The following is a 144,179-nucleotide window of genomic DNA, read 5'->3' as shown; positions in this document are numbered from 1 at the left end:
CAGAGAGATACTAGCCCGGCTGAAAGACACATTTGATACCCGCACCTCAGCCGAAATAAAGCTCAGATTTTATGGGTGCAAACAACGGGCACATGAAAGTATAAGAGACTATGCTCTAAACCTACAAGAGGCCCTGAGAGCCATTAAGCAGGCAGACCCTGACAGCGTGGGAAATGAAGACAAGCTGTTGACCGAACAATTTATTGAGGGTCTACTGTGCAATGCCCACCGAACCCAGTTGCGGGCAATGGCCTTACAGGACCCTGACCTGGACTTTGCACAGTTCAAGGACAGAGCCATCCGGGTGCTCCGAGAAGCGGCACCAGGTGGCGCTGTGACCCACAGGCGCCCTGCTATCACTTATCACCAGGAGACGGCGCCCTTGTCTGCAGGGCCTGTGGGAGCTGATGCGCAGGCTTTGAACAATAACCCGGCTACAGACCTGCACCATCAGGTCCAAGAGGTGACTAAGAGGGTTGCCGCGCTAACCAGAACTGTGCAGTCTTTGCAGGTCTCTTCTCCAGGAAAGATCCAGCTGGCATCCGGACCGGAGGACGTCCCGTGGTGCCGACTGAGGAGGACCCCACCGGCCAGAGGAAGACCCAGCGACAGATACAACGAGGACGGACGACCCATCTGCCGCCGCTGCAATCAACCCGGACATATGGCAAGGTACTGTCATTTAAACGGGCACAACCTGGGGTAGAGGGCCAACCCCCAGGCATAAGATCATCAGGCCCATCGAACTGGCGTGACAAATACGTAGGGGGACGTCCGGTCTTGCCTGTGGTACTGGATGGCATTCCTATGAGTGCCCTACTAGACACCGGGTCACAGGTCACCACCATCCCGTACGTGCTCTTCAAGCGGTACTGAGATGACTCGGACATAACCCGCTACCCAGATGACGACCTGAGCATTATCGCCAGCAATGGTCAGCCCGTGCCACCGATAGGATTTAAAGAGGTGACCATCAAGGTCGGTAAAGTTGAACAGCCGGCACAAGGACTGATCATTGTGGACATTGACCGTCGCGAGAGTCACCCAAAAATAACCCTAGGTACTAATGTAATCGAAAACTGTCTTGCAGAGGTGATTCTTATTTTGCAACAGGTTGCCAAGAACGCCAGTTCCAGCCAGCAGCGTGTCCTCCAAAAAGAGATCCGGGCACTGATGAAACGGCAACAGGTGGAACTATCTCGTGGTGAGATAGGTAGCGTGAGAATGTGTGACCCGTTCCCTATTGCCATGCCCCCAAAAAGTGAGATGATGATTTGGTGCCGGGCAGCTATTGGTCTGAGAGGTAGAGACTACCAAGCAATGGTAGAACCCGTCTACTCAGACAGTAGGCCCACCATTTTGACAGCACGGGGGGTGGTCGATGTACGGGGGGAGAGAGAAGTATACCTGCCCCGGTATGCCACGCTAGCCAAATTGTTCACCATCAACCAGAACTCTGTACAGGCCGTGGAACCCTTGCCTCCATCTCAACCAGAGGAAGGTAACGGCTCTAAGAAACCAATGGAGGACTGGTGTCAGCAACTGCATTTGGGTACTGACTCCACTCCCTCACACCAAAAACAGGGAGTCTATCGGGTGGTTCAAGAGTGCGAGAGAGTGTTTAGTAAACACCCGCTAGACTTCAGGCGAATAAAGGGGGTAGAACATCACATCACCACGGGAGACCACCCTCCTATAAAGGAGAGATACCGACCCGTACCCCCTGCACACTATCAACACGCCAAGGGGATGCTAAAAGACATGAAGAAGGCTGGGGTAATTAGGGACAGCTGTAGCCTCTGGGCAGCTCCACTAGTCTTAGTGAAAAAGAAAGACAACACCATGAGAATGTGTGTAGACTACAGGAAGGTCAACCGTATCACACACAAAGATGCGTACCCGTTACCAAGGATAGAAGAGTCCTTAGCTGCATTAAAATCTGCTAACTTCTTCTCTACTTTGGATCTCACTAGCGGGTACTGGCAGGTTCCTGTAGCAGAGGCGGACCGGGAGAAAACCGCATTCACCACCCCGATGGGACTCAGTGAATTTAACTGTATGCCGTTCGGGCTCTGCAACGCACCAGGAACCTTCCAACGGTTGATGGAATGCTGTCTGGGACACCGGAACTTCGAGACGGTCCTATTATACCTGGACGATGTCATCGTCTATTCCAAGACCTATGAGGACCATCTGTAACACCTGGCAGAAGTGTTTGAAGCCCTGGCAAACTATGGCCTAAAGGTAAAACCCTCAAAGTGTCATCTACTGAAGTCAAAGGTACAGTACCTGGGACACATGGTGAGTGCTGACGGAGTAGCCTCCGACCCTGACAAGATCACCGAGATTAAGGACTGGCCAAGAACATCCAGCATAAAGGAAGTGCGGCAGTTCCTCGGGTTGGTAGGCTACTACCGAAGATTCATTCCCGGTTTTACCAAGAAGGCAGCTCCTATGCAGGACCTCCTGATAGGCCAGTCCAGGAAGGCCAAAAACCAGAAGCCACCCTTCAAATGGGAAAAGCTGGAAGAGGAGTCCTTCCGCCAGCTGAAGATGGCCCTCACGGGGGATGAAATCCTGGCGTACCCTGACTACAGCCAGCCCTTTTTCCTCCACACGGATGCAAGCAACATCGGGCTAGGAGCCGTACTGTCCCAGATCCAGCAGGGGAGAGAACGGGTAATTGCTTACGCCAGCCGAAAACTGCGACCCACGGAAAGAAACCCTGAGAATTACAGCTCGTTCAAGCTAGAGTTCCTGGCAGTGGTGTGGGCAGTAACCGAATGTTTCAAGCATTACCTTGCCTCTTCCAGGTTCACCGTGTACACGGACAACAACCCGTTGACACACCTGGACACTGCAAGACTGGGTGCCCTGGAGCAGAGATGGATGGCCCGCCTGTCCAATTTTGAGTTCACGATCAAATACCGGGCAGGACGCTCCAATACCAACGCGGATGCCCTGTCCAGGATGCCAAACCTACCGGACGGAGGGGAAGATCCAGAAGAACTGGAAGAGGTCGAACTCCCTGCGTTTCACCGTCATGGGATTACCCAGTATTCCCACCATGTGAGGGGCCAGCGATCCACTACGTTCAACCCCTTACCCCACTACAACAGGGCGGAGATGCAAGACAGTGACCCCGCAGTCCGTCTGGTGAAGGAGATGCTGACCCAGGCTGACGCCCGCCTGGACCCAGATGCCCCGGAAGAGACCAAGCAACTGTGGACGGAGAAGAGCAGACTGTTTCTCTACAAGGAGAAGTTGTGCCGCAGAATGGTCAATTCCCGGACACATGAACTGATCTGGCAGGTTGTGGTACCGAGACGGGACGCAGCTATGGTGCTGGAGGCCTACCACAATGGGGCAGGGCACTTCGGATGGAAGAAGCTGGAGTTCCTGCTGCGTGAACGGTTCTACTGGATAGGCATGAGAGGAGCCATTGAGAGGTGGCGTAGAGACTGTGGCCCGTGCAATCTAAGAAGAAGGGACCGTGCCAGCCAGAGGACTCCCCTGCAGCCCATCATCACCCGGCAGCCGCTGGAACTGGCCGCTCTGGACCATGTTAAACTGGCTCCAAGCAGAAGCGGGTATGTCTACGCCCTAACCATCGTGGACCACTATTCCCGGTTCCTGGTGGTGGTCCCTGTCAAAGAACTGACGGCTCAGACAGCAGCCAGAGCCTTCCAGCTGCACTTCTGCCGCCCACACGGGTACCCGGACCAAGTGCTGACGGACCAAGGACCAGCCTTCGAAGCGGAGGTCTTCCAGGAGTTCTGCAACCTGTATGGCTGCAAGAAGATAAGAACAACGCCCTATCACCCCCAAACCAATGGACTCTGCGAGAAGATGAACCAGGTGGTGATAGATCTGCTAAAAACATTGCCCCTGGAAGAACGCAGTCTGTGGCTTGAGAAACTGCCCGATCTGGTGGACCTGTATAACCACAACCCGGTAGGTTCCACCAACTGTACCCCAGCTTACCTAATGAGAGCAAGACCTGGTAAGCTGCCTGTTGACCTGGATATGGGAGTCCTGATACCCGAGGACACGTCGCCAGAGACAGACTGGGATACAGAACGGCAGCAGCAGTACCAGAAAGTACAGGAGAGCGTCGAGCGAAGTCTCTGTCAATCAAGAGAAAGGCAGGAGAGGACTTATAACCAACATGCTCCCGCTGTTCCCCTGGTACCTGGAGAGCAGGTCTTGAAAAGAAAACAGCGGCTCCATAAGTTGGACGACCAGTGGGAAAAGGACCCGTACACCGTACTGCCCTCAAGCCACAATAATCCAAAGGTGTATGTCATCAGCAAGGATGGAGGAGAGACCACAGCCACTGTCTCCAGAGACCACCTGAAAAAGTGCCCCGAGAAGTTGCAAAGCACGGATGAAGATCAGGAAGACCCTCAACCCGTAGAGGAAAAAGAGGAAATGATCAGCACCGTACTCGGAGACTTTCCCCGGTCCTGGACACAAGTAAACAACGCTATCGTGGTGCCCGTCCTCACCTTTCTCCAGCCAGCCCCTCAAGTGCCTACAGAAGACCAGGTAGAGCTGGAAGAGCAGCCGGCCCAGGAGGCAGAAGAGTCCACACCAGCAGCGCAGGAGGATCAACCCTCTGCTAGTAGTGAGCCTGCCATGCCCCTAGTGAGCCAAAGAGTGCGCAGACAGCTGCCCAGCTTGCCCATAACACCTCCTACACCCTGTAGTGCAGGACTAGTTAGTGAGCTCCATAGGTCCTCTAGAGTCACTAGAGGTCAGATGCCCGCTCGCTGGAAAATCTAAACTAATGCACTGTGAATTTATCTGTTTAACTGTTTATGGTTTATGTTTGTTGCCTGTTATTAATTATGTTTCTCAGTTGCCCTGCAGATTTTTATGGACTAACAGGTTATGGACGCTGGATAACCGGAACAATTCTTGTAGATAGTTGCACCTTGGTGCCTCTTGCGAAGACGGCCGCGGAAGAGAAAACCTGTCTGGCGTGGCCTCCTTGCAGTCCAAAGTAGCTAGCTTCATCCTTGCAGCCACGCCCAAGGCCAACGCAAGGGGTTTGCTTTGGACAGGTCCCCTTCTTCGCTTAAAGCTTCACCTTGGGTGATATGGACACCCGGTTACGGACACGCCGTAACCTTTAAAGAACTAAAGCTTCTTGTAAATATGTTATTGTATTATTGTTATACCCTGCATTTATGTTTCTTTAAAAAAAAAATGTGTTTAGTCCCGGAGTACTAAAATTTACTAGGGGGGGAATGTGGCACCCCAGGGGTCTGGTTACCACAGTAATAGAAATATTATGTCTGAGAGCAAGTGGGAGGTTTCTCTGGTCAGGAGCCCTAAGCATGCAACACGGCCCACCCAGACCTGGGAGGGGAGGAATCTGCCCTTATAAACTGGGTCTGGGGCGGGATTAGAGAGTGAAGTTCCAGACACAGGGAGAGTTACTACAGGAGCTCTGTAGGAGCAGGAGTGAGTGCCAGAGGCTGGAAGCTAGAAAGCTCGCCTTGGCTGAAGACACTAAACCCGGACACGGAGTCCGAGGCTGTGGGGACATCGAGGTCCAGCAGCAGAATCCAACCGGCAGGGGATTCCATGTCCTCTGGCCTTAGAAACCCGAAGGCATGGTCACAAGCAAGGGACCAGCACTGCCATCGTGAAGCGGAGGCTAACGGAAGGCCCCAAGTCACCGGCCATACGGGTGAGCACCACACGGTATACTCAGGGACGTGGGCTACTTCTACCCGCATAGAGCAAGGTAGCCAGGAAAGAGTGCAGATAGTCGGGGAGGCCTACAACTCCACCTGGCCAGGGGAGATCCTGCTTGCTCACAGACTGACCAGGCCCCTACTGCTAACCAGTACTCTCGGGAGCGTCTGCTTTATACCATCAGTAAAGACCCTGAACTGCACCACACGTCTCTGTGTTTCATCGCCGCACCAGCACCATTACTACTGGGACGCTCACACCATCACTCCCATCATCCACACTAGCTGCCCTGAGACAATACTTCTCCCGTGGGGAGTTATTCCATACTCGGCTGCGCAAATTACATCAGCCTCAGCGGTCTGCAGCGCAGCGGCGGTCCCCACTGACAGCAATCCACGGGTGGCGTAGTCGGACATTGTTATTACTTAAGACTGCCACTGGTTTGACCGCCCTGGGCACGGACCGGGTCACCGCCACGGAGAACTACAACCCCCAGCGATCCGGCTCCGGGTATCCCCCTGCTCAGCACAGGCCGAGGGGGCGCATCAAAGGCATTTCGGAGGAGCTATCCGGTACGTGATTTGCGGCGCCCGGTATCGTTTGAAATACTGGGTCAGCTTTTGCGTTGCCTTAGCGGTGTGTGTAGTTCTGAATATGAATGTCGGCCATTTGGGGCGGCCTTTGTTCTGGCGTTTTTTGGGGCATTTAGGATAAGCGAATTGGTGAGCAAGAATGTTAAGTGTCATGGCGGGCTGTTATCGAAGGAAGTAGTGTGCTCGGAGGAGGCAGTACGGTGTTATTTGAGGCGGTCAAAAACCGATACAGCTGGTAAGGGTTGTTTGATGGAATTGTGGGCTGTGGACGGTTTGTTTGAATGTCCGGTGAGATGGGTTTCTGCATTTCTGGAGGTGAGAGGTCCATCATCGGGTGCCTTTTTGTTACATCAAGATGGATCTGCATTATCGGTGTATCAGTTTATTACCATCTTCAGGCGGGGTTTAGCTAGTTGTGGTCTGAATGGTTTGGAGTTTGGTTCTCATTCGTTTCGGATTGGGGCCGCCACTGAGGCTGCTCGCTGGGGTTTGGGGGTTAAAGCTGTGAAAAAGATTGGTCGCTGGGAGTCGGCGAGGTATCGGTCTTATGTCCGGCCTCATATGTTATAAGATTTTTCCCCAATTTTTTGATAGTGTTATTATGTGGTAACGAGTTTCTTTTCTTCTTTACATCCCCCCCCCCTTTGTTTTATGTTTCAGGACCCCCTCGGTTGATCTGGGTGCTAGGTCACTCGTATGTATATTGGGGTTCCATTCGGGCCGACGCAAGACCGGCGGGCGCCAGTTGGGCATAACGAAGGAGGTTGCGACGGTTCGGTGGATCGGTATCAGGGGTTTGCTGTGGAGCCGGGTAATGCCCGAATTTCATTTTTATGCTAATTTGGATAGGCCTCTGGATATACTCGTTTTGCATGCGGGTGGGAATGACTTGGGCTCCAGGACGTCTAGAGACTTGATCCGTGACGTCAAGTTTGACTGCCTGAGGCTTTTGGAAACCTATCCGGGATTAGTGCTCGTATGGTCGGACATCGTCGCACGCCTGGCATGGCGACACGCCAGGTCAGTCGAAAGGATAAATAAAGCTCGGAGCAAGGTGAATAGGGAGGTTTCCCGATTCATTGCTCTGCATGGGGGGGTTGCGGTTCGTCATCGGGATCTGGAAGTTCCGTCTAGGGAATTTCTGCGGTCTGATGGGGTCCATTTGAATGATATTGGCATAGATATGTGGGCATTAGCATTGATTGAAGGAATTGAAAAGGCACTTTTGGTATGGCGGGACTCTCAGGCATAAGGTGTCATGCCTGCTCGCTATGGCGGAAAAGGAGGGGGGTTTTGAAGGCGGTTGCTTACATCGAAGGAGGACGGGGGAGCCCACTGCAGGGATGGGTGACTCCCATCGGTGTTAAGCGGGTGTTAAAATTTAAAACAGGTCCCTACTGAGCGAGGTCTCAGCGGGACATTTCTGGATGGGCAACAGTCAGCTGGGTGCCCCTGGGCCGGTTGCGGTGCGGCTAGGGGTGGCATGGTGGAGCTGTTTGTTGCAGTTTTCAAAATGTATGGGCAACAGTCAGCTGGGTCCCCCTGGGCCAGTTGTGGTGCGGCTAGGGGTGGCATGGTGGAGCTGTTTGTTGCAGTTTTCAAAATGTATGGGCAACAGTCAGCTGGGTCCCCCTGGGCCGTTTGCGGTGCGGCTAGGGGTGGCATGGTGGAGCTGTTTGTTGCAGTCTTTCTCTAAAAATGGTGGAGCCTTCAATTCCCCTTCTTCCTTTTCAGAGTTAATATTATTGTTAATTAATGTTATTTATGTTTACATGCTGTTATATAATAAATGAGGCTGCTGTGGCCATTATGTCCAATGTCACAGTGGGGTGGTTTTTATTTATAGTAAGTGGGGGGGTTTCAGTGGGTTGCGTATAGTAGGCTGTATAGTCATACATTCCGAAGTCAAGCGGTGCGTCCTAGTATCCCTTGGGACCATAAGGATATTGCCCTATGGCTGAAGGTAACAGCACCGAGCAGGAGTGGTCATACTAATCAGCCCTTTCTCGGGAGCGGCGGCGGTCTCGGTCAGTCGGGACACTCGTCAGCTGTTCAAAGAGGATTATGTTTAATTTTCAATGAAGGATCCTGTAAGTTCGGAAATAAGTGTAAATTTAAACACGACTGCTCCTCATGCGGTGGCAGCCATAGCGCATCCAGATGTTTCAGAGGGGGTAAATTCAGAAGCAGTGAAGGCAATGAGAAAAGGGGTGACGCCGGTGCGTCTGGCAGAGATGCAGCTATTTCTAAGTAGATACCCAGACAGGGCAGCGGCCTCGCTATTAGAAGAGGGTTTTGATGTTGGTTTTAGGATACCGTTCAGTGATAGCAAGAATCAATTTCATGCAAAAAATTTAAAATCCGCGTTACAGTTTCCGGAGGTGGTTGCGGACAAATTAGGAAAGGAAGTGTCTTTAGGGAGAATGGCCGGGCCTTTTGCCTACAAGCCCTTAAAAAACTTACGTGTGTCTCCATTAGGCATTGTCCCAAAAAAGGAATTGGGTAAATATAGGCTAATTCATCATCTCTCCTTTCCAAAGGGCACGTCGGTGAATGATGGTATTGACCCTGATTTGGGTTCAGTGAGTTATACTTCCTTTGACATGGCAGTTGGTTGGGTTCGTTTTTTTGGAAAGGGGGCATTATTGGCAAAAACTGACATAGAGGCGGCTTTTAGGCTGTTACCAGTACACCCGGAGAGCATGCATTTATTGGGTTGCTATTGGAATGGTAGCTTTTTTGTAGACCGGTGTCTCCCGATGGGTTGCTCGCTGTCCTGTGCGTACTTTGAAACGTTTAGTACATTCCTTGAATGGGTTGTTAAGGATGTTTCCGGTTTGAATTCCTGCATTCATTATCTGGATGATTTACTATATGTGGGTCCTGCTAATTCTCCCGATTGTTCGGTGTTGTTGCACGCTATGGAGAGTGTGGCTAAGAAGTTTGGAGTGCCGTTGGCTGTCGAGAAGACTATAGGTCCTGTGACGTCTTTGAGTTTCCTCGGAATTTTAATCGACACAGTTGAAATGGAGTGTAGGCTTCCCGCTGAAAAGGTTGTTGATCTGTTGGAACTGGTATCCAGAGTTAAAAGGCTGCATAAAATTACTTTGCGTGAATTACAGTCTCTTCTCGGAAAATTGAATTTCGCGCTTCGTATTATGCCAATGGGCAGGGCATTCTGTAGGCGTTTATCATTAGCAACGGCTGGAGCTAAGTCACCTCATCACTTCATTAGGTTGCGCAAGGAGTTACGGGATGATTTGGGAATTTGGGCCCAATTTTTGGAGTCTTATAACGGCAAGTCGGTCTGGATTGCCCCAGTCGTGAATGCCAGTGAATTGGGATTGTGCATAGATGTGTCAAAGAAACAAGGTTTTGCTATCCTTTTTCGTGGTAGTTGGTTTGAGGAAAAATGGCCAGCGTCATGGCGTGATCGGAATTTGTTGGATAATCATACATTGATCAATCTTTTCCCCATCGTGGTCTCTCTGGCGCTATGGGGTAAGTACTTTCAGAATAAAAAGAATTGTTTTTCTTGCAAGAACCAAGGGGTAGTGTTGGCCATTAATTCTCTGTCGGCTGCATTGCCACTGGTAGTAAAAGTGTTGCAACGGCTGGTGCTGATTAGCTTATCTTTGAACATGTGGATAGTGGCGGAGTTCAGGTTGGATCCTTTAATCTCAACCGTTAATGCTGTTTCTCATTCGCAGTGGGATCAGTTCCGGTTGCCGGCTCCTCAGGCATCGTCGACAGGTTTGGTATGCCCTCCAGAATTAAGGAATCTTCCTTTCGAGCTGTAAAGAAATTGATTGGTCAATCATTATCTACAAGGACCTGGTCATCATATGAGGTTGCTTGGCAGCAGTGGGAGGAATGGAAAGCTACTATGCGAGATCCTTTAGAGAGTGATAGCCTGTTATTGTTATTGGTTGGTCATTGCTGGGAGGAAGGTTGGTCGGTGCCAAAAATTAATAATTTTATGGCTGGCTTGGCTTTTGGTTTTAAAATAAGGGGTCTTCCGGACGTAACAAAAGCAACTTTGGTCCGCCAGGCACTGAAAGGTTGGCGAAAAGGCTGGAAGGTGAGAGACTGCAGGCGGCCAATATCATATGGATTATTGTTAGCACTGGGACAACTTCTTGGGTCAGTTTGTAAGTCTCCATGGGAAGTCAAACTATTTCGGCTAGCTTTTTCTTTGGCCTTTTTTGGGGCGTTACGTTTAGTGGAGTTGGTTAACCCATCAAGATTTGTCAGTGGGGGTCTTTTGAAGGATGACGTGGACTTATATTCGGATAGGGTAGAGGTTTTCATTCGTTTTTCAAAGACCGATCAATTCAGGAAAGGGTGTAAAGTGGTATTGTTCGCAGTCGCTGGGTCTGACATGTGTCCTGTTCATTGTTTGAGTGAATTTGGGCTAGGTGTAGGGGGGTTCAAATCACCATTATTGGTTCATGAGGACGGTTCCTTTTTGTCTCGCTTTCAGTTGATAGCCGTGCTGAAGAAGTGTCTGAAAGCTGGCGGCATTTCGCCAAAAGATTTTAGCGGTCACTCTTTCAGGATTGGTGCAGCCCCTGAGGCAGCCAGGAGGGGGTTGGGTGACGAGTTGGTTAAGAAAATTGGGCGTTGGGAATCCATACGGTTTAGGTCATACATATGCCCGGCTTGGGTATAATGAAGAGCATGTTTTAAGTTCTGGTTTGATGTTACTGTCTCTTAGAGTCATATTTTGTTTAACTTTACAGATGTGGTTCCCCGACTTGTATGGATAATGGGCCATTCTTTTGTTTTCTGGGCTGCACTGCGGTCAGCGGTGAGGCCGGCCGGCCGTCAGTTGGGATTTTCGGTGGATGAAGCTATTCTTCGGTGGATTGGAAAGCGGGGAATGGTTTGGCATCAACTCCTGGCGGAATTCCATCACTTTGTAAGGCTTGATCGGGTCCTGGATTTGCTGGTGTTACATTTAGGTGGTAATGACCTGTGTAAGAGGTCATGTAGGGAACTTATCAAAGATATCAAATTTGATATACTAAGATTGTGGGCAATGTTCCCGAAGGTTTTAGTTATCTGGTCAGACATTGTTCCACGGAAAATCTGGCGAGGGGCCCGATCAAATGATGGAATCAATAGGGCCCGGGTAAAAATAAATAGGGCGGTGATGCGCTTCATGGTGAGAAATGGGGCCTTGGCCATACGTCATTTGGAATTAGAGTCGGGAGAGGGGGAGTTCGGGAGGAGGGATGGGGTACACTTGAACGCGGTTGGTACGGATATGTGGTGCTTGGCAATTCAAGAAGGCATAGAAAAAGGTTTAAGAGTGTGGAGGGACACAAATATTTGAGGCATCAGAATATTTGTGCTCATGGCATGGGGGGATCCTCGAAGTTGGTGTTCATGGTTAATGGTGAATCAGTGGGGGAGGGGGACCTCGGGAAGTTCTGGACCCCCCCTACATGGTATTCAGTGGTCTCGGGTGGTTGATCCCATGGGGAATGGATCAGAGGACCTGTGATTTGGGCATGTTTCATTGGCCAGGCTGTTTGAATTGGTGCCTCTGAGCTGGTGCTTAGCGGCTAGAGGTAACACGCAATCTGGCCTGAGACATAAGGACACAATTTGTTTCTTCGTTTAAAATAGTTTGGGTCTTTGAGGACCACCCCTTTTAGGATATGGTTTATAATGTTTGTATTTATATGTTAATAAACGGCTGCTGTGGCCAATTTAATCCAACATATAATGTGTGGCGTGTTTATTTGAAAGGGGGGTCAGATAGCTATGGGTGAGTTATATTGAACCCCAAGACTCGCAGATACCCGCTGTCATGTGCGCACAGTCTCAGGACAATGGTATGGATGGGACTAACCTGAGCAGTGCAGTATACAAAGGGGAGGAGTCTGTATCTGATGGAAATCAGCAGTGACACAGAGATGTGCGCACAGTCTCAGGACAATGGTATGGATGGGACTAACCTGAGCAGTGCGGTATACAAAGGGGAGGAGTCTGTATCTGATGGAAATCAGCAGTGACACAGAGATGTGCACACAGTCTCTGGACAATGGTATGGATGGGGCTAACCTGAATAGTGCAGTATACAAAGGGGAGGAGTCTGTATCTGATGGAAATCAGCAGTGACACAGAGATGTGCGCACAGTCTCAGGACAATGGTATGGATGGGACTAACCTGAGCAGGGCAGTATACAAAGGGGAGGAGTCTGTATCTGATGGAAATCAGCAGTGACACAGAGATGTGCGCACAGTCTCAGGACAATGGTATGGATGGGACTAACCTGAGCAGTGCGGTATACAAAGGGGAGGAGTCTGTATCTGATGGAAATCAGCAGTGACACAGAGATGTGCGTGTGACACCCCAGGGGTCTGGTTGCCACAGTGATAGAGATATTATGTCTGAGAGCAGGTGGGAGGTCCTTTGGTCAGGGATCCTGTGCATGCCACACCTCCTGCCCAGTCTTGGGAGGGGAAGAACTTCCCCTGTATAAACCCGGGGCTGAGGCAGGGTGAGTCAGACAAGGAGAGTGGAGACAAGAAGCAGCATAGGAAACAGCAGAGTTACAAGGAGTCAGGGGCTGGCAGCTGCAGAGTTCGCCCTGACTAAGAAGATTCTTTACCGGACCCGGAGTCCGAGGCTGTGGGGACTAACTCCTACCCAGCAGCAGAATCCGTCAGGCAGGGGATTTCAGGTCCTCTGGCCCAGAAGCCCGAAGGCACGGTCACACGCGTGGGACCAGCACCGCCATCGTGGAGCGGAAGCCATTAGAAGGCCCCGAGTCACCGGCCATACGGGTGAGCACCACACGGTACACTCAGGGACGTGGGCTACTTACATCAGCTTCTAGCAAGGTAGCCAGAAGAGTACAGTCAGTTTGTGAGGCCTACAACTACGCCTGGCCAGGGGAGATCCCATCTGCTCAAAGACTGACCAGGCCCCGTTTGCTAGCAAGTACTCCGGGAGGGTCTGTCGTTGTTACCAGTAAAGACCCTGAACTACACCGTACCGTCTCTGAGTGGTTCCTGCTACCCCCATCATCCACGTCGGCTGCCCTGAGGCCATACCCCTCCCGTTGGGGGTTATACTATCACGCTGCACAATCCTACCACCGGCCTCAGCGGTCTGCCCTGCAGCAGCAGCTCCCTGGCTGCACTCAACGGGTGGCGTAGTCCTCAACTATTTACTACTAATAGACTGCCGTCTAGTTTGACTCCCTGGGCACGGACCGGGTCACCGCCACGAGACTACAACCCTCAAGAGATCCGGCTCCGGGTAGGCTCCCGCGTGCGCAACGCAGCGCGACACAGGCCCAGGGGCGCGTCAACTTTGGCGTAGTCGGCAGGATTTCGTGCCCGCAACCACCGGGTACTGCGTGCCTGAAAAGCAAAGACTGTTCAAACTTACCAGTGGTGAAGGTTTCCCGCCATCCGGCGCCATCTTCTACCTTCTTCCCGCCATCCGCGAAGTTTTCCCGCCATCCGGCGCCATCTTCGACCTTCTTCCCGCCATCCGTGGAGTTTTCCCGCCATTGGACGCCATCTTGAGGACGCCGCGCGGGAAGAAGAGGGGCGTGGACTCCGAAAGCGCGCGAGAACTGAAGCCCCGCCTCACGTCCGGACGTTGCGTAAGGTCCTGGAAGGAGCCCAGCAGACGCCGACGTCACAGGAGCGCGACGGAAGGTCCTCAACCCTGACGATTCACTGCGGAGCCGCGGCCTACGGAAGAGGATCATCGCAAGGTAGGCCACGGTCCACTAGGGGGGAGGAAGATGTCGGATACGGAGGAGAGCTTCACTGCCTCAACCCCCGCCAGCGCTACCGCTGCTGCAGTTATGCCCTTCACCATGCCCTATATCCCGGGAGCAGCTTGGCTACCCCAGTACTCAGGGGAGTCACATACCCTGCATGACTTTAGAGAAAAGCTGGATAGCCTCTTCCAGGTGTACCCCCTCACAGAAGAGCAAAAAGTGAGCATCCTGGTGGCCCAACTAACCGGGGCAGCCAAAAGGGAAGTAAAATCCTGGCCACCTGGGAGGAAGACTGTCGCAGGGATACTAACCCGGCTGAAGGACACCTTTGATACCCGCACCTCAGCCGAGATTAAGCTTAGATTCTACGGGTGCAAGCAGCGAGCGCATGAGAGTATAAGGGACTATGCACTAAACCTACAAGAGGCCCTGAGGGCCATAAAGCAGACCGACCCTGATGGGGTGGGAAACGAGGACAGGCTGTTGACTGAACAATTTATAGAGGGTTTATATTGCAATGCCCACCGAACCCAGTTGCGGGCAATGGCCTTACAGGATCCCCATCTGGACTTTGCACAGTTCAAGGACAGAGCCATCCGGGTGCTCCGAGAACCGGCACCAGGTGGCGTTGTGACCCACAGACGCCCCACTACCACTTACTACCAGGAGGCGGCGCCCTTGTCAGCAGGGCCTGTGGGAGCTGATGCGCAGGCTTTGGACAATGACCCGGCTCCAGACCTACACCATCAGGTCCAACAGCTAGCTAAGAGCGTTGCTGCGCTAACCCGAACAGTGCAGTCTTTACAGGTTTCCACCCCAGGGAAGATCCAGCTGGCATCCGGACCGGAGGACATCCCGTGGCGTCGACCAAGGAGGACCCCACCGGCCAGAGGAAGACCCAGTGACCGATACAGTGAGGACGGACGACCCATCTGCCGCCGCTGCAATCAACCCGGACATATGGCAAGGTACTGTTCTTTAAACGGGCACAACCTGGGGTAGAGGGCCAACCCCCAGGAAAAAGGTCACCAGGCCCATCGAACTGGCGCGACAGATATGTGGGAGGACGTCCAGTCTTGCCTGTGGTACTGGATGGCATTCCCATGAGTGCCCTACTGGACACCGGGTCACAGGTCACCACCATCCCGTACGTGCTCTTCAAGCAGTATTGGAATGACTCGGATATTACCCGCTACCCCGACGACGACTTGAGTATCATCGCCAGCAATGGTCAGCCCGTGCCACAGATCGTATTTAAAGAGGTGACCATCAAAATTGGTAGAGTCGAACTGGCCGCACAGGGACTGATCATTGTAGATATCGATAAACATGAGAGTCACCCAAAAATAACTCTAGGAACTAATGTAATTGAAAATTGTCTTGCAGAGGTGATTTTCCTTTTACAGCAGGTTGCCAAGAATGCCAGCTCCGGCGAGCAGCGGGTGCTCCAGAAAGAGATCCGGGCACTGATGCAACGGCAACAAGTGGAACTCTCCGGCGGTGAGATTGGTAGCGTAAGAATGTGTGACCCTTTTCCTATTGCCATGCCCCCAAAAAGTGAAATGATGATTTGGTGCCGGGCAGCTATTGGTCTGAGAGGTAGAGATTACCAGGCAATGGTAGAACCAGTTTACTCAGACAGTAGGCCCACCATTTTGACAGCACGGGGGGTGGTCAATGTACGCCATGGGAGGGTGCCCATTCGCATAATAAATATCGGGGAGAGGGAAGTGTACCTGCCCCGGTATGCCACGCTAGCCAAATTATATACCACTAATCAAAGTTCTATACAATCTGTGGAACCCTTGCCTCCATCTCACCCGGAGGAAGGTAACGGCTCTAAGAAAGACATGGAGGACTGGTGTCAGCAACTACATTTGGGTACTGACTCCACTCCCTCACATCAGAAACAAGGAGTCTATCGGGTGGTTCAAGAGTATGAGAGAGTGTTTAGTAAACACCCGTTAGACTTCGGGCGAGTCAAGGGGGTAGAACATCGCATCCCCACGGGAGATCATCCTCCCATAAAAGAGAGGTATCGACCCGTACCCCCTGCACATTACCAACACGCCAAGGGGATGCTTAGAGATATGAAGGAGGCTGGGGTAATCCGGGATAGTTGTAGCCCCTGGGCAGCCCCATTAGTTTTAGTCAAAAAGAAAGACAACACCATGAGGATGTGTGTAGATTACCGGAAAATCAACCGTATCACACACAAGGATGCGTACCCCTTACCAAGGATAGAGGAGTCATTGGCTGCTTTAAGATCTGCTAACTTCTTCTCTACCTTGGATCTCACTAGCGGGTACTGGCAGGTTCCTGTAGCAGAGGCGGACCGGGAGAAGACCGCATTCACCACCCCGATGGGACTTAGCGAGTTCACCTGCATGCCGTTCGGACTCTGCAACGCACCAGGAACCTTCCAACGCCTAATGGAGTGTTGTCTGGGCCACAGAAACTTCGAGACGGTCCTGTTGTACCTGGACAATGTCATCGTATATTCCAAGACGTATGAGGACCACCTGAAACACCTGGCGGAAGTGTTCGAGGCTCTGGCGAGTTACGGCCTAAAGGTGAAACCCTCCAAGTGTCACCTCCTGAAACCAAAGGTGCAGTACCTGGGACACGTGGTGAGCGCTGACGGAGTGGCTCCCGACCCCGATAAGATCACCGCAATTAAGGGATGGCCAAGCCCCTCCAGCGTAAAAGAAGTGCGGCAGTTCCTCGGGTTGGTAGGCTACTACCGAAGGTTTATTCCCGGTTTCACCAAAAAGGCAGCACCTATGCAGGACCTCCTGATAGGCCAGTCCCGGAAGGCCAAGAACCAGAAGCCGCCCTTCAAATGGGAAGAGCTGGAAGAAGAGTCCTTCCGCCAGCTGAAAATGGCCCTCACGGGGGACGAAATCCTGGCGTACCCGGATTATAGCCAGCCCTTTATCCTCTACACCGACGCCAGTAACATCGGGCTAGGAGCCGTACTGTCCCAGATCCAGCAGGGGAAGGAACGAGTAATCGCCTACGCCAGCCGAAAACTGCGACCCACCGAAAGGAACCCCGAGAATTACAGCTCATTTAAGTTAGAGTTCCTGGCCGTAGTATGGGCAATCACTGAGCGCTTTAAGCATTACCTCGCTTCTTCCCGGTTCACCGTGTACACGGATAACAACCCGCTGACACACCTGGACACGGCAAGACTCGGTGCCCTGGAGCAGAGGTGGATGGCCCGTCTGTCCAACTACGAGTTCACAATTAAATACCGGGCAGGACGCTCCAATACCAACGCGGACGCCCTGTCCAGGATGCCCAACCTGCCGGACGGAGGAGAAGATCCGGAGGGACTGGAAGAAGTTGAACTCCCTGCGTTCCACCGTCATGGGACTATTCAGTATTCCCACCGGGTAAGGAGTAAGCAGGCTGCTACGTTGAACCCCTTACCCCACTACAACTGGGCGGAAACGCAAGACAGCGACCCTGCCGTCCGACTGGTGAAGGAGATGCTGACTCGGCCAGAGGCTCGCCTTGAACCAGACGCTCCGGAGGAAGCCAAACAACTATGGGCAGAGAAGAGTCGACTGTTCCTTTACAAAGGGAAGTTGTGCCGCAGAATGGTTAACTCCCGGACGCATGAATTACTCTGGCAAGTAGTGGTGCCACGAAGAGACGCAGCCATGGTGATGGAGGCATACCACGACGGAGCTGGACACTTTGGGTGGAAAAAGCTGGAGTTCCTGCTGCGCGAGCGGTTCCACTGGGTAGGCATGAGGGGAACCATCGAGAAGTGGTGCAGAGATTGTGGCCCGTGCAACCTGAGAAGGAAGGACCGAGCCAGCCAGAAGACTCCCCTGCAGTCCATCGTCACCCGGCAACCGTTGGAACTGGTAGCCTTGGATCATGTAAAACTGACCCCAAGCAGAAGTGGCTACGTCTACGCGTTAACCATCGTGGATCATTACTCCCGGTTCTTGGTTGTCGTCCCCGTCAAGGACTTAACGGCTCAAACAGCAGCTAGAGCCTTCCAGCAGCACTTCTGCCGTCCACACGGGTACCCGGACCAAGTGCTGACGGACCAGGGACCTGCCTTTGAAGCGGAGGTCTTTCAGGAATTCTGCAATCTGTATGGCTGCCGGAAGATAAGGACGACACCCTACCATCCGCAGACTAATGGACTTTGTGAAAAAATGAACCAGGTGGTAATGGATCTTCTAAAAACGTTGCCCCTGGAAGAACGCAGTCTGTGGCCTGAAAAGTTGCCCGATCTGGTGGACCTATACAACCACATCCCGGTAGGTTCCACCAACTGTACCCCGGCTTACCTAATGAGGGCGAGACCTGGTAAGTTACCTGTTGACCTGGAAATGGGAGTCCTGACCCCCGAGGACACTTCACCAGAAACAGACTGGGACACAGAGAGGCAGCAGCAGTACCGGAGAGTACAGGAGAGCGTGGAGCGAAGTCTCTGTCAGGCTAGGGAAAGACAAGAGAAAACTTACAACCAGTATGCTCCCGCTGTTCCCCTGGTACCCGGAGAGCAGGTCTTGAAGAGGAAGAGACGGCTCCACAAGTTGGACGACCAGTGGGAGAAGGACCCGTACACCGTACTGCCCTCAAGCCACGAGAACCCGAAGGTCTGTACCATCAGTAAAGACGGAGGGGAAACCACAGCCATTGTATCCCGGGACCACCTGAAGAAGTGTCCCGAACAACTGAGGAACCCTGAAGAGGAACAAGAAGACCATCGACCCGTGGAAGAAAGGGAAGATATGGTTAGTACCGTGCTCGGGGACTTTCCTCAGTCTTGGACTCAAGTCAATGGTGCAGTTGTGGTACCCGTACTCACCTTCCTCCAACCATCATCCCAAGAACCTACGGAGCAACGGGTAGAGCTGGAAGAACAGCCGGTCCAGGAGGCAGAAGACTCCACACAAGCAGAACAGGAGAATCAACCCTCTGCTTATAGTGAGCCTGCCGTACCCCTAGTGAGACAAAGAGCCGGTAGACAGCTGCCCAGTTTACCCTTGACAGCTCCTACACCCTGTAGTTCAGGGCCAGACAGTCAGCTCCGTAGGTCCACTCGGGCCACTAGAGGCCAGTTACCCGCACGCTGGAGAATTTAAAGTGTATAAATTGTTTTATTTATGTTTTTCTGTGTCTTGTTGCTTGTGTATAATTTTGTGTTTCTAGTTATTTTTAGGAAACCTTGGTGGATTTACCGGGAATCCTTGTATATAGTTGGAGCGTAACCCAGGATGGACTAGAGACTGTTAAGGACTCGGGGTAGGACAGACCCCTACCTGGTTACGTCTCCCTGTGTTGGTGAAATGGACACCTTTGCTTTTCTTCAAAGACTGCATCCGGTTGCGGACACGCCGTAACCATCTTATGTGTTTTTCTTATAGTATTGTTATTGTTATACTTTGTTATGTTTTTCTAAATGTGTTTAGTCCCGGAGTACTAAATTTCACTAGGGGGGAATGTGACACCCCAGGGGTCTGGTTGCCACAGTGATAGAGATATTATGTCTGAGAGCAGGTGGGAGGTCCTTTGGTCAGGGATCCTGTGCATGCCACACCTCCTGCCCAGTCTTGGGAGGGGAAGAACTTCCCCTGTATAAACCCGGGGCTGAGGCAGGGTGAGTCAGACAAGGAGAGTGGAGACAAGAAGCAGCATAGGAAACAGCAGAGTTACAAGGAGTCAGGGGCTGGCAGCTGCAGAGTTCGCCCTGACTAAGAAGATTCTTTACCGGACCCGGAGTCCGAGGCTGTGGGGACTAACTCCTACCCAGCAGCAGAATCCGTCAGGCAGGGGATTTCAGGTCCTCTGGCCCAGAAGCCCGAAGGCACGGTCACACGCGTGGGACCAGCACCGCCATCGTGGAGCGGAAGCCATTAGAAGGCCCCGAGTCACCGGCCATACGGGTGAGCACCACACGGTACACTCAGGGACGTGGGCTACTTACATCAGCTTCTAGCAAGGTAGCCAGAAGAGTACAGTCAGTTTGTGAGGCCTACAACTACGCCTGGCCAGGGGAGATCCCATCTGCTCAAAGACTGACCAGGCCCCGTTTGCTAGCAAGTACTCCGGGAGGGTCTGTCGTTGTTACCAGTAAAGACCCTGAACTACACCGTACCGTCTCTGAGTGGTTCCTGCTACCCCCATCATCCACGTCGGCTGCCCTGAGGCCATACCCCTCCCGTTGGGGGTTATACTATCACGCTGCACAATCCTACCACCGGCCTCAGCGGTCTGCCCTGCAGCAGCAGCTCCCTGGCTGCACTCAACGGGTGGCGTAGTCCTCAACTATTTACTACTAATAGACTGCCGTCTAGTTTGACTCCCTGGGCACGGACCGGGTCACCGCCACGAGACTACAACCCTCAAGAGATCCGGCTCCGGGTAGGCTCCCGCGTGCGCAACGCAGCGCGACACAGGCCCAGGGGCGCGTCATGCGCACAGTCTCAGGACAATGGTATGGATGGGACTAACCTGAGCAGTGCAGTATACAAAGGGGAGGAGTCTGTATCTGATGGAAATCAGCAGTGACACAGAGATGTGCACACAGTCTCAGGACAATGGTATGGATGGGACTAACCTGAACAGTGCGGTATACAAAGGGGAGGAGTCTGTATCTGATGGAAATCAGCAGTGACACAGAGATGTGCGCACAGTCTCAGGACAATGGTATGGATGGGACTAACCTGAGCAGTGCAGTATACAAAGGGGAGGAGTCTGTATCTGATGGAAATCAGCAGTGACACAGAGATGTGCGCACAGTCTCAGGACAATGGTATGGATGGGACTAACCTGAGCAGTGCAGTATACAAAGGGGAGGAGTCTGTATCTGATGGAAATCAGCAGTGACACAGAGATGTGCACACAGTCTCAGGACAATGGTATGGATGGGGCTAACCTGAACAGTGCAGTATACAAAGGGGAGGAGTCTGTATCTGATGGAAATCAGCAGTGACACAGAGATGTGCACACAGTCTCAGGACAATGGTATGGATATGACTAACCTGAGCAGTGCGGTATACAAAGGGGAGGAGTCTGTATCTGATGGAAATCAGCAGTGACACAGAGATGTGTGCACAGTCTCAGGACAATGGTATGGATGGGACTAACCTGAGCAGTGCAGTATACAAAGGGGAGGAGTCTGTATCTGATGGAAATCAGCAGTGACACAGATGTGCGCACAGTCTCAGGACAATGGTATGGATGGGACTAACCTGAGCAGTGCAGTATACAAAGGGGAGGAGTCTGTATCTGATGGAAATCAGCAGTGACACAGAGATGTGCGCACAGTCTCAGGACAATGGTATGGATGGGACTAACCTGAGCAGTGCAGTATACAAAGGGGAAGAGTCTGTATCTGATGGAAATCAGCAGTGACACAGAGATGTGCGCACAGTCTCAGGACAATGGTATGGATGGGACTAACCTGAGCAGTGCGGTATACAAAGGGGAGGAGTCTGTATCTGATGGAAATCAGCAGTGACACAGAGATGTGCGCACAGTCTCAGGACAATGGTATGGATGGGACTAACCTGAGCAGTGCAGTATACAAAGGGGAGGAGTCTGTATCTGATGGAAATCAGCAGTGACACAGAGATGTGCGCACAGTCTCAGGACAATGGTATGGATGGGACTAACCTGAGCAGTGCAGTATACAAAGGGGAGGAGTCTGTATCTGATGGAAATCAGCAGTGACACAGAGATGTGTGCACAGTCTCAGGACAATGGTATGGATGGGACTAACCTGAGCAGTGCGGTATACAAAGGGGAGGAGTCTGTATCTGATGGAAATCAGCAGTGACACAGAGATGTGCGCACAGTCTCAGGACAATGGTATGGATGGGACTAACCTGAGCAGTGCGGTATACAAAGGGGAGGAGTCTGTATCTGATGGAAATCAGCAGTGACACAGAGATGTGTGCACAGTCTCAGGACAATGGTATGGATGGGGCTAACCTGAGCAGTGCAGTATACAAAGGGGAGGAGTCTGTATCTGATGGAAATCAGCAGTGACACAGATATGTGCGCACAGTCTCAGGACAATGGTATGGATGGGACTAACCTGAGCAGTGCAGTATACAAAGGGGAGGAGTCTGTATCTGATGGAAATCAGCAGTGACACAGAGATGTGCACACAGTCTCAGGACAATGGTATGGATGGGGCTAACCTGAGCAGTGCAGTATACAAAGGGGAGGAGTCTGTATCTGATGGAAATCAGCAGTGACACAGAGATGTGCGCACAGTCTCAGGACAATGGTATGGATGGGACTAACCTGAACAGTGCAGTATACAAAGGGGAGGAGTCTGTATCTGATGGAAATCAGCAGTGACACAGAGATGTGCGCACAGTCTCAGGACAATGGTATGGATGGGACTAACCTGAACAGTGCAGTATACAAAGAGGAGGAGTCTGTATCTGATGGAAATCAGCAGTGACACAGAGATGTGCGCACAGTCTCAGGACAATGGTATGGATGGGACTAACCTGAACAGTGCAGTATACAAAGGGGAGGAGTCTGTATCTGATGGAAATCAGCAGTGACACAGAGATGTGCGCACAGTCTCAGGACAATGGTATGGATGGGGCTAACCTGAGCAGTGCAGTATACAAAGGGGAGGAGTCTGTATCTGATGGAAATCAGCAGTGACACAGAGATGTGCGCACAGTCTCAGGACAATGGTATGGATGGGACTAACCTGAGCAGTGCGGTATACAAAGGGGAGGAGTCTGTATCTGATGGAAATCAGCAGTGACACAGAGATGTGCGCACAGTCTCAGGACAATGGTATGGATGGGACTAACCTGAGCAGTGCGGTATACAAAGGGGAGGAGTCTGTATCTGATGGAAATCAGCAGTGACACAGAGATGTGCACACAGTCTCAGGACAATGGTATGGATGGGACTAACCTGAACAGTGCGGTATACAAAGGGGAGGAGTCTGTATCTGATGGAAATCAGCAGTGACACAGAGATGTGCACACAGTCTCAGGACAATGGTATGGATGGGACTAACCTGAGCAGTGCAGTATACAAAGGGGAGGAGTCTGTATCTGATGGAAATCAGCAGTGACACAGAGATGTGCACACAGTCTCAGGACAATGGTATGGATGGGACTAACCTGAGCAGTGCGGTATACAAAGGGGAGGAGTATGTATCTGATGGAAATCAGCAGTGACACAGAGATGTGCGCACAGTCTCAGGACAATGGTATGGATGGGGCTAACCTGAGCAGTGCAGTATACAAAGGGGAGGAGTCTGTATGTGATGGAAATCAGCAGTGACACAGAGATGTGCGCACAGTCTCAGGATAATGGTATGGATGGGGCTAACCTGAACAGTGCAGTATACAAAGGGGAGGAGTCTGTATCTGATGGAAATCAGCAGTGACACAGAGATGTGCGCACAGTCTCAGGACAATGGTATGGATGGGACTAACCTGAGCAGTGCAGTATACAAAGGGGAGGAGTCTGTATCTGATGGAAATCAGCAGTGACACAGAGATGTGTGCACAGTCTCAGGACAATGGTATGGATGGGGCTAACCTGAGCAGTGCAGTATACAAAGGGGAGGAGTCTGTATCTGATGGAAATCAGCAGTGACACAGAGATGTGCGCACAGTCTCAGGACAATGGTATGGATGGGGCTAACCTGAGCAGTGCAGTATACAAAGGGGAGGAGTCTGTATCTGATGGAAATCAGCAGTGACACAGAGATGTGCGCACAGTCTCAGGACAATGGTATGGATGGGGCTAACCTGAGCAGTGCAGTATACAAAGGGGAGGAGTCTGTATCTGATGGAAATCAGCAGTGACACAGAGATGTGTGCACAGTCTCAGGACAATGGTATGGATGGGACTAACCTGAGCAGTGCAGTATACAAAGGGGAGGAGTCTGTATCTGATGGAAATCAGCAGTGACACAGAGATGTGCACACAGTCTCAGGATAATGGTATGGATGGGGCTAACCTGAGCAGTGCAGTATACAAAGGGGAGGAGTCTGTATCTGATGGAAATCAGCAGTGACACAGAGATGTGCGCACAGTCTCAGGACAATGGTATGGATGGGGCTAACCTGAGCAGTGCATTATACAAAGGGGAGGAGTCTGTATCTGATGGAAATCAGCAGTGACACAGAGATGTGCGCACAGTCTCAGGACAATGGTATGGATGGGACTAACCTGAGCAGTGCAGTATACAAAGGGGAGGAGTCTGTATCTGATGGAAATCAGCAGTGACACAGAGATGTGCGCACAGTCTCAGGACAATGGTATGGATGGGACTAACCTGAGCAGTGCAGTATACAAAGGGGAGGAGTCTGTATCTGATGGAAATCAGCAGTGACACAGAGATGTGCGCACAGTCTCAGGACAATGGTATGGATGGGACTAACCTGAACAGTGCGGTATACAAAGGGGAGGAGTCTGTATCTGATGGAAATCAGCAGTGACACAGAGATGTGCACACAGTCTCAGGACAATGGTATGGATGGGACTAACCTGAACAGTGCGGTATACAAAGGGGAGGAGTCTGTATCTGATGGAAATCAGCAGTGACACAGAGATGTGTGCACAGTCTCAGGACAATGGTATGGATGGGGCTAACCTGAGCAGTGCAGTATACAAAGGGGAGGAGTCTGTATCTGATGGAAATCAGCAGTGACACAGAGATGTGCACACAGTCTCAGGACAATGGTATGGATGGGACTAACCTGAGCAGTGCAGTATACAAAGGGGAGGAGTCTGTATCTGATGGAAATCAGCAGTGACACAGAGATGTGCACACAGTCTCAGGACAATGGTATGGATGGGGCTAACCTGAGCAGTGCAGTATACAAAGGGGAGGAGTCTGTATCTGATGGAAATCAGCAGTGACACAGAGATGTGCGCACAGTCTCAGGACAATGGTATGGATGGGACTAACCTGAGCAGTGCAGTATACAAAGGGGAGGAGTCTGTATCTGATGGAAATCAGCAGTGACACAGAGATGTGCGCACAGTCTCAGGACAATGGTATGGATGGGACTAACCTGAACAGTGCAGTATACAAAGAGGAGGAGTCTGTATCTGATGGAAATCAGCAGTGACACAGAGATGTGTGCACAGTCTCAGGACAATGGTATGGATGGGACTAACCTGAGCAGTGCAGTATACAAAGGGGAGGAGTCTGTATCTGATGGAAATCAGCAGTGACACAGAGATGTGCGCACAGTCTCAGGACAATGGTATGGATGGGGCTAACCTGAGCAGTGCAGTATACAAAGGGGAGGAGTCTGTATCTGATGGAAATCAGCAGTGACACAGAGATGTGTGCACAGTCTCAGGACAATGGTATGGATGGGGCTAACCTGAGCAGTGCAGTATACAAAGGGGAGGAGTCTGTATCTGATGGAAATCAGCAGTGACACAGAGATGTGCGCACAGTCTCAGGACAATGGTATGGATGGGGCTAACCTGAGCAGTGCAGTATACAAAGGGGAGGAGTCTGTATCTGATGGAAATCAGCAGTGACACAGAGATGTGCACACAGTCTCAGGACAATGGTATGGATGGGACTAACCTGAACAGTGCGGTATACAAAGGGGAGGAGTCTGTATCTGATGGAAATCAGCAGTGACACAGAGATGTGCGCACAGTCTCAGGACAATGGTATGGATGGGACTAACCTGAGCAGTGCAGTATACAAAGGGGAGGAGTCTGTATCTGATGGAAATCAGCAGTGACACAGAGATGTGCGCACAGTCTCAGGACAATGGTATGGATGGGACTAACCTGAACAGTGCAGTATACAAAGGGGAGGAGTCTGTATCTGATGGAAATCAGCAGTGACACAGAGATGTGCGCACAGTCTCAGGACAATGGTATGGATGGGGCTAACCTGAGCAGTGCAGTATACAAAGGGGAGGAGTCTGTATCTGATGGAAATCAGCAGTGACACAGAGATGTGCGCACAGTCTCAGGACAATGGTATGGATGGGGCTAACCTGAGCAGTGCAGTATACAAAGGGGAGGAGTCTGTATCTGATGGAAATCAGCAGTGACACAGAGATGTGCGCACAGTCTCAGGACAATGGTATGGATGGGACTAACCTGAGCAGTGCAGTATACAAAGGGGAGGAGTCTGTATCTGATGGAAATCAGCAGTGACACAGAGATGTGCGCACAGTCTCAGGACAATGGTATGGATGGGGCTAACCTGAGCAGTGCAGTATACAAAGGGGAGGAGTCTGTATCTGATGGAAATCAGCAGTGACACAGAGATGTGCACACAGTCTCAGGACAATGGTATAGATGGGACTAACCTGAGCAGTGCAGTATACAAAGGGGAGGAGTCTGTATCTGATGGAAATCAGCAGTGACACAGAGATGTGCACACAGTCTCAGGACAATGGTATGGATGGGACTAACCTGAGCAGTGCAGTATACAAAGGGGAGGAGTCTGTATCTGATGGAAATCAGCAGTGACACAGAGATGTGCACACAGTCTCAGGACAATGGTATGGATGGGACTAACCTGAGCAGTGCAGTATACAAAGGGGAGGAGTCTGTATCAGATGGAAATCAGCAGTGACACAGAGATGTGCGCACAGTCTCAGGACAATGGTATGGATGGGACTAACCTGAGCAGTGCAGTATACAAAGGGGAGGAGTCTGTATCTGATGGAAATCAGCAGTGACACAGAGATGTGCACACAGTCTCAGGACAATGGTATGGATGGGACTAACCTGAGCAGTGCAGTATACAAAGGGGAGGAGTCTGTATGTGATGGAAATCAGCAGTGACACAGAGATGTGCACACAGTCTCAGGACAATGGTATGGATGGGACTAACCTGAGCAGTGCAGTATACAAAGGGGAGGAGTCTGTATCTGATGGAAATCAGCAGTGACACAGAGATGTGCACACAGTCTCAGGACAATGGTATGGATGGGAATAACCTGAGCAGTGCGGTATACAAAGGGGAGGAGTCTGTATCTGATGGAAATCAGCAGTGACACAGAGATGTGCACACAGTCTCAGGACAATGGTATGGATGGGACTAACCTGTGCAGTGCAGTATACAAAGGGGAGGAGTCTGTATCTGATGGAAATCAGCAGTGACACAGAGATGTGTGCACAGTCTCAGGACAATGGTATGGATGGGGCTAACCTGAGCAGTGCAGTATACAAAGGGGAGGAGTCTGTATCTGATGGAAATCAGCAGTGACACAGAGATGTGCGCACAGTCTCAGGACAATGGTATGGATGGGACTAACCTGAACAGTGCGGTATACAAAGGGGAGGAGTCTGTATCTGATGGAAATCAGCAGTGACACAGAGATGTGCGCACAGTCTCAGGACAATGGTATGGATGGGACTAACCTGAGCAGTGCAGTATACAAAGGGGAGGAGTCTGTATCTGATGGAAATCAGCAGTGACACAGAGATGTGCGCACAGTCTCAGGACAATGGTATGGATGGGAATAACCTGAGCAGTGCAGTATACAAAGGGGAGGAGTCTGTATCTGATGGAAATCAGCAGTGACACAGAGATGTGTGCACAGTCTCAGGACAATGGTATGGATGGGGCTAACCTGAGCAGTGCAGTATACAAAGGGGAGGAGTCTGTATCTGATGGAAATCAGCAGTGACACAGAGATGTGTGCACAGTCTCAGGACAATGGTATGGATGGGGCTAACCTGAGCAGTGCAGTATACAAAGGGGAGGAGTCTGTATCTGATGGAAATCAGCAGTGACACAGAGATGTGCACACAGTCTCAGGACAATGGTATGGATGGGACTAACCTGAGCAGTGCAGTATACAAAGGGGAGGAGTCTGTATCTGATGGAAATCAGCAGTGACACAGAGATGTGCACACAGTCTCAGGACAATGGTATGGATGGGACTAACCTGTGCAGTGCAGTATACAAAGGGGAGGAGTCTGTATCTGATGGAAATCAGCAGTGACACAGAGATGTGCACACAGTCTCAGGACAATGGTATGGATGGGACTAACCTGTGCAGTGCAGTATACAAAGGGGAGGAGTCTGTATCTGATGGAAATCAGCAGTGACACAGAGATGTGCGCACAGTCTCAGGACAATGGTATGGATGGGACTAACCTGAGCAGTGCGGTATACAAAGGGGAGGAGTCTGTATCTGATGGAAATCAGCAGTGACACAGAGATGTGCTCACAGTCTCAGGACAATGGTATGGATGGGACTAACCTGAGCAGTGCAGTATACAAAGGGGAGGAGTCTGTATCTGATGGAAATCAGCAGTGACACAGAGATGTGCACACAGTCTCAGGACAATGGTATGGATGGGACTAACCTGAGCAGTGCAGTATACAAAGGGGAGGAGTCTGTATCTGATGGAAATCAGCAGTGACACAGAGATGTGCACACAGTCTCAGGACAATGGTATGGATGGGACTAACCTGAACAGTGCAGTATACAAAGGGGAGGAGTCTGTATCTGATGGAAATCAGCAGTGACACAGAGATGTGCACACAGTCTCAGGACAATGGTATGGATGGGACTAACCTGAGCAGTGCAGTATACAAAGGGGAGGAGTCTGTATCTGATGGAAATCAGCAGTGACACAGAGATGTGCACACAGTCTCAGGACAATGGTATGGATGGGACTAACCTGAACAGTGCAGTATACAAAGGGGAGGAGTCTGTATCTGATGGAAATCAGCAGTGACACAGAGATGTGCACACAGTCTCAGGACAATGGTATGGATGGGACTAACCTGAGCAGTGCAGTATACAAAGGGGAGAAGTCTGTATCTGATGGAAATCAGCAGTGACACAGAGATGTGCACACAGTCTCAGGACAATGGTATGGATGGGACTAACCTGAACAGTGCAGTATACAAAGGGGAGGAGTCTGTATCTGATGGAAATCAGCAGTGACACAGAGATGTGCACACAGTCTCAGGACAATGGTATGGATGGGACTAACCTGAGCAGTGCAGTATACAAAGGGGAGGAGTCTGTATCTGATGGAAATCAGCAGTGACACAGAGATGTGCACACAGTCTCAGGACAATGGTATGGATGGGACTAACCTGAGCAGTGCAGTATACAAAGGGGAGGAGTCTGTATCTGATGGAAATCAGCAGTGACACAGAGATGTGCACACAGTCTCAGGACAATGGTATGGATGGGACTAACCTGAGCAGTGCAGTATACAAAGGGGAGGAGTCTGTATCTGATGGAAATCAGCAGTGACACAGAGATGTGCGCACAGTCTCAGGACAATGGTATGGATGGGACTAACTTGAGCAGTGCGGTATACAAAGGGGAGGAGTCTGTAACTGATGGAAATCAGCAGTGACACAGAGATGTGCACACAGTCTCAGGACAATGGTATGGATGGGACTAACCTGAGCAGTGCAGTATACAAAGGGGAGGAGTCTGTATCAGATGGAAATCAGCAGTGACACAGAGATGTGCACACAGTCTCAGGACAATGGTATGGATGGGGCTAACCTGAGCAGTGCGGTATACAAAGGGGAGGAGTCTGTATCTGATGGAAATCAGCAGTGACACAGATGTGCACACAGTCTCAGGACAATGGTATGGATGGGACTAACCTGAGCAGTGCAGTATACAAAGGGGAGGAGTCTGTATCTGATGGAAATCAGCAGTGACACAGAGATGTGCGCACAGTCTCAGGACAATGGTATGGATGGGACTAACCTGAGCAGTGCAGTATACAAAGGGGAGGAGTCTGTATCTGATGGAAATCAGCAGTGACACAGAGATGTGCGCACAGTCTCAGGACAATGGTATGGATAGGACTAACCTGAGCAGTGCAGTATACAAAGGGGAGGAGTCTGTATCTGATGGAAATCAGCAGTGACACAGAGATGTGCGCACAGTCTCAGGACAATGGTATGGATGGGACTAACCTGAGCAGTGCGGTATACAAAGGGGAGGAGTCTGTATCTGATGGAAATCAGCAGTGACACAGAGATGTGCACACAGTCTCAGGACAATGGTATGGATGGGACTAACCTGAGCAGTGCAGTATACAAAGGGGAGGAGTCTGTATCTGATGGAAATCAGCAGTGACACAGAGATGTGCACACAGTCTCAGGACAATGGTATGGATGAGACTAACCTGAGCAGTGCAGTATACAAAGGGGAGGAGTCTGTATCTGATGGAAATCAGCAGTGACACAGAGATGTGCACACAGTCTCAGGACAATGGTATGGATGGGACTAACCTGAGCAGTGCAGTATACAAAGGGGAGGAGTCTGTATCAGATGGAAATCAGCAGTGACACAGAGATGTGCACACAGTCTCAGGACAATGGTATGGATGGGACTAACCTGAGCAGTGCGGTATACAAAGGGGAGGAGTCTCTATCTGATGGAAATCAGCAGTGACACAGATGTGCACACAGTCTCAGGACAATGGTATGGATGGGACTAACCTGAGCAGTGCAGTATACAAAGGGGAGGAGTCTGTATCTGATGGAAATCAGCAGTGACACAGAGATGTGCGCACAGTCTCAGGACAATGGTATGGATGGGACTAACCTGAGCAGTGCAGTATACAAAGGGGAGGAGTCTGTATCTGATGGAAATCAGCAGTGACACAGATGTGCGCACAGTCTCAGGACAATGGTATGGATGGGACTAACCTGAGCAGTGCGGTATACAAAGGGGAGGAGTCTGTATCTGATGGAAATCAGCAGTGACACAGAGATGTGCACACAGTCTCAGGACAATGGTATGGATGGGACTAACCTGAGCAGTGCAGTATACAAAGGGGAGGAGTCTGTATCTGATGGAAATCAGCAGTGACACAGAGATGTGCGCACAGTCTCAGGACAATGGTATGGATGGGACTAACCTGAGCAGTGCAGTATACAAAGGGGAGGAGTCTGTATCTGATGGAAATCAGCAGTGACACAGATGTGCGCACAGTCTCAGGACAATGGTATGGATGGGACTAACCTGAGCAGTGCAGTATACAAAGGGGAGGAGTCTGTATCTGATGGAAATCAGCAGTGACACAGAGATGTGCGCACAGTCTCAGGACAATGGTATGGATAGGACTAACCTGAGCAGTGCAGTATACAAAGGGGAGGAGTCTGTATCTGATGGAAATCAGCAGTGACACAGAGATGTGCGCACAGTCTCAGGACAATGGTATGGATGGGACTAACCTGAGCAGTGCGGTATACAAAGGGGAGGAGTCTGTATCTGATGGAAATCAGCAGTGACACAGAGATGTGCACACAGTCTCAGGACAATGGTATGGATGGGACTAACCTGAGCAGTGCAGTATACAAAGGGGAGGAGTCTGTATCTGATGGAAATCAGCAGTGACACAGAGATGTGCACACAGTCTCAGGACAATGGTATGGATGAGACTAACCTGAGCAGTGCAGTATACAAAGGGGAGGAGTCTGTATCTAATGGAAATCAGCAGTGACACAGAGATGTGCACACAGTCTCAGGACAATGGTATGGATGGGACTAACCTGAGCAGTGCAGTATACAAAGGGGAGGAGTCTGTATCTGATGGAAATCAGCAGTGACACAGAGATGTGCACACAGTCTCAGGACAATGGTATGGATGGGACTAACCTGAGCAGTGCGGTATACAAAGGGGAGGAGTCTGTATCTGATGGAAATCAGCAGTGACACAGATGTGCACACAGTCTCAGGACAATGGTATGGATGGGACTAACCTGAGCAGTGCAGTATACAAAGGGGAGGAGTCTGTATCTGATGGAAATCAGCAGTGACACAGAGATGCGCGCACAGTCTCAGGACAATGGTATGGATGGGACTAACCTGAGCAGTGCAGTATACAAAGGGGAGGAGTCTGTATCTGATGGAAATCAGCAGTGACACAGAGATGTGCACACAGTCTCAGGACAATGGTATGGATGGGACTAACCTGAGCAGTGCAGTATACAAAGGGGAGGAGTCTGTATCTAATGGAAATCAGCAGTGACACAGAGATGTGCGCACAGTCTCAGGACAATGGTATGGATGGGACTAACCTGAGCAGTGCGGTATACAAAGGGGAGGAGTCTGTATCTGATGGAAATCAGCAGTGACACAGAGATGTGCGCACAGTCTCAGGACAATGGTATGGATGGGACTAACCTGAGCAGTGCAGTATACAAAGGGGAGGAGTCTGTATCTGATGGAAATCAGCAGTGACACAGAGATGTGCGCACAGTCTCAGGACAATGGTATGGATGGGACTAACCTGAGCAGTGCAGTATACAAAGGGGAGGAGTCTGTATCTGATGGAAATCAGCAGTGACACAGAGATGTGCGCACAGTCTCAGGACAATGGTATGGATGGGACTAACCTGAGCAGTGCAGTATACAAAGGGGAGGAGTCTGTATCTGATGGAAATCAGCAGTGACACAGAGATGTGCGCACAGTCTCAGGACAATGGTATGGATGGGACTAACCTGAGCAGTGCAGTATACAAAGGGGAGGAGTCTGTATCTGATGGAAATCAGCAGTGACACAGAGATGTGCGCATAGTCTCAGGACAATGGTATGGATGGGACTAACCTGAGCAGTGCAGTATACAAAGGGGAGGAGTCTGTATCTGATGGAAATCAGCAGTGACACAGAGATGTGCACACAGTCTCAGGACAATGGTATGGATGGGACTAACCTGAGCAGTGCAGTATACAAAGGGGAGGAGTCTGTATCTGATGGAAATCAGCAGTGACACAGAGATGTGCACACAGTCTCAGGACAATGGTATGGATGGGACTAACCTGAGCAGTGCAGTATACAAAGGGGAGGAGTCTGTATCTGATGGAAATCAGCAGTGACACAGAGATGTGCACACACTCTCAGGACAATGGTATAGATGGGACTAACCTGAGCAGTGCATTATACAAAGGGGAGGAGTCTGTATCTGATGGAAATCAGCAGTGACACAGAGATGTGCACACAGTCTCAGGACAATGGTATGGATGGGGCTAACCTGAGCAGTGCAGTATACAAAGGGGAGGAGTCTGTATCTGATGGAAATCAGCAGTGACACAGAGATGTGCACACAGTCTCAGGACAATGGTATGGATGGGGCTAACCTGAGCAGTGCAGTATACAAAGGGGAGGAGTCTGTATCTGATGGAAATCAGCAGTGACACAGAGATTGTTGTCACCATTAATTAAAGATGGAATATAGATTAAACATCAGTTCTTCTGTGTATGAGGAGAATATCTTGGGCTGTGTTGTTTTATTTGATTTGATGTGGTATGCACCGATTTTGACACTTGGACATGTGCTAATTACTATTTATTAATGTTTTATCATACAGATTGTCCACATAAAATCCATTAAATGAATTTAGAAGCCATTGAGATTTCTTGGCGTACAAAGTCCTTAGATCTATTTAAGCAGGAAGCCAATGGCGCCCCCCAGGATATCGTCTCCAATGATAGGGATCTGATACAACAATACAAAGCAGCACTACAGAAGAAAGTCAGAGGAGGGTGGAATAGGACCTCATTGGAAAATGATATGGATCAAAAGATTATCCCAAGAGGATTATGAGTGCAGGATTTTTCCTCCTTTGAACTTGAGGACTTGGATTTGGTTCAAAGATGGAAATTGGCAGCTACCACCTGCTCATTGGAGTTTATCAAAATAATCGTGGACAAAAATACAGCCACACTTAAGAATATGGATAGAGAAACTGAGGAATTACAGAAGACACTAAAAAAGGATGTTCAACCTGACATCCTAGAAACACACCTCAAAACGATAGAAAAAGATGTGGATAAATGGGAGAACGACACTAGCCAAATTAAATATTACTAATACCAAAGAAATCTTAAGGATGATGAAAATGATTGTATCTTTAAGTGGCAAAATCCAAAAAGGAAATCATTACAGAATGCTACATTCAGCCATCAAGCCACTCCCAGCAATACCCCGGTGTCCGAAAGTAGCACTTCTAGTAGTGAGTCTGAGACCACTTAGGATCACTATCAATACACTAGAGCGGCAACAAGGGAACACAGAGATATCCTGAAATTTTCAACAAAAGATACAACAAAAAGACTAAGGCTATGTGCACACGGTGCGTTTTTGGTGCGTTTTCGTGACGTTTTTTCCTTGCGGAAATAGGCCAAAAATGCTAAGGAATCCGTGTGCCAGCAATGACAATCCTGAAGTGCTTTGCATATGATCAGGAATTTTCCTGTCAGGTTTGTCATTGCGTTTAAATCTGCAGCATGTCAATTCTTTGTGCGTTTCTGCAGTGTTTTTCACCCATTGGCTTCAATTGTGCCAGTCAAATCCGCAGGAGAAACGCTGGTATAAAAATATTTGCGGATTTGCTGCAAAGTTTTGCTGCATATTTGACTGACCCAATTATAGTCAATGAGTCAAAAATGCGGCAAAACGCACAAAGAATTGACAGCGGGTGACAGGTGTCAGTTGATGAGGGACTACTCCTCCCATCAGCCTACGGCCACTCCCTCTGACAATAGTAAGAGCAGATGCGGCTGATGGGAAGAGTAATCTCATCAGCCAGCGTCTGTGCTCGTAATGTAAAAAAAAAGTAAAAATAAATGTTGAAATAAATTAACATGTTATACTCACCTGTCCGCTCTAAGCCCATGTCACATGGCGATTCGATCACCCGGCAGCCGGTGATACACTGACAGGAGCGCGATCGATCCCGGCAGTGTATAGCACTGAACTGCCGGGACTGAAGTTACTTGAGTTCATTAGCTGATGATCAGCTGATGAGCCCCAGTGACCTTATTTACGGCATCAGTGCTGCGTGGGAATTTTCTCACGCAGCACCAATGCAGTAAGGGAGGTGACCTAAGTTCATCAGCTGATCATCAGCTCATGAACTCAAGTAACCTCTGTCCTGGCAGCTCAGCATTATACACTGACACAGAAGTGATTACATTCTTGTGTCAGTGTATACAGTGCTGTCCTCAAGAACAGTCACATCAGTAATTGCTGATGTGACTGCTCTAGAGGTGACCCAGATCTTCGTGGGACACTCTGGATTATGTCATCACGTCAGACAGGTGAGGGATATGGTTGTTTTTTATTTCTGTTTTTTTTTACAGGTGACAATGGCTTCAGCGGATAAGGTGTTAGGTGAGTATTTTTCTTTATTTTATTTTTGTTACAGGAGACGAGGCTTCAATGCAATGGGCATTAGGTAAGTATTTTTTTTGTTAAACTAAGAATTATTAATAAAGAATTGTCTTGTTATTTCAAATAAAGGATTTTTTTCTGGCTGTGTCTTTATTTACAATATAACTATAGGATTAGCAATGGATAGGCGTCTTATAGACGCTGCTCCATTATTAACCCGTGTGTTTGATGTCACCGGACAATACAAAGGTGATAGACCGCTACAGGGCAAGTGGAAAGAGCAAGGTGCCAGAATAGGCTAATCTAATAGATGCGCCTTTTCTGGGGCAGCTGCGGGCTACTTTTAGGCCAATATCTATGGCCCCTTACCAGCCTGAGAATACCAGCCCCCAACTGTCTGCTTTAGTTTGGCTGGTTGTCAAAAATGGGGGGGACCCCATGACATTTTTTTAAATTATTTAGTTAAATAATTAAAATAAAAATGTCATGGGACCCCTCTATTCTTGATAACCAGCCTTGCTAAAGCTGACAGCTGGGTTGCGGCCTGAAGCTTTCAGTTTTGTCTGGCTGGTTATCAAAAATACAGGGGAACCCACACATTTTTTTATTTATAGCACAGGTGCCGGCAGATGAATACACCCATCAGCGGCACCCACTCTTGCTGTTAACAGTGACAGCAGGCGTAGGCTGGGGGGTGTAGTAATCCCATCTGCTGACCCCTGTGACAGGAGGTTAAAATTTTACCTCCGGTCACAGCTGCGGGCTCACACTGTCATCTGACAGCGTGGGAACCGCAGCTCTCTGTCTGGTGGTATTAACCTTACCACTGATCAGAGGTTGTGTTTGCTGCATTGTCATGCACATGATAGCGTGGCAAACACTGGATGTTCGGGCCCCCCATGCAGTAGGGGTAATGGCAGGGCTCACTCAGGTCTCATTGTTTGAGCTAATCCCCCTCCTTTTGTAAATAAACTAGCTGGTTTAGTACAATATGCGGTAAGCATAGCAACAAACATCATTGTTCCCAAACACCAAGTCACTGTCCTTCTTGACCAGCCACCGAAATACACATACATTCACAAGTCAACACAAACACAGTAGTGTATTTCTCTTGGCTTCACAAATCTATACGTCTATAAGAAGCTGTTTCGTCACATTGCTCTCCCATCTTAAATCAGCCAGACAAGCTAGGATCCCAATCATCCTTCTCCACTTATTGCAGACAGTCCATCAGCATGTCTTTAAGCACAGCCATGAATGTAAGAGGTCTCACCTTCATGAGAACAAAATTTTGTATCATCCAGTTCCCTCAGAGCATATTCCGTGTCTTCCTTGAGAATAAACTCCTCACGTAATTGACGAGAACACACTTGTATTCATTGCGTCCAGACAAGCCGTCCTCAGCATTCCGTAGTTCCTGAATTAAATCCGATGAGTGTCAGTGGCCTGGTATTCAATCCGTTGAAGCTGGCACAGCTCCTGTAGTTGCCGTTTCTTGTTGCTGCTGTATATCCTCATGGTCCTCCTCCCAAGGCCGGGCTGGTGGGGTTGAACATGGGAGCTTCCAAAACCCGCTGTGTATACTTGTGGTCTACTTATATGTCTCCCTGGCTTTGGAGCCCTTTGGACGGTGTGTGCTAACACCAGTACCCTTGCAGCTCCCCCAAATCTGCTGGGCTGAGTAGTATCCCACCATTGCCACCAAAATATGAAGACCCGGAGTCTTCAGTGGGCAGAACACTACTCAGACAACACAGGGTGAGGGTAAAACAGTGTGGCAATACTTTATTGAACCACAAAAGAGGCAATAAACAGATAGAACAGTCCCAGCAAATACCCAAGATGCCGTTCCAGTGGTGTCGGTACGTGAGTTCCCGGGGCTCATTTGAGATTTTTAAGTCTTGTGAGCCCAATAAGCGCTAGAATCACTGTCCTCGCCTTCAGAAAAATCGAGCATCACGAGGAAATCTGAGAGCAGCCGTAGCCCTGGCTTCCTGTTGATGTTCAATATGTCCGAAGGCAGGGACAGGCAGGGGCACTGACTGGGCGCTAGGTTCATGTGATGTAACAACCCCAAGTCCCGACACCGCAGGAACAGTGCCGCCATGGGAGCTGAGTGTGAATGTTTTTATTTTAACGAGTACAAACTTGAGGAATGACAAGGGGTTGTCCTAGTATTGGACAACCTCTTTAAGAAGATACAATTTTCGATTAAAAAATTTCCAACGTTCTGAACATGAAAAAGGCTTTTCCCCTGTGTGAATTCTCTAAAGTTTATTAAGAGTTGATTTTCAAGGAAAACATTTCCTACATTAAGAATATAAAAAAGGCATCTACCCTGTGTGACTTCTCTGGTGAGTAAGAAGAGATGATCTCTTCACAAAACATTTTCCACATTCTGAACATGAAAAAGGCTTCTCCCCTGTGTGGGTTCTATGGTGGATATTAAGATGAACTTTCTGATTAAAACATTTCCCACATTCTGAACATGAAAAAGGCTTCTCCCCTGTGTGGGTTCTTTGGTGTATAACAACATCTGATTTCCGGTAAAAATGTTTCCCACATTCTGAACATGAAAAAGGCTTCTCCCCTGTGTGGGTTCTCTGGTGTATAACAAAACTTGATATCTGTGTAAAACATTTTCTACATTCTGAACATGAAAAAGGTTTCTCCCCAGTGTGAATTCTCTGGTGCTTAACAAAATGTGATTTCTGGTTAAAACATTTCCCGCATTCTGAACATGAATAAGGCTTCTCCCCTGTGTGGGTTCTCTGGTGGCTATCAAGATAGGATTTCCTGGTAAAACATTTCCCACATTCTGAACATGAAAAAGGCTTCTCCCCTGTGTGGGTTCTCTGGTGTGTAACAAAACTTGATATCTGTGTAAAACATTTCCCACATTCTGAACATGAAAATGGCTTCTCCCCTGTGTGCGTTCTCTGGTGTATAACAAAACTTGATATCTGTGTAAAACATTTCCCACATTCTGAACATGAAAAAGGCTTCTCCCCAGTGTGAATTCTCTGGTGCTTAACAAAATGTGATTTCTGATTAAAACATTTCCCACATTCTGAACATGAAAAAGGCCTCTCCCCTTTGTGAATTCTCTGGTGACTAAGAAAAGATGATTTATTCACAAAACATCTTCCACATTCTGAACATGAAAAAGGCTTCTCTCCTGTGTGGGTTCTCTGGTGGGTATCAAGATAAGCTTTCCTGGTAAAACATTTCCCACATTCTGAACATGAAAAAGGTTTCTCCCCTGTGTGAGTTCTCTGATGTCTGATAAAAGTTGACATCTGTGTAAAACATTTTCTACATTCTGAACATGAAAAAGGCTTCTCCCCTGTGTGAGTTCTCTGATGTCTGATAAAACTTGATATCTGTGTAAAACGCTTCCCACATTCTGAACATGAAAAAGGCTTCTCCCCTGTGTGAGTTCTCTGGTGACTAACAAAATTTGATTTCTTGTTAAAACATTTCCCACACTTGGAACAAGAAAATCTATTCTCTGCAGTGTGAATTTTTTGATGTTTAGGAAAAGACTTCTGTAGGGGAAAACTATTTCCATATTCTGAACATGAAAATGGCTTCTTTGCTTTAGGAGCAATTTGTTTTTTAATGCTTATGTTGTGACTCTGACTTTCCTTAGTAGTCTGCAATGTATCAGAAGACAGCACCTGCTTCAAAGGATCAGATGACAGATCTTTGCTGTGAAGGGATGATGGTATATCTGGAGTAATGACATTAACTTCAATTGTATCCTGTGGGATCTCAAGATCATCTGATTTAAAAATTGAAGATGTCAGCTGTCCCTCTGATCTCCTGGTGCAGTCATCTGTCAAGAAGAAAATCAATTATTATTTTTCAATAAAAATATCCTTGAATTTTATATTTTTTAACATTTCTACTGTCTATAAAAATGGCAAGTTATTTAAAAAATATTGATTTATTCACCAAGACAATGACAGTTCACTGTTTAATAGAAAACCTCATAGGATGAACCAGTGGAATGTGATGTTCAACTGTTTGTTCATTCTGCCTCCCAAATATGGAATAAAAAGCCACCAAACAATGTTATGTAGGTGAAAATAATACCAATAAAAACTTCTACTCATCTCACAAAAAAGAAGTCCCCACTCAGGTCCATCATCTGTCAATTGAAAACCAGAGGTTTCCACATTATTAGTGGCTGAAAGGCTCTTGAAGAGCAACATGGCTTCCATAACCCAATCCAGCACTATCCGCTCTCCCAAAGTCAGATCTCCCCCTCACTTCTGAGCCTTGCAGTGCGCCCAAACCACATTTAGCCTCCATGTATTTGGCATTACTATAGTGAGAGGAACCCACTTAATTGATGGTGTGTGTCTCCTGGAGCACAATCTGGGCACTATGTGTTGGGTAATAAAATGGCATATTTGTGATTTCCACTGTTTGCTAATTTCCGGGAAGTGCCTGAGGAGTCAAAATAATCACTACTCCTACAGATTAATTCACTGAGGGTTATAAAATGTATTCACTTTATGGGGATTTCCACTGCTCTGGTTTTCTGACATTTTGTCATATTAGGGCTTCTGCAAATGGTGGGTCCCATCTCCTCTGGGATCTGCTCCTGCGACGTCTGCTTCTCTCAGCAGGAGCCGCCTTATTCATCCTGCAGGCGGCGCTGGTGATGGAAGAGACGTCAGAACCAGAAGCTCTGGGCGGCGCAGGCTCTGTCCAGCCACTAAGATTAGGGTTGCTGGGACCAGTAGTACCATCCAGTCTTGCAGTATGGGTGTGTGTACTGTCCAGCTGGAGTAATCTGCTCCCTGCTTCAGCCATTTGGAAAGCACCGCACCCTACTAAAGGAGGAAGCATATTGCCAGAAGCTGCCAGATCCAGCCTTGTCCTCCTCTGGTTCAGTCCTCTGTGCTCAGCTCCCAGCTTGTGGATTTGTTTCCTGTTGTGACCTCGGCCCGTTTACTGACTACTCTCGTGTCTTCTGATTTTGTATTTTCTCTGTCCTCTTGGTTCTGACCCGGCTACCTGACTATTCTTCTTGTCATCTCACACCACAGAACAGCAGGTAACACCGTGGCCCAAGCCTAGGGGTCTCTGTGTAAGAACAGATCCATGTAGTGGGGTTAAAGGGTGATAAAGTAATCCATGGGATCTGGAAAATGGAGTAGATAGCGCCAAGCCTGTTCGTGTTGGCCATCTTTTGAGCTGCCAGGTGACCATGAACAGTGCCCCCAATACATTGTGTCTGCAAACTATCCCAGCAAAATCTGCATTCAAATAGCTAAATATTTAACTGCTGTCGTCAAAACTGTGAGTATAGACAATAACACATCTACTGAAATGATCAAATTCAACAGTCTCCATCAGTAATAAATGAGTAACTAGTGGTGAAACCTCTCTGTGGTAATTGGAGTATGGGGCTCGGTGGCTCTTGACAATGTAAACTATCGTAAGGGACAATATTTTCTGTCAGATGAGTTTTAAAAAGAAATATTAGACGATCAAAGAGAACTTTTTATAATACTGCAGAGCTGAGGTGTCTTAAATTTGGACCTCAGGCATTGGGAAGAGGCATTTTTTTAAAGACTACCAAGGAGTTATAGATTCACATAAGTGAGGCCGATCCCACCACAATCAAACTATCATACAGAATGAAGCTGTAAAAAAAGACATAGAATAAAAAATGTTACATCCGCAACAACAAAGTATGTATGAGGGGAGAATTCCAACACACTCATTTATGGTGGACCATTGGAGCTACGGAGTCCTGAGCAGAAGAGTAGAGAAAGTATTAGAGCCCCCATTTCAGGAGAGATTGTGCAGTAATCTGAATTCCTTAGGATCGAAAACATAATGGAATTTATGACGTGGAGTGAATCCATGAAACCAGGGCTCGAGCCAACACATCTCCTGCAGGCGTGAATAAATGTATATTACAGCCATCAGCCACGCACAGCTTAGAGATATATCATGGCTCAGGTGTAATGTTTTCTGTATAGTTTGTCACAATCCTGTATGAAGTTAGTTGGTTTTAAAAGAAATTGAAAACTCAGGATAAAGGGAAACTCTGTTGTTATTGTACAGAAATTCACACTTGGCCCTCACTGCACATTTAATGTTGTCGATCATAAAAGTGAAGTTTAGCCAGAAAGACTGGACCTGGTCTTGTAGGGACCATATGAGCACATTCAGCAGCACAGAAGGGAGAGAAGGTAGATTCATCCAATAAGATATCAGGGATCTAGGAAGCCAACAGCATCATTACCCTCCGCTTTCTCTTACAGGCCCATCATAATATTTTTCTTAAAGTGATTTTCTCACTTGTCAGCACATTCTACGTACGCTGTCATTTGGCTTTGTAGTTTACAGATCTGGGCAGGTAAGGAGGTAAGGGTCAACGTCTTCTAATCCCAGGGGGTAGGTGGATCTTACTGATTGTAAATTCTATAGAAAAGGACTTTCAACGCCCAAAGTCATTTGAACATTTTCGGACGGAGGAGAATGTTGTGGTCTAGAGGCAAAATAGTGATCACACGATTGTGATACGGCCGGACTACACCACCAATAAAGCAGCTACAGCCGGTGACTGAGAAGAATCTGTGACTTCTGTGCATTTAGTGGTCACTACTCACCTGGGTAGTCATATGTAGGAATCTCCTCTTTACATCGCTCATCACCCCTCACATATGTCTCTGTAGTATTAATATGGGTCAGATCTTCACCCTGAAACAAATATTGTAAAAGTCACAAACAGATGGAGAAGTCACCTCTATGATCAGCTCTAATCCTGTTATCTCCACCATTCTCATTACACAAGTATAAAACATATAATACTGGTGGATAAAACAAGACTAAGCACAAGACCTTCACAGCCGTCTACACATCATAGGGGAGATCTCATGACACCTTCTCTCCATCTACCTGATGATCCTGAGGAACATTGGGGTCTTCTTGTTTACAGTCCTGTGAAAGAAGAGGACGGGGACATCTCTCTGGTGTTGTCCTCTTACTGGATAGATCTAGAGGAAGCACATACAGGGACTGAATTCATTCTTTACATACAGATAATTATAGGCTGTGTGTATTTCGTCCTGTCTATTACCTGGTGATGTGAGGGGCTGAGGAACCTCCATCATGACGTCCTTGTGCAGATCTTTGTGTCCTTCTAAATACTCCCACTCCTCCATGGAGAAATAGACAGCGACATCCTGACACCTTATAGGAACCTGACACATACAATGATACCGTCATCCCCTGATCCCTTCATAGCATTATTGTATAATGTCCCAGCATTCCCAGCAGTGTCAGCTCTCCAGTCAGCAGCTCAATCATCTTGTAGGTGAGTTCTAGGATCTTCAGGTCATCAATGTCCTCATGCATCAGGGGGTGAGGAGGAGGCCCCGTGATTGGGCTCAGGGGTCTTCCCCATCCCACAGACACAGGGTCCTGACAGCGCTCACTAGAGGTCTTCTTCACTACTGTGTAATCCTGATAATGGAGAAACACCTTAATAAATCTCACTACAGACATTTCCAGAGTCCTCACCTCTCCAGTTCTGTCCATCTGTTATTCCCATAGATAAGAATGATGTAATGTGACGCCATCAGAATCTCTCACCTCTCCAGTAAGCCGGAAGAGGATCTCTAGGGTGAGGTGCATTATCCTCTCCGCCATCTTGTCTCTGTCCATATCCATCTTTGATTGGTAAATCAGGAAAATTCTCTTATATAGAAGATCTTCACTGCGAGGATCTTATATTGTAGAGACCTGAATGAGAAGATGAGCCGATGTAACATCATAAATATCCTGTGTAATAATACAATTACTGGAGATAATAAGGGAAACATATGATATTTATTATTTTACAGTATTTAGTTTTTTTCCTCGACATCTACTTATAAAACCTTTATATTTTAGGCCACAGACACCAAGTAGTTACTTCCCCGCAGTCTGCAGCTGAAAAAGTTTCTCACAAGATGGTTGTTTGATGGTTTTACGAGATGGTTGGTTGTTCTCTCCCCGACCCTTCCACAACTCCTGTCTCCTAGTTTAATCGCAAGAGAAACACATAACGAGAACCTGGAGAAAGGGTAAATCGTTCAGGTGGAGGGGAGATGGCGGAGGGGCATTGCTGAACCGTGAAGCTTCCTGGACACTGAGGGTAAATCCATCGTACCGGAGGGTATAAAGAGAATGTGTGGACGGTTATCACTACTATCTACATTATTGTGCTGGAGCTAGGAGAGGAATAATGGCGTTGTGTGAGGACTTCTCTGGGCTTCTGTCCTTCATCCTGCAGTCGTCTGAATGGATCTAATGTGGACGGGAACCAGCTAAGCCGCATTCTGTCCACAGCTGTTACCTCACTGTTCACACCACACAGAGACCCCAAAAGAGTCTCCGTGCTGAAGGGGTTAATGCCCCCTGCGCCCAGTAATGGGGGTCTCCACATACCTCCACCTGCAGAGCCGCCACCACATATATGGCTGCTCTGTGCGCACAGGACCTGTGATGAGGTCACAGGAGGGGAGGAGTCAGGGGTCACATGATCAGGGGCCTCAGTGGATGCACAGTGTGAACTGTGCGGCTCCTGTACAGTGATATCCGGAGTGAAGACGCTACATGGAGACGTCTCCGCAGTCAGTGACATTTCCGGCATTATTTGCCCCTCACTATTGGCACAATTACCCCGCGCCGCCTTTTCTACAGTTTTATGTGTGAATGTAACGTGGAATTTTCCTGCTTGGAGACAAATAGGCGACACATGAGGTGATTATCACCAGTTACCGGACGTCTACTATGTGGCGGCATATGATTGTGCTATCCACTCCATACCAGGACCTAAAAGGCCGAAATCTCGTATGTTTAACCCCTTCCAAGGAGGGCGGCCCTGATAGACTATGTTCAGAGTCCGGCTAATGTTCATCCCGAAGAGTTAGATGAGTGTGCGATGTTTTTCTCGCCTACATCCATATACAATACGTTATTAACTTCGTCTTTTACTTACTATAATCCTCTATGTAACTTTAATCTGATTACAAAACTAAGAAAACAATCTTATATACAGATATCGATATATGATAGATAATAGATAGATGTCCTGCAGATATAAAATCTCACAACCCCCTATATATCATAAATCTGCAGCCTTTAGAGCCTTTCATGTGGAACTAAAGGGTGTTTAGTCTTGTTTAACCTAATAAATAATTAAAAAAACGGCATGGGGTCCCCCTATTTTTTGTAACCAGCAAAGGGAGAGCAGACAGCTGAGAGCTGATATTATCAGGTTGGGAAGGTCCCTGGTGATTGGGGCCATCCCCAGCCTAAAAATACCAGCCCTTAGCCGTACCAGAAGTGGAGCAGCACCAGAATTGGAGCAGCACATGAGATGCACCAAATATGGCTTTTTGCCTTTGCTCTTCCCAATTGCCCTGATGCGTTGACAATCAGTGTAATGCATCTTGGAGTTGATGACAGCTGTGATTTGTCAAAAATCACAGCTGGCATCAAGCCCTGGTATTAGTAATGGAGAGGTGTCCATCAGACAACCCCATTACTGACCCAGTAACCAAAAATAAAAACATAAAAAAATATTTAATTTGAATAAACACTCACCTACATTTTTCCTGGTTCACTAATTTATTAAAATCCTCCTCCTAATATGTAACACAGACTCAGCTTCACCAGCACACCGCCAGAACAAGTCCGCCACAGAGAGGAACATCCTATGTAGCATAGTGGGACAGCGGTATCATGTAGATAGAAACTTATAGTTTTTCTTCTGAGAACGGCAATAGATAATTTGTGGCAGAGTATGAATGTTTTTTGCCAATCCTCCTCTGAAATTTAAGTACCCAATTCCTTCTCCCAACCCCTGTAAAGGGTAGAAGGTCATTGCTGGTGTCCATTTGTGTTGTTTTGTGTATATAAGATAGAAGTTTAGTACAAGGACCTACTTGAGTGATTAAGGGTTCAATCGGAGTGAGTTCATCCTTTATACTAGTCAGAAATATGTGAGAATTTCTAAATGACCTGAGCTGGAAATAAGCCAAACAGGATAGATCCCTACCTGGTCAGGATAGACCCCTACCTGGTCAAGAGCCACCAAGTTTTGTAAAGGATGGAAAAGAGCCTGATCCCATAAGAACGTGTCTCAATCTAACCCCATCAAATTTGGCCCAGATTAGAAATGAGGCCACACCTGAAGCAGGTGGGAAATCTGGGTTGTCAAACAAGGGTGTTAATGGACCCAACCTATGTGATATAGATGATGAGATTAGGACTTGCTCCCATGTATGCAAAAAGTGAGTGTTATTAATAGTTTAGTTTCTCCATGTATTTTACCAATCCAAGGTTGAGATGGGAGTGTCCAGAGAGAGAGGTCCTCTTCCAGTTTCATCCACTGCTTATTTTCCATAGACCTAAACCAGTCCATTGTTCTCATAAGAATCGAAGATTGATGGGATTTTTTTTTAGATCTGGCAGATTAGTACCCCATTTTATTCTTTGGGACGACAAAATATTGTAACAGACATTCTAAGCCTCGATGTTCCCCATACGAACTTGCTGTTAGATGGGAGAAAAAGGTCTGAGGAAAGCAGACAGGAACGGTCTGGAATATATAAAGAAGATTTGGTAAAATGCCAATTTTGATCACATTAAAACGACCAAACCAGGACAAGGGTTTTAAGTTCTACTTAATTCGATTTTGAATCGTTTGTTCAAGGATGGGGGATATAATTTAAATGATACAGATCATCCAAGTTCCCCAGAATTTGTATACCCAGGTACTTAATAGCATCTTTCTGCCACTTTAAGGGGAAGTTAGAAATTAGTTATTGTGTCGGTTCAGCGTTAAAAGTTATGTTTATGGCTTCTGATTTAGAGTAGTTGGCTTTAAAATTGCTTACATGGCCGAATTCTTTTAAATCCTTTATTATAGAAGAAATGAGATAATTGGATTTGAAACAAAGAGCAACAGGTCATCTGCGTATAGAGCTAGTTTATAGTGATGTGAGCCTATAGTAACTCCACTAATATCTGGATTTTTACATAATGCTACCGCAAAATGTACCATCACCAATGTGTATAGGAGAGGTGATAAGGGACACTCTTGCTTTGTCTCTTTTTTAATAGAAAAGGTGTCAGATAGAAGGCCGTTTACCCTATCGCTTTAGGGTCAGCGTATAAGGATCGAATTTTAGATAACAAGAAAGAGCCTAACCCAATTTGTGGAAGGGTGCTCTTCAAGAAAGTCCAATGCACTGTGTCGAACACTTTTTTAGCATTGACAGAAACAAGGCACATTGGGAGCCCCTGTTTTTTTGCATGTGAAATTAACAACGTTTTCTCTGTATTATCACAAGCTTCTCTACCCTAACAAAGCCAACCTGATCGTTGCTAACAATTGAATGTATATAGTGGGAGAACCATGTTGTAATTATTTTAGAAAATATTTTGACGTCTATATTAATGAATGATATTGGATGAATATTAGGGCAGGTATTTGGTCCTTTTCCAGGCTTTGATAAAACCGTTACATGAGCCTTAACCGGTTCAGGACCGCCCACTGTACATAAACGTCGGCGCTGCCTGGGCTCTGTGCAGCGCCGACGTTTAAAAACGGTGGATGGTCCCGCAGCGCTCAGGACCCCCAGGGTCCTGCTAGCGCTGCGGTACCGGTTCAGAGCGATAGCTCTGACATGTGGCATCATGGGGACCTGATTGGATCAGGTCCCCATGATGTTAACCTGTTCCTATCTTCTAGATGCCGCGATCCATAGCGATCGCGGCATTTAAAAGATAGGGACAGCCGGTGGTCGGCGATCGGGACCCCCCACATACCTGTCAGCGGCAGGGATCCCGGTGCTGTGACCTCTGACATCATCGAGACCTGATTGGCTCAGGTCTCGATGATGTCAGCGTCACACCAGCCAATCAGAGAGATCACCAGGGAAGTTTGTTTTAGCAACAAACTTTCCCGGGCGATCTGCCTGATAAATGCAGTTTCTCCTCCGATCTCAGTGAGAGAGCAGAGGAGAAACAGTGTGACAAGAGCGGTCAGCCTTGCCACTGTGAATGTAAAAAAAAAAAATAATAAAAAAGAAAGTAAGAGTTAGGGTTAGTGAGTCTGTCAGATCAGTCAGTCCTGTCAGATCAGTCCAGTCAGATCTGTCAGTCAGTCAGTCCTGTCAGATCAGTCCAGTCAGATCTGTCAGTCCTGTCAGATCTGTCAGTCAGATCTGTCAGTCCTGTCAGATCTGTCAGTCAGTCCTGTCAGATCTGTCAGTCAGTCCTGTCAGTCCTGTCAGATCTGTCAGTCAGTCCTGTCAGATCTGTCAGTCAGTCCTGTCAGATCTGTCAGTCAGTCAGTCCTGTCAGATCTGTCAGTCAGTCAGTCCTGTCAGATCTGTCAGTCAGTCAGTCCTGTCAGATCTGTCAGTCAGTCAGTCAGTCCTGTCAGATCTGTCAGTCAGTCAGATCTGTCAGTCAGTCAGTCCTGTCAGATCTGTCAGTCAGTCAGATCTGTCAGTCAGTCAGTCCTGTCAGATCTGTCAGTAAGTCAGTCCTGTCAGATCAGTCAGTCAGTCCTGTCACATCAGTCAGTCAGTCCTGTCAGATCAGTCCGGTCAGTCCAGTCCGGTCCCGTCCTTTCAGTCCGGTCCGTTCAGTCCAGTCAAAAAATCTAAAAATAAAATGGCCCGTCAGACTTATACCGCAGAGGAGGTGTATGCCCTGCTGTGTTCTGACACTGATGACAGCGCAATCTCAGATGGAGATATGGATTTTGAGGGCTTTAGTAGCGGCGACACTGAGAGCCCAGAAATGAGCAGTGATTCTGTTCCATCCTCAAGCCCAAGGACCAGTACAACAATAGGGGCAAATAGCGCTACTGGAGAAACGTCTCCAAATCAGGGAACACTGCCCAGTACAAGCGCTGTCCCTGCTACTAGTGAATTGGCGCACGCCAGTGTACAAGGGGCTTTGCCACATGATCTAGCATTTCCCAGATGGGAGGCTTCGGATTCGGCTGCTCCATTCAGCCCTGATTTCAACGCCACTCCTGGTATAAATGTGGAGGTGGAAGATTTTGGACCAATTCATTTTTTTAATTTGTTTTTTACAGACAGCTTGCTAGAGCATATTGTCGTGCAAACAAATTTATATGCATCCCAATTCATAAGCCAGAATCCCCGATCTTACTATGCTAGGGCAAATTTATGGACACCAACTAATGTCCCGGAAATAAAAAAATTTTTAGGACTTACATTTGCCATGGGGCTTGTTAAAAAACCGAGCATTCGATCCTACTGGTCCAACCACCCTGTTCAAGCCACCCCTATGTTTTCAGTCATTCTGCCTAGGACCCGTTATGAAATGCTCATGCGGTTTTGGCATTTTAACGACAATAGTCAATGCCTGCCCAGAAATGCCCCAGAACATGACAGGTTATATAAAATTAGACCCATCATTGAAAATTTGTCAGAAAAATTCTTAAGCCTCTACACCCCAACACAAAATATTTCTATAGACGAGTCCCTTGTAAAATTCAAAGGAAGACTGCACCTCAAGCAATTTATCCCATCTAAAAGGGCAAGGTTTGGAATAAAGCTCTATAAAATGTGCGAAAGTTCAACCGGATACACATCCGCTTTTCGCATATATGAGGGGAAAGATAGCCAACTAAACCCACCAGGATGCCCTACTTATCTGGGGACATCTGGAAAAATTGTTTGGGAGCTGATAAGTCCATTTTTTCAAAAAGGCTACAATCTATATGTGGACAATTATTACACCAGCATACCCCTATTTAAAAGTCTGGTTGAACACAACATCGGGGCTTGTGGGACCATCCGTAAAAACCGTCAGGGGTTTCCACAACCATTGGTCAACCAAAAGTTTCAAAAGGGGCAGTCACGGGCTGTACGCAACGGAGAGCTGCTTGCCCTGAAATATAGGGATAAGAGGGATATTTTTGTCCTCAGCTCGATCCACACAGATGCCACAAGGGCCACTGTAGAACTAGGATCCACCACTCCGAAGCAAAAACCTGTGTCAGTCATTGACTACAACAAACACATGGGGGGTGTGGACCTTGCAGACCAGGTTCTACAGCCATACCAGGTATCAAGAAAGTCCTATACCTGGTATAAAAAGTTGGTTATTTATTTGTTTCAGGTGGCCACATACAATTCTTTTGTGTTGTACAAAAAAGCAGGAAATTCAGATCCTTTTCTTGATTATCAAGAAAAGGTAATTGAAAATCTTGTCTTTCAAAGTGTTAGCCCCGCTCATCCATTAGAATCTGAGGATGTGAAAAGACTCACTGAGCGACATTTTATTGCACTTATTCCAGCAACGGAAACAAGAAGGAACCCCCAGAAAAGATGTCGTGTATGTACTAAGAGAGGAATGAGACGTGATACCCGCTACTATTGCCCACAATGCCCATCATTGCCAGCCTTATGCGTCACTGACTGCTTTAAAATCTTCCACACAGAACCACGTTTTTAAACTGTAAAAATGTATCCCAATTTGTCATTCAAACATTTGGTTCATTTAGTGAATGACACATTCGAGTAGAGCTCACTTAATTTCCAGGGGGGGTTCTCCAGAATCTAAACCTTCCATTGCGTGCTTGTTTATGGAAATCATCCATTGAGTTAAAATGGTCACTAAACCCATAGATGAATTCCCAGAGGGGTTTCATTTCCAAAATGGGGTCACTTCAGGGGGGATTCTTTAGCTCTGGTACTCTGAAAAGTGCCAGAACAGCATAATCCCCCCTGAAGTGACCCCATTATAGAAATGACACCTCTGTGGGAATTCATCTATGGGTTTAGTGACCATTTACCTATCTACTTATTTTCCCACCACTAGATTAATTTATACAGAGGAGTAGATTGTAAAATTCGGTCACTTGTTGTGGGTTTCCTCTGTTTAGGCACCTCAGGGGCTCTCCAAATGCAACATGGCGTCCGCTATCCATTCCAGTCAAATTTCCATTCCAAAAGTCAAATGGCGCTCCTTACCTTCCAAGCCATGCCGTGCGCCCAAACAGTGGCTTTGCACCACATATGGGGTATCAGCGTGCTCAGGAGAAATTGCACAACACATTTTGGGGTCCATTTTTTCTGGCTGCCCTTGTGAAAATTAAAAATTTGAGGCTAAAGTAGCAGTTTTGTGTTAAAAATGTGTTTTTTTATTTTCACACTTCAACATTATAAAATTCTGTGAAGCCCCTGGGGGTTCAAGGTGCTCACCACACATCTAGATAAGTTCCTTGAGGGGTCTAGTTTCCAAAATGGGGTCACTTGTTGGGGGTTTCCTCTGTTTAGGCACCTCAGGGGCTCTCCAAATGCAACATGGCGTCCGCTATCCATTCCAGTCAAATTTCCATTCCAAAAGTCAAATGGCGCTCCTTACCTTCCAAGCCATGCCGTGCGCCCAAACAGTGGCTTTGCACCACATATGGGGTATCAGCGTGCTCAGGAGAAATTGCACAACACATTTTGGGGTCCATTTTTTCTGGCTGCCCTTGTGAAAATTAAAAATTTGAGGCTAAAGTAGCAGTTTTGTGTTAAAAATGTGTTTTTTTATTTTCACACTTCAACATTATAAAATTCTGTGAAGCCCCTGGGGGTTCAAGGTGCTCACCACACATCTAGATAAGTTCCTTGAGGGGTCTAGTTTCCAAAATGGGGTCACTTGTTGGGGGTTTCCTCTGTTTAGGCACCTCAGGGGCTCTCCAAATGCAACATGGCGTCCGCTATCCATTCCAGTCAAATTTCCATTCCAAAAGTCAAATGGCGCTCCTTACCTTCCAAGCCATGCCGTGCGCCCAAACAGTGGCTTTGCACCACATATGGGGTATCAGCGTGCTCAGGAGAAATTGCACAACACATTTTGGGGTCCATTTTTTCTGGCTGCCCTTGTGAAAATTAAAAATTTGAGGCTAAAGTAGCAGTTTTGTGTTAAAAATGTGTTTTTTTATTTTCACACTTCAACATTATAAAATTCTGTGAAGCCCCTGGGGGTTCAAGGTGCTCACCACACATCTAGATAAGTTCCTTGAGGGGTCTAGTTTCCAAAATGGGGTCACTTGTTGGGGGTTTCCTCTGTTTAGGCACCTCAGGGGCTCTCCAAATGCAACATGGCGTCCGCTATCCATTCCAGTCAAATTTCCATTCCAAAAGTCAAATGGCGCTCCTTACCTTCCAAGCCATGCCGTGCGCCCAAACAGTGGCTTTGCACCACATATGGGGTATCAGCGTGCTCAGGAGAAATTGCACAACACATTTTGGGGTCCATTTTTTCTGGCTGCCCTTGTGAAAATTAAAAATTTGAGGCTAAAGTAGCAGTTTTGTGTTAAAAATGTGTTTTTTTATTTTCACACTTCAACATTATAAAATTCTGTGAAGCCCCTGGGGGTTCAAGGTGCTCACCACACATCTAGATAAGTTCCTTGAGGGGTCTAGTTTCCAAAATGGGGTCACTTATTGGGGGTTTCCTCTGTTTAGACACCTCTGGGGCTCTCCAAATGCAACATGGCGTCCGCTATCCATTCCAGTCAAATTTCCATTCCAAAAGTCAAATGGCGCTCCTTACCTTCCAAGCCATGCCGTGCGCCCAAACAGTGGCTTTGCACCACATATGGGGTATCAGCGTGCTCAGGAGAAATTGCACAACACATTTTGGGGTCCATTTTTTCTGGCTGCCCTTGTGAAAATTAAAAATTTGAGGCTAAAGTAGCAGTTTTGTGTTAAAAATGTGTTTTTTTATTTTCACACTTCAACATTATAAAATTCTGTGAAGCCCCTGGGGGTTCAAGGTGCTCACCACACATCTAGATAAGTTCCTTGAGGGGTCTAGTTTCCAAAATGGGGTCACTTGTTGGGGGTTTCCTCTGTTTAGGCACCTCAGGGGCTCTCCAAATGCAACATGGCGTCCGCTATCCATTCCAGTCAAATTTCCATTCCAAAAGTCAAATGGCGCTCCTTACCTTCCAAGCCATGCCGTGCGCCCAAACAGTGGCTTTGCACCACATATGGGGTATCAGCGTGCTCAGGAGAAATTGCACAACACATTTTGGGGTCCATTTTTTCTGGCTGCCCTTGTGAAAATTAAAAATTTGAGGCTAAAGTAGCAGTTTTGTGTTAAAAATGTGTTTTTTTATTTTCACACTTCAACATTATAAAATTCTGTGAAGCCCCTGGGGGTTCAAGGTGCTCACCACACATCTAGATAAGTTCCTTGAGGGGTCTAGTTTCCAAAATGGGGTCACTTGTTGGGGGTTTCCTCTGTTTAGGCACCTCAGGGGCTCTCCAAATGCAACATGGCGTCCGCTATCCATTCCAGTCAAATTTCCATTCCAAAAGTCAAATGGCGCTCCTTACCTTCCAAGCCATGCCGTGCACCCAAACAGTGGCTTTGCACCACATATGGGGTATTAGCGTGCTCAGGAGAAATTGCACAACACATTTTGGGGTCCATTTTTTCTGGCTGCCCTTGTGAAAATTAAAAATTTGAGGCTAAAGTAGCAGTTTTGTGTTAAAAATGTGTTTTTTTATTTTCACACTTCAACATTATAAAATTCTGTGAAGCCCCTGGGGGTTCAAGGTGCTCACCACACATCTAGATAAGTTCCTTGAGGGGTCTAGTTTCCAAAATGGGGTCACTTGTTGGGGGTTTCCTCTGTTTAGGCACCTCAGGGGCTCTCCAAATGCAACATGGCGTCCGCTATCCATTCCAGTCAAATTTCCATTCCAAAAGTCAAATGGCGCTCCTTACCTTCCAAGCCATGCCGTGCGCCCAAACAGTGGCTTTGCACCACATATGGGGTATCAGCGTGCTCAGGAGAAATTGCACAACACATTTTGGGGTCCATTTTTTCTGGCTGCCCTTGTGAAAATTAAAAATTTGAGGCTAAAGTAGCAGTTTTGTGTTAAAAATGTGTTTTTTTATTTTCACACTTCAACATTATAAAATTCTGTGAAGCCCCTGGGGGTTCAAGATGCTCACCACACATCTAGATAAGTTCCTTGAGGGGTCTAGTTTCCAAAATGGGGTCACTTGTTGGGGGTTTCCTCTGTTTAGGCACCTCAGGGGCTCTCCAAATGCAACATGGCGTCCGCTATCCATTCCAGTCAAATTTCCATTCCAAAAGTCAAATGGCGCTCCTTACCTTCCAAGCCATGCCGTGCGCCCAAACAGTGGCTTTGCACCACATATGGGGTATCAGCGTGCTCAGGAGAAATTGCACAACACATTTTGGGGTCCATTTTTTCTGGCTGCCCTTGTGAAAATTAAAAATTTGAGGCTAAAGTAGCAGTTTTGTGTTAAAAATGTGTTTTTTTATTTTCACACTTCAACATTATAAAATTCTGTGAAGCCCCTGGGGGTTCAAAGTGCTCACCACACATCTAGATAAGTTCCTTGAGGGGTCTAGTTTCCAAAATGGGGTCACTTGTTGGGGGTTTCCTCTGTTTAGGCACCTCAGGGGCTCTCCAAATGCAACATGGCGTCCGCTATCCATTCCAGTCAAATTTCCATTCCAAAAGTCAAATGGCGCTCCTTACCTTCCAAGCCATGCCGTGCGCCCAAACAGTGGCTTTGCACCACATATGGGGTATCAGCGTGCTCAGGAGAAATTGCACAACACATTTTGGGGTCCATTTTTTCTGGCTGCCCTTGTGAAAATTAAAAATTTGAGGCTAAAGTAGCAGTTTTGTGTTAAAAATGTGTTTTTTTATTTTCACACTTCAACATTATAAAATTCTGTGAAGCCCCTGGGGGTTCAAGGTGCTCACCACACATCTAGATAAGTTCCTTGAGGGGTCTAGTTTCCAAAATGGGGTCACTTATTGGGGGTTTCCTCTGTTTAGACACCTCTGGGGCTCTCCAAATGCAACATGGCGTCCGCTATCCATTCCAGTCAAATTTCCATTCCAAAAGTCAAATGGCGCTCCTTACCTTCCAAGCCATGCCGTGCGCCCAAACAGTGGCTTTGCACCACATATGGGGTATCAGCGTGCTCAGGAGAAATTGCACAACACATTTTGGGGTCCATTTTTTCTGGCTGCCCTTGTGAAAATTAAAAATTTGAGGCTAAAGTAGCAGTTTTGTGTTAAAAATGTGTTTTTTTATTTTCACACTTCAACATTATAAAATTCTGTGAAGCCCCTGGGGGTTCAAGGTGCTCACCACACATCTAGATAAGTTCCTTGAGGGGTCTAGTTTCCAAAATGGGGTCACTTGTTGGGGGTTTCCTCTGTTTAGGCACCTCAGGGGCTCTCCAAATGCAACATGGCGTCCGCTATCCATTCCAGTCAAATTTCCATTCCAAAAGTCAAATGGCGCTCCTTACCTTCCAAGCCATGCCGTGCGCCCAAACAGTGGCTTTGCACCACATATGGGGTATCAGCGTGCTCAGGAGAAATTGCACAACACATTTTGGGGTCCATTTTTTCTGGCTGCCCTTGTGAAAAAAATTTGAGGCTAAAGTAGCAGTTTTGTGTTAAAAATGTGTTTTTTTATTTTCACACTTCAACATTATAAAATTCTGTGAAGCCCCTGGGGGTTCAAGGTGCTCACCACACATCTAGATAAGTTCCTTGAGGGGTCTAGTTTCCAAAATGGGGTCACTTGTTGGGGGTTTCCTCTGTTTAGGCACCTCAGGGGCTCTCCAAATGCAACATGGCGTCCGCTATCCATTCCAGTCAAATTTCCATTCCAAAAGTCAAATGGCGCTCCTTACCTTCCAAGCCATGCCGTGCGCCCAAACAGTGGCTTTGCACCACATATGGGGTATCAGCGTGCTCAGGAGAAATTGCACAACACATTTTGGGGTCCATTTTTTCTGGCTGCCCTTGTGAAAATTAAAAATTTGAGGCTAAAGTAGCAGTTTTGTGTTAAAAATGTGTTTTTTTATTTTCACACTTCAACATTATAAAATTCTGTGAAGCCCCTGGGGGTTCAAGGTGCTCACCACACATCTAGATAAGTTCCTTGAGGGGTCTAGTTTCCAAAATGGGGTCACTTATTGGGGGTTTCCTCTGTTTAGACACCTCTGGGGCTCTCCAAATGCAACATGGCGTCCGCTATCCATTCCAGTCAAATTTCCATTCCAAAAGTCAAATGGCGCTCCTTACCTTCCAAGCCATGCCGTGCACCCAAACAGTGGCTTTGCACCACATATGGGGTATCAGCGTGCTCAGGAGAAATTACGCAACACATTTTGGGGTCCATTTTTTCTGGCTGCCCTTGTGAAAATTAAAAATTTGAGGTTAAAGTAGCAGTTTTGTGAAAAAAAGTTAAATGTTCATTGTTTTCTTCCACATTCCAAAAATTCCTGTGAAGCACCTGAAGGGTTAATAAACTTCTTGAATGTGGTTTTGAGCACCTTGAGGAGTGCAGTTTTTAGAATGGTATCACTTTTGGGTATTTTCTGTCATAAAGGCTCCTCAAAGTCACTTCAAATAAGATGTGGTCCCTAAAAAAAATGTTTTTGTAAATTTTGTTGTAAAAATGAGAAATCGCTGGTCAACTTTTAACCCTTATAGCTTCCTAACAAAAAAAAATTTTGGTTCCAAAATTGTGCTGATGTGAAGTAGACATGTGGGCAATGTTATTTATTAACTATTTTGTGTGACATATCTCTCTGATTTAAGGGCATGAAAATTCAAAGTTTGAAAATTGCAAAATTTTCAAAATTTTCGCCAAATTTCCGATTTTTTCACAATCAAACGCAAGTGATATCAAAGAAATTTTACCACTATCATGAAGTACAATATGTCACAAAAAAACAATCTCAGAATCAGGGGGATCCGTTGAAGCGTTCCAGAGTAATTACCTCATAAAGTGACAGTGGTCAGAATTGAAAAAAATTGGCCCGGTCACGAAGGCAAAAACAGGCTCTGGCGCGAAGTGGTTAAGTGATTGGGGCAAAAGGGGGAGTCTTCTGAGATATTATTGAACACTTTGCCTAAAAATTGTAATAACAGAGGTGCAAACATGTTATAAAATCTATTATTGAATCCATCTGGCCCAGGGCTCTTCCCGATAGGGAATGATTTAATGGCCTGTCCTATCTCTTGTTCAGTGAAAGCTTTGTCTAGTATCTCCTGCTCAGGGGTCTGTAAGGAAGGAATGGCAGTGTCCTTAATATATTTGTCAATTTTTGTTTCAAGAATATTAGGTGGCATGTCGTGGTATTGTCCATGAATACTATATAGTGAGCTATAACAGCAACGAAATGCTTTAGCTCTGTCAGTGGGGTTATGAATTTCTGGCCCGGGTGCCCCTTTTATTTTGGATATATATGTCCTTTACACGTGTGGACGTAACCTCCTTGCCAATGAGCGACCACATTTATCTGTGAATTCCTACGAGTACCTTCACATGTGATCTTGGTATTTTCTATACATTTGATCTATTAAAGACCTTCACTCCTTTCTTTTTTGATCAGATTGTTTTTATTGAACAAAACAAAGAATTACCAACATTTCTTTTTTCTTATACAAACATTGTGATAAAAACAATAAAAAGAAAGAAAAACCAGTAAACAATACAAGAACCGGTTTACAATGATATAAATCCCAATATCGCTCTATAGTACAATATTTTGGAATAGTAATTTTACATTTGTACATAAATATCTGAAATATTCCTGACTGTTTATTTTTTTCCCCTATTGAGACATCAAAAGAAAAAGAATATATCTAAGAAGGGGCAATTGTGTGGACTGAGACAATTATTATTTGCTGACACCTTGGGTATAAGGATATAAATTCCTGGTTTACTGTAAGGAAATGGACAAACGATCCAGTATAGTATTTCTGAGCTTTTCTGAAGCAATACCTGGGGTAATTAACCATTGCTCCCATATGTGTATGGATTTCTTGAGAGCGTCCCTTTAATATAAGATCCTCTTTCCAAGCATAGAGTGTTATTTATCCTGGATTTTAGTTCTGTTATCGTTGGGGGAGAATTGTCTATCCAATGTAGTGCCAACAACTTTCTGGCTTGGAATAATATTCTGGAGCTATCTACTGCCATATGGGAGTCTGGATCTACGTCTTCTCCCAGGAGTCCTAGGATACAGATTTTAGGTTCCAACTGAAGTTGTATCCCAAATACAGATAGTACAAGAGCGATCACCCCCTTCCAGTAGTCGCCAATATTTACACATTCCCACATCATATGTATCATATGTATCAGGTGGGCGTCATTTTGACCATATCTAGGACATGTGTCATTCGTTTGTATTTCAATTTTAAATAAAATACTTGGGGATCTATATACTCTTATGAATGAGAAGAATTCGGGACAATCTTGTGACTCCGACAATGAAAATTTCGGTGTCAAATCCAGTATTTCCCCCATTGCTCCTCAGATAAGGGACCCACATCCTCTTCTCATTTTGTCTTAACTATCAAAGGATATTTATCCAAATGTAGGGCCAGTAACAGCCTATAAATAAGGGATATTAGACTTTTTGTATCCAACGATGTAGTAATGGTATCTATTGGGTGATGTCAATCAGTATGGTGTTTATTCTAGTTGTGTACTATACTCATGACGTATCTGCAGATGTTGATAAAACACCCTATGCAGAAGGTTAAAATCTACCTTTATTTGTTCAAAGTTCTTGAATAATCCATCCCTCAAGAGTTGTGACACCAAACATATACCCCTATCCTCCCACTTACTAACATTTTTTAGTTTATGTAGCTCTGGTAAGTTATAGTTGTGCCATAAAGGAGTATAGTCTGTGTACTTTCCAATTACCAGAATATTTTTACCCCTATCCCACACCTTATATATTAACTTTAGTGTAGGACATTTTAAGTCATTTTCTCGAGGAGGCCCCATATCTAGTACTGAGAATGGAAGCTTTTACTTGGTTCCTTCCATAAGTAGGTGCCCTGAAATTACACAATATTTACAAATACCTCATCCATGAAACCACCTTAACTCCATTCTAGCGTTAAGCCGGTCTGCGTATACCTGGAGGGAAGCAGATCGTTTATGTTGTTTGTCAAGGAGATCAATCCACTCAAGCAAATGGGAGACTTTAGCTGCTTTCTCTTTTTAGCCTGGATCCATGTTTTATTATTATCCCTTTGAGGACGCATTTGAGTGCTTCCAATTGAAATGGTAAGGCGTTTTCATCATGCTCATATATTTGAAGGAGTCTATAGTCTCAAGAAGGTCTGAGACACAGTCAGTCTTTGAGCAGATTATCATTTAAGTTCCAACAGCTGAAGCCTTGGTGGAGTCAGGTATAGTCAGATTACAATATACAGGACCATGATCTGACCATATAGCAGTCCCTATCAGAGATATAGGCTGCCATGTAAGCAAGTGATGGCTAATTAAAGGGGATGTCCACTACTTTCACATTGATGCCCTATCTGTATCGCAGCACCCCCGCCGATCAGCTGTTATCGGTGCCGGCGGCCGCTGGCGGGAAGTCCTTATCTGCGGAGCCTGGCCGTCAAGTTGTAGTGGCCGGCGCTGGTTACTGCACATCCACCTCCCATTCAATTGAATGGGAGGTGGATGTACAGTACCCCGCGGTGGCTACTACAGATGGATTGCCAAGCGCCGCAGGTAAGCACTTCCGGCCGACGCCGGCACACATAACAACTGATTGGTGGGGGTGCCGTGTACAGGACCCCGGCCGATCATACATTGATGCCCTACCCTGTGGAGAGGACATCAATGTGAAAGTAGTAGGCAACTTCTTTAAGGAAAAGTCTCTACGGCTGTGCATATTGTGTAAAGAAGAATAATACATATAATCCTTTAAGTCTGGATGTAGTATACTTCATACATCGACCAGTTGGAGAGAACGGAGCACATTTAGCAAAGCTTTTTATTGTGATTTAGATTGGTGACTCCAGCCCAGGAACGCGTCTAAAGAAGGATCCAAGAAAAAATGAGTCACCTCCAATGATGATAAGGTCCTCCGGAAAATGTTGTAGTTTGTTTAAGTAATGACGACATGTCTTAATTAGGTCACAATTAGGCAGCTAGAAGTTTGCCAAAGTCAAAATTTTGGAATAGATCGAAATCTTAACAAACACATACAGTACCCTCCGTGTCAGACAGTGTTTCTACAATAGTACGCGGCAGTGATCTGTGGCGGCCTATACTCAGCACCTTAGACTTCAAAACTGCATTTGTACTGTGACACCAAAATGAATAATATCTGTTAGTAAACTGAAGTGTATGATCGCATCTAAAGTGGTGCTCTTGAAGAAAAAGAAAATGAACGTGCTGTTTATGCAGATGATACAACACTTGAGCTCTTTTCTCTGGAACATTAAGTCCTCTGACATTTAATAAATAAGTTTTGCGTTGTGCCATATTATATGAAAAGAAGTGGTGGTGGTGGGGGAAACAAGGATAGAAAGATTAAGAGCAAAGAGGACGTATAGACGGTAGATAGTAACGTCTACCTCTCAGTGTCTAAGAAGTATAGATTATGAATATATCAAAACAGTAGGAAATTGCAAAACAAGCAGATCCCAATGCAAGTCCCTAACTGGGGGTTGTCTTTACAGGTGTAAGTGAAACCTTCAGCCCTAGGGTTCCTATTAGGTGGAACCATGGAATATAAAGCAAGTAATGTAATACAGCCTGATATTACAGTAGTATCATGGGAACTCAACTTATATCCTGTTCTGAACTTAGACATTCTATATAGTGGAAGAGTGGCACCAAATACTCTATTTAGATATATCTAATTATATGCTTAAAGAAATAAGTAAGCATCTGCAAACTGTCTCTCATCAGGGAAGACAAGATTCATTTCAGGAGCTCATATGATTGGCAGGCTCCTTTCCCATCTGGCTGCATCACCATCAAGTTCCTGATCCATTGAACACCTTCTGTGACATGCTGGAACTCTCTGTGGCAATGGTGGAGCAGGTGGCCAGTCAGATATATGGAATGTCCAGAGCATCACAGAAAGGTCTCGTCACTTTGATCTTTCAAAGTATTCAATGTTCCATTTTTTTGGACCTGTAGCTGGAAAGGGTACTACAGGAGTATATCAGGCCATTTTACAATAGAGCATCAAGTAGTGGTTTCAATACCCTTCTTTTAGCAAGTGTCATTCAGGATAGGTCTATGAGCAATTGTATACGTTTTCCATTGAAATCACCAGGATCCAACTCCTCTGCTTTCATCACAATGGCCTCTTTTACATTGAAAAAGATGTAAATGACAGATCTGAGCCATGATTGCCTAATATGGTGCACCCTGTCGATCTTCAGCTCCTTATCAATAGGGTCACCAAGGACATTATTGAATAATATCCATAATGTTGGCATGATCGCTTGTGCATTGATGCTTTCAGGTATACCCTTTATCCAGATATTATTGTGATTTTCTTGATCATCAACCATATTAAACAGGTGGTTTATTTACTGGCTGTGAAGATCCAGTGTTAGTTTCTGAGCATTATGATGGCCTCTAACTTGGACGACATTATCCTCTAATCTCTGTACCTTGTCAGTAAGCTGTGACAGGATAGAAGTGAGGGGACGTATTTCAGTATTGTATGTAGTCTCCAGCCTCTGAATATATTGCTCCATATCTTCTTTAGTAGGGATAGACGCAATCTGATATACAAATAAGTTATGTTGCTCCCCATATCAGAATAACCTGTGGCTGGGGGGGGTAAATGTCCCTGTGAAGCAAGCACTGCTCAGTATGGGGGCTTTGGTGAGAGTACAGGGAGATTTGTGGAGCTGTTTTCTTGTGAGGCCTACATTAAGAGAGAAGATGGTGCAGGACTTACAGTCTGGAGCTGTCTGGCATCATGAGGGTTAAGACTGCTTCTTTTTCCAAGCTGAGATGAGGCAGTAATGGCTCCGGAGCAGGAAGATAAGACCTTCCATAAGAAACGCTGCATACCAGACATGCTGACAGAGGTGGAGGACCTCAGATTAACCTCTGATCTCTTCCTTCTTTCCCATATCAGGCGTCATGTTTAAGGCCGTAAATTGCTTATAATTCCCCCAGGAACACGGACGGTCTGAAGAGAGTGCTCTCAGTGTGTGCGTTCTCTCGGTGCTATGTCCAGGCCATGTCCTTCCTGTTGATGCTCAATACATCCAAAGGTGGTGTTGATTGGGGACAGGATTGTGTGATGTAACAACCTTATGTGAGCCCCAGGAAAGTGAGTTGTGACACCAATGGAACAGCACCAGAACGGGAGGTGCGTATAAGTGTTTTTATTTTAACAAGGCCAAACATGAAGAATGAGAAGGAGTTGTCCTAGTAGTGGAAAACCTTTTTAAAAAGATACAATTTTCAGTTAAAAATGAAAAAGGCTTCTCCCCTGTGTGACTTTTGTGAAGTTTATTAAGAGTTGATTTCCGTGTAAAACATTTCCCACATTAAGAACATGAAAATGGCTTCTCGCTAGTGATGAGCGAGCACTAAAATGCTCGGATGCTTGAAGCTCGGGCCGAGCACATCGCGATACTCGGGTGCTCGACCCGAGCAACAAGCCCAATATAAGTCTATGGGAAACTCGAGCATTTTTCTGGCAGTTCCCCCTGCGGTCTGCAGAAGGTAAAAAATTGCCAAAATTGATGGGAACAGTGCTCAATGAAACATGTCAGGCAGGCAGGCAGAATATATAGGCAGACAGGCAGGCAGGGTATATAGGAGGGTGCATGAAAAACATAGCAGGGCACTCGGAACACACTAGCGCCCTCCAATTTTCACGCACCCGTCTCTTTAAAAAAGCCGGCAATTCAGCAGCTGCATACAGTTATAACATCGGTACCTGACAATTTAGAACAGAAAGAATAGAGCATCACACATAGATTAGATAGAAAGAAACATGTCAGTCATATATATATAATGAGTACAGTGATAGTGTTGGTTACTGTACTTGTCATTTAGTTTTAAAATAAAGGATTTATAAAAAAAAATTAGCGTGGGGTCCCCCGTAATTCTAGTCTCTAGCGGAGGTTAAGCAGATGACTGGGGCAGATGTTTGAAGCCTGGGAAGGGGGTAATACCCACGGAGCTTCCCAGGCTACTAATATCATCCCCCAGCTGAATACCTAGCCTTTACTGGCTATTAAAATGGGGGACCCCCCAAAAAAATGACGTGGGGTCCCCCTATTTTGATAGCTAGCAAAGGCTAGGCAGACAGCTGGGGGCTGATATTAATAGCCCAGGAAGGGTGCCATAAATATTGGCCCCCTCCCAGGCTAGAAACACCAGCCCTCAGCCGCCCCAGAAATGGCGCATCCATAGGATGATGTCATTTGCTGGCACCGCATGTGCAGGAGAATTCTCCCACGCTGTCAGTGACGTGCATGAGGTGAGCCGAGTTCATTGGACATGAACTCAGCTCATCTGGATGCCGTCGCAGCGAGACACTGTGGAGCGCAAGCATGCCTCCGCTCTGCAGTGTCTCTGAAGGATGACAAGCTGGATAGCAGCGTTCGGCTGCGATCCAGCCTGTCATGTGAATGTAGCAGAGCTGGAGCCGTCGTGGGAACCATGGAAAGGTAAGGATGAGGTTGGTTTATTATTTTACTTTTATTGCAGGAGACATGGGATTCAGCTGGAATGTTTGCGATGGTAAGTAGAGTTTAATTTAGAATATTAAAGTATTGTGTGTTTATTTCAATTAAAAGATTTTATTCTGGGTGTTGGTGTTTTTATTTTACATTTGCCTTACATTTGCCTTATAGACGCCTCCCCATTACTAACCTGGGCTTGATGTCAGCTAACATTATAAGCTGACATCAACCCCAGCCCTATTACCCCACTGCCACCACTACAGGGCAGTGGGAAGAGTGAGGCTAAGTGCCAGAATTGGCACATCCTATGGATGCGCCATTTCTGGGGCGGCTGAGGGCTGGTGTTTCTAGGCTGGGAGGGGGCCAATATTTATGGCACCGTTCCTGGGCTATTAATATCAGCCCCAGCTGTCTGCCTAGCCTTTGCTAACTATTAAAATAGGGGGACCCCACGTCATTTTTTTTCGGTCCCCCATTTTAATAGCCAGTAAAGGCTAAGTATTCAGCTGGGGGCTGATATTAGTAGCCTGGGAAGCTCCGTGGGTATTACCCCCTTCCCAGGCTTCAAACATCTGCCCCAGCCATCTGCTTAACCTCCGCTAGAGACTAGAATTACGGGGGACCCCACAACAATTTTTTTTTTTATAAATCTTTTATTTTAAAACTAAATGACAAATACAGTAACCAACACTGTCACTGTACTCATTATATATATGACTGACATGTTTCTATCTATCTAATCAATGAGTGATGCTTTATTCTTTCTGTTCTAAATTGTCGGGTACCGATATCTGCCGCTGATGAATTGCCGGCTTTTCATGTTTCACTGTGAGCACTGTTCCTATCGATTTGGGCAATCACTGTAATGCCTAAACCAACATGGCTGCGGCATTACAGTTAGTGGCAGGCATTCCCTGCATGTTGTTTGGCACTCTAAATAGTGCCAAACATGCAGGACGGGGACCCGAGCATCCGTCCGAGCATCGCGCAAGTACTCGGCGAGCTCCGAGCATCTCGTTACTGAGATGCTCGGGCGAGTACCGAGCAGTGGAAAGCATGCTCGCTCATCACTACTTCTCACTTGTGTGAGTACTTTGGTGACGAAGAAGTGAGAATTTGTTCACAAAACATTTTCCACATTCTGAACAGGAAAAAGGCTTCAACCCTGTGTGAGTTCTCTGGTGCTTAACCAGATCTGATTTCTGATTAAAACATTTTCCACATTCTGAACAGGAAAAAGGTTTCTTCCCTGTGTGAGTTCTCTGGTGATTGACCAAATTTGATTTCTGGTTAAAACATTTCCCACATTTTGAACATGAAAAAGGCTTCTCCCCTGTGTGGATTCTCTGGTGGCCATCAAGAATCGCTTTACGGGTAAAACATTTCCCACATTCTGAACAAAAAAAAGGCTTCTCCCCTGTGTGGGTTCTCTGGTGTATAACAACATCTGATTTATGGGTAAAACATTTCCCACATTCTGAACAAGAAAAAGGCTTCAACCCTGTGTGAGTTCTCTGGTGCTTAACCAGATCTGATTTCTGGTTAAAACATTTTCCACATTCTGAACAGGAAAAATGCTTCTCCCCTGTGTGAGTTCTCTGGTGATTGACCAAATTTGATTTCTGGTTAAAACATTTCCCACATTTTGAACAGGAAAAAGGCTTCTCCCCTGTGTGGGTTCTCTGATGGCTATCAAGAATCGCTTTACGGGTAAAACATTTCCCACATTCTGAACAAGAAAAAGGCTTCTCCCTTGTGTGAGTTCTCTGGTGATTGACCAAAACTGATGTCTGGTTAAAACATTTCCCACATTCAGAACAGGAAAAAGGCTTCTCCCCTGTGTGAGTTCTCTGGTGATTGATCAAAACTGATGTCTGGTTAAAACATTTCCCACATTCAGAACAGGAAAAAGGCTTCTCCCCTGTGTGAATTCTCTGATGTCTGATAAAACTTGATTTAAATGTAAAACATTTTCCACATTTTGAACAAGAAAATGGCTTCTCTCCTGTGTGGGTTGTCTGGTGGTTATCAAGATGCACTTTCTGTTGAAAACATTTCCCACATTCTGAGCATGGAAAAGGCTTCTCCCCTGAGTTCTCTGGTGTGCGATAAAACCTGATTTCTCTGTAAAGCATCTTCCACATTCTGAACAAGAAAATGGCTTCTCCCCTGTGTGACTTCTCTGGTGATTAACAAGATTTGATTTCTGGTTAAAACATTTCCCACACTTGAAACAAAAAAATCTATTCTCTGATGTGTGAACGTTTTGATGTTTAAGAAAAGACTTTTCGAGGGGAAAACCATTTCCATATTCTGAATGTGAAAATGGCTTCTTTGAATTAGGAGTAGTTTGTTTTTTAATGCTTATTTTGTGACTATGATTTTCCTTAGTAGTCTGCAATGTATCAGAAGACAGGACCTGTTTCATAGGATCAGATGACAGATCTTTGCTGTGAAGGGATGACGGTATATCTGGAGTAATGGCATTCACTTCAATTGTATTCTGTGGGATCTCAAGATCATTAGATTTAGAAATTGAAGATGACAGCTGTCCCTCTGATCTCCTGGTACAGTCATCTGCCAAGAATAAAACCAATTATTATTTTTGAATAAAATATCCTCGAATTATATATTTTTTAACATTTCTACTCAAAATGTAAAAATAGCAATTTATGTAAAATATTGAATCATTCACCAACAAAATGACCGTTCACAGTCTAATAGAAAACCTCATAGGATGAACCAGTAGAGCGTGGTGTCCAACTGTTTGTTCATTCTGTCTCCCAAATATGGAATAAGAAGCCACCAAACAATGTTATGTAGGCAAAAATAATAACAATAAAAACTTCTACTCATCTCACAAAAAACAACTCCCCACTCAGGTCCATCATCTGTCAGTGGAAAAACAGAGGTTTCCACATTATTAGTGGCTGAAAGGCTCTTGAAAAGCAACATGGCTTCCATAAACCAATCCAGCAGTATCCACTCCCCCAAAGTCAAATCTCCCCTTCACTTCTGAGCCTTGCAGTGCGCCCAAACCACATTTAGCATCCATGTATTCGTCATTACTATAGTGAGAAGAACCCATTTAATTTACGGTGTGGGTCTCCTGGAGCACAATCTGGGCACTATGTGTTGGGTAATAAAATGGCATATTTGTAATTTTCACTTTGCGCGGTGCAGGCGCTGTCCTGACACTAAGATAAGGGTGCCTGGGACCTGTAGTACCATCCAGTCTGGCAGTATGGGTGTGTGTGTTGTCCAGCTGGAGTAATCTGCTCCCTGCTTCAGCTATTTGGAAAGCACCGCACCCTACTAAAGCTGGAAGCATATTGCTGGAAGCTGCCAGATACAGCCTTGTTCTCCTCTGGTTCAGTCCTCTGTGCTCAGCTCCCAGCTTGTGTATTTGATTCCTGTTGTGACCTCGGCCCGTTTACTGACTACTCGTGTCTTCTGATTTTGTATTTTCTCTGCCCTTCTGGTTCTGACCCGGCTATCTGACTATTCTTCTTCCCATCTCACTCAACAGAACAGCAAGTAACACTATGGCCCAAGCCTAGGAGTCTCTGTGTAGGTTCAGATCCATTAGGAGGGGTTAAAGGGTAATGGGCAAAACTGTGACTATAGATAATAACACCGACTGAAATGATCAAGCTGAATAGTATTCTTCCATAAAAAAACAAACTTCAGTCTGTAACTACCAGGTAGTTACAGACTCACATAATTTAGGCAGGACGATCCCACCACAAATGAACGATCATACAGAATGAACATGTAAATAAAATACAAGAATAAAAATATATGTTACATCCCAAACACCAACGTATGTACAACACTAAACCGGAGTTGCACTCATTTATGGTGGACCAGTGGAGCTATGATGAGTGCTGACCAGAAAAGTAGAGAAAATATTAGCGCCCCCATTTCAGGAGAGATTGTGCAGTAATCCGAATTCCTTAGGATTGAAAACATAATGGAATTTATGACGTTGAGTGAATCCATGAAACCAGGGCTGGAGCCAACACATCTCCTGCAGGCGGGAATAAATGTATATGACAGCCATCAGCCACACACAGCTTAGAGATATATCATGGCACAGGTGTAATGTTTTTTGTATAGCTTATTGCAATCCTGTTTGAAGTTAGTCGGTTTTTAAGAGAAATTGAAAAGTCAGAAAAAAAGGAGACTGTTCTTATTGTACAGAAATTCACACTTGGCCCTCACTGCACATTGAATATTGTCGATCCTAAAAGCAAAATTTGGCCAGAAAGACAGGACATGGTCTTGTAGGGACCATATGAGCACATTCAGCAGCACAGAAGGGAGAGAAGGTAGATTCATCCAATAAGATATCAGAGTCCTAGGAAGCCAACAGCATCATTACCCTCCGCTTTCTCTAAGACGTCCAATAATATTTTTCTTCAAGTAATTTTCTACTTTTTTCTAACTTGTCAGCACATTCTACGTACGCTGTCATTTAGCTTTGTAATTTACAGATCTGGGCAGGTAAGAGTCAGCAGGTAAGAGACTAATCCCAGGGGGTAGGTGGATCCTCCAGGTTTTAAAGGTCTCTAGAAAAGGGTTTTCAATGCCCAAATTCATTTGAACAGTTTTGGGTGGAGGAGAATGTTGTGGTCTAGAGGCAAAAGATTGTGATACAGCCGCACTACACTACCGAAAAAACAGCCACAGCCGGTGACAGAGAAAAATCTGTGACTTCTCGGCAATTAGTGGTTACTACTCACCTGGGTAGTCATATGTAGGAATCTCCTCTTTACACCGCTCATCACCCCTCACATATGTCTCTGTAGTATTAATATGGGTCAGATCTTCACCCTGAAACAAATATTGTGAAAGTCACAAACAGATGGAGAAGTCACATCTATGATCAGCTCTAATCCTGCCATCTCCACCGTTCTCATTACATAAATAGAAAACATATAATACTGGTGGATAAAACAAGACTGAGCACAAGACCTTCACAGCCGTCTACACATCATAGGGGAGATCTCATGACACCTTCTCTCCATCTACCTGATGATCCTGAGGAACATTGGGATCTTCTTGTTTACTGTCCTGTGGAAGAAGAGGACGGGGACATCTCTCTGGTGTTGTCCTCTTACTGGATAGACCTGGAGGAAACACATAAGGGGCTGAATTCATTCTTTACATACAGATAATTATAGGCCGTGTGTATTTAGTCCTGTCTATTACCTGATGATGTGAGGGACTGGGGAACCTCCATCATGACGTCCTTGTACAGATCTTTGTGTCCTTCTAAATACTCCCACTCCTCCATGGAGAAATAGACAGCGACATCCTGACATCTTATAGGAACCTAACACATACAATGATACCATCATCCCCCTGATCCCTTCATATCGTTACTGTATAGTGTCCCAGCATTCCCAGCAGTGTCACCTCTCCAGTCAGCAGCTCAATCATCGTGTAGGTGAGTTCTAGGATCTTCTGGTCATTGATGTCCTCATGTATCAGGGGGTGAGGTGGAGGCCTCGTGATTGGGCTCAGGGGTCTTCCCCATCCCTCAGACACAGGGTCCTGACAGCGCTCACTAGAGGTCTTCTTCACTACTGTGTAATCCTGGTTATGGAGAGACATATTAATAAATCTCACTACAGACATTTCCAGAGTCCTCACCTCTCCAGTTCTGTCCATCTGTTATTCCCATAGATAAGAATGATGTAATGAGACGTCATCAGAATCTCTCACCTCTCCAGTAAGCCGGAAGAGGATCTCTAGAGTGAGGTGTAATATCTTCTCCACCATCTTGTCTCTGTCCATATCCATCTTTGATGGATCAATAAGGAAAATTCTCTTGTATTGAAGATCTTCACTGAGAGAATATGATATTGTAGAGATCTGAATGAGAAGATGATGAGCCAATGTAACATAATAAAAATCCTGTGTAATAATACAATTACTGGAGATAATAAGGGAAAAAATATGAGATTTATTATTTTGCAGTGCTTAGTTTTATTCTTTACATCTAGTAATAAAATCTACATATTTTAGACCACAGACAACAAGTAGTTTCTTCCTCAGAGTCTGCAGCTGAATATGTTTTCTCATAGACTCATCTTTGGTGACGCTAATTCTTGTCTCATTTACCGACACTGGAATCGGCATTAGCAATACTACAGGAGATAATCATTACACGTGACATGAGGAATAACTACTTCATGATGAGGACGACTTCTTCATCTTCTACTATGGCTCTAGAAACTTATTTGGCCAGAGAGTCACTGACTACATCACCACCGGTCGTCTATATGAATGTTTCCCGTCTTCCCCGGACTGTAATCTTCTATCATGTTAGATCTCATGTCTGATTAAGACACAGATGTTTGAGGCTTTTATAAAAGCTTTTTTGTTTGCACAAACACCGCAGACAGTTCTTATTTGATACCAAGGTCTCCATGTGCAGTGTTTTATGGGGTTTATTTCTGGCATTAGGCTTTCCAATATTACAAGAAAAAAGCAGATATTAAAATGTTTCAAAAGAAAATTGGCACCAACAATTCTGGTAAAAAGAAGCCATACAAAAAGCGTAAGACACATTGCTATTTTTTAACACTTTAATTTGTTTAAAAAACAAACAAACAACTTTTAGGCACCAGAACATAGATGTATACCGCAGGGATGGCACAGGTTCGGCTGCAACAAAATCCTGGCAGTTTAACCACTTGCTGCTGACAAAAGCAAATATGGCATCTAAGAAGGTGTGACAGAGTCCGGCTCAGTGCCCCTCCTCCCCCAAGTACTTGATATTATGTGGCTGCCTAGTTACTACGATACTTAAATGACTAATAATGGTGTCTGGGCCTGCAATGTATGAAAGTCTATTAGGCCGGGCCGGAGTCAGCACCCAATAAGTTACATTTTAACGCCCACATACCCAGACTAAAGTTGCATGAAAGCACTGATTTCGGGGGGCTTGGTCGACTATATGAAGTATTTTGGGGCCTCTCGACAGATGATCTTAGGGCAGGGAAGGATCTGGTATCCTGAATTTCAGAAACGAATCCTTTTGTTCTTCCTGTAGATAATCCTGGCGACTCGCTCATCCAGACCACAGGAAAGCTGGAATATTTGTGTGCATGGGGGAGTCGGGAGAGATAACCGTCTGCCAAATGACTGATCAGTCAACAATTATCTCATGTGTATGGGGCCATTAGTATTATACTGACAGGCAGTGATGATGCACTGTTCTTCTGTACGGAGGTGTATCAACTGAGCAATCAGAGGCTTGTAAGTTGTATGATCGCACGAAGGAGAGTTGTTTAAAAAAAGATTTAAAGTGAAAAAATATCACAGATTTTGCAACAAGAAATATCTGTCACTATACGGAGACCAGACTTACTGCACAATGTTAGTTAAGTCCATAACAACTTTCTTATACTCGTAGATAGAAATCACAGATCCAACAGCAATAGCTGAAATTGAGCCCCTCGAAAAAATATACACTGCTCAAAAACATAAAGGGAACACTTAAACAACAGAATATAACTCCAAGTAAATCAGACTTCTGTGAAATCAAACTGTCCACTTAGGAAGCAACACTGATTGACAATCAATTTCACATGCTGTTGTGCAAATGGAATAGACAATAGATGGAAATTATTGGCAATTATAAGGACACCCTCAATAAAGGAGTGGTTCTGGAGGTGGGGACCACAGACCACATCTCAGTACCAATGCTTTCTGGCTGATGTTTTGGTCACTTTTGAATGTTGGTTGTGCTTTCACACTCGTGGTAGCATGAGACGGACTCTACAACCCACAGAAGTTGCTCAGGTAGTGCAGCTCATCCGGGATGGCACATCAATGCGAGGTGTGGCAAGAAGGTTTGCTGTGTCTGTCAGCGTAGTGTCCAAAGGCTGGAGGCGCTACCAGGAGACAGGCCAGTACACCAGGAGACATGGAGGGGGCCGTAGGAGGGCAACAACCCAGCAGCAGGACCGCTACCTCTGCCTTTGTTCAAGGAGGAACAGGAGGAGCACTGCCAGAGCCCTGCAAAATGACCTCCAGCAGGCCACAAATGTGCATGTGTCCACACAAACGGTTAGAAACCGACTCCATGAGGGTGGTATGAGGGCCCGACGTCCACAGATGGGGGTTGTGCTCACAGCCCAACACCATGCAAGACGCTTTGCATTTGCCACAGAACACCAGGATTGGCAAAGTTGCCAATGGCGCCCTGTGCTCTTCACAGATGAAAGCAGGTTCACTGAGCACATGTGACAGACGTGACAGAGTCTGGAGACGCCGTGGAGAGCGATCTGCTGCCTGCAACATCCTTCAGCATGACCCGTTTGGCAGTGGGTCAGTAACGGTGTGGGGTGGCATTTCTTTGGAGGGCCGCACAGCTCTCCATGTGCTCGCCAGAGGTAGCCCGACTGCCATTAGGTACCGAAATGAGATCCTCAGACCCCTTGTGAGACCATATGCTGGTGCGGTTGGCCCTGGGTTCCTCCTAATGCAGGACAATGCCAGACTTCATGTGGCTGGAGTGTGTCAGCAGTTGCTGCAAGATGAAGGCATTGAAGCTATGGACAGACCCGCCCGTTCCCCAGACTTGAATCCGATTGAGCACATCTGGGACATCATGTCTCGCTCCATCCACAAACGTCACGTTGCACCACAGACTGTCCAGGAGATGGCGGATGCTTTAGTCCAGGTCTGGGAGGTGATCCCACAGGAGACCATCCGCAACCTCATCAGGAACATGCCCAGGCGTTGTAGGGAGGCCATACAGGCACGTGGAGGCCACACACAATACTGAGCCTCATTTTGACTTGTTTTAAGGACATTACATCAAAGTTGGATCAGCCTGTAGTGTGTTTTTTTAGTGAGTCACCCCCAAAATTAAAGTGGAAAAACACACTACAGGCTGATCAAACTTTGATGTAAAGTCCTTAAAATAAGTCAAAATGAGGATCAGTATTGTGTGTTGCCTCCCCGTGCCTGTATGAACTCCCTACAACGCCTGGGCATGCTCCTGATGAGGTTGCGGATGGTGTCCTGTGGGATATATATCAATCAATATATATATAATTTTCCTCCCCATCCACGATAGATAAGAGTCTCTCCACTGCTTAATGAGATTTACTGTGGAGTCAAGCAGAGGGGGGAAAGTTCAATTTAAATAAATCTCCCTTCTGCCTATCTTCACCCCAAGGTATGTGATATGGGTCTTAGGCCAAGTGAATGGGTATAAGTTTTCCAGTTTTGCTAGGGAGTGTGTGGGGACATGAAAGTCCAGAGCTTCCGATTTGGAGAGGTTTATTTTGAAATTAGAGAGACTGCCATATTGCTCCACCAGCGCCATCAAGGCAGGGAGACCCTTTAGAGGATTGGTTAAGAGGACCAGAAGGTCATCAGCAAAAGCTGCTGTTTTAAAATGTGAGTTGTGTATTCTGATGCCCTCTATCCCCTGATTTTCTTGTATTGAGATCAATAAAGGTTCCATTGCCAAGACAAACAACAGTGGAGACAACGGGCAGCCTTGTCTGGTCCCATTGCGTATGGTGAATGTGTTTGACAAGGAATCGTTGATTTTGATGCGTGCAGTCGGGTTATGATACATAGCCATAATGGCAGTAACCAGTGCAGGTGGTAAGCTGAAGCGTAGAAGTGTCTCCTCCAAGTAGATCCAGTTCACCGTGTGGAAGGCTTTCTCAGCATCTGTACCCAGTAGTACCAAAGGGATCTTGTGGGCTTTGGCATATTGAAGAAGGTGCAAAATTTTGTGAGTATTGTCCTTTCCCTCTCTCCTGTCCACAAATCCAGTTTGATTCAATGAATTAAGATTTGGCAAGAACTCGGCAATTCTACGTGCAAACATACTGGCCAGCAGTTTCAGGTCAACATTCAATAGGGATATAGGTCAGTAGCTGCCACATAGGGTCGGGTCCTTGCCATCTTTATGTATTAATGATATTTTGGCTTCGAGCATTTCTTGTGGAAAGGGTTGACCCTCTAATGTTTCATTAAAAATCTTCAGAAGATGGGGCAAGAGGAGAGGGGCGAAAGTTTTGTAGTATTGCGCAGAGAACCCATCTGGACCAGGGGCTTTGCCTTTCGGGCACCTCGACAAGGTGGACTGAAGTTCCTCTAGTGTGAAGGGTTTAGATAGTTTGTTTTGTTTAGATGTTGTTAATACAGGGAGATTCAGTGTTCGCAGAAAGTGAGCAGTATCTGACTTTCTCTGTATCTCATGAGCTTCTGTGTCATTTGGGCGAAGATTATATAGCTGTGAATAGTATTCCAGAAAGGCCGTCTCAATGTCAGTGGGGTTCTGTGCTGTAACACCGCTGGAGTTCACAATGGAGTGGATGTGGGTGCGGGCTTGTCTTTTGCGGAGCCGGGATAAAATAAATTTGGAGGCCTTATCTCCATGTACAAACGTCCTGTTTTTCCACAACGCATACATTTTCACCGAACTGACATTAAGAATATCTTTCAATTTTTGTCTCTTACTAGTGATGGTGGCCAAAGTTATATTGTCATTGGTTTTTTTGTGGTTCAGCTCCAGCTATGCTATATCGTCGTATAAGTTTTGGACTTCTTGATGTCTCCTTTTGTTATAATAAGATGCAATGGAGATAAGTTCGCCTTTTAGCACAGTTGTATGTGCTTCCCAAAGGGTCTGGGGGGAGGTCCCCTCTATTTCGTTTTGTTGGAAGTATTGGTGAAGTTTATTACTCAGTCGCGCCTGGATAGCAGGTAAGCCCAGTAGTGCTTCATTTATCTGCCAAGATCTGGGACCTGAGCGCATTCCGGCTGTAATTATTGAAAGTAATACAGTGGCGTGGTCTGAATAAACGTTCGGGGTTATATTTGAAGTAGAAAGTCTAGGCAGGAGCGATCTTGGTACAAAAATGTAATCTATAAGGTGGTAGGATTTATGAGGATTGGAATAGAAAGTGTAATCTCGTATGGAGGGATTTAAGTATCTCCATGAGTCAATTAGCTGCATAGAATTAAGAGTGGTACGCAGTCTCACTAGATCTCTAGAAGAGATGGCGCTTTTTTGTTTGGAAGTGTCCAGCATAGGTTCCAGAGCAATGTTGAGGTCTCCTCCAATCAAGAGAACACCCTCTCTAAAGCTCTCTATCTTTTTTAGAATCGATATTAACCATTTAACCAATTTTTTGTTGGGTGTGTACAGGCTACATAGGGTTACCAATGACCCACTGAGTAACCCCTTAACACATATGTAGCGCCCTTGAGGATCTACGAGGGATTCTCTGAACTGGAATGGGACTCCCCGCAGCATAGCAATGGAGACTCCTCTCGAGCCAGATTGAGTTGATGTGGCATGGTACCATGTGTCATAGAGTGAACGCTCAAAGTTTGGCAATCTGTTGGGTTTAAAATGGGTCTCTTGGATGAATAGCACATCCGCGTTTTGTTTTTTAAGTCTATGCAGTGTTGGGTGTCTGGAGCTCGGCGAGTTTAGACCATGGGCGTTTAAGGATGCAAAAGTAATTACCTTATCGGCGTCTGTCATGGTGGTATAGGTCTTTCTCAGGTGGCGCTTCCCGTGGAAAGAAGCTATTTGTGCCTATAGGGATTAGGAGATGGAAGGGAATAGGAAGAGGGGAAGGAGGGGAGGAAAGACTAGAGATCAAAGAGAAATGGAAAAAAGTGAGTATTAGTTTAGTTGATTGAAAACAATATATAACAATTCCAGATTCAAATTCAAACCACATATATAATGATTGGTATTAGTAGCCAGTTTAGGGGAGCATGCCCAACTTACAAATTTATATTCAACGAATACATCCTTGTAGAGCATGGCATAACAAGAGTTACGTGGAGTAACAAATAGCGAGGCCAAGACCTGAAGGGGGGAATGGTATGATGAGTCAAACCACATACTTAGGAATTCAAAAAAGGGGAGAGGTCGAAGCCTGTTTCCGAATTCCTTGACCGAGACCAACAGAGTCCAGGAGAAAGAAACAAAACAGTTTACTCTTTCTCAATTGTCCCGAAAAGGACCGACGAAGAGATGGGACAGCAGCGAGTGTCAAAACCGCTCAGGTGATATCATCAGGCCTTTTAGGAGTCGGAGATTTAGCTGACTTTCTCCTCGCGCGTTGTGTTTTCGGGGTCGCTTGTTGCCAAGGGATTGGGCTCGGAAAGGGTTGAATCAGCGTCGCAGAATGAAATGTCTCCAGATCACGGTAGGATGCAAGAGTTATGTCAAGGGTTTTGCAGGCAGCTTTAACATCGGCAGATGATCTGGCGACGATCTTCATGTCTCCTGCTGTCCCGTGGACTCCGAAGGGGAATAACCAACAGAAACGGTGACCCCTCTGCAGTATAGCATCCGTGAAAGGTTTCAACAACCTTCGTTTTTTCAAAGTGATAGCCGACAGATCTTGAAAGAGCTGGATCCGTGTGTCTTCATAGGAGATCTCCTGTTGTTCCCTTGCTCTGCGGAGGATCAGATCTTTAACTCGGTAATCCAAAAAGCGACATAATACATTTTGGGGTGCCTCTCCTTGGGGCGGTTTGGGTTGGAGGGCCCTATGGACCCGGATTAGTTCGATTTCTCGGGGGTCATCATCAGCAAGTATGCCCCTGAAGATCTCTACTGCAGCTTTGCCCAGAGCTTCAAATGCCACAGATTCGGGAAGGCCTTTAATTCTAATATTGCTGCGTCGCTCCTGATTCTCGTGATCTTCCAGGGTATTATGGATCAGATGTAGTTGTCGTTCATGAGCATTTAAGTTGTCAAGCAGCGCATTGGCTTGTTGTGAGAGTGCAGTTTGGGATTGTTCAAGCGTCTCCATCCTGTGGCCCTGTTGGGTAAGGTCATTTTTTATCTCTGCCAATTCTCGACTAATTGGTTCAAGGGTTTTAGCCAATATTCGCTTTATGAAAGAGCGAGTAACCGTGGAATCCTTATCTGAGCATTCTCCATCCGAGTCACTTTCCACCTCAGAGTCAGAATCGTCTATGTTTGTCATAACTAAGAACTTGGCGGTCTTTGTTGATTCTGTTGTAGTGCCCTGTTTCCTTAAGAATTGGTCAACATCAGCTTGGGTGACGGATTTCACAGCTTTAGATGCATTTTTAGGGGGCTTAACACTGGACTTCCCCATAGTGTTACTGGAAAGCTCTGTAGAGGAGAATATTGTCAAGTTATGGTGCGATGGCTCCACCTTCTGGCTTAGGGGTGTTTAATACGACATATCTTATCAGGCAGTGTTATATGGTCAGAATCCGAATATATTACTGGTAGATCCTACTGGTGGGAGTTGTAGTACACCAGAAATAGAGAATAAAAAGCTGTACAATCCACTAGGGTGAGAGATTATATTAGTGTGCAATAAAGCTCTATGCACAGCCTCTCTATTGCCTCTAAGATGCACAAGACATCAGTCCCAGGACATAGCTTGCAGGCTCAATTGGGGCTAGAACAGTGGGCTGGTGATAGAATATCAGTGGGTGCCCAGGTGACACTGGGGCCTGCTGTATTGTTTTATATATAAAAGTAGCAGCCTCAGCCTCTGTGTCCTTAATTATTCTTCAGCCCTGCTCAGATTTGGCCAGAGTCTGTAGTGCTAATTGTAATAGAAGAGCTGCAGCCTCAGTCGCAGGAGTCTCCACTTCTCCCCAGCACTGCTTAAGTCCCACGCCCCCAGTCTGGTTCCCTTTGCTCTGGCGACGGGGCTGAAGGGAACCTCAGGCCTCCGTGATCTCCGGAGCTCTCACCGCTCTTCAATGGCGTCGCCCCTCCCGTCTCTCCGTCACTCCCGCCGAGAGAGCCGCGCGATCAGCCGGTTGTTGGAGCCGGAGGCAGACGCGGATGTGTCGTCCAGGCCGCGCTCCTCTCAGGGAGCAAGACTGCGTGCACGCCGGGTCAAGATGGCGAGGGGCGGTGGGGGGGTCACAATGCAAACCCACCTGGGGCGAGCGGTAAGGCTTCTGCAGCTTTCTTTGTCGGGCTCCTCGGGTCCCAGAAGCTGTGGGCAGCAGGCAACAAAGGTCTAGGGGGTGGATGGCATCTTTGCGAGGCCAGATGTGGCCGCGGCTTGCCAATCGGTGGAAATTATTCGATCGGGTGAGTCACAGCCTGTGATCGTGGGGATTTTGTCATGTGACCCAGCCGTGTCATGTGATTGCGAGACTCCACGCTGCAGGAAATTACATGTTTTGAAAGAGTGGGAATACATATAAGGTGGACAAAATGGAATGAGTCTGATGAGAGCACTATTATGGGATAATGTATTTGAAAAAGCAATGGGTTTTATATAGAAAAACCCTGGAATTATAGCAACCGAAATATAAAAGAGATATAAGCCCGCCCAAGAAGTGACATAGGACTCCCTGGAAAGGAGGGAAAGTAAACCTATTTACATACAGGAAGTGAGTGTGTGGGATTATCTCCCCATACATTTTTTGGAACAATAGTGGTGGCAGCACTCTGCACCACTGTAATGAACACTCACCATTGTGAGGCTCATTGAATTTTTTGTTTTACTCACTTTGACACTTTATTGGCACAGAATCACCTTCTCTCTTTGCATTATTTGTGCCTTCCCCAAAATTCTAAACATACTCCTCTGATGAACTCTCTGTAAGAAAAAAGAAATGTGTCGGGAGGGATTTTTGTGGGATATGTTAGAAGGTGCACTTGGGTACTGCCCTTGTTAGGGCGTGAGCTAACACCACGGGCACGACGGGGCAGCATCAGTCCTCAGAAAAAGATCAACTGAGACAGATAGAAAATCCCGGATGGAGTCTACATGCAAAATGGGTGAGATCCACACATTTTCTTTCTATATTGCACAATAGCACTTTAGATTATGATTAATGTTATTTAACAGTCAGGACTGGATATATTCATCAGGAGACTGTATCCTGTAAATATCTGTAACAAGTCTTTTTGTGTCCCGAGTTTAAAAGGGATTATGTTGAGTCAGTAATGACTAAATAGGATATAAAGTTTTATAAGTAAAGGTTATGTTTTAAGAGAATCCTCTCTGCTGTGAGATGTCCTTTTGTTTAGGAATTGAAGGACAGGTCCCAATAAAATGTCCCTTTTTCCCACAAAAAAAAGAAGGTGGTCTCACCCATCTATCCCGAAGGCATCTATCAAGAAGTATGGCCAATGACATGGTAGCCTCCAAGGACTGAGGGGTTTCATATACTGCCAAAACATCTTTCAATCTTTCAGCAAGACCTTCACAAAATTGGCTTCTAAGGGCTGAGTCATTCCATTTAGAATCCGTTGCCCATCTACGGAATTCAGAACTAAACATCTCCACTGACCGATTGCCCTGCTAAAGGCGACGTAGCCTAGACTCAGCAAAGGCGACTCAGTCAGGGTCATCACAGATGAGGGCCAGGGCCCCAAAAAAAACCTCCACAGACTGGAGACAAACCGAATCCTGCGGTAAAGAAAAAGCCCAGGATTGTGGATCTCCCTGCAACAGTGAGATCACAATTCCTACTCGTTGCTCCTCACTTCCGGAGGAGTAAGGACGAAGTATAAAATACAGTTTCCAGGCCTCCTTGAATACAAAAAAACTTGTCCCTACCTCTTGAAAACCTGTCCAAGAGGGCAACCTTGGGTTCAGGCTGGACAGGCCTACCTGAAGAGACCCCCACATTAGCGACCTGTAGCCGCTGATGCTGTTGCTGAACCTCACAACGGAGGTCATTCACCTCCAGAGACAGACCGTGCAGCCACTCTGTGAGCTCTGCAACAGAACCCATACTAAGGAGAAAGGAAAAAAACCCACACACGAAAAAAAACAACACACAATTAAACCCAAATGTCAGTTGTTATTTTTTGTCTCTAAATGTGCACAGCCAGTGATAATATCACGCAAGGTGAGGGAAAGACTAAATACAACACGAAGGGATTAGGGGAAGGGGGGAGTGGAGACCTCCTAGACTGATCTGACATCACCCTGTCTCCCCTACTGTCCCTATATTGGTTGTTCACCAATCGCCGCACAGGAATCTACCCCTGTATTTACCTAGCGCTTGGCCCTGGCTAGGGAATGGGGGGGGTGAGCACTAGTCAGTCCCCACTAAACACTAAAGACAACAAGGTAGACAGATATGGGGGAAAATAACTTGGCTTGAGCCGACTTCAGAGAGATAACACACATGTCCTCTTTGCTCCAGAGAGGATGTAAGCAGACTGCACCTGCTCCAAGCTTTCACAAGGAAACATGTGAATATCACCGGCGCCTCCCTATTGCAGACTGAAAGTATTTAAACACCCAGGCCAGGGTGTTAATTAGCAAGAGGGAGGTAGCCGCTGGGTCCTAGAGTGAGACAGATCTAAGAAGGTGTATGTAATGCTAAATTAATATATCTCCTGCAACCACCTGCAGGGTGACTGTCACATCTGACACACCCATGACACCATCCCAGCCTTGTGCAGGTCTACAATTTTGTCCCTGATGTCCTTACACAGCTCTTTGGACTTGGCCATGGTGGAGAGGTTGGAGTGTGATTGATTGAGTGTGTGGACAGATGTCTTTTATACATGTAACAAGATGCAATTAATACAGACAATGAGTGCAGAGTAGGAGGGCTTTCTAAAGAAAAACTAACAGGTCGGTGAGAGGCAGAATTCTTGCGGGTTGGTAGGTGATCAAATACTTATTTCATGCAATAAAATGTCATTTAATTGACGCTGAGAAGGTGTTTGACCAACTCAATTGGTCGTTTGTCTTCTCGATGTTAAATAGGTTTGGGTTTGTGGGTCCAATTATTCACTTTATTAGAGCCCTTTATACAATACCCTCAGCCAAGGTGTCTGTTAATGGAACCATGTCTGATGAATTGTCTGTTTGTTAGGAAATCCCTGCATGTGTCACAGCTGTCTAACAACCCTGACACATGCAGCCTCAGCGGCACTAACATAGATGCCGAGCACCCGAGCGTGCTCACCGAAGGGTTAACAATACACACTCGCTCATCACTAATGAGAACAATACGTAATGGGGGTCTCCACATACCTCCACCTGCAGAGCCGCCACCACATATATGGCTGCTCTGTGCGCACAGGAGCTGTGATGAGGTCACAGGAGGGGAGGAGTCAGGGGTCACATGATCAGGGGCCTCAGTGGATGCAGGACTCTGCTGTGCTGGTTGTCATGGTGCTGGATGAGCTGAAGTTTATGTGTGGGGTCAGGAGGGGTTTACAGTGTGGATGTAGCAGAGCCTTGTGTGTACGAGGTGTACGGAGCAGAGCCGTGTGTGTACGAGGTGTACGGAGCAGAGCCGTGTGTGTACGAGGTGTACGGAGCAGAGCCGCGTGTGTACGAGGTGTACGGAGCAGAGCCGTGTGTGTACGAGGTGTACGGAGCAGAGTCGCGTGTGTACGAGGTGTACGGAGCGGAGCCGTGTGTGTACGAGGTGTACGGGGCAGAGCCGCGTGTGTACGGAGCGGAGCCGCGTGTGTACGAGGTGTACGGAGCAGAGCCGCGTGTGTATGAGGCGTACGGAGCGGAGCCGCGCGTGTACGAGGCGTACGGAGCGGAGCCGCGTGTACGAGGTGTACGGAGCGGAGCCGTGTGTGTACGAGGTGTACGGAGCAGAGCCGTGTGTGTACGAGGTGTACAGAGCGGAGCCGTGTGTGTACGAGGTGTACGGAGCGGAGCCGTGTGTGTACGAGGTGTACGGAGCAGAGCCGCGTATGTACGAGGCGTACGGAGCAGAGCCGTGTGTGTACGAGGTGTACGGAGCAGAGCCGCATATGTACGAGGCGTACGGAGCAGAGCCATGTGTGTACGAGGTGTACGGAGCGGAGCCGCGTGTGTACGAGGTGTACGGAGCAGAGCCGCGTGTGTATGAGGCGTACGGAGCGGAGCCGCGCGTGTACGAGGCGTACGGAGCGGAGCCGCGCGTGTACGAGGCGTACGGAGCGGAGCCGCGTGTGTACGAGGTGTACGGAGCAGAGGCGCGTATGTACGAGGCGTACGGAGCGGAGGCGCGTGTGTACGAGGCGTACGGAGCGGAGGCGCGTGTGTACGAGGCGTACGGAGCGGAGGCGCGTGTGTGCGAGGCGTACGGAGCGGAGCCGCGTGTGTACGAGGTGTACGGAGCGGAGCCGCGTGTGTACGAGGTGTACGGAGCGGAGCCGCGTGTGTACGAGGTGTATGGAGCAGAGCCGGGTGTGTGCGAGGTGTACAGAGCAGAGCCGGGTGTGTATGGAGCGGAGCCGCGCGTGTACGAAGTGTACGGAGTGGAGCCGTGTGTGTACGAGGTGTACAGAGCGGAGCCGCGTGTGTATGAAGCGGAGCCGTGTGTGTACGAGCTGTAGGGAGCAAAGCCGTGTGTGTATGAGGCGTACGGAGCAGAGCCGCGTGTGTACGAGGTGTACGGAGCAGAGCCGCGTGTGTACGAGGTGTACGGAGCAGAGCCGGGTGTGTGCGAGGTGTACAGAGCAGAGCCGTGTGTGTACGGAGCGGAGCCGCGCGTGTACGAGGTGTACGGAGCGGAGCAGCGTGTGTATGAGGTGTACGGAGCAGAGCAGCGCGTGTACGAGGTGTACGGAGCAGAGCCGCGCGTGTACGAGGTGTACGGAGCAGAGCCGGGTGTGTGCGAGGTGTACAGAGCAGAGCCGTGTGTGTACGAGGTGTACGGAGCAGAGCCGGGTGTGTGCGAGGTGTACGGAGCAGAGCCGTGCGTGTACGAGGTGTACGGAGCGGAGCCGTGTGTGTAGGAAACGGAGCCGTGTGTGTACGAGCTGTAGAGAGCTAAGCCGTGTGTGTACGAGGTGTACGGAGCGGAGCCGTGCGTGTATGGAGCGAAGCCGTGTGTGTACGAGGTGTACGGAGCGGAGCCATGTGTGTACGAGGTGTACGGAGCAGAATGCCTTCAAGTGGTGTTACAAGTGAAGTTAAATGGGAAAGGTTTATAGAGAATAATAGTGGTTGGTTGAAAGATCACGGTTTGGAGGGCACCGCCAAGAATTAGTTGATAGTTTCAAAGGATGTGCTGATTGGTGGTTACAAAGAAGTTAAGACAGGCAATAAGTATTGTTATCATGTGTATGACCCCCAAACAATTCAGCCGACTACCACTCTGAGTAATCTTGTTGCCAGAGCTACTCCTCAGGTGCCTCCTTCGTTCAATGGACCTGTAGGATGGACATGTTGGAACTGTGGACAACAGAAACCAGACTGTAGAGACACTTGCTTTGCCTGTGGTGCTCCTCGACATAAGACAGCAAAAGGTGCATACCCGACAAATATTGGACGTACTGTCCACATGTACCCACTGTACACCCAGACCTGTGTCATAAAAACAGATTCCCCACAGCGTGGACTAGACGTTTCCTCCACCACTGCTGCAAAAATTACTACCATGGATCAGACAGGACATACAGGAGATGATGTAGGGCGAGACCTCGACATCTTTTGAGATACTGAAACTGGTGTGGGATAGGGGTGACACAAGGGAGGTTAGGGTGACTGAATACCTTACATGGAGCCCAGGGGTCCAGCTTTCCATGCTAAAACAGCTCCCAAACCCTGAAAAGAGTCCGGCAGCATTTGTCAGATCCCTACAGGAGATACGAGTGACTTATAACTGTACCTGGAGAGATTTAGAAGCTTTGACTAAAGCAAAGGCTGGAGATGTGAGAGGGACACATCATGTAAAGTAACAGTATGTGACTGCCAACACCCGAACACTATGCTACATTGAGCATGATCTGACCAGAGAAAGTGGGGAAGACTTTTGAGAACGAATGAAGAAGGGGGCGGATTTAAAGGTTTTGCCACCGGATGCTATTGGGGCTTTTGAAAAATTGAAAGAGTGTTTTATGTCTGCTCCTGTTCTAATCTAACCCAATCTCCAAGAACCATTCATTCTGGAGGTGGATGATTCGGAGGTCGGGGCTGTTTTATCTCAGGTGTTGCCAAACTCTGACTAATTTGCGGCCATATGCTTTTTTCTCGAGAACATTTCCGTATGCTGTTGGGAAATGTGAGTTACTCTCTGTTAAATTAGCCTTTAAGGAATGGAGACATTTTCTCGAGGGGGCAGTTCATAAAGTCACTGTGGTCACTGACCAGAAGAATTTAACATTTATTGATCGTATATTCAGCTAAACAGCTAACTCCTAGACAGGCCAGAGGGTCCTTATTTTTCTCTAGATTCAACTTCTCTATCACTTTTAGGCCAGGATCTAAGAATGTGAAGGCTGACACACTATATCGCAGTTTTAGTTCAGTTTCTCTTTCATCCTCCATTATTCCTAAGACTATTGTGGTTTCTGCTGTATCCTCGGATTTGGAAGCTGAGATCCTTAAAGTCCAATCGTTGGCTCCTTCCACCACTTCTGGGTCCAAATTATTTGTAGCTGTGTACCTAATATTGGATCTGTTTCAGGAGTTGCATTATTGCATCTTGAGTGGTCATCCTGAGGTCACAGCTATGTGGAATGCTATTACTAGGTTTTTTGATGGCCATTTATGAATAATGATCTTGAAGATTTTGTATCCGCCTGTGAAGTTTGTGCACACGCTAAAGTCTATCATAATCGGCCGGCCGGCCGGGAAATTGGATCCATTGCCAATTCCAGAAAGACAGTGGACTCATCTGTCCTTGAATTTCATCACGGATTTGCCTCTTTCTGGTGGGAACATGGTTATTTGGATGGTGGTTGGCTGATTCAGTAAACAGGCTCATTTTGTTCCCTTGTCAGGGTTACCTAATGCCGAGACACTCAGGTTGTTTGGCATGTTGTGAGATTGCATGGAATTGCTCCTAACATATTGTCTGATAGTAGAGTGCAATTTGTTTCCAAATTCTGGAGAGCTTTTTGTAAAAAACTGGAGATTGACTTGTCATTTTCCTGTGCCTACCACCCTGAAACCGGTCAGACAGAAAGGACAAGTCAATCTTTGAAACAAACTTTAAGGTGTTTTGTTGCGGCTCAGCAGGAGGACTGGTCTTCATTCTTACTTCTTGCTGAGTTCGCCTCTAAGGCCACGTGCACATGTTGAGTACTTGGTGAGTTTTTTACCTCGGTATTTGTAAGCCAAGCCAAGGAGTGGAACAGTCAGAAGAAAAGTATAATAGAAACACGTGCACTACTTCAGAATTTTTCACCCACTCCTGACTTTCTTATGGGGCTTTCTTTTATCCAGAAAAAAATTATTTTACTTTCCTAAAAAAAACATATAATCAGATTCATGGTACAGTGATGGGCTCGTAAGTAGCACCAACTTAAGCTAATTTATTTATGGGGATTTTTGAGAATATTTTTACTTATACTAATTTTAATAATAATATTTTCTATAAACGCTATATCAATGACCTGTTCATCATCTGGGATAACTCTAGTACTGATGTACATAACTTTATTACCTGGATCAATTCCAGCAGTTTGGGTCTAAAATGGCAAATGGTTCCTAGAGGCGCTCCCGTTGGAGGGCGAGTTCCCAAATCACTGGTAAAAGTTCAGATGTTTCGTGCGATCAGGGGTTGAGTGAAACACAATAGGTTAACACTTGTGGATTTATTTGGAGTAAATCATAAAAATCACTCATGTATGATTTCTCACGCTAGTGATCTCTGATGACCGGGGAAATTATTTTTCCCACCATAGCCTCCATTATATCTCACCGCCTCTACACGAGCATCTCTCTGCTGTTAATCATCCTCTAGTAGCCGGGGTTCCTGTACTCCACTGACTTGTCCATCCCATCAATTGTCATTTTACAAATATACACTGCTCAAAAACATAAAGGGAACACTTAAACAACAGAATATAACTCACAGCCCAACACCGTGCAGGACGCTTGGCATTTGCCACAGAACACCAGAATTGGCAAAGTCGCCACTGGCGCCCTGTGCTCGTCACAGATGAAAGCAGGTTCACACTGAGCACATGTGACAGACGTGACAGAGTCTGGAGACGCCGTGGAGAGCGATCTGCTGCCTGCAACATCCTTCAGCATGACCGGTTTGGCAGTTGGTCAGTAATGGTGTGGGGTGGCTTTTCTTTGAAGGGCCGCACAGCCCTCTATGTAGTTCCTGCAAGATGGAGGCATTGAAGCTATGGACTGGCCCGCCAGTTCACCAAACCTGAATCCGATTGAGCACATCTGGGACATCATGTCTCACTCCATCCACCAACGTCACGTTGCACCACAGACTGTCCAGGAGTTGGCGGATGCTTTAGTCCAGGTCTGGGAGGAGATCCCACAGGAGACCATCCGCAACCTCATCAGGAGCATCCCCAGGCGTTGTAGGGAGGTCATACAGGCACGTGGAGGCCACACACAATACTGAACCTCATTTTGACTTGTTTTAAGGACATTACATCAAAGTTGGATCAGCCTGTAGTGTGTTTTTCCACTTTAATTTTGCTGTGACTCCAAATCCAGGCCTCCATTGGTTAATAAATTTGATTTCCATTGATGATTTTTGTGTGATTTTGTTGTCAGCACATTCAACTTTGTACAGAACAAAGTATTCAATGAGAATATTTCATTCATTCAGATCTAGGATGTGTTATTTGAGTGTTCCCTTTATTTTTTTGAGCAGTGTATTTATACTGAACTAATGGTACAGAACATACAGCTAGGAGTGTTACCACATGCTTTTGTGTGTGAATATCCTAGTTCTTCGCTTCTCCATAGACTATATTTATTTATACTATGATTATAGGCGCGTTCTCTCCAGTTTTTCATGTGTATTCATATATACCTAATTTATAACTATAATTATCATGCTCATTATATAAATACATTTCTATATGTTCTTTTATTGTTTTTTGTACGAATAGAAATTCCAAACATTTGCGTGGCTTCACATGACCATTCATATATCTCCTCATTGTCAAAGAACCCTCCAAGACAAGTTCAATTCCATTTATTTTATTTTTATTATATATTTCTTTCTTCACTTCATTAGTTGTTTGTCTCATATTTACTACCATCTGTAACAATGTGTTTTGTCATCATTTTTACAATATTATATAAACATGTAAATGGCAACTCTTGACCTGCAGGATAAATGTGACGTCGTGTTCATATGATCTTGTTGACCCCATTTTTAGCGCCTTTATTTGACGCCTTGTCTATATATTTCCGCTTCTGCTGATTGTGACTATATCGTGGTTTGTCCTGATGAAAAAGTTGTAAAACGTTGAAACGCGTTGACGAATAAACCGCTCACATTGGATTCTACATCTCTTCACTTTTCTTCAACGGCAGAGCAGATTAACCCCTTTGTTTCCAGTTTTTATCTTCTGAATCTCGTGGGTCTGCAGCAGCCTTCAGCTCTATCAGTGGTTGTGTGCACACAACAAACCAGGTGAGCTCCGCTGCGCATGTTCTCTCTACAATTTTAACCAGATAAGACCCTATTTGCGATTTTTATCCTTTCCAGTTTTCTTCACTTCACTATATTGATCCCATATTTAAATCTATTTATCTCAGACGTTTTACTAATTACTGTCACAAGAGGTTCAATTACTATTACAAACAATAAGGGAGACAGGGGGCCCCTTGTCTTGTACCTCTGTGAAATAAAAATTGATTAGACAGCCATTAGCTCTTATTTTGGCCTTTGGCATCGAATAAAGCAATTGCAACCATTTTATAAATTTGTCACCAAAGCCCATCTGCTGTAACATAGACCACAAATATGGCCATTCTACACTGTCAAAGGCCTTAGCGGCGTCCAAAGACAGGATCACTCAATGACCAATATTATCAGCCCTTGCTTGCATATTAAATAAAGCTTTCCGAGATTGATCGTGGTGGACTTAATGGACATAAATCCATACTGATCGTGGTGTGTATTATTGAGATTACTTTTGAAAGTCTGTTAGCAAGTAGTTTGAAGTCTACTGTTAAAAGTGAGATGGGTCTATAGGATGCCAGCAAGCTGGGGTCTTTGCCTTGTTTAGGCAACACAATAATTATGGCTTTCCTGCATGGACGTGGGCAATGATCCTCCTCCAAAACAGGAATTGTATACCTCCAATAACACTGGTAGTAATTCTTCCTTATATCTTTCATATACTTCCACTGGAAGACCGTCCATTCCCGGTGCTTTATCGTTGGCTATTGATCTCAGTGCCCATTCTAGTTCTTGTACATCAAGCAGTTCATCTAATAAATTCCAAGAGTCTAAGGAAAGGACGGGGAGCTCAGTTTTATCTAGGAAGGTCTGGGTCTGTTCTTCTGAGGGTTGAACCCGAGAAGTATACAGCTTTGCATAGTATTCCTCCAACACTTTCAGTATGTCCACTGTGGACTGTACCACATTACCCTCCCTAGTCTGCAGACTGTATATAAAGGCGGAGTCCCTCTGGGCAGCAGCTATCACAGATAAGTGACCTGTTTTATCCCCCTCTTCACAATAGTGCATCTTGGGAAACATCTTCTTCCTTCCTGCAGCTGCAATGTTCCCTGATTCAGCAGGTCCTGAGCTGCTTTCAGCCTGTTTTGCGCAGCCGGCGTTGGATCTGTAATCATCGCACTCTCTGCATCTCCCAATTCCTGAAACACCAATGGATCCTGCTGCTTAGTTCGGGATTTAGCTGCTGAAATTTATTTAATAAAAATACCTCTAAGGTTCACCTTCATGGCTTCCCATACATATAAAGATAGAAGTTGTATTTTTATTAATCACAAGATACTCCTTTAGTTTTCCATCAATTTTCTCAAGGTCTATAACTTGCAACCAAAAGGGGTTTAATTTCCCTGTGGGTCTGTACTGCATTGGGAGATTAAGCTTAGGGAGACACAGAGGAGAATGATGGGATAGGACTCTGGGCAGGAGCTGATGTCAGATATAAGACCCTGCAAGCGTTCATCTCCAAGAGCCAAATCCATTCTCCACAAAGAGGAGAATGTGGATGAAAAACAAGAGTATACATTAGGATGACGGGCTCTCCAAAGATCAATTATGACTGTCTCCTTAAGTAAGTGACCAAAAGGGGTACAATTGCTTTCTACCCTCTTAGCTTCATGCCTCCCTCTATCCCAGAGAGAGTCCAGTATATTATTAAAGTCCCCTATTATAATATAGGGGGGTTTGCGAGAAGTCGGAAATAATAGTGAGAATTTTATGTATGATTATCCTGGAATATAGTGGTGGTATGTAGATAGAGATTATTAATAGAGATTTAGTAAGTAACTTACAGAACAAACATATCTAGTGACATATCTAGTAGAGTGCGTGGAGTGATAGTCGGCTGTAACCACTTCTTGTTTAGCAGATGAAGTTTCTCAGAGGTAAGATGTGTTTTTTGCAGACAAATCAGAGCAGGTTTTGCTGTTTAAAGATACTGAAAGAGGGCCGTTTTTAACACTAGAAGAAAGACCCCTCACATTCCAACTAATTCATTTCACCAACCCCGCCATATTTAATGTAGTACATATGTTGTTTCCAATATCCTATTAGCAGAGCATTTACGTTTTACATAGCTAGTGTCAACAATATAAAACATACCCCAAAAAAAAAAAAAAAAAAAAAGACCCCCACCCCCATAAAACCCCAACCCCAAAAGGCAGATATAAAACACCTTTTTTCCAGGTGAGAGACTGGGCAAAGTATTTCCATAGCGGTCTCTTTTAAAGTAGAAAAAATGGTGGCTCGGTCACTTTTGAACGTATGGGAGAATCCCGCCTAGAATGTAAGGCTCCTCGGGGATAATTCAACCCCAATTAGGCATAAAAACTGCGATATAATCATAATAGAACCTGAGGAAAAAAACATTTGTAAAGAACTGTCCAACAAGCAGCAACACACTTCTTCCCATATACTCACGAATCATCGTGTTTTTAAAGAATTAGGGTTTGTACCAAAGGATCTTCAACTTGTAGCATCCCAAATTTGATCCCGGTGTATTTGCCTATCATTGAAATCCAGCTAGCGAAGGACTTCTTTTGAATCTTGAAAAAAAGTGTGCAGAACCTCCGGCTACCACCCTTAACTTGGCAGGGTATATCATGGAATATAGAACGTGCAGATCTCTCAGATGTTTTTGATATCAAGGAATCTGCCTCTTTGTTTCGGCCCTTCTATAGAATAATCTGGAAAGATCTAGATTTTGGATCTATTAATCGTTAGAGCTGGGTGATCCCTTGCCTGAAGCAGGATAATATATTTGTCCCGGTAGTGTACAATTTTAGCCAGCACAAGTCTTGGTGGAAGCCCAGGAGGAAGAGGACGGGTCGGTATGACTCGCCCCCTGGGCCGTGGGGTACCCGGAACCGGGCCTTCTGGTGTACGGTGCTGATGGGGGTAGTAGTGGCAACCCGATCCCGTGGCTCAGGGTGGTCAGACCAAATTGTGGCAGTCTATTTATCAGTGTTTTGAATGTCCGACTACGCCACCCGTGGATTGCGGTCAGGGATAACCGCCGCTGCAAGGCAGACCGCTGAGGCTGGTGTTGGTGTGGAGCACAGGGGTGCTTCCCCACGGGAAGAGTGTAGCCTCAGGGCAGTATAGGTGGATGCTGGGGGTGATGGTGCAGGCGCAGCAAAGATCACACTAAGTCCAATGAAGCAGTCCAGGGTTTTTACTCACAGTTGTTATCCATGTCACTTCTGTCAGCAATGACTGCCCAAGCCGTGCTGCGTCCACCAGGTGAGGAGCTGGGTCAACCCCCAGGCAATTCAGGAGTATGGCACAGGACCCCCTTCTGTCCTTTCTCTGGCCTCTCGTGCCCCACCAGTGACCAAACTTCTGTCCAACTACCGTGGACCGTGTCGGGTAAGCGTTAGCCTCCGCTTCCCGCTATCCTATATGGTGCCTTTCTAGCAGGTTTGGCGGAGGGTCGCACCAATAAATGATCACGATCTCCGGTTCTTGGCTGAGGGATGATTTACCTCCACCAACTTGGGAATCCGGTACCCTTCCACAGCCTGACCCTTCACCCGATATAACGCGGGTTTGCAACGGTTGCTGTCCGTTCTGCTCTCTTAGGGTCCCTTCTGCCTTCTTGTTTCTGGAGCCTTTCTACTCCTCTGTCTCTTCTCCTTCCTTCCTTCTCCTTCTTCTCTTCTCCTCTCTGGCCCCGGCCTTCTCTCTAGGCCTGCCTCGTGGAGCTGAGCTCAGGCTGAGCCGACTCGACTTCTTATTTCCTGACTAAGATGGCTCCCACCTTTTATCTGCTTCTCTGTGTCTGAGCTCAGGTGACCTGCACCCAATGAGCTCCTTACTATGCTCCAGAAACCTTCCCCTTCTGCTCCTACATCACTGGGTTCTCTCCCCCCTCCCCACTCCAGCCAGGGACATGGTCAGTTGTGCCTGCATAAATGGGAGCACCGTCGAGCTGTCCCCCGGAAATGGGGTGAGTGTGTGTATGCAGCTAACTGAGCCCTGGTCCACACTCCATCCTTACCTGGGAGTGGAATACCACACCTCTGGTTGAGGTGCAATACCCCTGTAGCAACCGAACCCTCGGGGCGCTACAGGTACACTATGAACTCATTCTACAGCCTATAGGGGTGGGTTAAGGTTTCAAGCCCTATTATTAATTTCAGCAAGTTGTCAAAGAATTCAGTAGGAGAAGAGCCTTCTAGTTTTTTAGGCACACCAATAAGTGGTATATTACTGAGCCTGGATCTATTTCAAGGTCATCTGTTTTCGCCAGAAGTGCGGATATTTGCTGTGCTGCAAAGCTGCTCTCATTGCTTCTATAGGCAATCTGATCATCAATGGCGCTGACTCTGCCCCTGCTCTATTTTCTGCAGTTTGTGTTGTATACCTGCTATCTCATCTTTAAAGCGCACTTGTCAGCAGGATTGTGCTTAGTAAACCACATACACTGTCAGGTGGGTGCCGTTATACTGAGTACAGTTGATGAAATTCGTCCAGCGGTTCTTTTATAATCTTTACTTTCATTTCTGACATATTGATATGCATGTGCTCTGGTGCTCTCATTACCTATTAATGTATGCCTATCTCTGCCTTGTGACAGGTCACTGTACTTTCAGTGATCTGCCTACTATTTTACGTACTGACTGTGCAAATTGTCTCTTCAGAGAGGAAGAGGACCAGAACTCGAGTGTCACCTGCAGGAAGTAGCAATTCTAAAAGTCAATAGTGACCCTTTAACGAGCCTTATCACATAACTTAGGATATAAGCCAGAACCAAAAACTCAATTTGCAGACCGTACCCGAAAACATTTTGCTAGAGGAAAAATAAATTTTCCTGCAGCAATATGGCCCCCGCGCTTCCGCAGTAGCATTTCTCGGTTGCCGAGAGATGCTACTGCGCATGTGCGGTGCCATATTGCTGCACCCAAATTATTTTTCCAAAAGCAAAATGGCACCCTGGCATGCACAGTAGCATTTCTTGGCAAACAAGAGATGCTACTGCGCATGAGCTGGCTGCCGCGGCCATTTTGGGGAATGTAAATTTCACTTTGTGACACAAATTACACAGTCAGTATGTAAAATAGTAGGCAGGTCACTGAAAGCACAGTGACCTGTCACAAGGCAGAGATAGGCATACATGAATACATAATGAGAGCACATGCATATCATTATGTCATAAATGAAAGTAAAGATTCTAAAAAAAAAATGCTGGATGGATTTCATTAACAAAGCTATCATTTTACTCACTATAACAGCGCCCACCTTGCAGTGTATGTGGTTTACCAAGCACAATCCTGTTAACAGGTGCGCTTTAAGACCACCAAAATGTACATTCAAAGCAGATTGTAAATCCTCTCCATGTACCTCTGCCATGAAAACATCTTTTAAAGTAGGTTCCTCAGGTACCTGTATGTCCCAATGGCACAAATTAGACCGTGGGGCAGCGAGTACTCTGTCACATGCAGTTTTCGACCCTCCATCAATCTGGATCCCTCTCCCATCTCTCCCTCATCCAACTTCTCTGCTCTGGAGCCGGTGCACAGGTGCGGGGTAGCTGCTATAAGGTCACTGTCATCTGCTGAGACCTGTATTTGTGTGCGGGCAAATTGCTCCAGCCTGGCCACCACTTCCCTCCTCCATCTGTCTCCAGCATGACAAACGTGGTGTCATTTTGGAGCTGAAAGCCTGCTTCTCCCGCTGTCTTTCTGTGGCTTTTCCTGGTTATTTTGTTTTTCCCTGGAGCAAAGTTATCCGGTAGATAGATAGCTATTTTCAGGATGATCGTCGGGTCCTATATTGGATAAATAGCTAGATGCTCGACAGGAGCTTCTCCATCTGCTTGTTCTCACATGCCGTTAAGGTGGTTGCCCACCTACTTAGTCTTCATGGCGGATACACAAAAGTATTGCTGCTTTCTGTGTAAGTGGGATAGTCGCGCAAAAAATATCACTACAATAAAAGAGACCGGCCTCTCTGACATTCACTTCAGCAAGGGAGTAAAACTGTCCTGCATCCAGAAGTTGTTGATCCACCTAGGTAATGGTGGTAACAAAATCTTCTCAAGTTGGGCCTGTTGAAGCACTTTCTAAAGGCAATGGATAAAAATGTAAAAGCATTCATGCATCTCATCGATAAATTTCCAATTTTAAGTGAAGCAAAGATAAAAGGAGTCGTCTTTATTGGACCTCAGATTCGTAAGCTTCTTCAAGATGAGGAGTTTCTTCATTTGTTGTAGGACAAGGAGGAGAAGTGAACGACGAGCACAGTGAGAGATTTAACCAAGATATTGTGGCTATGGAGAAAAGTTATCAAGGAAAAATTAATGCATCAATCCTTGCAGATTACTGCTGCACAATTGTAAGAGATGATCCGATGCAGGAGTACAAGAAACAAGCAAAAAAGAGCTGTCATTGAATGAGGACTAATTTTTGTAGAGCAATTTCTGTAACTGTTTATAATTCGCAATAGTGTTTAGACATGTTTTAGTTATCCAAATTGTTGCTAAGTTTCCTCTAAATAAATATCAGAAAACTGTCATAAAATATTCAGTATCTGTATATTTACAAAAAATAATATTTCAAAGTACTGATACTTTTATGCATTAATAATATATAACGCATAAAAGTAAAAATAAATAAGCAGCAACAAAAGGAAAACTCTTTGATATAGAAACAAGAGACAACTAAAATTTTTTATCATGCAATTTGAATTCAGGAAGTGAAAATCATTAAGGGCTCATTTCATAACTGAACCTGACAATTTTTGAAAATATGTAAAACAGTGTTACATGATCTCAAACGTCTTTAAGCTAGTCAGGTGGAAGGTTCTTCAGCTGCTCACTAAGGATGTGCAGCCTCTGTGCAGGTCCCGGTACCTTACTTTCCTGCTCTGCACCAATCAGTTAGATAACTGTGGGGCCGGACGAGAGAGCAGTTCTCTCACTGATCAGAAAGGACATTGTCTCATTGTTCTCAGTCATAGGAAGCTACCTCCAGTCTATAGGACGCACTCATTTATTAGCAAGTTTTTTTCTTGCTAAAAGTGTGTCTTTCCAAGTAAAACTTTTTCCACATTAAGAATATAAAAAAGGCTTCTCTCCTGTGTGACTTCTATGATGTCTATCAAGATGCGCTTTCTGGTTAAAACATTTCCCACATACTGAACATGAAAAAGGCTTCTCCCCTGTGTGAACTCTCTGATGTTTGATAAGACTTGACTTCTCTGTAAAACATTTCCCACATTCTGAACATGAAAAAGGCTTATCCCCTGTGTGAGTTCTCTGGTGACTAAAAAGATTTGATGTAGTCGCAAAACATTTCCCACATTCTGAACATGAGAAAGGTTTCTCTCCTGTGTGAGTTCTTTGATGTGTAACAAGAATTGATTTCTGGTTAAAAGATTTCCCACATTCTGAACAGGATAAAGGCATTTTCCCTGTGTGAGTTCTCTGGTGTATAACAAGTCTCCACTTCCGGCTAAAACATTTTTCACATTCTGAACATGAAAAAGGCTTCTCCCCTTTGTGAGTTCTCTGATGTATAACAAGAGTTGATTTCTGGTTAAAACATTTCCCACATTCTGAACATGAAAAAGGCTTTTTCCCCGTGTGAGTTCTCTGGTGCTTAACAAAATTTGATCTCTGGTTAAAACATTTCCCACATTCTGAACATGAAAAAGGCATCTTCCCTGTGTGAGTTCTCTGGTGTAGAACAAGACTCCATTTCCAGTTAAAACATTTCGCACATTTTGAACATGAAAAAGGCTTCTCCCCTGTGTGAGTTCTCTGGTGACTAACAAGATTTGATTTCTGGTTAAAACATTTCCCACATTCTGAACAGGAAAAAGGCTTCTCCCCTGTGTGAGTTCTTTGGTGTGTAACAAGTCTCCATTTCCGGTTAAAACATTTCCCACATTCTGAACATGAAAAAGGCTTCTCCCCTGTGTGAGTTCTCTGGTGTATAACAAGTCTCCATTTCCGGTTAAAACATTTCCCACATTCTGAACAGGAAAAAGGCTTTTCCCCTGTGTGAGTTCTCTGGTGTAGAACAAGACTCCATTTCCGGTTAAAACATTTCCCACATTCTGAACAGGAAAAAGGCTTTTCCCCTGTGTGAGTTCTCTGGTGTAGAACAAGACTCCATTTCCAGTTAAAACATTTTGCACATTTTGAACATAAAAAAGGCTTCTCCCCTGTGTGAGTTCTCTGGTGACTAACCAGATTTGATTTCTGGTTAAAACATTTCCTACACTTGAAACAAGAAAATATTTTCTCTGCTGTGTGAATTTTTTGATGTTTAAGAAAAGATTTTTCGAGGAGAAAGCTATTTCCATATTCTGACAGTGAAAATGGCTTCTTAGCTTTAGGAGTAGTTCGTTTTTTAATTCTTATTTTGTGACTTTGATTTTCCTTAGTAGTCTGTAATGAATCAAAAGTTAGGACCTGTTTCAAAGGATGAGACAGATCTTTGCTGTGAAGGGATGATGGTATATCTGGAGTAATGGGATTCATTTCAATTATATCCTGTGGGATATCAAGATCATCTGATTTGAAAATTGAGGATGTCAGCTGTCCCTCTGATCTCCTGGCACAGTCATCTGCTAAGTAAAAAAAAAAATATTATTTTTGAATAAAATATTCTTGAAATTTATATTTTTGAACATTTTTACTTAAAGTATCGGTAGAAATGGCAAGTTATATAAAAATAATGAATATTCACCAAGACAATGACAGTGCACAGTCTAATAGAAAACCTCATAGCATGAACCAGTAGAGCGTGGTTTTCAACTGTTTGTTCATTCTGCCTCCCAAATATGGAATAAAAATCCAAACAATGATATGTAGACAAAAATGATACCAATAAAACCTTCTATTCATCTCACAAAAAGCAAGCCCTCACTCAGGTCCATCATCTTTCAATGGAAAAACAAAGGTTTCCACATCATTAGTGGCTCTTAGGCTCTTGAAAAGCAACATGGCTTCCATGAACCAACCCAGAAAAATCTGCTCTTCCAAAGTCAAATAAGCTCCTTACTTAACCCAAACAGAAAGCACCACACCCTACTAAATCTCAAAGCATATTACCGGAAGCTCTTAGATACAGCCTTGTTCTCCTCTGGTTCAGTCCTCTGTACTCAGCTTTCGGCTTGTGTATTTTGTTTTTTCTTGTGATCCCAGACCGTTTACCGACTACTCTTGTGTCTTCTGATTTTGTATCTTCTCTACCCTCCTGGTTCTGACTCAGCTACCTGACAATTCTTCTTGTCATCAAACTCCACAGAACAGCAGGCAACACCGTAGTCCAAGCCTAGGGGCCTCGATGTAAGTCCTGATCCAAGTAGAGGGATTAAAGGATGATGGGCAAAACTTTGACTATAGGTGTCAGGAATATTATAAAATATTAATATCAGGAAAATGTCCCTCCATCTGCGTGACACACATGTACAACCCCCTCCCTTATTCCCTTTCCGCTCAGCACAAAAGCCCCAATTAATGCACGACTGATAAATAGTTATTCACACACGGCCAGGGAAGAAGTGTGAAAACTTCGTTAGGAAGCAGGCCTCTTGTCCCTGAAAGACGCAGGAGGTACTTAAAATGCAGATTTCCCTAATTTGTATGTAACTGTGAAGGGTCTTCCCCGAGCTTCAAAGGGGAATTTGCAGACTCACTGACTCCGATATTAGTTATGAAATAATATGAGTTCCATAGGTCCGACAATAACGAGACCCAAATGGGTAGTGACCAAAACAGCCCCAGAATATGCAGTTATTTTTCCACGGCTGTAATCACAATCAGGGAGCTGCAGCGCAAAAACACCCGAATAGTAGACTGCAGCTCTGGGATACGTGATATCAAAAGAAAGATAAAATCATGAGGGAAAATATGGCGTATGTTGCGAGCTTCTGCGATTAACGGGTGATGAGTTATCGCAAAAGTCAGCATTTCTAATAAAAATCTACAGGCTGAAGACCGGCCCACATGATGTCACCGCAAGGGGCGTGTGGCCAGGTCTCTCCTTAGGTATAAAGTAATCTAGGGGGAAGACAGAAGCACTCATTGCTGGGGGGAATACGAATTATACGCAAAGGGTCCTGTTCAATAACAGCAATCTGGAGAACCCCCCCTCCCACTATACTGAATCGTCTCCGTGATCGTGTAGTGTAAGTAATTTTCACTCTTTATCTTGTTTTATTTTATGTATCTGCTTATGTATTTTAATGCCCCCTTTGTAACATCCTTATGTATATATTTTTCCTAAACACTGCCTCCCTTTTGGATCAAATATAAAATTTAATTGTTCTGTTTCTTTTGTTCTGTAATCGTTCTCCTCCCCGAAGCCATAAACGCTACCGGGTTGGTTCCTGACCCGATACAAGTCCATTGACACCGGGCTGTATCAAACCAGAACTGGTGGCAGCATACCATCTGGGGGATTTGAGGAAGGCTGGCAGTGACGGTCGGAGGTGTGGATATATATTACTGGCGCAGCCAGCGAAATATATATATACCGCCCTCACTGCAGAGGGCTTCAAATACCCAGTGGGCTACAGGACAGCTTCTCCGGCGACCACTCGCTCTAGGTGCAGTACCTTGACTGACCTGAGAGGCGAGGGGGCGCCAGAGAGTTGTGCCTGTATTGTGGCGTCACGGATTGGTGACGTGTAAGGGATAACACCCCACAGTGTCTTCCCCCGCTGGTGGCGGCTTCCTGGCACTACTTACTCTAGGTGCAGTACCTTGACTGACCTGAGAGGTAAGAGGGCGCCAGAGAGCGGCACCCACCGGCCGGCAAGTTTTCCTGACAATAGGCAATAACACATCTATTGAAAAAAAAAGAGTAACTAGTGGTGAAACCTCTCTCGGGTAATTGGAGTATGTGTCTCACTAATTACTTACCGGTAATGTGATTTTCCTGAGCCCATGACAGCCCCACAACGAGAGAGGGAATCCACCCTTCAAGGACAGTAAACCTACAGAATAAAAGGGCGGCATGTCTCCACCATCTCAGTTGTTTACAGAGTATGAGAGGACACTACTTAATAGTTATATACCCCATGATTTTTCCTCCTACACACCGCGTGAATCAAACACCACGAAGGAAATGAAGTGATCATCCTCTACCAGTGACGAAAGGGAATATAAGGATGCTGTCATAGGCTCAGGAAAAACAAAATTACCAGTAAGTAATTTAGTGTTATCCTATCACCCATGACAGCACCACAACGAGAGATTTACAGAGAAACTTTAACGTTAGGGTGGGACCACAGCCTGTAGAACCCTTTTCCTAAAGGAAAGGACAGCAGAAGATTCCAGATCAAGCCTATAGTGTCTTTAGAAGGTGCAAGGTGAAGACTGAATCACAACCTTACATATTGCTTGATGGGGACATCCGGTGCACAATTTCCTGATTTCTTTGGAAATTGGAAGCCATCTTGGGAAGATAGGCTGGTTCCAGAACCAGCCTATATTCTAGGATCTGTATAAATAGAGGATTAACCGACAAAAGCTTGAATGTCACTAACTTACCATGCTCAAGTCAGAGCCACCGGGATAATAGTCTTTAATGCGAAGACCTTGAATCCATGTGTTCAAGCGAAGGCTTGTTAGAGCCGTAAGCACTGGATTCAGATCCCAGAGTGCCATCTTTGGACTGGAAATGGGCCTAGATCCAAAGCTCACTTTCAAATTCCATACTTCATTGAAGGTTGGACACTGTTTCAGCTGTATACAGCTCAAAATGTCCACTTTTAATTCTCTTCCCCTTTATATGAGGTGCTGTTAAAGATAAAAGGTGAGACTTCGCCATCCGAACTGATTAGACAGTGTCATTAGAGATCTTGGCCGAGTTCCTCTATACTGGTTTATGTAAGCTAAAGCTCCTCTGTTGTATGACAAGATCTTTACATGGTGACCATGTATAGATGAATGGATTTTTCTTATATACTGCCTAAAGCTTCTTTAGGTTAGAGGAACCGGATCTTTAGAGGCAACACACGGGTATATACCTGTGACCATGCTACATATGGAATGTAGGAGATTAGAGTTATTAACAGCAATATTGCCTTGTTTAGAGTTGTGGCCAGACTGCTTATTAATTTTGACATTTAACAGGACTCCTTATTCTCCCTTGGGAGACCACAACTCTGGCTCACTGCCCAGTGAGTTCTGCAGCACTCAATGGATCTGCCCATAATCCCAAAATAGTTGAGGTAACCTATTGCCAATGCCTCTTCCTTCAATATGAGAGTTGTCCTAACTACTATAAGTCTCGATAAAGCCTTAAGGCTCATTGACATCTGAAGGGAAGGACACAAACTGAAAGCCTAAATCCTCATTTTATGCCAGGATCCTCAGGAAATTTGATGTTTCATGTGAATTGGAACCTGATTGTATACCTTCTTTAACTGCTAGACTACTATATAGCAATCTGGCACTACAGATTTAAAAGCAGATCTTATAGAGTCAATTTCAAATGATCTAACTCTCAAGAATCTGTACAGCCCTTTCCGGTTGTAGCAAACCCAGGTAGAGCTGGGTTAAATAATAGCTTTACAGGTCTTGATTAGGGCACCTGAAGAGCTAAGCACCAGAGCAGGCTAGGCATTCATCTTAGTCAGACTGCTGGAAAGCAGAGCAGACTATATGTGTCTTGGAACTAAACAGAGATATAGGCCAGGCTCCACCTGAGCGGAGTATGCAAGCATCAGTGGTTGCCCTGGATAAATGCTGTTTTGTTTGCTCAAGCTGGGTTAGCTGAGCTGTATATGAGTACTCAGGGTCTGTTCTATTTAGTCAGCGCTTGGACAAGGCCAGAAATATTATGTTTATGACTTCCGTGCAACCTGTAGAAAGCAATAAAACTGCACTTGTTTGGACCAAATCCACAATGGCTGTATGAGCACTATGCGATGCCTCCTACCTTTGAGAGTGAAACCCTACAGTACAAGGTTTATTATTGACCTGCAAAACTAAGGAAGCGCTCTTATTGTCACCTGCCTTTCCCAAGACATCATCAAACCGGCATTCCACTGAGTCAGCTGAGCATCAGCCAGGAATACTGCCACTCTCTGTCTCAAATAGAGGCTAGAATATTTTTCCTTTCCCCTTGAATTCTATAAGCTTGCCATGCACAGTTAACAGTCGCTGAACTTGGTTTTGTCAGACAAACTTAGTTGTGCAACCAGTACCTTTACAATGAGGGACTATGAGCTATGAGGCAAGGAGGCACTACAAGGCACAGGGGCACTATGAAGCACCGTGAGGTACTAACAGGCACTGTGAAGCGCTATGAGGCACTATGAGGTACTAACAGGTGCTATAAGGCACTATGAATGCACTATTAGGCACCATGAGGCACTATGATGTGTCTTGAGGCACGATTATATGCTATGAGGCACTATGATATGTTATGATATGCTATGCGGCGCTATGATATGCCATGAGGCGCTATGAAGAGCCATGAGGCGCTATGAAAAGCCATGAGGCACTATAAAGCACTATGAAGTGCCATGAGGCACTATGAAGAGCCATGAAACACTATGATACACTATGCTATGATGTGCCACGAGGCACTATGAAGCACTATGAGGCGTATAATTTATGACGTGGATTGAATCCATGAATTCAGGGCTAGAGCAATTCCAATACATCTCCTGCAGGCGTGAATAAATGTACAGTACAGACCAAAAGTTTGGACACACCTTCTCATTTAAAGATTTTTCTGTATTTTCATGACTATGAAAATTGTACATTCACACTGAAGGCATCAAAACTATGAAATAACACATGTGGAATTATCTACTTAACAAAAAAGTGTGAAACAACTGAAAATATGTCTTATATTCTAGGTTCTTCAAAGTAGCCACCTTTTGCTGTGATGACTGCTTCGCACACTCTTGGCATTCTCTTGATGAGCTTCAAGAGGTAGTCACCGGAAATGGTTTTCACTTCACAGGTGTGCCCTGTCAGGTTTAATAAGTGGGATTTCTTGCCTTATAAATGGGGTTGGGACCATCAGTTGTGTTGTGCAGAAGTCAGGTGGATACACAGCTGATAGTCCTACTGAATAGACTGTTAGAATTTGTATTATGGCAAGAAAAAAGCAGCTAAGTAAAGAAAAACGAGTGGCCATCATTACTTTAAGAAATGAAGGTAAGTCAGTGCGAAAAATTGGGAAAACTTTGAAAGTGTCCCCAAGTGCAGTTGCAAACACCATCAAGCACTACAAAGAAACTGGCTCACATGAGGACCGCTCCAGGAAAGGAAGACCAAGAGTCACCTCTGCTTCTGAGGATAATTTTATCCAAATCACCAGCCTCAGAAATCGCAGGTTAACAGCAGCTCAGATTAGAGACCAGGTCAATGCCACACAGAGTTCTAGCAGCAGACACATTTCTACAACAACTGTTAAGAGGAGACTTTGTGCAGCAGGCCTTCATGGTAAAATAGCTGCTAGGAAACCACTGCTAAGGACAGACAACGAGCAGAAGAGACTTGTTTGAGCTAAAGAACGCAAGGAATGGACATTAGACCAGTGGAAATCTGTGCTTTGGTCTGATGAGTCCAAATTTGAGATCTTTGGTTCCAACCACCGTGTCTTTGTGCAGCGCAGAAAAGGTGAACGGATGGACTCTACATGCCTGGTTCCCACCTTGAAGCATGGAGGAGGAGGTGTGATGGTGTGGGGGTGCTTTGCTGGTGACACTGTTGGGGATTTATTCAAAATTGAAAGCATACTGAACCAGCATGGCTACCACAGCATCTTGCAGCGGCATGCTATTCCATCCCGTTTGCGTTTAGTTGGACCATCATTTATTTTTCAACAGGACAATGACCCCAAACACACCTCCAGGCTGTGTAAGGGCTTTTTGGCCAAGAAGGAGAGTGATGGGTGCTACGCCAGATGACCTGGCCTCCACAGTCACCAGACCTGAACCCAATCGAGATGGTTTGGGATGAGCTGGAACGCAGAGTGAAGGCAAAAGGGCCGACAAGCTCATCAAGAGAATGCCAAGAGTGTGCAAAGCAGTCATCAAAGCAAAAGGTGGCTACTTTGAAGAACCTAGAATATAAGACATATTTTCAGTTGTTTCACACTTTTTTGTTAAGTATATAATTCCACATGTGTTAATTCATAGTTTTGATGCCTTCAGTGTGAATGTACAATTTTCATAGTCATGAAAATATAGAAAAATCTTTAAATGAGAAGGTGTGTCCAAACTTTTGGTCTGTACTGTATATTACAGCCATCAGCCAGGCACAGCTTAGAGATATATCATGGCACAGGTGTAATGTTTTTTGTATACTTTATCACGATTCTGTTTGAAGTTATTTGGTTTAACCCTTAACAACAGCTGTAACACATTTTTACGGCGGAAGTTAAGGGTACTTATGACTCAGTGCCGCTCTTTCACTGCACTGAGACATAAGTTTATAGCGGTGCAGGTCTACGACAGCTGACATCCTGTAGTATCAGCCCCGGCCAGTTTAGATGCCGATTAACCCTTTAAATACCGCTGTCAATCGTGACCGCTATTTAAGTGGTTACAAGGGGGTCGCAAGATCCCCTTAGTAACCATCGGACCCCCGCGATGTGAATCATTGGTCTCGATGGTTACCAGGGTACCCTGAGATCATGTGATGATCCCAGCGTACGGTGGCCTGTGAGATCCAGCAGTAAGCTGGATCTCACAGGTGCAGTCAATGACTCACTGATAGGTCTCATACACAGCAGTACAGGAGTACTGCAGTGTATGAGACCAGTGATCAAAGTAAAAATTACACATGTCCCACAGTGGGACTTAGTGAAAAAGTAAAAAAAAGTGAAATAAAATATGTAAAAAAAAAACACAAAAAAATGCACACAAATTACTAAAATCCATTTCGCCACTCAAAATGCAGCGTTTGCAATTAAACAAAAAACGTACACATAATTGGTATCGCCACATCCGGAACGACCCGCTCTATAAAACTGTCACGTTATTTATTCCATTTGGCGAACACCGTCAAAAAGGCACACCAGGGGCTCTCCAAACGCAAAATGACTTATGCTCTCGATTACAGCCATTTTTGCATTCAAAAAGTCAAACAGTGCTCCTTCCCTTCCGAACCCTGCTGTGCGCCCAAACCGTAGTTTTACCCCACATATGGGGTATCAGCATACTCAAGGGTCCATTTTCTCCTGGTACCCTCGTGAAAATAAAAAAATTGGAGCTAAAAGTAAATTTTTGTAGGAAAAAAATTTGATTCATTTTCACGGCTCTACGTTATAAACTTCTGTGAAGCACCTGGCGGTTCAAGGTGCTCACCCCACATATAGATAGATTCTTTGAGGGGTCTAGTTTCCAAAAGGAGGTCACTTGTGGTTTGTGGGGTGTTTCCAGTGTTTAGGCACATCAGGGACTCTCCAAACGGAACATGGCGTCCGCTCTCGATTCCAGCCAATTTTGCACCAAAGTAAATTGTACGCCTTACCTTCTGAGCTCTGAAGTGCACCCAAACAGTGGTTTTCCCCACATATGGAGTATCGGCATGCTTAGGATAAATTGCACAACAAATTTTGTGGTCCATTTTTTCTTGTTACCCTTGTGAAAATAAAAAAATTGCGTCCGAAGTAAGCATTTTATCAAGAAAAGTTAAATGTTCATTTTTTCCTTCCACATTGCTTCAGTTCCTGTGAAGCATGTGAAGGGTTAATAAACTTCTTGTATGTGGTTTTGAGCACCTTGAGGGGTGCAGTTTTTAGAATGGTGTCACTTTTGGGTATTTCCTTTCATATAGACCCTCAAAGTGACTTCAAATGTGATGTGGTCCCTAAAAAATGGTTTTGTAAATTTTGGTGGAAAAATTAGAACTTGGTTAACTTTTAACCCTTATAGCTCCCTAACAGAAAAAAAGATTTAGCTTCAAAAATCGAGCTGATGTAAATTAGACATGTGGAAAATGTTATTTATTAACTATTTTGTGATTTTAACTCTCCGATTTAAGGGCACAAGGATTCAAAGCTTGAAAATTGCTACATTTTCAAAATTTTGGGCAAATGTTGTCGGTCATAATAGCGAGGTTTGGTCATAAAGACTGGACCTGGTCTTGCAGGGACCATATGAGCAGATTTATCTAAACTGTGTGCAGAATTATTAGGCAAGTTGTATTTTAGAGGATTATTTTTATTATTGATCAACAACTATGTTCTCAATCAACCCAAAAGACTCATAAATATCCAAGCTTAATATTTTTGGAAGTTGGAGTGGTTTTTTTTTTTAGATTTGGCTATTTTAGGAGGATATCTGTTTGTGCAGGTAACTATTACTGTACAGAATTATTAGGCAACTTAATAAAAACCAAATATAATCCCATCTCACTTGTTTATTTTCACCAGGTAAACCAATATCAGTGCACAAAATTTAGAAATAAACATTTCTGACATGCAAAAACAAAAATAATTAGTGATGAATATAGCCACCTTTCTTTATGATGACACTCAGCAGCCTCCATCCATAGATTCTGTCAGTTGCTTGATCTGTTTTCGATCAACATTGCGTGCAGCAGCCACCACAGCCTCCCAGACACTGTTCCGAGAGGTGTATTGTTTTCCCTCGATGTAGATCTCACATTTTATGATGGACCACAGGTTCTCTATGGGGTTCAGATCAGGTGAACAAGGGGGCCATGTCATTATTTTTTCTTCTTTTAGACCTTTACTGGCCAGCCACGCTGTGGAGTAGTTGGATGCATGTGATGGAGCATTGTCCTGCATGAAAATCATCTTTTTCTTGAACGATATCGACTTCTTCCTGTTCCACTGCTTGAAGAAGTTGTCTTCCAGAAACTGGCAGTAGGTCTGGGAGTTGAGCTTCACTCCATCCTCAACCCGAAAAGGTCCCACAAGTTCATCTTTGATCATACCAGCCTATACCAGTACCCCACCTCCACCTTGCTGGCGTCTGAGTCGGAGTGGAGCTCTCTGCCCTTTACTGATCACGCCTCTGACCCATCCATCTGGCCCATCAAGAGTCACTCTCATTTCATCAGTCCATAAAACCTTTGAAAAATCAGTCTTAAGATATTTCTTGGCCCATTCTTGACGTTTTATTTTATGTTTCTTGTTCAAAGGTGGTCGTTTTTCAGCCTTCCTTACCTTGGACATGTCCCTGAGTATCGCACACCTTGTGCTTTTTGATACTCCAGTAACGTTGCAGCTCTGAAATATGGCAAAACTGGTGGCGAATGGCATCTTGGCAGCTTCACGCTTGATTTTCCTCAATTCATGGGCAGTTATTTTGCACCTTTTTTTTTTTTGCTTCTTGTGACCCTGTTGGCTATTTGCCATGAAACTTTGATTGTTCTGTGATCACGCTTCAAAAGTTTGGAAATTTCAAGACTGCTGCATCCCTCTGCAAGACATCTCACAGTTTTGGACTTTTCAGAGCCCGTCAAATCTCTCTTCTGACCCATTTTGCCAAAGGAAAGGAAGTTGCCTAATAATTAAGCACACCTTATATAGGGTGTTGATGTCATTAGTCAACACCCCTCCTCATTACAGAGATGCACATCACCAGATTTACTTAATTGGTAGTTGGCTCTCAAGCCTATGCAGCTTGGAGTAGGACAACATGTATAAAAAGTATCGAAGTGATCAAAATACGCATTTGCCTAATAATTCTGCACACAGTGTAATAAGTTATCAGGGTTCTAGGAAGCCAACAGCATCATTACCCTCCGCTTTCTCTTACAGACCCATCATAATATTTTTCTGTGAGTGATTTTCTAACTTGTCAGCACTTTCTACGTACACTGCCTTTTGGCTTTGTAGTTTACAGATCTGGACAGGTAACAGTCAGCATGCTCTAATCCCAGGGGGTAGGTGGATCTTCCAAGTTGCAAGTTCTATAGAAAAGGGGTTTCAATGCCCAAAGTCATTTAAAAAGTTTTTCGTGGAGGAGAATGTTTTGGTCTAGATACAAAATGGTGATCACACGTTTGTGACATGGCCGGACTACATGATTGGTAAACCAGCCACAGCCGGTGACTGAGAAGAATCTGTGACTTCTCTGCATTTAGTGGTTACTACTCACCTGGGTAGTCATATGTAGGAATCTCCTTTTTACACCGCTCATCACCCCTCACATATGTCTCTGTAGTAATAATATGGGTCAGATCTTCACCCTGAAACAAATATTTATATAAATATAATCCTGCCATCTCCACCGTTCTCGTTACACAAGTACCGTATATTCCGGCGTATAAGACGACCTGGTGTATAAGACGACCCCCCTACTTTCCTGTTAAAATATAGAGTTTAGGATATATTCACCGTATAAGACTACCCCTTTTCCAACGCATACCAAACACCGGTAAAAATTAAAAAAAAACAGATTTGAATTTAACATGGTCCTTTTTTAATTTAAATTCTTATGACATGCAGGTATATAGCAGGAAAACTGTCACTCATAAACATATTAAAATAGGGGGGACCCCACGTCATTTTTTGGGGGGTCCCCCATTTTAATAGCTAGTAAAGGCTAGGTATTCAGCTGGGGGCTGATATTAGTAGCCTGGGGAGCTCCGTGGGTATTACCCTCTTCCCAGACTTCAAACATCTGCCCCAGCCGTCTGCTTAACCTCCGCTAGAGACTATAATGATGGTGGATCCCACGCCAATTTTCTTTTTAAAAAATCCTTTATTTTAAACACTAAATGACAATTGAGGGGTTAATAAAGATGCAGTCCCTAAATTATTAATTTTGTAATTAATTTTTCCCAAAAATGTTGACGTGGGGCTTCGCCATATTTTTGTGTCCAGCCAGGTACAGCAGGCAGGAACGGGCTGCCCCCAACCACCAGCTGCCTATTTGTACCTGGCCGGACACAACAATATAGGGAAGCCCTTTTTTTTTTAATTATTTCATGAAATAATTTAAAAAAAAAATACGTGGGGCTTCGCCCTATTTTTGTGTCCAGCCAGGTACAACTAGGCAGCTGGGGGCTGGAATCTGCAGCGCAGGGAGGCCCAAGCTTTCTGGGGCCCCCCCGCTGCAAATTGCAGTCCGCAGCCACCCCGGAAAATGGCGCATTCATAGAAGCGCCATCTTCTGGCGCTGTACCCAACTCATCCAGGGCCCTGGTGCGGTGGCTCACTGGGTAATAAAGGGGTTAGGGCCAGCTTGGCATTATCAGCTGGCCCTAAGCCCGAAATTCATGGGGTCACGCCAATATTAGACATGACCGCCATGAATTTCTAGTAAAGTATTTAAAAAAAACACAACACCCAGAAAAAAGTCCTTTAATTGAAATAAAGACACAATTCTTTAATGTTCTAAATTAAACCATACTTACCGTCACGCCCATTCCAGCTGAAGCCAACGATCTCCTGCAATAAAAGTAAAATAATAAAGCAACCTCATCCTTACCTTTCCATGGTTCCCAGGACCGGTCCAGCTCTGCTACATTCACATGACAGGCTGCACCGCAGCAGAACGCTGCCGTTCAGCTTGCCATGCGGCAGACACTGAGAAGCGCAGGCATGCTTGTGCTCCTCGGTGTCTGACTGTGACGGCATCCAGATGAGCCGAGATCATGTCCAATGAACTCGGCTCACCTCATGCACGTCACTGACAGCGTGGGAAAATTCTCCTGCTCCCCGCATGCGCAGTAGAAGTTTCCCACGCTGTCAGTGACGGACGTCCAGGAGGTGAGCTGAGTTCATTGTCGGCTCATCTGGATGCCGTCACAGTCAGACACTGAGGAGCGCAAGCATGCCTGCGCTTCTCAGTGTCTGCGGGATGACAGGCTGGATGGCAGCGTTCTGCTGCGGTCCAGCCTGTCATCTCGATGTAGCAGAGCTGGACCCGTCCTGGGAACCATGGAAAGGTAAGGATGAGGTTGGTTTATTATTTTTCTTTTATTGCAGGAGATCGTTGGCTTCAGCTGGAATGGGCGTGATGGTAAGTATGGTTTAATTTAGAACAATAAAGAATTGTGTGTTTATTTCAATTAAAGGACTTTATTCTGGGTGTTTGTGTTTTTTTTAACTTTGACTATGGGGTTAGTAATGGGGGTGTCTTATAGACGCCTCTCCATTACTAACCTGGGCTTGATGTCAGCTGGCATTATAAGCTGACATCAACCCCAGCCCTATTACCCCACTGCCACCGCTACAGGGCAGTGGGAAGAGCGAGGCTAAGTGCCAGATTTGGCGCATCCTATGGATGTGCCATTTCTGGGGCGGCTGACGGCTGGTGTTTCTAGCCTGGGAGGGGGCCAATATTCATGGCACCCTTCCTGGGCTATTAATATCAGCCCCCAGCTGTCTGCCTAGCCTTTGCTAGCTATTAAAATAGGGGGGACCCCACGTCATTTTTTTGGGATCCCCCATTTTAATAGCTAGTAAAGGCTAGGTATTCAGCTGGGGGCTGATATTAGTAGCCTGGGAAGCTCCGTGGGTATTACCCCCTTCCCAGGCTTCAAACATTTGCCCCAGCTGTCTGCTTAACCTCCGCTAGAGACTAAAATTAAGGGGAACCCCACGCCAATTTTTTTTTTAATAAATCCGTTATTTTAACACTAGATGACAAGTACAGTAACCAGCACTGTCACTGTACTTCATATATATGTGACTGACATGTTTCTATCTATCTAATCTATGTGTGATGCTCTATCGTTCTGTTATAAATTGTCGGGTACAGATGCTGAATTGCCGGCCGGCTTTTTTAAAGAGACGGTGCATGAAAACACTATTATTTGTTTTAATAAATCCTTTACACTAAATGACAAGTACAGTAAGCAATACTGTCACTGTACTTCATATATATGTGACTGACATGTTTCTATCCATCTAATCTATGTGTGATGCTCTATTCTTTCTATTCTAAATTGTCGGGTGCCGGCTTATGCCGCTGCTGAATTGCCGGCTTTTCATATATTGTCACAGAAGCGATGCGAACTTCCCAGCTCCGGACACAGCGCAGCGCTTCTGTGACAAGTGAAAGCTGTCGGCACAGAAGCCCTGCGCTGTGTCCGGAGCTGGGAATACGCAGCGATGTGTCAGTTTCAGCACAGAAGCGCTGACTATCTGGACCTACCGCCGCCGTATTTTAACTCCCTCCACCTTATATTAACTCCGACATGGCAGGGATACGGCCACGGCAGCTTATTAACACCCCCAGAGTATCCCCGCATGTCAATTTCTGAAAGTTCAAAAGCATTACCGGCGTATAAGACGACCCCAGACTAGACAGAAGATTTTTCAGTCTTCAAAAGTCGTCTTATACGCCGGAATATACGGTATAAAACATATAATACTGGTGGATAAAACAAGACTGAGCACAAGACCTTCACAGCTGTCTACACATCATAGGGGATATCTCATGACACCTTCTCTCCATCTACCTGATGATCCTGAGGAACATTGGGATCTTTTTGTTTACAGTCCTGAGGAAGAAGAGGACGAGGACATCTCTCTGGTGTTGTCCTCTTACTGGATAGATCTGGAGGAAACACATACAGGGATTGAATTCACTCTTTACATACAGATAATTATAGGCCGTGTGTATTTAGTCCTGTCTATTACCTGGTGATGTGAGGGGCTGGGGAACCTCCATCATGATGTCCTTGTACAGATCTTTGTGTCCTTCTAAATACTTCCACTCCTCCATGGAGAAATAGACGGTGACGTCCTGACACCTTATAGGAACCTGACACATACAATGATACCGTCATCCCCCGATCCCTTGATAGCTTTACTATAAAATGTCCCAGCATTCCCAGAAGTGTCACCTCTCCAGTCAGCAGCTCAATCATCTTGTAGGTGAGTTCTAGGATCTTCTGGTCATTGATGTCCTCATGTATCAGGGGGTGAGGTGGAGGTCCAGTGATTGGGCTCAGGGGTCTTCTCCATCCCTCAGACACAGGGTCCTGACAGCGCTCACTAGAGGTCTTCTTCACTACTGTGTAATCCTGGTTATGGAGAGACACATTCATAAATCTCACTACAGACATTTCCAGAGTCCTCACCTCTCCAGATCTGTCCATCTGTTATTTCCATAGATAAGAATGATGTAATGTGACGTCATCAGAATCTCTCACCTCTCCAGTAAGCCGGAAGAGGATCTCTAGGGTGAGGTGTAATATCCTCTCCACCATCTTGTCTCTGTTCATATCCATGTTTGATGGGTAAATCAGGAAAATTCTCTTATGTAGAAGATATTCACTGAGAGGATCTGATATTGTAGAGACCTGAATGAGAAGATGATGAGCCAACGTAAAGTCATAAAAATCCTGTGTAATAATACAATTACTGGAGATAATAAAGGGAAACATTTGAGATTTATTTTTTTTACAGTATTTAGTTTTCTTCTTTACATCTAGTAATAAAAACTATATATTTTAGGCTACAGACAACAAGCAGTTTCTTCCTTGGAGTCTGCAGCTGAATACCTTTCTCAAAGACTCATCTTCCTTATTGCTAATTCTCTTCTCATTTACCGAATCAGCATTAGCAATACTGCAGGAGATATTCATTACACGACATGAGAAATAACTACTTCAGGAGGAGGACGAAATCTTCATCTTCCACTATGGCTCTATAAACGTATTTGGCCAGAGTCCGTCACTGACTACATCAGCACCGGCCGTCTATATGTTTCTTGTCTTCCCCGGACTGTAATCTTCTATCTCGTTAGATCTCAGGTCTGATTCACACTCAGAAGTTTGAGGCATTTATAAAAGCTTGTTTGTAAGAACACCAAGACAGGAGTTATTTGATACCAAAGTCTCCATGTACAGTGTTTTATGGGGTTTATTTCTGGGCTTAGGCTTTCCTATATTACAAAAAAAATACATAAAAAAGAATATATTAAAAAAAAAAAAATTGGCACCAACAATTCTTGTAAAAAGAAAAAAAAAACATGCAAAAAGTTACTTTTTAACACTGTGTAAAGTGCTGGAGGGTAGATATGTTTCCCTGAGGCTATTGGCATCAGTGAATTAAAACCATTAAGTTTCCTCCAGCACGCTATGTGCAAGGAGGGGTTAAGTCTCCATTTCCAAAGGGCATGTTTTTATGAGAACCACAATAGAGCAGGCAGGAGGTTGTTCTCCATATCTCCTCCCCAGGGTGTGGTCTGGGGGAGGTTTAAACACTTGGCCAGCTGAGGCATTCAGAGTTCAATGTCTGGAGAAGTAAGCTTGTGTTTGAACCATGCAAAGTTGCTGAACTCTCAGCAGACGAATCCCTGTTACTCCAAGGACAATGTTCTATGTGTTACCATTTTTGCTTTGTTTTCCTGTTTTGCTCAGCCAGCTGTGTTTATTTTTATGGACTAAAGTTTGGTTTATGCAGAATTATAATAAATCAACCAAAGATTTAAAGAGACGGCGTATCTGTGTCTACCTCCGTGTGCAGCCAAGTAAGTAATCTACCACAGGTGGCGGTAGAAGTGCGGGCAAGATCCCCAGGAGGCACGTGTAACGGATGAGGACAAACCACATGTCCTGGGTAAAGGCGGCCATAAATCAGGAAATGAAGACCGACAGTATGGAGGACCTGGTCAAGCATCTTGTGATAGCACAGCAGGAGACAAGCAAGCTACTATTGCAGCAGATCCACCAACAGCAGAAGCAGCACCAACAGGACCAGCTCTGACAGCAGCAGCAGATGGAATTGCTCGCAGAGGTGGTTCGTGGAAGGCCGACAGCCCCTCCCCCAACTCCAGGTGATGACTCGAGCATCCGGAAAGTGGTAAGGCGCGCCATGCAAAAAAAAATCACCCCGGCGATGATGTGGAGGCATTTTTGACTGTGTTTGAGCGGGTGGAAGAGCAGGAGAAGCTACCACCGGGGCAGTGGTTGGAGGTGTTGGCCCCCTATCTGAATGGTGAGCCCCAAAAGGCTTATTACGACCTGGCCTTGCAGGATGCCCAGGAGTATATTAAACTCAAAAAAAGGGTCTACCACTGGGCGTATTGCGGTGATAAACCCCCTCACTCCCAAATGTTCGATCTCCTCCATCTTGTGCAGAAGTGGTTGCAGCCGGAGTCCTCCACTCCAGCCCAGATAGTCGAGCGGGTTGTCATGGACAGATTTGTGCACTCCCTACCTAGGCCCATGCAGACCTGGGTTGCCCAGGGAGACCCCCGGAATGCGGATGACCTGGTCAGCCTTGTAGATAGATACCAGGTGGTCGAGAGGACCCCAAGGAAGCCGGGTGGTGCTGCATCCCCATACTGGGGTACTCAGGGGGAGCCAGAGTCCCAAAAGAGGAGGGGGGGTTAGTGCCACGAGTGGTGGGAGTCCAATGTCCCAAGGGGTTGCTGAGGGGCTGCCAAAGGCCGCTGGGAAAGACATGATCTGCTGGAGGTGTCGAACTCCTGGACACATAACTGCCAGTTGTCCTCTGAGCAGATGGACTGCAGCATAGGAAGACGCTGCTCATACAATGCCTACCCCACCTGCAGTGTGGACTATCAGCCCTGTGAGGGGCCCCAGTCGTGTATTGTAACAATAAATGGTGTGTTAGTGTCGGGACTCCTGGACTCAGGAAGTTTGGTGACCCTGGTAAAGGCTACACTTCCCCACCAGTTGATCCCAGGGAAGTACGTGCGCGTCCGCTGTATCTACGGGGATGCCAAGGACTACCCCGTTGCCCGAGTGACAATAAAAACTAACTGTGAGGTTGGGGTGGTTGAGGGCTTGTTACACCCGGTTATAATCGGGTGGGATTCTGGCTGTTCTGGGACTTGTGGGGAAAGGCAGGGGTGCCCACTAGCTCAGACCTGATCCGGTTCGTCCACGAAGAATCACCATTACAGCCAGAGTAAGATGAGTTCCCCCTGTGTGTCCTGGCTGGTAACGAGGATGAGACAGCGACCCATGAGGATGAGATTCCTGAACTGGGGGTTTCTGGGGGGGGAATTTTGGTACAGAGCAAATGCAGGATCTTACGTTAAAAGGTGCATTTGACAATGTGACTGTAATAAATGGGGTTGCCCAAGACCCGGGGGCTGACACCAGGTTCCCGTATTTCACCTTAAATGACGAGCTGCTTTATCGGGTCACTAAACCAAGATGGGAAGTGATAGAGCAGTTGTTGGTGCCGGGTCCCTATAGACATAGGATATTAGATTTGTCCAATTCGCATGTCTTAGGGGGGCATCTGGAAGTAGGCAAAACCCAAGAGCGGGTCTTGCAGAGGTTCTACTGGCCTGGGTGTCACCGAGACATTGTTAATTTCTGCCGGTCTTACCCTAATTGTCAGCTAACTGCTCCCGTGTCTGACTTCTGGAGTCCCCTGGTTCCGTTACCCATTATAGAGATCCCGTTTGACCGAATTGCCATGGACCTTGTAGGGCCCTTAGTTAAGTCTGCCAGGGGTCACCAATACATATTGGTTGTGCTGGACTATGCAACACTGTACCCAAAGACGGTACCATTGGGAAACTCTTCTGCTAGGAGCATAGCCCGAGAGCTGGTACACATCTTCTCCAGGAGGGCCTGCCAAAGGAGATCCTGACAGACCAGGGAACCCGTTTCATGTTGAAGGTGATGAGGGAGTTGTGTAAGGCTCTACAGATTACGCAATGCACCATCCGCAGACGGACGGCCTGGTGGAGAGGTTTAACAAGACCTTAAAGTCCATGCTTAAAAAGGTCATGGAGAAAGATGGATGAGCCTGGGATTGCCTACTCCCCTACCTGCTATTCTCCATTAGGGAAGTTCCCCAGGCCTCTACTGGGTTCTCAACCTTCGAGCTGATTTATGGACGACACCCTCGGGGACTACTGGACATTGCGAAAGAGACCTGGAAAGCAGAGGTAACACCCCATTGGAGCATCATCGAGCATGTGGCCCACATGCAAGACCGGATCGTGAGGGTGATGCCAATTGTAAGAGAAAGCCTCCTTTAAGCCCTAGAGGCCCAGGCAAGGGTCTATAATCGGTCGGCGAGACTGAGGCAAGTTAGCCCTGGAGACCGGGTGTTGGCGTTGATCCCTACGGTGGAAAGTAAATTCCTGGCAAGTGGCAAGGGCCATATGAGGTGGTGGAAAAATTGAGTGACATCAACTACAAGGTCCACCAACCAGGAAGAAGGAAGTCATATCCAGTATATCCCCGTTAACCTGCTTAAACCTTGGCGAGACAGGGAGCCAGTGGAAGCTACGTGCCTGGGGGCCCATCCTGAAGCCCAAGTTGACGATGTCACAGTGGCAGAGACACTATCACTGGCCCAGAAGCAATAGTGCCGAGAGCTACTTCAGCGGAACCAGAACCTGTTTTCATAGCTGCCAGGTTGTACACAGGTGGACGAACATGAAATCCTGACAGAGCTTAATGTAAGGGTGAATCAAATGTCGTATCGCATTCCTTAAGAGGTGAGGAGAATGTTGAGCCTGGGCGTCATTCAAGGAGTCAAAGAGCGGTTGGTCCAGCCCCATTGTCCTGGTGCCGAAGCCAGATGAAAAATGACGGCTCTGTAATGATTACAGGAAGCTGTATGAGGTGTCAAAGTTCAACGCGTATCCGATGACCTGCGTCGATGATCTTATATCTGGCTGTCCCTAGCCTCTCAATATCACCACCCTGGACCTAACGAAAGGGTGCTGGCAGATTCTCTTTTCCCCAAGTGCCAAGGAGAAAACGGCCTTCTCTACTCATTAAGGGTGCTTTCAGTACACCAGGATGCCGTTCGGTCTGCAGGGAGCCCCAGCTACCTTACAGAGGGCCATTGACCGGATCCTAGTCTCTCATAAGAAGTATGCTGCAGCTTACCTGGATGACATCGTAATCTTCAGCCAGGATTGAGGAAGTCATTTACAGAAGGTCCAGGCTGGTACGGGATGTGCTTAGGAAAGCAGGGTTTACGATAAACCCAAAGAAGTGCACCATTGGGAAGAAAGAGGCAAAATACTTGGGCTACGTTGTCGGAAGGGGCGAAATAAAGCTGCAAGTAAAGAAGATGGAGGCTATCCATAACTGCCCGCAAGCAAGTTCATTCGTTTCTGGGAATTGTGGGGTATTATCGGCAATTAATCCCAAATTTCCCCATGATAACCGTCCCCCTGACTGATCTTCTTAAAGGCACGAAAATATCGATGGCCAAGTGTTCCCCTGAAGCGGAGATTAGTGTTGAGCAAACTTTTTCGGCATTCCAATTTCGGGTTTCTTGTTCGCGCCAAAAAATAGGCTCCGCCCATGAACATCCCTGATTTGCCACGCTGTCATGCAGATGTTATTGGCGTGACAGCGTGGCAAATCAGGGATGTTAATGGGCGGAGCCGATTTTTTGGCGCGAACAAGCCGGAACACGAACCCGAAACTGAAAAAGCCGAACAAATTTGCTCAACACTAGCGGAGATGGCATTCCAGGAGTTGAAGCTCGCCCTATGTAAGCAGCCAGCCTTAGTAGCACCTGACTTCACTAAGGAGTTCGTGGTTCAGACTGATGCCTCCAAGGTCGGTTTGGGAGCTGTGTTGTCCCAGGAAATAGATGGGGACGAACATCCAGTCCTATTCCTGGAGTAGGAAACTCTCCTCCTGTGAAAAGAACTATGCCATCGTAGACAAGGTGAGCCTGGCCATCAAATGGGCCATTGAGACCCTAAGATATTATATGTTAGGCCGAAAATTCGGGCTAGTGACAGGCCATGCACCCCTGAGATGGATGAGGGAAAGAAAGGGGATCAATGCCCAGGTAACTAGGTGGTTCCTAGCACTCCAAGACTTTAATTTTCATGTAGAGCACAGGCCCAGGAATCTACATGGAAATGCAGATGCCCTGTCCAGATTTCCCTGTTTAGCAAGTGAAGGTGCCAAAAACCCCGGCTTTGTGCAGGGGAGGGGGATATGTGACAAAGTCACTGGTAAAGTGCTGGACGGGAGATATGTTTCCCTGAGGCTATTGGCGTCAGTGAATTAAAACCATTAAGTTTCCTCTAGCACGCTATGTGCAAGGAGGGGTTAAAGCAAACATGGCATCTAAGGTGTGACAGAGTTCAGCTGAATGCCCCTCCTCCCCCAAGTACTCGATAGTATGGGGCTGTCTAGTTACTAAGATACTTAAATGACCAATAATGGTGTCTGGGCCGGCAATGTACAAAAGTCAATTAGGCCGGGCCAGAGGCAGCGTCCAATAAGTTACTTTTTAACATCCACATACACATTAGACTAAAGTTGCATGAAAGCACTGATTTCGGGGGTTTGGTTGACTATATGTTGTATTTGGGGGCCTCCCGACAGATGATGTCAGGGCAGAGAAGGATCTGGCATCCTGAATTTCAGAGGCTAATCCGTTTGTTCTTCCTGTAGATAATCCTCCACTAGAGGAGTCTGGAGGTGACTCTCTCATACAGACCTCAGGAAAGTTGGAATATTTGTGTATATGGAGAAGATGGAAGAGATAGCCGTCTGCCAAATGACCATTCAGCCAACACTTATCTCATGTGTATGGGGCCGTTAGTATTACATTGATGAGCAGGGATAATATACGGCACTACAGAAGTACAGCGCATCATCTGAGCAATCAGAGGCTTGTATGTTGTATGATCGAACTAAGGAGAGTTGTTTAACCCCTTAATGACGGAGCCAATTTTTACCTTAATGATCAAGCCAAATTTTACAATTCTGACCAGTGTCACCTTATGAGGCAATATCTCTGGAACGCTTAAATGGATCCCACTGATTCTGAGATTGTTTTTAGTGACATATTGTACTTCACGATAGTGAAAATTTATTCGATATGATCTGCATTTATTTGTAAAAAAAAAAAAAATGAAAATTTGGCGAAAATTTTGCAATTTTCAAACTTTGAATTCTTATGCCCTTAGATCAGAGCATTATGTCACATGCTTCAAATGAACTGAAGCAACATGGAAGGAAAAAGTAAACATTTAACTTTTTTCACAAAAATTTTACTTCAGACCCACATTTTTTTATTTTCACAAGGGTAACAATAGAAAATGGACCACAAAATTTGTTGTGCAATTTCTGCTGAGCATGCCGATATCCCATATGTGGGGGAAAACCACTGTCTAGGTGCACGGCAGGGCTCGGAAGGGAAGGAACATTGTTTGACTTTTTGAAAGCAAAAATGTCTGGAAATAAGAGCGGACACCATGTCGCGTTTGGAAAGCCCTTGATGTGCCTAAATTATGGAAACCCCCCACAAGTGCCCCCATTTTGGAAACTACACCCCTCAAGGACTGTATCTAGATATGTGGGGATCACATTTAACCCCCAGGTACTTCACAGAAGTTTAGAGCGTAGAGCAGTGAAAATAAAAAATTCTATTTTTTCCACAAAAATGTAATTGTAGTCCCAAATTTTTTGTTTTCACAAGGGTAACAGGAGAAATTGGAGCCCAAAATTTGTTGTTCAATCTCATATGAGTACGCTGATACCCCATATATAGAGGAAAACTATTGTTTGGGCGCCCAGCAGGGCTCAGAAGGAAGGAGTGATGTTTTGGAATGCAGACTTTGATGGAATGGTCTGCGGGTGTCATGTCGCGTTTGGAGAGCCCCTGATGTGCCTAAACAGTGGAAACCCCCAACAAGTGATCCCATTTTGAAAACTAGACCCCTCAAGGATTTTATCCAGGGGTGTAGTGAGCGCATTTTGAACCCACAGGTACTACACAGAATTTTATAACATTAGGTCATCATATGGAAAATTTTAATTTTTTTTTCACCAAAATATTGTTTTAGCCTCAAATTTGTAATTTTCACAATGGATAATAGGTGAAAATGGACACCATAATTTCTTATGCTACTTCTCCCGAACACGATGATACTGCATATGTGGTCAAAAATTTCTGTCTGGGCACATGGCAGGGCTAGGAAAGGAAAGAACTATTTGTCTGGAATAAATTGTGAATGCCATGTCGCATTTGGAAAGCACCCGACATGCGAAAACAGCAGAAACCCCCCACCCCCCAGGTGAACCCATATTTGAAGCTTCACTGCCTAAGGAATTCATCTAGGGGTGTAGTGAGTATTTTGAACTCATAGGTGCCTCACAGAATTTTATAACACTGAAACATGGAAATATGACATTTTAATTGTAAAAATATAATAATTGTATTTGCTGCAAATTTTCAGGTACACAAGGGTTAATAGGTGAAACTGGACCCCATAATTTATTGCACAATTTCTTCCGAACGCGGTGATGCCCCCTATGTCGTCAGAAATTACTTTTAGGCCACACGTCAGGGTTGAGAAGGAAGGAGCGCTATTTGGCTTTTGGAGCACAGATTTTGCTAGAATAGTTTGCGGGCGACATTTTCAGACCTCTGAAGGTGTTAGAACAACAGAAAAAAAAACAAAAGTAACCCCATTGTAGAAATTGCACCTCTCAATGAATTCATCTACGGCTGCAGTGACTATTTTGTAACATCCATGCCAGGCTTTTTTTTTTTTTTGGAGAATTGCAAAACTGCCAGATTAGTGCCCACACAATGTGCCGCCATATAGTGTAGCGCCCCCATATATTGTAGCGCCCCCATATATTGTGCCCAGCTTGTGCTTCTGGCGATACGCGGCATGTAAACTGTCAAGTGCTCTCTTCCCACTATAACAATGCCAAACATGTGGCTGCTTATTGGGGTTGAGGCACAGTGGGGCTCAGAAGGAGGGGCATTTTGATTTGGGAGAGCAGAATCTGGCCACTGGATTTAATTTGAGGGGGAAGAGAGCCATGTCGCTTTTCAGTTTGTTCTACCAGTAACGTGGGAACCCCATATAGTTTCAGTGACAGATGACGGACTTGAGCCTGGTTTTGGGTGGATAAATTAGGGGTTTTTATTGGTAACATTTTGGGACGCATAAAATCTTTTGATCGCTTCCAGAATAAGGCTGGGATCACATTCGTGTTCAACGCTGAGCACTTACCGTGGGGTTTCCGTGTAAATTCCACAAAAATGAGATACAGACAAAACCCCCAATAGACCCACCCACCATAACGACGCAGATGGAGACACTTTGGGCTCTGTTTGGCATCTGCTCCGGTGGTCTCCATCTTTTTAGGCGTGCAAAGATCTGTGGTTGCCCACACTTGTGTGCTAAAAAGACGTCCTAAATAATGGGACACCCTGGATCAGAGACCAGTCCAAAGTGACTCCATCAGCCTCATAAGTAAGTGGGTCCGTCTGGGGTTTGGTCTGAATCGTGGTATTGGGGAATTAACACAGAAACCTAGACGTAAGCTCTCAGTGGAGAGCGCAGGAGAAATGTGAGTTGAGCCTTATTCCGATTTTTGTAATGTAGAATGAACAAATAGACAGCAGTACAAGAATAGTTCTTATTTTAATTTTTTCGCCGTTTTCTGTGTGGTAAAAGTGATAGGGCAGATTATTCTTCGGGTCGGTGCGATTACAGCAATACCAGATTTATATATACTGTATATATATTTTTTAAGCTTTTGCCCCATCACACAGTAAAAATGTTTTTGTTTTTTTTTATAAAATACTAGTTTTTTTGTCGCTATATTCTGAGAGCTGTAACTTTTATTTTTTTGCCGAATTAGCTATTCTAGGGCTTGTTTTTTGCAGTTTGGCGTTTTCACTTTTACCATTTTTTTTACATAACTTTTTGATTGCTTTTAATTCACTTTTTTGTGAGTCAGTATGGTGTTTGCCATAAGGAATAAATAATGTGCCAGTTTTATAGAGCGGGCCGTTCCGGACGCGGCGATACCAATTTTATGTGTACTTTTTTGTTTATTTTTGTTTTATCATAAACGCTGTGTTTTGAATGGCGAAACAGCTTTTTGTGACGTGTGCGTTTTTTTCTTTTTTCACTGTGGGACATGTATAATTTTTATTTTTATCACTGGTCTCATACACTGCAGTACTCGTGTAGTGTAGTCAGCTTATAGCTGGATCTCAAAGGCCACCGTACCCTGGGGTCATCACATGACCTCAGGGTACCATGGTAACCATCGTGACCGGCAATTTTCATCGCGGGGGTCTCAAGGTTACAAAGGGGGTCTTGTGACCCCCTTGTAACAACTTAAATACTGCTGTCGCAATTGACAGCTGTATTTAAGGGTTTACTCGGCCCTGATCGGTTGCAAAACCGTCCGGGGCCGATACTGCAGGGTGCCACATTGCCGGGTGGCAATATTCCTTTATTCCCAATTGCAGTTTTAAAACGGCAATGAGGGAATAAAGCCCCTTAACGACAGCAGTTTTAATGCGCATCGGCGTTCATTAAGGGGTTAAAACAAAAGTTCTAAAAGAGGTGCCTAAACAGTGGAAACATACCACAAGTGACACCATTGTGGAAACTAGACCCCTCAAGGAATATTTAGATGTGTGGTGAACACCTTGAACCCCCAGGTGCTTCACAGAAGTTTATAACGTAGAGCTGTGAAAATGAAATGTCTATTTTTTTCTACAAAAATGATCTTTTAGTCCCAAATTTTTTACTATCACAAGGGTAACATGAAAAAATGGACCTCAAAAGTTGTTATGCAATTTCTCCTGAGTTCACCAATATACAATGTGTGGTCGAAAACTACCTTTGAGGCACAGTGCAAAACTCAGAAGGGAAGAAGCGCCATTTTGGAGTTCAAATTTTGCTGGAATGGTTTGAGTATGCCATGTCACATTGGCAGAGCCCCTGAGGTGCCAAAACAGCAGAATCCCCCATAAGTGACCCCATTTTACAAACTACACCTCTCAATGAATTCGTCTAAGGGTGCAGTTATCATATTGACACCACAGGTATATCACAGAATTTTATACCATTGGGCAGTGAAGGAAAAAATAATTACATTTTTACCACAAATATTTTGTTTTAGCCCCAGATTTTACATTTTCGCATGGGGAAATTGGTAAAAAAAAAATGGCACCAAAATGTGTCACACAATTTCTGCTCAACGTGGCAATACCTCATATGTGGCTGTACAGTACTGCTTAGCCACACAGTGAGACTCGGGAGGGACAGAGAGCTATTTGCCTTCTGGAGGGCAGATTGTCCTAAAATAGTTTGCGGACTCCATATACAGAGCCCCTAAGTTCTAAAAGGGCAGAATCCCCCCTCAAGTGACCCCATTTTGGAAATCATACCCCTGCCAAACACGTGGACGCTAAATGAGGTTAAGACACACTGTGGTGCTCAGAAGGGAGGGGGGATTTGGGAGCGCAGAATTTGCTGAATTTCTTTTGGCGAGGGGAGGGGGGCGAGAAGCCATTTCGCTTCTCCAGAGCCTTTGTACTACCAGTAACGTGGAAGCCCCCTATAATTCCATTAACACATGACGTACCTGAGTGGGGGCTTTTTAGGTGAAGCTTTAATTGGGAATATTTTACATAACATTTTGGATCACATTTATCCAGCGCTCTACGCTGAGCACTTACTTTGGTGTTTCCATCTAAATCTCAGAATGATGTTATTCAGATGAAATCCCCGAGAGATCCATTCACTATAATGAGATGAGGCAGCAGAGTTACTCTGGACTCCGTCTGGGGAATTACTGTATTTTTTTTCTATTCAGCGTTGTCCTTCTTTTCAGAGGTGCACAAAACTGTGGCTGACCGCGCTTTTATCTACGGCTAAAAAGAAGGACACCGCCAAATCATAGGTCAGACGACATCCACAGTGCCTCCATTTGCCTCATTACAGGGAATCTTCCACCGGGGGTTCAGTCTGAATCATTTATTTCAGAGATTTACACGGAAACCTCGGTGTAAGCGCTCAGCGCAGAGTGCCGGATAAATGAATGTCTGAGCCTTAATGAGATCTTTGGGAGGCAGAATGAACAAATGAACAGCAGGTGAATAATTGGTTTTATTTACGCTGTTCCTTGTGCAGTGTAAGTAATTAGGCAACTTTATTCTTTGGTCGGTGTGATTACAGTGATACCAGACTTATATTGGGTTTTATGATTGGCTGCTGTCACACACTAAAAAATGTTTTTTTTTTGCAAAAACTAGTCTTTGCATTGCCATATTTTGAGAGCTATAATTTTTCCATATTTCTGCCGACAGAGTCATGTAGGGGCTTGTTTTTTGCGGGACAAGTTAATGTTTTTATTGGTAAAATTTTCGGGAAAATTACATTTTTTTATTGCTTTCTATTCAGATTTTTGGGGAGGCAGAATGAACTAAAACCAACAATTCAGGAATTGTTTTTTTTTTCGTTACTTGTGTGGTAAAACGGATAAGGCAGCTTTATTCTTCGGGTCAGTACGATTATAGAGATACCTCATTTATGTAATTTTTTTTATGTTTTTGCGCTTTTACATAATTATTTTTTCTATAAAAGTTTTTATCTTGACACCGCTGTATGCTGAGAGCTGTAACTTTTTAATCTTTCGGCTGATGGAGCTGTATGGCAGCTTGAATTTTACGGGACAAGATGACGTTTTTAGCGGTGCCATTTTTATTTACATCTGTCTTTTTGATCGCGTTTTATTCCAGCAGTATGATGAAAAGGCTTTTACGCTATTCACTGAAGGGGTTAACTAGTGTGACACTGGTCATTCTGGACACAGCGATACCAAATATGTTTACTTTTTTTGTTTATTTTTTTTTTACATAAAAATGTGTATTTATTAGTGTAATATATTTTGCTATTATTTTTTAACTTTTTTTTTACTTAGTCCCGATAAGGTAAATTCACTTTTTTCACAGGTATAATGTATTGCAATGCACTAGCATTGCAGTACATTATACCTTTGTAGAATACTTGTGAGACCATGCTGTGAGGGGATAACCCATCCTGATGAGCGAACTAGCACCCGGCCATGACGGGCTATCCCCGTCACTGAACGTAATGGGGTTAATCTCCTTTAATTAGACCTACTGTTCACTCAGGGCAAAGTTCTGTACCATCTAAGCAAGCCTCCTGGCCTGAGATAAGGACCTTATCCTGCTCTTTGTCTCCACTATGCTCCCTGCCTGGAATCCAGATTCCCACTGCCATTATATCTTTGCTTTCCTTCAGAACATACTATTTGATGTCTTCCTCCTGCACACAACACCATATCAATTCAAGTCTGCAACCAGATGGACTGAATATCTGTATTTCTCACTTATCCTTATCTGACTCATCACCAGGAAATTGTTCTCATGTGTGCCCATCTAGCCCAGAATGAGGGCTCCCACACAGTATGATGCCCCCACAATTACTGATATATAAAAAAAAAAACACACACACTATTCAACCAACCCCTTTCCAGAGATGCGCTGCTCCGGTCTGTGCAGTGTGAGTACTGAGGCTACGTACTACAGGTGTGATGTAGGGACGCCATTGTGCCTGCAGTGCACGGAGTCTCAGACTCACAGGTGAAGGCTGAATGGCGGATCGGGGAGCTTTCAACTCCCTGATTTACTATTCTATTCACTGGTATCATTGTCATAGAAACGTGGATATCACTGAAATTGTGATGATGGGTAAGGAGAGTGTGCTCAGTGCTGAGCCGTCTCAATTCATGGGCACCATACAGGCCGCAAGGGCTTCCGTTATGAATGATACGCCCCTGCCAACTATTGTGTGGTAAATAATATCTCATAGATCCTGGGTTCATTAGTATCTGCACCAAGAATGGGGCTCAGTGAGTATTCATTCATTAGTTGTGGGGTAGTTGGTGGGGTGGATGGTACCATGTTGTGTGTGTAGGGGGCCATACTGTGGGAAAACCCCCCTAAAAAAAAATATTAAACCCTTTTTAAATATATGCATTGAAAACTGAACTAATATATATATATATATATATATATATATATATATATATATATATATACTTAAAGCTAGCAAAATTACAAGCTCAATGGCTTTCTGTGGTTGTATATAAACAGATGTAAACAATGATGCTGAATAATTGATACAGTCACTACCTTACCCTACCCCATACCTAAACAAAGCAGATACTGCCTAGCTGCGGAGGTTAGCACCCTCAACAATGGTGCCCCCGGTCACTGGTGGCTGTACCTCAGAAGCACTAGTTAATGCTGATATACATATAAAAAATACACTGATAAATTAAATAGGATCAGATATGTCTCCAGGTATATATAAAGGAAAGGGTATGATAGTCATCAGAGAACGGTTCAATAATCCGCCTTGATGCGTTTCCCCAACAGCTTCATCAGGAGGCTTGATACAGGGATGATAATTCATGATATTCAGCATAGTGTGTCTAATAGCCAGGTGTCCATGTATAAATATCCCACTTCATCCAAAACCCCTTCCCAGACTAGGAGACCCATTCCCATTCCTAGAGGTGAATTGTCATAGGATATATGGAATGCAGTCTGTCTACAATAATATCCACCCCCTAGTGTGAATGTCCGGAAGTGACGCGCTTTACACTGAAACACCAAATAAACTGATTGCTGCCGCGCCACTCGTACCCGTGACTGCTCATGACCGTAGTTATGTGTTCCACGCCGGAGACCATAATGGCCTATATGTGTCCGGACCAACATCCTTGTCAGTAAAGTAACATACGACTAAAGGGTTTCTGTTTACCTGTGTGTTGTATCCTGTCACCTGATTACAGGGGCATAATGGGGGCATTACACTGTGTGGGGACATCATACACACTGCATAAGGGGCATTACACTGTGTGGGGGCATCATACATACTACATAAGAGCCATAATGGGGGCATAACACTGTGTAGGGGCATCATACATCCTGTATAAGGGGTATAATGGGGGCATTACACTGTGTGGGGGCATCATACATACTGCATAAGGGGCATAATGGGGGCATTACACTGTGTGGGGGCATCATACATACTGCATAAGGGGCATAATGGGGGCATTACACTGTGTGGGGGCATCATACATACTGCATAAGGGGCATAATGGTGGCATTACACTGTGTGGGGGCATCATACATACTGCATAAGGGGCATAAGGGGGGCATTACACTGTGGGGGGCATCATACATTCTGCATAAGGAGCATAATGGGGGCATTACACATACTGCATAAAGGGCATAATGGGGGCATCATACATCCTGCATAAGGGGCATAATGGGGACATTACACTGTGGGGGGGGCATCATACATACTGCATAAGGGGCATAATGGGGGCATTATACATACTGCATAAGGGGTATAATGGGGGGATTACACTGTGTGGGGGCATCATACATCCTGCATAAGGGGCATAAAGGGGGCATTACACTGTGTGGGGGCATCATACATAATGCATAAGGGGCATAATCGGGGCATTACACTGTGGGGGGCATCATACATACTGCATAAGGGGTATGATGGGGGGGATTACACTGTGGGGGGCATCATACATTCTGCATAAGGAGCATAATGGGGGCATTACACATACTGCATAAGGGGCATAATGGGGGCATTACACATACTGCATAAGGGGCATAATGGGGGCATTACACATACTGCATAAGGGGCATAATGGGGGCATCATACATCCTGCATAAGGGGCATTACACTGTGGGGGGCATCATACATCCTGCATAAGGGGCATAATGGGGGCATTACACTGTGTGGGGGCATCATACATCCTGCATAATGGGGGCATTACACTGTGTGGGGGCATCATACATCCTGCAGAAGGGGCATAATGGGGGCATTACACTGTGTGGGGGCATCATACATCCTGCATAAGGGGCATAATGGGGGCATTACACTGTGTGAGGGCATCATACATACTGCATAAGGGGTATGATGGGGGGATTACACTGTGTGGGGAATCATACATCCTGCATAAGGGGCATAATAGGGGCATTACACTGTGTGGGGGCATCATACTGTGTAAGGGGCATAATGGGGGCATTACACATACTGCATAAGGGGCATAATGGGGGCATCATACATCCTGCATAAGGGGCATTGCACTGTGGGGGGCATCATACATCCTGCATAAGGGGCATAATGGGGGCATTACACTTTGTGGGGGCATCATACATCCTGCATAAGGGGCATAATGGGGACATTACACTATGGGGGGGGCATCATACATACTGCATAAGGGGCATAATGGGGGCATTATACATACTGAATAAGGGGTATAATGGGGGGATTACACTGTGTGGGGGCATCATACATCCTGCATAAGGGGCATAATCGGGGCATTACACTGTGGGGGCATCATACATACTGCATAAGGGGCATAATGGGGGCATTACATTATGGGGGCATCATACATACTGCATAAGGGGTATGATGGGGGGGATTACACTGTGGGGGGCATCATACATTCTGCATAAGGAGCATAATGGGGGCATTACACATACTGCATAAGGGGCATAATGGGGGCATTACACATACTGCATAAGGGGCATAATGGGGGCATCATACATCCTGCATAAGGGGCATTACACTGTGGGGGGCATCATACATCCTGCATAAGGGGCATAATGGGGGCATTACACTGTGTGGGGGCATCATACATCCTGCATAAGGGGCATAATGGGGGCATTACACTGTGTGGGGGCATCATACATCCTGCAGAAGGGGCATAATGGGGGCATTACACTGTGTGGGGGCATCATACATCCTGCATAAGGGGCATAATGGGGGCATTACACTGTGTGAGGGCATCATACATACTGCATAAGGGGTATGATGGGGGGATTACACTGTGTGGGGAATCATACATCCTGCATAAGGGGCATAATAGGGGCATTACACTGTGTGGGGGCATCATACATACTGTGTAAGGGGCATAATGGGGGCATTACACTGTGGGGGGCATCATACATCCTGCATAAGGGGCATAATGGGGGCATTACACTGTGGGGGGCATCATACATCCGGCATAAGGGGCATAATGGGGGCATTACACTGTGGGGGGGCATCATACATCCGGCATAAGGGGCATAATGGGGGCATTACACTGTGGGGGGGCATCATACATCCTGCATAAGGGGCATAATGGGGGCATCACACTGTGTGGGGGCATCATACATCCTGCATAAGGGGCATAATGGGGGCATTACACTGTGTGGGGGCATCATACATCCTGCATAAGGGGCATAATGGGGGCATTACACTGTGTGGGGGCATCATACATCCTGCATAAGGGGCATAATGGGGGCATTACACTGTGTGGGGGCATCATACATCCTGCATAAGGGGCATAATGGGGGCATTATACATACTGCATAAGGGGTATAATGGGGGGATTACACTGTGTGGGGGCATCATACATCCTGCATAAGGGGCATAATCGGGGCATTACACTGTGGGGGCATCATACATACTGCATAAGGGGCATAATGGGGGCATTACATTATGGGGGCATCATACATACTGCATAAGGGGTATGATGGGGGGGATTACACTGTGGGGGGCATCATACATTCTGCATAAGGAGCATAATGGGGGCATTACACATACTGCATAAGGGGCATAATGGGGGCATTACACATACTGCATAAGGGGCATAATGGGGGCATCATACATCCTGCATAAGGGGCATTACACTGTGGGGGGCATCATACATCCTGCATAAGGGGCATAATGGGGGCATTACACTGTGTGGGGGCATCATACATCCTGCATAAGGGGCATAATGGGGGCATTACACGGTGTGGGGGCATCATACATCCTGCAGAAGGGGCATAATGGGGGCATTACACTGTGTGGGGGCATCATACATCCTGCATAAGGGGCATAATGGGGGCATTACACTGTGTGAGGGCATCATACATACTGCATAAGGGGTATGATGGGGGGATTACACTGTGTGGGGAATCATACATCCTGCATAAGGGGCATAATAGGGGCATTACACTGTGTGGGGGCATCACACATACTGTGTAAGGGGCATAATGGGGGCATTACACTGTGGGGGGCATCATACATCCGGCATAAGGGGCATAATGGGGGCATTACACTGTGGGGGGGCATCATACATCCGGCATAAGGGGCATAATGGGGGCATTACACTGTGGGGGGGCATCATACATCCTGCATAAGGGGCATAATGGGGGCATCACACTGTGTGGGGGCATCATACATCCTGCATAAGGGGCATAATGGGGGCATTACACTGTGTGGGGGCATCATACATCCTGCATAAGGGGCATAATGGGGGCATTACACTGTGTGGGGACATCATACATCCTGCATAAGGGGCATAATGGGGGCATTACACTGTGTGGGGGCATCATACATCCTGCATAAAGGGCATAATGGGGGCATTACACTGTGTGGGGGCATCATACATCCTGCATAAGGGGCATAACGGGGGCATTACACTGTGTGGGGGCATCATACATACTGCATAAGGGGCATAACGGGGGCATTACACTGTGTGGGGGCATCATACATCCTGCATAAGGGGCATAACGGGGGCATTACACTGTGTGAGGGCATCATACATCCTGCATAAGGGGCATAATGGGGGCATTACACTGTGTGAGGGCATCATACATACTGCATAAGGGGCATAATGGGGGCATTACACTGTGGGGCATCATACATACTGTATAAGGGGCATAACGGGGGCATTACACTGTGTGGGGGCATCATACATCCTGCATAAGGGGCATAACGGGGGCATTACACTGTGTGGGGGCATCATACATCCTGCATAAGGGGCATAATGGGCGCATTACACTGTGTGGGGGCATCATACATCCTGCATAAGGGGCATAATGGGGGCATTACACTGTGTGGGGGCATCATACATCCTGCATAAGGGGCATAATGGGCGCATTACACTGTGTGGGGGCATCATACATCCTGCATAAGGGGCATAACGGGGGCATTACACTGTGTGGGGGCATCATACATCCTGCATAAGGGGCATAATGGGTGCATTACACTGTGTGGGGGCATCATACATCCTGCATAAGGGGCATAATGGGGGCATTACACTGTGGGGCAGTAAAGGGGTCCTGTACTATGAGAACAATACGTTTCCTCCCTTCCTGTCTCCATAGTTGGGTCGTATGTATCTATTACAGGAAACAGAACAAAAACCTCATGCTTCTTATAAAGGGGCAACACAAGACCCCAAAAGAGTCTCGGTGCTGAAGGGGTTAATGCCCCCTGGGCCCAGTAATGGGGTCTCCACATACCTCCACCTGCAGAGCCGCCACCACATATATGGCTGCTCTGTGCGCACAGGAGCTGTGATGAGGTCACAGGAGGGGAGGAGTCAGGGGTCACATGATCAGGGGCCTCAGTGGATGCAGGACTCTGCTGTGCTGGTTGTCATGGTGCTGGATGAGCTGAAGTTTATGTGTGGGGTCAGGAGGGGTTTACAGTGTGAATGTAGCAGAGCCGCGTGTGTACGAGGTGTACGGAGCAGAGCCGCGTGTGTACGAGGTGTACTAAGCAGAGCCGCGTGTGTACGAGGTGTACGGAGCGGAGCCGCGTGTGTACGAGGTGTACGGAGCGGAGCCGTGTGTGTACGAGGTGTACGGAGCGGAGCCGCGTGTGTACGAGGTGTACGGAGCAGAGCCGCGTGTGTACGAGGTGTACGGAGCGGAGCCGTGTGTGTATGAGGTGTACGGAGCGGAGCCGCGTGTGTACGAGGTGTACGGAGCGGAGCCGCGTGTGTACGAGGTGTACGGAGCGGAGCCGCGTGTGTACGAGGTGTACGGAGCGGAGCCGCGTGTGTACGAGGTGTACGGAGCGGAGCCGCGTGTGTACGAGGTGTACGGAGCGGAGCCGCGTGTGTACGAGGTGTACGGAGCGGAGCCGCGTGTGTACGAGGTGTACGGAGCGGAGCCGCGTGTGTACGAGGTGTACGGAGCGGAGCCGCGTGTGTACGAGGTGTACGGAGCGGAGCCGCGTGTGTACGAGGAGTACGGAGCGGAGCCGTGTGTGTACGAGTTGTACGGAGCAGAGCCGCATGTGTACGGAGCAGAGCCGCGTGTGTACGAGGTGTACGGAGCGGAGCCGTGTGTGTACGAGTTGTACGGAGCAGAGCCGCATGTGTACGGAGCAGAGCCGCGTGTGTACGAGGTGTACGGAGCGGAGCCGTGTGTGTATGAGGTGTACGGAGCAGAGCCGCGTGTGTACGAGGTGTACGGAGTGGAGCCGCGTATGTACGGAGCAGAGCCGCGTGTGTACGGGGTGTACGGAGCAGAGCCGCGTGTGTACGGAGCAGAGCCGTGTGTGTACGGGGTGTACGGAGCGGAGCCGCGTGTGTACGAGGTGTATGGAGCGGAGCCGCGTGTGTACGGGGTGTACGGAGCGGAGCCGCGTGTGTACGAGGTGTACGGAGCGGAGCCGCGCGTGTACGAGGTGTACGGAGCGGAGCCGCGCGTGTACGAGGTGTACGGAGCGGAGCCGCGCGTGTACGAGGTGTACGGAGCGGAGCCGCGCGTGTACGAGGTGTACGGAGCGGAGCCGCGCGTGTACGAAGTGTACGGAGCGGAGCCGCGCGTGTACGAGGTGTACGGAGCGGAGCCGCGCGTGTACGAGGTGTACGGAGCGGAGCCGCGCGTGTACGAGGAGTACGGAGCGGAGCCGCGCGTGTACGAGGAGTACGGAGCGGAGCCGCGCGTGTACGAGGAGTACGGAGCGGAGCCGCGCGTGTACGAGGAGTACGGAGCGGAGCCGCGCGTGTACGAGGAGTACGGAGCGGAGCCGCGCGTGTACGAGGCGTACGGAGCGGAGCCGGGCGTGTACGAGGCGTGCGGAGCGGAGCCTGGCGTGTACGAGGCGTGCGGAGCGGAGCAGCGCGTGTACGAGGCGTGCGGAGCGGAGCCGGGCGTGTACGAGGCGTACGGAGCGGAGCCGGGCGTGTACGCGGCGTACGGAGCGGAGCCGTGTGTGTACGAGGTGTACGGAGCGGAGCCGTGTGTGTACGAGGTGTACGGAGCGGAGCCGGGCGTGTACGAGGCTTGCGGAGCGGAGCCGGGTGTGTACGAGGCGTGCGGAGCGGATGCTGCCCCTCTCCAGGAGCGATCACAGCAGCACGGCATGAGACGTTCTTGTACTACACAGACTGTCCTGACAGAACACAGCTCGTCGGGACATAGCCCCGACCTCCAGCGACAGCCGGACAGTCCCATTGGATCGGGGACGGTTGGGAGGTTTCTGTATATAAGTTGTGTGTGATAATTGTAGAATTATTAATGTCTTAGCATAAAAGGATGTGCCTGAGTGTTTGTGCCGGGGTCCACATGCATGGAGGAGGTTGAGGCGGTGCTGGCTGTATTATGCAGACGGCATCTGCCTGTAACAGTAGTAACCAGAAACTACTAGAAACTCTGCACCAAAATGAAGCAAATCCTTATTCTGGGACCTTCGCCTTGTACGTAACACCCCCGGATCCTGTACAAGCCGGGCAGATGTTCTCATTCGTGTCATTTTCTGCTTAAGGTTCTGCGGTTTTCTGGCCAACTATAAAAAAGAAAAAGCATAAAACAATATTTGTTACTGCTGCATTGACATAAGTACAATCTTTCATTATATATAACTATATTACACGTCGGGTCAATGCTGTAAAGGACAGTAAAGTTCCATGGTTGTGGTTTTTGGGTCTCTCTACTTCCCTCCCAAAAATGCAATCAGAAACTTGTAACTACTGATCTCTCCACAAGAAGAAGCCGACAACTCCATCAATGGGATCATTTTATAAAATTAGGTCTTCGCAAGATGAAAATGGTCTCACAAACCACTTTTTTTTTTTTAAATGTTCATAAAAAAAAAACAAGCAAACATAAATAATAACCTTACTTTGATTTTTTCCCCATTTTTCAATACTTTATGTGCTAAATTGAATGTTGTCATTCCAAAGAACAACTAGTCCCACAAAACACAAGCCCTCCGTCTATGTTAATGAAAAAACAAAGTTATATTTTTTGGGAAAAAGGGGAGGAAAAAAACAAAAAATTGGTCTTGTCAGAATAATGTAATTGCTATATATATATTTTTTTTAAATTGAATAATTTTACCCCAAAATTGTGATCTGTTATAATATTATCATTCTTCATGCGAGATTAATCATTAGTCTGTGAATAAATCCAAACATCTGGAAGATGTAGAACAATATATCTGTGATTCTCTTCTGCCGGGATAAGCGCCTCCTTTCTGTGATTGAGAAAACGCTTGAAAGATTCAGAAAGTCCGATGAGTTTTTGGAGCTTATTGTAAAGGGCCTTAATGACGACCTGGGAAAGAAACCACCAGAAACAAAGGATCCAACCAGGTAAGTTCTAATGATCCCATCTGATAAAATGATCAGCTTTATTTCCATGGGATTGTTCTGTAGAAGAGATGGGACCTGCAGCATTTTGATCCTGAACTTCACTATGTATAGATGTAGCAAAGCTTAATGTGACAATTCACACACCGCATTGATAAACTGTCTCAGAAGGTTAGCTCTCATAACAGAATTAACATCACTTATAGTGGAACTAAACTTACAATTTTTTTCCAGAATTGTGTGGCACTTTGCAAAGCACTTCATTAGTTTCTTTGGTGTCATATCCATAAAATAATGATATTAAAGTGGCCTCCAGACCCTGCTTTTCCCCAATGCAGGAGTGTTGCTGGGGTCCTAAGAGATCAGGGACCCCAACCCCAAAGTACATGTTTCCCCATATAACCTCCCTGCCACTTAAAAGAGGATTTATACATATATAATTACAGTATACCACTGTTACTAAACTAAAATACACTATACAAAGACCAATATTACCAAAATTACTACTATACAAGGCCAAAATGATCCTGCTACACAATGTCCTCTACCATCACCACCACACAGTGAGTCCATATATGAAAGAAAACCCCGCAGAGTAAAAGACGATCAAAGGAGGCCAGGGAGTATAAAATCTATAATATTTATTCAGCAATAGAAAAATAGGATGATGGGGGAAGGGACACAACACATATGTGATTGTTAGACATGTAAGCAAAAAAAAGCAAGGCACGCAAGGAAGGGGCCATTCCAGGTATAATGGCTGTCTATAGTATCATCATGGGTATACTAAAATATCCCAAAATAGACACCGCATATATTACACTGGGGGCAACAGTCATCATATGCAGGTGCATCTCACTAAATTACAATATCATCAAAAAGTTAATTTATTTCAGTTCTTCAAAACAAAAAGTGAAACTCATATATTATATAGAGTCATTACACACAGAGAGGTCTATTTCAAGTGTTAATTTCTGTTAATGTTGACGATTATGGCTTACAGCCTATGAAAACACTAAAGTCATTATCTCAGTAAATTGGAATAATTAACAAAAAACACCTGCAACGGCTTCCTAAGTGTTTAAAAATGTCCCATAGTCTGTTTCAGTAGGTTCCACAATTATGGGGAAGACTGCTGACTTGACAAATGCCAAGAAGGCAGTCATTGACACCATCCGCAAGGTCCCAGAGTTCCAATTTTCCTTTGGAAATCAAGGTCCCAGAGTCTGGAGGAAGAGTGGAGAGGCCACAATCCAAGCTGCTTGAGGTCTAGTGTGAAGTCTCCACAATCAGTGATGGTTTGGGGAGCCATGTCATCTGCTGGTGTAGGTCCACTGTGTTTTATCAACACTAAAGTCAGCGCAGCCGTCTACCAGGAAATTTTACAGCACTTCATGCTTCCCTCTGCCGACAAGCTCTTTGGAGATGGAAGTTTCATTCTCCAGCAGGACTTGGCCCCTGTCCACACTGCCAAAAGTACCAATACCTGGTTTAAAAACAACAGTATCACTATGCTTAATTGGTCAGCAAACTCACATGACCTTAACCCCATAGAGAATCTATTATAGAGAATCTATGGGGTATTGTCAAGAGGAAGATGAGAGACACCAAACCCAACAAAGAAGACGAGCTGAAGGCTGCTATCAAAGCAACCTGGGCTTCCATAACACCTCAGCAGTGCCACAGGCTGATCGCCTCCATGCCACACCGCATTATGCAGTAATTGATGCAAAAGGAGCCCTGACCAAGTATTGAGTGCATTTACTGAACATACATTTCAGTAGGCCAACATTTCGGATTTTAAAAACATTTTTCAAGCTGATGTTATGAAGTATTTTAATTTACTGAGATAATGACTTTTGTGATTTCATTGTCTGTAAGCCATAATCAGTGGCGTACCGCCAATGGTGGCAGGCCACACCACTGCTATGGGGCCCGTGAGCCTCGGGGGAGCGAGGAGGATAGGTGAGTATTGGGGGGTGGGAGGTTGCGGCGGTGGAGGAGCGGGCACACGCAGTAGCGGCTGCTGTAGCTACCACGTGTGCCTGCTGCTAAAGGGACATGAATATTCCCTCTTCTACACTTCCATGGGCGTGGAGAAGAGGGAATATTCATTCTCTTTAGTAGCGGGCACGGAGGAGCGCTGAGCCATGGCTCCTGCTTACAGTGCCCGCTACCAAAGAGAATGCATATTCACGCTTGTCAACGCTCATAGTCCCGGCGTGAAGAGGAGTGAATATGCTGGCAGCAGCTCACCTAGGCAACTGAGAGCGCGCGCTGCTCAGATACCAACATGAGCTGCTGGCAGACAGAACACAGCAGCTCTGGAGCAGAGGTGAGGAAGGAAGGGGAGTATAAGTGTTTATTTTTTGTGTGTGCAGTGATGGGGCCACACATACCAGGATTGGGGGGGTGAGGAGGACATACATACCAAGATTGGGGGATGAGGGGGCTATGCATACCAGGATTGGGGGATGAGGGGGCCATGCATACCAGGATTGGGGGGATGAGGAGGCCACACATACCATTCCTGACCCCATTTCTGGCGATTGGATATTTCCCTGGATCTCGTGTATCCTGCTGCATATTGCTGTATATAACATAGGTTTACTTTATGTGAACAATGGCCAAATAGCTGTTGGTTGAGAACTCGTCCTATATGATAAAATCTGCGATGGAGGTTCCTAATACGGCTTCCAACGAAGATGTGAAATCATCTAAATGTGTATAAGAACTAGCGAGTGATAAAGGAGACAATGGCTGGTAGGTAATAAGTCATTACCTGTCTGCCAATATCTTCTTCTGGAAGACTTCAAGATATAATGTATTACATATTACATATTATTTTGAAAGAGCACCATGTAATACCACATGTGTCCTGGAGAGGCCACTACGTCCAGCAAAACACAGCTGATTGCTGAGGGTGTTCACTGCCTGACCCCCGACTATCAACTGATCGCTGTGGGAGAGGGAAACGGTCCTGAACACACCAGGACATGATGATGTTATCCTCTGGTCAAGGTACATTGATGATGTGCTTTTCATCTGGCAGGGCTCCACGTCACAGTTGGAGAACTTCTTGGCATGTCTAAATATGAATGAGCTTAACATCAAGCTGACATGGAAATATAGTTAGGTGAAGATTGACTTTCTGGATTTACTCATTTCCAGAAACTCAGACGGTACTATCGACACAGATATTTTCCGTAAGGAAACATCGACCAATTCATTACTCCACTTTACTTCATCCCACCCCCCTAAATTAAAAAGCTCTATACCCATAGGACATTTCCTGAGGGCACGAAGGATCTGTTCCAATGAGGAGAAATTTAAGGATCAAATAAAAGATCTTACTACGAGATTTCGCAATAGTGGATATAGACAACATGACATCAATAAGGGGCTAACCAGGGCCAAGAATACTTCCAGACAGATATTGCTCAGTACATCACCTAGGCCACATAATAGATCAAGGGATAGCCAATCAGACATGACGCCTAGATTTATCTCTACATTTAATGCAAATTGGCGCTCAATCAGAGACATCCTTTCGAAACATTGGCCAATCCTCCTCACTGATAAGGATCTGCGCAGTAACTTGGCAGATTGCCCACTGATCACCTGGCGGAAATCGCAAACACTGGCAGACTTACTTTGCAACAGTCATTACATACCCCCAGGAAATCGGTTTATCTTCGGCAGCAGAGGCCCACCATGGGGTAGCTTCTCTTGCGGCAGATGTTCAGTCTGTAAATATATTCCCAAAACTATGGAATTCCAGAATTCCAGTAGTGATAAAACCTACAAGATTGTACATCATATATCCTGTGATACTGAAGCAGTAGTATACCACTTCACCTGCCCTTGTGGATTGATCTATGTGGGGATGACCACAAGATCGTTAAAAATTCGCATTCAGGAACATATCCGAGATATTAAAAATGCAAGTACATGCTCGGATTCGTTCCTATTGAAAACCATCCCGAAACATTATTATGAAGTTCATCAAAGCAATCCCAAGGGCACGGTGGTATGCGGTATCGATCACATATCTCTCGGAATTAGAGGAGGTAATCTAAAGCAAAAGCTACTGCAGAGGGAAACACGATGGATAATAATATTGGATACAATAGCCCCTAGAGGACTTAACGAAAGCGTGAGTTTCAAGCCCTTCTTAGTCTAAAGAGTTCAAATATTTTTATTTTAACAGTGGGTTTTGGTATAAAACTGTACATACTAGTCTATGTTTTTTAACTGCATTGTCTTCTTCATCATAGACCTTATGATTCATCTGATGTTATCCGGCCTCAAAGACGATGGGAATATGCCGATCTACAACATCTAATACTAATATCGTTATACAAGAATCTACTGTACTGCTATTGGCTCCTGGCATGTATCAGACAACTCCACCTACTGTACAGAACCTGTGAATGTACATGTTATTATATGTATATTTAATGATTATATAAGAGACCACCGTATGTATATGCACAGAGTATAAGCACTTTACAGGCTATAACTATTATGACTGGCAGCTATGTTGATATCAATGTGACCTGCACATGCTGCATGGTATAAATACCTTACAGATCATGACTATCATAGCTGGCAGCTATGCTGATATTACTGTGATCTGCACATACTGTATGGTGTGAGTACCTCACAGATCGTAACTATTATGGCTGGCAGCTGTGCTGGTATTACTGGCATCTGCACATACTGTATGGTGTGAGTACCTCACAGATCGTAACTATTATGGCTGGCAGCTGTGCTGGTATTACTGGCATCTGCACATGCTGTATTGTGTAAGCACCTCACAGATCATGACTATTATAACTGGCAGCTATATTGATACTACCATGATCTGCACATACTGCATGGTGTAAGTACTTTACAAGTTACAACTTCTATAGCCAGCAGCTGCACTGTTATTACTATGATCTGTACGTATTACTGCTACCTTAGGATATTTTTTATAAATCTAGGCAGCAGTATTAGATCTGCCAATTACCCTGTGGCTCTATTTGAACCATTAGAATAGATCAGTATGCCATACTATTCTTGTACACATCTTTTTAGATATTTGGAAGCTTACTTACCCTTATGGATTTATCTTTCTGACTAGCCTGACAGAGGGGAGACCAGGGATGTCCCCAATACCACCGGACTGGCCACCCATCTGCTGTTGGGATGTATGTCCCTGATCTCCGCTTCTGTCAGACTTGCTTCATCTAATCGGCACTTCCTCTAAGCATTCTACACCTGCATACCTCTAGCGTCTGGGACGGGCCTGGGTTGCCAGGGCAGCAGGATGAGTCATTCACTCTCTGCTATGCACGGCTTGCCCAGAACACGCCCGGCTGCAGGAAAGGGCAGAGCATTTGTAATGCAGGACGCTGATTGGCTGGACTGGATAGTTGGATCATATTTATACTCCCACCCACACACTCATAGCCATGCCTCCTGACGAAGCCACGCAGGCAAAACGCGCGTCGAGGCGCGCTATCAGCCCCCTCCTGGCAGAGCGTGCATAGCACATAGAACATGTCACAAGGTAAAAATTATCACTATATCTATGTATTATATTAGAGTCATATGGTTCTAGTACATGCATCTAAACGTGTATTGCATAACGATTACCTCATGACTGTCTATCCCTGATAGTTCTTCCACTTCCTCTATATAGGAACTTAACACATTTGCTTGCTTATTTGCAGACTGCATTTCAAATACTGATATACTCTGCATTAATGAGATCAGCGCTTGACTATATTATACTCCATGGTCGAATAGATCAGGATTTGACAGTATCTTACTACTAGATTATCATTCTGTTGGCAATCTGTCATTGGATATATATAGATACCTCTATATATAATTATTTACTGATTTCTGTGACACTCTTCTATGGGGGGGATGGTCTCCTTTTATTGGCTTCTTTCATCTGCCTATCTGGTTCTGCTTCTTTCACCAGTCACCACTAATATTATGTAAACTCTTTTATGGTTGTCTATTTATAAAATAATAAATATAAATTTTCATTAAGAGCTCTTTCTCTGGCTCCCTTCTTTGGAAATTCGTGTCAATATAGATGTGGCTGACATTTTGGATATAGATTCTCCTGCTCCCCCTTTTTTGGATGCTACATTCTGACCAGGGGGCCTGCTTCCAAGGGCGAGTGATGGATGAGTTGTACCGCATCTATGGAATCGACCGTTCCCGAACAACGCCCTACCACCCGCAAGGGAACGGCGCATGCGAGCGCTTTAACCGAACCCTGTTGCAAATGTTGCGAACGCTGGAAGTGGACAAAAAGATGAAGTGGCCCGAATATGTGTCCGAGCTGGTGTGGGTGTATAATAATCGAGTTCATGTGACCACCGGCTACACCCCTTACATGTTGCTGTTTGGAAGAAGTGGCCGAGAAATCACTGAACTGGAGCTAGACTCAGTAGACCCCGGCCCGGGCGGTAGCCCAAGTACCTGGATTCGAGAACACCGGCGTCGGCTCCATACAGTGAGAAGACTGGTTGCTCAGAAGTTTCAGGAAGTAGAGCATGCAGTTCGGCCCCCGACGACAGGTGGATCACTTCAGCCAGGAGACCGAGTGCTGGTGAGGGCTAAATGATTTGGAAGTAAACTGGACCATCGTTGGGAGGCGATACCATATCGGGTGGTGGAGAAAGTTCACCCAGACAACCCAGTCTACGAGGTTAGGCCCGAAGGGGATGACGCCGCGACACCCAGGGTGTTGCACCGTAATATGCTGCGATCTTGCTCCTCTGAAGCAGAAGTCTGTAACGGAGTTGGGCCCCCAGACGTATTGGCTGAAGTGCCACATGCAGGAACCTTAGGGGATGAAGAAGGATGGGCCACAATGCAGTTGGGTCCGTCAGAACCGTTGATGCCAACCCCGAGTGGAATTCCAAATGAGTCGGGAAATGATTTGCAATCCCCAGTGGTTGATTCCTCGGATCTCCCGGAGTCAACTCCGCAAGAAGAGCTCCGCAGAACTGAGCGGGCTAATGCCGGAATCCCTCCTAACCGGTATGCTCAGGAAGAGTTCATCTGGTCTCAAATCCAACAGAAAACGCAGGAGTGTGCCCAACTCCTGTCTGAGCTTGCACTGCCTGGAAGGAGGCATCAGTTCTGCGAGAAGCCCACTCGCCCGAGGACTGGCAAGCAAAAAGGAGGTTGGAATGTAGCCCAGTCAAGAGAGCTTGTAAAAGAACTTCTACATGATGTTTCAAGGATGGAAAGAGACTGCCATCTACTGGCCAGACGCAGTCAAGCGGAACCAAGATATGCAAGGGAAGTTGCAGGGAGAGCAAGTTCAGACGCTGGACCTGATCAGGTGACTTCCAGGAAGGAGTTCCGGAAAATAAGAGGCCAGCGCGCAAAACCTGCGGGGTCTTTGGCGCCAAGCAGCAGAAAGGAGCAGACGTGTTCCCTGCATCCTGAGAAACCCTGCATGACAGGCCTAAGCCAGATGCCTGTGAGGTGCCACAGTCGGGCACCGGTAAAAGAGCTCCGGATATCTCGCGGATGTTACCTGAGTGCTGTGCCTGCTGAGGAGACTAGGAACCTGATTGCGGTGCTGAGTGAGTTCGCGGAACCCGACGTCGCCCGCCGACAGACGAGGCCTGGACCCCCCTATCCAAGGCTCGAGAGACTGCCTCCAACAGCCAAGCAGAGATGAGTTGAGAGATGGTTGCCCCAGGAAAGTCACGCCAGCGGAAGCGGAGGAGCTGCATACGTGAACAGGGCCGTCACTTCCACTGTTCACTGTTGGGAGGGGAACGGTTGGGACTAAAGGAGCACAACATGATCTAATTGAATTTATGCGGAAGAGACTCACGGCCTAGCGGGAATAACCGGTGACCCCCGCTAGGGCCAAATGTACAGTTAAAGAACTTACGTGGTGTCTCCCATGACTGAGGGCATCACCCTACTTAAGAGACTTTGCCTTACTTAAGAGACTTCACCTTACTTTGAGAGGCTTCACCTTACTTTGAGAGACTGCGTCTTATTTTGAGAGATTTTGCCTTTTGCTGATATATTGAATTACTGTTCATTACCCTTGTTACTAATCCCTTGTTCAGAATACCTGTTGCATAAAATTGTTTATTTTCATCTCAGACTGTTCTCGCCTTGTGTCTCTGTGCGTTGTATTCCCGCACCTGCATTACATGATTGTATATGGGGGATAAAGGAAAGTTTTGTGTCAAATATGACTCCAAGACATCGAGCTTGCTGCTTGGGGGTTATGGTGGCACAACCCAAGAAAATTAAAAAGTCAGGTATAGGTAGGTTAGTAGAGAGAGAAAAAACAAGGAGTTCAGTTTTGGAGAGATTCAGTTTCAGATAGAGGGAAGACATGATGTTAGAGACAGCAGACAGACAATCACTGGTATTTTGTATTAGAGTGGGGGTGATGTCAGGTGAAGAGGTGTATAGTTGGGTGTCATCAGCATTGAGATGGTACTGGAAATCAAATCTGCTGATGGTTTGTCCAATAGGAGCAGTATACAAGGAGAAGAGGAGGGGACCTAAGATTGATCCTTGTGGAACCCCGATAGTAAGAGGAAGATTAGAGGAAAAGAGCCGGCAAAAGATACCGTGAAGGAGCGGTCAGAGGTAGGAGAAGAACCAGGAGGGAGCGGTGTCCTTGAGGCCTATACAGCGGAGCATAGTGAGGAGGAGCTGATGATCTACAGTGTCAAAAGCGGCAGAGAGATCCAGGAGAAACAGCAGGGAGTAGTGACCATTAGATTTAGCTGTTAGTAGATCATTAGAGACTTTAGTGAGGGCAGTTTCAGTATGAGGAGCGGAAACCGGATTGTAAAGGGTCGAGAAGAGAGTTATCTGAGAGATAGCGGATTAGGCGGGAATGGACCAGGCGTTCCTGGAGTTTAGAGATGAAGGGAAGATTAGAGACCGGTCTGTAGTTAGCAGTGCAGTTCTGGTCCAGGGATGGCTTTTTCAGTAAAAGGGTTATGATGGCTTGTTTAAGTGAGGAGGGAAAGATACCTGAAGAAAGAGAGAGGTCAAATATTTTAGTTAGGTGGGTAGTGATGTCAAGGTAAAATATATATATTATAGAAAATCAATTTGTTTATTTTAATAGATTACCTAATCAGTGTGAATTAATATAGAGATGATGGAATAATCTATGTGTATGTATGTATGCAAATGTGTATATGCACATTGATTATGTTAAGAGTTAATGATATATAACAGTTTCTGTTCTCAGGCTATGTGCCCACGATGCAGAAATGCTCCGGATTTTTCCTGAGCGTTTCTGCATGTCCCTGGCAGAAAAAATGTATGCGGATTGTACATGCGGATTTTACATGTGGATTGTACATGCGGATTTTACATGTGGATTGTACGTGCGGATTGTACATGCGGATTTTACATGTGGATTGTACATGCGGATTTTACATGCGTTTTTCCTGCCAGGGACAAGCGGATGTGAAGCTTTCTTCACATGCATTTCCGCATGCGCATTGAAAAGCGCTTTCCAAGCGATTTTAACATCACTTGGAAAGTGCTTGACAACTTGGTCACACTATATAAATCCATGCAAACGGCATGGATTTATATAGTGTGTCCGAAAGAATGTTAAAAAATAAAAAATAAATGTCATACTTACCTTCTGATGGCCCCCGGTGTCTTTATCCGATGCGTCTCAGCTTGCCGGCAACTCGCGGTACACTGAAGGACCTGCCGTCACATGACTAAATGACGTCAGCGCAGGTCCTTGAATCCACCGCGATCTGCCGGCAAGCCAAGACAAGCACACCGGGGGCCATCAGAAGTTAAGTATAATATTTATGTTTTATTTTATTCTTTTTTTACAGGTACTATGGTACCTGGGTCCGGAGGAGAGTCTCCTCTTCTCCAGACCCGGGTACCATCCGCACATTGAAACGCATGGAATGCGCATGTACAGATCCAGTGATGCGGATTCCTTGCGTTCCAATGCAAGTCAATGGCGGCGAAAACGCAGCGCTTCCGCAAAATAATTGATCGTGCTGCTGAGAGACGACTTCACCCCTCCCATCAGAATTCCTAAGGTGTTACTGAGGCCAGGAGATACATGGATGAGCAAATTGCAGTGTGCCAAGTTATCAGAAGGAGCAATGAATTTTACTAATCCCACCTAGAAGTAGAATACTATATAACCCCATGTCTACATAATAAAGTATGTCATTTTGCGTGGTTTAGTCTCTGAGTGAAGTTTTTCAACCATATTAGCAAATTTGGTTGATTTGCATTCACTCGGACATCTTTAATTAGGAGGAGAGCAGTTACCTAGTGTATCTTAAATTGGTGAAACCTCCACAGTGACAGCTGGGGAAAGGAACTGAATGAGCTGTGAGGGAATAGGGTCACTGTTGCAGGTTGTAGGGCAGGAAGAAGTGAGGAGTCTGGTCACTTCTTCTTCTGTGACCAGCTCGAAGATGGAAAGTGAACTTGAGGTGCGGGAGGGAAGGGAATCCAGAATCTGAGGGGATTGTGTAAAAATGTCTTGACAGATATGATTGATTTTTGCAGGAAATAAGTGGCCAGATCATCAGTGCTAAGGTTGGTGACGGGGGTCTGTACTTTAGAGCTCAGGAGGGAGTTTGGAGCGTCGGCGTCCCTGCCTCCTGCGTGGCAGGGACGCCGTTCCCCTCACCTCTCCACTCCGTGTCCGGCGTCCTCCTCCCGCTCTGATGGCAGCGCGCGCTGCTTCACGGTCACTGTGCTTAGGGCACGCACGCGCTCCCTCTCTCTTAAAGGGGCCGCGCGCGCCGTCCTAAAAAGTCCTCGGCCAATGGCCGGAGGATCTCACCATATATAAGGCACCTCCTCCAAAATGGAGGTGCCCGAGCAATGTTGTTGCAAAGCCTTTCAACTCTGCTTCAGCCCTCAGGTCCCATTGCCAGCTTGTTTTCCAGTGCTGTCTACCTGCTTGCAATCCTGTGGTCCGACAGTCTGCCTACCAGCATCTGCCAGTCTGTCTATGGATCAGTCCACCTGCGGACCAGGAAGCACCTGCCAGATACCTGCCTAATACCTGTCTACCTGCTTGCAATCCTGCGGTCCAACAGTCTGCCTACCAGCACCTGCCAGTCTGTCTATGGATCAGTCCGCCCGCGGACCAGGAAGCACCTGCCAGATACCTGCCTGATACCTGCCTGCCTGCCAGCCTGTCCAGAGACTCTTACCCGCTCACCTGGGAGCGCTCACCTGCTACCCGCCTGCTAGCCTACCTGGAGGCTTAGCCGTCACTTGCTGTGACCACCTGCCTGTCCAGAGACTCTTACCCTGCTGTCACTTGCCGTGACCACCTGCCTGTCCCGAGACTCTTATCCTGCTGTCACTTGCCGTGACCACCTGCCTGTCGAGAGACTCTTACGCTGCTGTCACTTGCCGTGACCACCCGCCTGTCTAGAGACTCTTATCCTGCTGTCACTTGCCGTGACCACCCGCCTGTCAAGAGACTGTCCCCGTCACTCGCCGTGACCTCCTGCCCTTCTACCCAGAGACTGTCCATGTCACTTGACGTGACTGCCTGCCCGCTTTCCCTGGGAGCCACCCGCTTCCTTACAAGGACTGCCCCTTTGTATAGTAGCTCAGAGGTTCCACCTCCCAGACCCGTTACAGTTTGCTCGGGCCATGGAACCCAGTGGCACCCAAGCTCCCTCGCTCTCGGACCTATGTCATGAACTATCCCGTCAGCGGTCCCAACAGGACTCCATCGTGGGCCAACTGCGTAGTGTTAACTCCCGCATGGACACACTGACCGCCTCATCGGGAGCTGCTTCCACCCGCACAACTACTACTCCGGCAGCGCCGCTGCCCATCAACACCATGGCATCCCTTCCCGATCCACGCCTTTCCACCCCGCCTCGTTTTGGTGGAGATCCCGGCCTGGCACGAGGCTTCATTAACCAGTGCACCCTGCACTTTGAACTTTTGGCATACCAGTTCACCACTGACCGAGCCAAGGTGGCCTTCATCATGTCCCATCTCACTGGGGAGGCACTGGCTTGGCTAAATCCTCTATGGGAGAGAGGAGACCCCCTGGTATCCAACCTGCCAGCCTTTCTCACGGCCTTCCGGAAAGTCTTAGACGAACCAGGACGAAAGACCTCATCCGCCTCATCTCTGCTACACCTCCGTCAAGGGAGTCTCACCGTGGGCCAATATGCCATATGGTTCCGTACCCTTGCTTCCGAGCTTGCCTGGGATAATGAGGCACTGGTTTCCGTCTTCTGGGAGGGCCTGTCCGGCCGGATTAAAGATGAACTTGCCGGTCGGGACATTCCTACCACTCTCGATGACTTAGTGACACTTGCCACCCGGATTGACATTCGGTTCCAGGAGTGCACCAAAGAGGTCACCCGTGAGAGGAGGTTTCCATGCCTTGCTCCTACTTTTCTGAATCCCGTCTCTTCCTCTGTAACTCCCCGGGCGCACTCGCCAGAGCCCATGCAGGTCGACCAAACCAAGATGGTCAAAACCCGTCAAGAGTTTCGCCGTGCCGAGGGGAGCTGTTTCTACTGTGGTAGTTAGGAGCACCGTATCCGTTCCTGCCCGGAGAGGTCGGGAAACGCCTGTGTCTAGGATCGCTCAGAGAGGTCGTCTTAGACAAGAATAAATCCTCTCCTTCTCTGATGCTGTCGGTCTCTATCATCTGCGGGGAGAACCGTTACTTTGAACTTGCTCAACTTGATTCTGGAGCTGCCGGAAATCTCATTTCTCAGTCCCTGGTAGAGAAATACCGCATTCCCACCAAACCTCTGGCTGTACCCTTATCTGTCGCCTCCGTGGATGGGGGTCTCTTACCGCATCCCATCCGACTCATCACAGAATCCATAACTCTGCAGGTGGGAATGCTGCACTCTGAGAGCATCTTCTTCCATGTTCTGCCTGGACTCTCTCACGCCCTCTTGCTAGGCCTACCTTGGCTCCAGAGACATGCACCCGTGCTTGATTGGCAGACCGGAGAAG

General features: G+C 46.1%; 3 protein-coding genes and 1 long non-coding RNA gene across 4 annotated transcripts; 1 reads left to right on the top strand and 3 right to left on the bottom strand.

Annotated features, from left to right (window-relative positions):
• The first annotated feature begins 9,220 nt into the window (after positions 1 to 9,220).
• LOC141197623 (uncharacterized) lies at positions 9,221 to 10,971 on the top strand. Its single transcript, XM_073662707.1, has 2 exons — positions 9,221 to 9,800; positions 10,010 to 10,971. Exons 1-2 carry the CDS (start codon positions 9,221 to 9,223, stop codon positions 10,969 to 10,971), a joined length of 1,542 nt encoding a protein of 513 aa, XP_073518808.1.
• A 26,313-nt stretch (positions 10,972 to 37,284) lies between these two features.
• LOC141197653 (uncharacterized) lies at positions 37,285 to 94,657 on the bottom strand. Its single transcript, XM_073662736.1, has 3 exons — positions 93,296 to 94,657; positions 63,890 to 64,514; positions 37,285 to 38,258 (listed from the first exon to the last, which is right to left on the bottom strand). The coding sequence occupies exons 1-3, from the start codon at positions 94,590 to 94,592 to the stop codon at positions 37,505 to 37,507; spliced, it is 2,676 nt and encodes an 891-aa protein (XP_073518837.1). The 5' UTR covers positions 94,593 to 94,657; the 3' UTR covers positions 37,285 to 37,504.
• Positions 42,438 to 43,693, bottom strand: LOC141197651 (oocyte zinc finger protein XlCOF29-like). Its single transcript, XM_073662732.1, has 3 exons — positions 43,629 to 43,693; positions 42,792 to 42,941; positions 42,438 to 42,662 (listed from the first exon to the last, which is right to left on the bottom strand). The coding sequence occupies exons 2-3, from the start codon at positions 42,867 to 42,869 to the stop codon at positions 42,438 to 42,440; spliced, it is 303 nt and encodes a 100-aa protein (XP_073518833.1). The 5' UTR covers positions 42,870 to 42,941; positions 43,629 to 43,693.
• LOC141197654 (uncharacterized) lies at positions 65,179 to 67,867 on the bottom strand. Its single transcript, XR_012269846.1, has 3 exons — positions 67,766 to 67,867; positions 67,477 to 67,567; positions 65,179 to 65,308 (listed from the first exon to the last, which is right to left on the bottom strand). It is a non-coding gene; the product is annotated as an uncharacterized lncRNA (long non-coding RNA).
• Positions 94,658 to 144,179: the final 49,522 nt, after the last annotated feature.

The sequence above is a fragment of the Phyllobates terribilis genome, unplaced genomic scaffold, assembly GCF_046119375.1.
Source record: "Phyllobates terribilis strain yellow unplaced genomic scaffold, ASM4611937v1 Scaffold_85__1_contigs__length_6476398, whole genome shotgun sequence".
NCBI classification, from domain to species: domain Eukaryota; kingdom Metazoa; phylum Chordata; class Amphibia; order Anura; family Dendrobatidae; genus Phyllobates; species Phyllobates terribilis.
Note: the sequence above shows the minus strand (reverse complement) of the source record. Positions and strands in the feature narration are given on the sequence as shown.

What these genes read in the sequence shown, in the direction of transcription:
- LOC141197623 (XM_073662707.1), top strand. Translation starts at nt 9,221, where the DNA reads ATGGAGAGTGTGGCTAAGAAGTTTGGAGTGCCGTTGGCTGTCGAGAAG. An exon ending in GGTCTCTCTGGCGCTATGGG is followed by an intron (nt 9,801 to 10,009) that starts GTAAGTACTTTC and finishes TCTCATTCGCAG; the next exon opens with TGGGATCAGTTCCGGTTGCC.
- LOC141197651 (XM_073662732.1), bottom strand. Translation starts at nt 42,869, where the DNA reads ATGGATATGGACAGAGACAAGATGGCGGAGAGGATAATGCACCTCACC. An exon ending in TCTTCCGGCTTACTGGAGAG is followed by an intron (nt 42,663 to 42,791) that starts GTGAGAGATTCT and finishes CTCCATTATCAG; the next exon opens with GATTACACAGTAGTGAAGAA.
- LOC141197653 (XM_073662736.1), bottom strand. Translation starts at nt 94,592, where the DNA reads ATGAATCCCATTACTCCAGATATACCATCATCCCTTCACAGCAAAGAT. An exon ending in ATGTTTTACAGAGAAGTCAA is followed by an intron (nt 64,515 to 93,295) that starts GTCTTATCAAAC and finishes ACCAGACATCAG; the next exon opens with TTTTGGTCAATCACCAGAGA. An exon ending in AGAACTCACACAGGGTTGAA is followed by an intron (nt 38,259 to 63,889) that starts GCCTTTTTCCTG and finishes CAAAGGGGAGAG; the next exon opens with GCCTTTTTCATGTTCAGAAT.